Below are 144,179 nucleotides of genomic sequence, written 5' to 3' on the forward strand. Positions count from 1 at the left end.
CAACATTTAATTGTATTTATTTTTTTATCTATCCCTTGAATTAAACAGGTAAATGCACATGCTTACACAATGAAAAGCTCATTCATATTCAGAAAATACACAATAAATACAATATCAATTTTAAAAGGATGCCACCTCCCTTCTCGGCCTTGCTGTTTCTCCAGTGTTAAGGTCAAATTCAATAAATCAGTTTTTCTATTAAACATATCACATAAAAAAAAATGTAAAACACAAAAATTACCTAAGCAGTAGTACATAACCATTTCCTATCTGTCACCATCTCTATTTGAAAATAAAAATGCACGTTACTTGCAGAGGTTTTTTTTTTTTTCGTTGGTTGTGCTTCAGCACTGATCATGTGTGTTTGATGAAACTGTGATCAACAGATCAACGCATCTGTCCTTGTACATTCACATACAGTGGAGATCAAAATTAGAGAACAATTTATAACATTTGATTGTTTCAGCAATAAAGTCATCTTTTATCATTCAAAATTTGAAGGAATTTTAGTTGTGGCTATACCATGCTATTAGAACAGTGTTTTACAAAATAAGCAAGGCACTTTGACAAAAACCCTTTATTGTGTGAAAAACACTGATGAAAATTAGAGAACAGCAATGATTGTAGCATGAAGAAATAATATAACTAAAATTTCTGAAAGCTACAGCAGTAAAAAATTTGCAGGAAGTGAAGAGGCCCTTGCTTTCCACATCTGCAGTTATAGGGCATCACTATGGTGTGATCTTGGTCCCTTCTTCTTCCATTTTTTTCACCAGTTTGGTGACTGTAATGGGCTTTTTAGCCATAACTTTGTTACCAAGGATTTTCCAAAGATTTTCAGTTGGGCTTAGATCAGGAATGACTGTTTCATTATTCCAATGTTTTCATCCTCAAGGAACTGCTTTACCCGTTTTGTTGTGTGAATAGCAACTTGCATCAAAATGGCTGGCTGATGGGTCAATGAATGCAGGGTATGAACCACATGTTGCCACAGGATGTTCCAATAAACATTTGCATTAACCTTGCCATGTATCTGTATAGGAGGCCCAACACCTGCAGCAGAAAACATCCCCCAAACAATGACACTTCCTCTTTCAACTTTCACTGACTTCTTTACACATTTTGGGTTCAGTCTTTCCCCAGTTTGATGACAAACATAATGTTTCTCATCAGACCCAAATAAATTAAACTTGTTTTAATCTCTTATGAGAACTTTGGACCAGTTCTCCTCTGTCCACACAACATGCTCCTCGGTAAAGGTTAGTCCAGCCTTTTGATTCTTTCTACTGATGACAGGTTTGGTCACTGCAGAGTGTGATTCAGTCCAAATTCTCTTAAACGTTGAGCCACTGTACTGTATGTCAAGACAGATTCATTCCCTGTTCAGCGCTGAACTGGCAAGCAATTCCAGCTATAGTGTTGAACCGATTCCCCATTGAGATCTTGGCATTATTGTTACGATCGGAACCCAGGGAAACACAGGAGACAAGAGATCCAAACGCAGTGTGGTTTATTTAATGGGTAATCCAAATAAGAATCCAACAAGCAAGGGTCAAAACCATAAATCCATCCAACAACAAACAAACAGGGAAGGAACAGGAACGGGAATACGAACTGGAACAGGAAACTCGGAAGACGAGGAAACTTTGTGACAGAAAGAATGGACTCCATGAAGACAAACAGAAAAAGACCGGTTAATATAGGCAGGGTAATGACTATCAAGTGAAGGCACCTTGTGCAATTAGCAGGAGTGCAATTACTGTGATGAAGGGACAAGGCAAGTGGGAATTGTAGTGCCTACGGTGAAGTGCCTAAGGGAAATGAGCCCACTAGTGGACACCCAGGGAAACAGAGACTAGACAGCGTGTCAAGTATGACATTCAGGTATTTTATACATCACTGCTCAGCACACATCCTTGACTGGCCCCAGTATTCAGTGTGATGGTGCTGGATTTGTTGCTGCCTAGATGTCTAGATGTGTGAGTGCCAAGTGGAGGACAGTGGTGATGCCACCATCGGTCGAGCTGTTGGACAGATATGCAAACTTGAAGGGGCAAGGTAGAAGGGGAGGTCAGACTTGATATGGTGCATGACTAGCCGTTCAAAGCACTTAATGAGAATAGGAGTAAGTGCAACTGGACAGTAGTCATTGAAGCAGGATGAAGACAGCCTCTTCGGGACTGGAATGATGGTGGTAGCTTTAAATCATGTGGGGACGACAGCCTGACTTAGTGAGATGTTGAAAACGTCTGTGAAGTAGGGGTTGAATGACTACTGATTTTTTAAAGTTGACTTTTATGTGATGAAAGTCGAGTTGAAGAAGTCAGCTAGTCGCTGATGACATTGCTAATGAACAAATAAGTCTGGAGCTGTTAAAAACACCTTGTGCACAGCTATGGCATATGAAACAGCGCTGTGTACATGGCCACTGCTCCTATAACAGCTCATTTATCAGTTATTTTGTCTTTGGGTCGTTTTATTTCTCACAGATTTTTGCTCATTCTAAATCAGATACAGATAAAGTAGCACAGTAAAGATTACATCTATATGAATTCATTAGTGAGAGCGATTGTGTGTGTGAATTATTTCTACATGGCAGCGTCTCTCTAGTAGTAGTGATGCTGTGGGGGATGTGTTAGGGATGTTTCCCACACACTTCGCTGCAGCATAGACCAAAGTGATGAACCAGGTAATGCCAGCACAGACAGAGCGATGGTGCTTGTCTTTGAGTTTGGTGAAGGTGATGGGATGGAGGACAGCCATATATCTGTCCAGACAGATGCAGGACAGGAAGAGCGGTGACGAGTCTTTGATGCCGTAGAAGAAACGCAGGACGTACCAGGTACTGCTGCTGGTGGTAAGATAGAAAATGTTGGCCAGCTCCAGTGGAGGAACGAGGCAGAAGAACGTGTCAAGCATGGCCAGGTGGCTGATGAAGATGTCTGAGGTAGATGAGTTACCCTTATTCTTACGAATGAGCCACAAAACCATGATGTTGGTTGGAATGCCCAGGAACATGTTGATGAACTGCATCACCAAGTAAAAGATGAGGACAGCCGGTATGTCTGCGCAGCTGCTGTACAAGGTCTTCTCGCCCGAAGAGATGTTCAAAGGCTGCTGAGAGGAATTGAAGAATCTGCAGAGCTCTACGATTGCCATCATCCTCTTCTTGTGCTGACAGCAACAGCTGAAACACACAAAAAGAGATCAAATGCAAGTCTTCTCTGATCCTCACTAACATGTGCTTCATCCAAAATGAACCAGCTTTTACTTTTGTCATGATAATAACTTTCATGGGGGGATTTCACTGTTGCTCTTGCTGCCTTTCACAAGCATTTAATAATTGAAGGTCAAATACATGTTGAAGTAAATCACGTATCTGCATCAACAGTTATATCCTCAGTCAAATATTTTTTTTAAAGTTTTTGCCATCTACAGCAGGGCATGTTATCAGAAATTTACTAATATATACTATTTATACTCAGTATACATACTATAAATATATGAGTTTGTGGTATAAACTAGTGAGATTTGTTACATTTATAACACTTTATATGTTACAGATTGTCTCAAAGCAGATTCATTTATTCGGTCAGTAAATCTGAATGCAGAGAAACTTTTCAGCAATTTATAAACGGCATCTCTTACCTTTCATGAGTTACTAGGTCTCGGAGATGCTCTTCAGCCGCAAGAGCTTGTAGGAAGACTGATGTGGGAATGACATCTAATTTTAAACTGAAAACAAAGACTACACATTCACTCCCACGATTCAAAACCACAGAGTTTTAGGAGCCAATCAGAGCCAAGCGGAGACTAAAGGCCACTGTGGAAATGTCTGATCTGCATGATTCTCTTACAGAAGAAACATTTGCATATTATTGATTTTATAAAAAAGATAACATGTTAACCAGGGTGGTTTCTAGAAAATTCGATGCCCAAAAAAAAAAAAAAACTATTGCTCATTGTTACGATGACAACCAATTTGAATGTGACAAGAAACAGTGTCTGAAAAGAATATACAGGTCCTTCTAAAAAAAATTGCATATTGTGATAACAGTTCATTATTTTCCATAATGTAATGATAAAAATTAAACTTTCATATATTTTAGATTGATTGCACACCAACTGAAATATTTCAGGTATTTTATTGTTTTAATACTGATGATTTTGGCATACAGCTCATGAAAACCCAAAATTCCTATCTCAAAAAATTTGCGTATCATGAAAAGGTTCTCTAAACGAGCTATTAACCTAATCATCTGAATCAACTAATTAACTCTAAACACCTGCAAAAGATTCCTGGGGCTTTTAAAAACTCCCAGCATGGTTCATTACTCAAAACCGCAATCATGGGTAAGACTGCCGACCTGACTGCTGTCCAGAAGGCCATCATTGACACCCTCAAGCGAGAGGACACAGAAAGAAATTTCTGATCGAATAGGCTGTTCCCAGAGTTCTGTATCAAGGCACCTCAGTGGGAAGTCTGTGGGAAGGAAAAAGTGTGGCAAAAAACGCTGCAAAACGAGAAGAGGTGACCGCACCCTGAGGAAGATTGTGGAGAAGGACCGATTCCAGACCATGGGGGACCTGCGGAAGCAGTGGACTGAGTCTGGAGTAGAAACATCCAGACACCGAGCACAGGCGTGTGCAGGAAATGGGCTACAGAGAAGCAGCACTGGACTGTTGCTCAGTGGTCCAAAGTACTTTTTTAGGATGAAAACAAATTTTGCATGTCATTCGGAAATCAAGGTGCCAGAGTCTGGAGGAAGACTGGGGAGAAGGAAATGCTAAAATGCCTGAAGTCCAGTGTCAAGTACCCACAGTCAGTGATGGTCTGGGGTGCCATGTCAGCTGCTGGTGTTGGTCCACCGTGTTTTATCAAGGGAAGGGTCAATGCAGCTAGCTATCAGGAGATTTTGGAGCACTTCATGCTTTCATCTGCTGAAAAGCTTTATGGAGATAAAGATTTCGTTTTTTAGCACGACCTGGCACCTTCTCACAGTGCCAAAACCACTGGTAAATGGTTTACTGACCATGGTATTACTGTGCTCAATTGGCCTGCCAACTCTCCTGACCTGAACCCCATAGAGAATCTGTGGGATATTGTGAAGAGAAAGTTGAGAGACGCAAGACCCAACACTATGGATGAGCTTAAGGTCGCTATCGAAGCATCCTGGGCCTCCATAACACCTCAGCAGTGCCACAGGCTGATTGCCTCCATGCCACGCTGCATTGAAGCAGTCATTTCTGCAAAAGGATTCCCGACCAAGTATTGAGTGCATAACTGAACATAATTATTTGAAGGTTGACTTTTTTGTATTAAAAACACTTTTCTTTTATTGGTCGGATGAAATATGCAAATTTTTTGAGAATTTTGGGTTTTCATGAGCTGTATGCCAAAATCATCAGTATTAAAACAATAAAAGTCCTGAAATATTTCAGTTGGTGTGCAATGAATCTAAAATATATGAAAGTTTAATTTTTATCATTACATTATGGAAAATAATGAACTGTTATCACAATATGCTAATTGTTTTAGAAGGACCTGTACATTCCACAAATCTGAATACATTATTTGTAAATTGACTGTTAATATTTACATTTTGCACGATTGGATGCCTCTACAATCCTATATAACAATCCCTCCCTAGTAGCTAAGATATTGCACATAATTTACACAAATCACACATAAATTATTTTTTATTACATTTGGATATGTTTAGATATTATCAATTGCTACTTTTTTGTCTTTATCTGTTTTTTGTTTTGCTGTTGTTTCTTGAAACATTAATTTGAAGTGTCAGTTATTGCATTATTATTTCAGTCAAACATAGATTCAAGATTTTTATTTGTCAAATACACGATTATATAGAGAATATATAGCCAACAGTGAGATTCAAGTCCGCTCCATGGACAGTGCAATTATTAAAGAACACAGAGGAAAATATGAGTCTAAAACATTAAATAAAATGTATACTGTGTAATTAAATGTAGAATAGAAAATAAAATGTGTATGAAAGTATACTGTAGTATTAAATATTAAGATACACAGGAATGCACAAGAGGCGAAAGTGCAAATAGGTTGTGACAATGGCCCTAGCCAGGCTTTGAAAATTTGTGAAGTCCTGGGGGTTTCTATAATAACCCCCTTATTATAGAATTGTGCTATAATAACCCCCTTGTTACAAACACGCCAGGTTCCACCTCCACTCAGTAACAATGCACGCCCTCACCTGAATACTGAGCACATCCACCTGATCATCCTGCTATCATGGATCCATTCATCACTCAACCCAACACTACCTGCTCCTCTGCTTGTGTCTATTAATAAACCCATCTGTCTGTTACTCCTCTGCCTACCGAGTGATCTGTAACAGAAGACCGGACCAATACCGCTAGGCACAAGCATGAGCCTCATGGACCCCTTTCAAGATCTGGTTGATGCACTCCGAAGAACACTCACGTCTCCACCTGCATCCCCAACACTAGCGAGCACTTCCGTCAACGATGCCAGCACTTCCTCACCTTCCGTTCACGCCAGTCCCATGGCCCGGCCGGCGCCCTACTCTGGTTTGGCGGAGGAGTGCAGTTGTTTCCTCCTACAATGCTCACTGGTCCTGGAGATGCATTCGCACTTGTACCCCACTGAGAGATCCAAGGTAGCCTTTGTAATTTCTCAACTGCAAGGCAAAGCACTACTGTGGGCAGATTCAATATGGACTCAAAATAACCCAGTTATCTAGTCTTATTCCAGCTTCATCTACCATTTCCGTGAAGTTTTTGGCAGACCAGCTTGGGACTCTTCCATTGGTGAGAAGCTGTATAATCTCAAACAGGGAAAAATGTCTGTCAATGAATATGCCCTTCAGTTTAGGACTCTAGCGGCCTCCAGTGGATGGAACGAAAAGGCTTTACTGACTACCTACCATCAGGGATTGGAACCACGAGTGCGGTTGCATCTCACTGCATACGAGGACATCAGGCTTGAACGATTCATCCAGCTGTCCATCCGCTTCGCCACCCGTATGCAGTACTGCTTAGAAGAGCACCAGGGCCAGGCGTATTCCACTACGCCACTCTGCTGACCAGAGGCCGTCAGCTCCACAGAACCTGCCAGCGAACCCATGCTAATAGACTCCTATCGTCTTTCTATGGCTGAACGACAAAGATAGCTGGCCCAGAATCTGTGCCTCTACTGTGCAGCCCCGGGGCATGCCATCGCTGTATGCCCCATCCGTCCTCCTCGTCCGTCCGGCCATTCTCCCTTCAAGATACCAAATGAAACCACTCACCACTGTTGTGACACTTACTGCCGCTGACATCCGATTTCCGCCCTCCTTGATTCTGAGTCAGCCGGCAACTTCATCTCCGACCCCCTCTGCCGTCAGCTCAAGCTCGCTACCACGGCAACGGCGTCAGCCTACCAAGTCCACACTATCACCGGCAAGCCGTTAAGCAGGAGATGCATGCGTCATAGTGTGAGTCCCATTTCCCTCCAAACCGGACTACTCCATCATGAGGAAATCCATCTGCTGGTTCTGGAGGAATTCACAGCTGACGTAATTCTAGGACACCCGTGGTTAGAACAGCATAACCCTGTAATCTCCTGGAAGATGGGCAAAGTCCTGTTTCAAGAGCTACATCTCAGGTTGTGCAGTTCCAGCCACATCTTCCCCTGAGCCTCTTCCAGTCTGTTCCACTTCAATAGAGAGCCCAGTGGAAAACCAATCCATCGCCATCCCTACCTGCTATGCCCCCTTCATTGACGACTTCTGCCCCAAACGGGCCTCCAAGCTGCCTCCACACCGGCCATGGGACTGTACCATCGATCTGCTGCCGGGTGAACCAGTGCCTAAAGGAAGGATATACCCCCTATCCATTCCAGAGGAGAAGGCCATGGAGGAATACATCAAGGAGGCGCTGGCCCAGAGTTATATTCATCCATCTAGATCCCCTGCTGCTTTGAGTTTCTTCTTTGTGGAGAAAAAGGTTTAAGATCATGCATTGATTATCAGGCTCTCAACAATATAACAGTGAAGTTCAGGTACCCACTTCCCCTCGTCCTAGATGCTTTGGAACATCTCTGTGGTGCCACTGTGTTCACCAAGTTGTACCTCTGCAGCGCCTATAACCTCACCCGGATACGAGAGGGGGACAAGTGGAAGACTGCCTTCATAACCCCTACTGGCCACTATGAATACTGCGTGATGCCGTATGGACTTGTTAACGCCCCGTCAGTCTTACAGCATTTCTTCCACGAGGTGCTCCGGGAGTTCCTCCACAAGTTTGTCCTGGTTTACATAGATGATATCTTCATATACTCCCGGAGCCTGGCAGTAACACCAACGCCACGTTGCGGAGGTCCTGCAATGCCTGAGGGCCTTCCAACTTTATCTCAAGGCCGAAAAGTGCTCTTTCCATCAGCCCTCAGTGCAGTTCCTTGGATACAACATCAGCAGCAGTGGCATCCGAATGGACAAAGGGAAGGTGAATGCCGTCAGAGATACTTGGAGTATCTTTGAGTGGCCAAAAGATTAAATCCGAGACATGCCTACTGGGCGTTATTCTTCACCCGCTTCCACTTCACCATCTCATACCGCCCAGGGGTGAAAAACGTAAAGGCTGACGCCCTGTCCAGGTGTCACGCCCCGAATAGAATCCCGAAAAGATCCAGAAACCATTCTTCCAGAAAGAGTCATCATCTCTCCTATTACCTGGTCCGCTGAGACCCTTCCTCCTACAGATCCTACTACCAAAACCCCGCTGGGTTGCCCACCGGGACGGGACATCAGTATATCCCCAGGACACGGCGCACTCCACTCATTCACTGCGCTCACACATCTCTTGGCACTGGTCACCTGGGGGTCAATGAAACCCTCTCATTGCTGAAGGAACGCTTCTGGTGGCACAACATGGCCTCGGATGTCAGGAGGTACGTGAATGAATGCACAAGCTGCGCCATATCCAAAAGCCCTCGCCATCTTCCATCAGGCAAGCTCTATCCTCTGCCCATTCCCAATCGCCCGTGGTCACACCTAGGCATGGATTTCATAACAGATCTTCCTCCTTCAGATAACAACACCTGCATTCTTGTCATAGTGGATAGATTTTCTAAATCCTGTCGTCTTCTTCCTCTGAAGGGTCTACACATTGCCATGGAAACGGCGAAACAGTTATTTAATCATGTCTTCAGGTACTTCAGCATCCCAGAGGATATTGTCTTGGACCGAGGCCCCCAGTTCATCTCCTGGGTATGGAAGGCTACCACCAGACTCACTCCATTCCAGTGTGTACTCGGCTACCAACCTCCTCTATTCCCCTGGTCAGGTGAACCCTCGGATGTTCCCGCCATCGACTACTGGTTCCGGGAGAGCGAGAGGGTCTGGGATGCAGCACACCACCAACTCCAGCATGCCTTACACAGACTCAGAACGACAGCTGACCTTCGCCGATCTGAGGCCCCAACGTACCAACCCGGTCAGGAGGTCTGGCTGTCCAGCTGGGACATCTGCCTGCGCCTGCCCTGCCGCAAACTAAGTCCCAGATTCATTGGCCCATTCACCATCCTCCAGCAGATCAATCCAGTCACTTACAAACTACAGTTAACCCCTGATTACTGGATTCACTCCACTTTCCACGTGTCTCTCACCATGTGTCTCTCACTCTCAACCTCACCATCCTTTACTTCTCTCCCTCCACAGAACCTGGCGAAACCGAAGCCCCCCCCCCTCCACTCCTCCTAGACGACGGCGCGGCCTATGCAGTTAGTGGACTCCCGGCGGCGTGGTGGACAACTGGAATATCTAGTGGACTGGGAAGGATACGGTCCAGAGGAACGTTCCTGGGTCCCATGCAACGATATCCTGGATTCTTACTTACTCGACACCTTCCACTCCCAGGGGAAGAGGACGTCCACATTCCATCTCCACTGAATCACAACGCACGCCCTCACCTGAATACTGAGCACATCCACCTGATCCTCATCATTATCCAATCACCTTGGCACCATAAATACCACACACACGAACTCAATCAATGTCCGGTCTCGTTCGCGACAAGGTCTTACCTGTATGCTAACTCTAAGGACTAACTCTCCCTCTAGTTACCTCTCTCCAGTGATTCTCCGAAGATCCAGATCCCCAGTGTGCGTGTGTGTGGTTCACTTCCCTCCTCTGACGTCTTCACCCTGCTATCACGGGTCCATTCATCACTCAACCCAACACAACCTGCTCCTCTGTTTGTGTCTATTAATAAACCCACCTGTCTGTTACTCCTCAGCCTCCCGAGTGATCTGTAACACCCCTATAAATACAACTAATTATATACTCCAACAGAAATGTAGATGTTTTTGGAGGGATGATGTTCATTTAATCATACCATATTTATTAACACGTGGAGAAGAACAGAAACACATTAACTGGAAAATAATTAAGAATTAAAGTGAAGAATCAGCTGTGGAACTATCAGGCAGCATTTAGTGTTCAGAACCACCATTTTTCTGAGCTGCAACTTTCCTGGAGTCTCCAGAATTACAAGGTGTCAGGTTCTGAGAGACTTAAAAGATCCCAAAAAAAACTATTTAATTAGAATACCATGAAGTATTGTGAAATACTATATATTAAGACTTTATATATAGGCTTTATGAACAGATGGGTTCTGAGTAGGGATGGGTATCGTTAAGGTTTTAACGGTATTACTACTCTTGCCAATATTGCTTAACGGTCCGGTACTTTAACAGTATTCTTATCGGTACTTTGTGTTGTGTTAGGCAGTCGAAAACTTTGCATTTCTCTGTCTGCACATAATGCACTTTTGAAAGATGCTTTGACAGATTGCTTGTGTTTCCACCCTTACATGCAAAATTCATACTGTTATGTCTGTGCTTGTGCCGCGCTTGTTGTGGTGTGTGTGTGTGACTGACAGACAGCCTCCGCAGCGCGCATGAGCAATCTCGCAGATCTCACAGACAAATGTCTTAATATGATTGCACATTAGAAATGTTTGGTGAGATAAATTGTGCACGATAACATTATTTAGGAAAAATACATAGTACATTACGTTTTTCCCCTCCAGTACATTTACATTTACATTTACAGTTAATCATTTAGCAGACGCTTTTATCCAAAGCGACTTACAAATGAGAACAATAGAAGCAGTCAGGTCAACAAGAGAACAACAACAGAATACAAGTGCCATGACAAGTCTCAGTCTAGTATAGAATGCATAGCCAGGTGTATAATTTTTTTTTTTTTTTTTTTTTTTATTAAATGAAAAAGACAAGAAAAGGAAAAGTACTGGTGTTAGTAGGTTAAGTGCAGGCGAAAAAGATGAGTCTTTAGATGTTTCTTGAAAATGAGTAAAGACTCAGCTGTACGAATTGAGATTGGGAGGTCATTCCACCAGCTGGGCACAGTCCAGGAAAAGGTCCGTGAGAGTGATTTTGAATTTCTTCTAATTGATGATCCATCACAACTCCTAGGTTTCTGGCTGTCCTCGAAGGAGTTATGGTTGACGAGCCCAGCTGTATAGAGAAGTTGTGATTAATCAATGGGTTAGCTGGAATCACCAGTAGTTCAGTCTTTGTAAGGTTAAGCTGAAGGTGATGGTCATTCATCCAGCTAGAAATGTCACTCAGACAGGCTGAAATGCGAGCAGCTACCGTCGGGTCATCAGGCTGGAATGAGAAGTAGAGTTGGGTGTCATCAGCATAGCAGTGATAAGAAAAGCCATGCTTCTGAATGACAGATCCTAAAGATGTCATGTAGATGGAGAAGAGAAGTGGTCCAAGTACTGAGCCTTGAGGAACCCCAGTAGCAAGGTGGTGTGACTTAGAAACATCACCCCTCCAAGACACACTGAAGGATCTGTCAGAGAGGTAGGACTTAACCCACAGGAGAGCAGTTCCAGAGATTCCCATCTTTCTGAGGGTGGACAGGAGAATCTGGTGATTAACAGTGTCAAAAGCAGCAGACAGGTCCAGTAAGATGAGTACCGAGGATTTTGAAGCTGCTCTTGCTAGTCGCAGGGCTTCAGTAACCGAGAGCAGAGCAGTCTCAGTTGAGTGGCCACTTTTGAAGCCAGATTGGTTGCTGTCCAGGAGGTTGTTCTGTCCAAGGAACATAGAAAGCTGGTTGAACACAGCCCGCTCAAGTGTCTTTGCAATGAATGGAAGAAGGGATACCGGTCTGTAGTTTTCAAGAAGCGCTGGATTTAGAGATGGTTTCTTGAGCAGTGGGCTTACCCGAGCCTGCTTGAATGCTAAGGGAAATGTTCCAGATTGAAGAGAGGAGTTGATAATGTGAGTAAGTGAAGGTATGACTGAAGAAGAGATCGCTTGAAGGAGGTGAGTGGGGATAGGATCAAGTGGACAAGTAGTAGGATGATTGGACAGGAGAATTTTGGAGACGTCCATCTCTGAGAGTGGGGAGAAGGAGGATAAAGAGTGTGCATCAACATTATTTAGGAAAAATACATAGTACATTACGTTTTTCCCCTCCAGTACCGATGGCAGAACCGGTACCGTCAGATCTTACTGATACTACGGTCTTTCATAATTTAGCCCCGGGGCCAGTTTAATACCGGGTTTCGGTACCCATCCCTAGTTCTGAGTGACTCTTGAAGCACCAGCACCACCTCCTCTTACGTACGACGCTTTGAGGAATATATCTTCCAGAATCTGACATTAGATTTAGGAGCTTATTTTTATTCCATCTCCTATCCTGAAAAGTCTGTCTAGCAGAATTGACAAAAAATTTATCTTCACATTAATTCTTATTTCTTTTGCAATTCTTTTTGTCATTTCTTCCCCCGTGACCCAGTCACCATTTTTTGTCCAATGGTCAAGTCTTAACCTAATTATTGTTAATTATCTTAAAATAATTATTGTTCATGTTAAAATAGTTAATGTTTATGAATGAAATCTTATTGTAAAGTGTTATTAAAGTTATATATATATATATATATGGTTCTGTGAGTGTGATTTCAAAGTCTAGATCAGCGCTTCTCAAAGTCCGGACTCCGGTCCGGATCCGGACCTGGAGAGAATTCAATCCGGACCCGCCTCCATTTCATATTTCGACAGCAAGTAATTGTGTGTAAGGGATTAAAAGTCTGGATTTCCTACTTTAGTAAACGCATGTCAAAATCATTTGTTTAGTGTTTAATGTCTTTTTGGAGATGTTCCGCAATTAAAGCGAAGGCGATATACTGAAAGTTTTCCTCCGTGATTCAGTTGCCATGACATCCAGTGAGTGTACGTAATACGTACGGAACGTTTGACGTAATTGGGCGCGAGTCGCGCGACGCGACACTTCACCTCAGTAATATAAGCGTTTGAATGTTCGTGGAGGATGTCATTGTCCAGGAAAAGAAAAGTTGACCAAGAAAATAGAGTTTTCAAAGATGATTGGACAGAGAGGTATGCGTTCATTTTGCCCCAATCCAGCACGAAGCCATTCTGTTTGATTTGTAACGAGACAGTTGGAGTTGTGAGTGGAAACGTCAAACGGCATTATGAAACAAAACAGAGCTGTGACACAGCAAGACAGAGCTATTTGGACTAAAATGGTCACGGCTGAAAATTTCCCCAATCTACAGAAAGTAGCCATCTGTGCTCTAACCATGTTTGGGTCAACCTATTGGTGTGAGTCTGCATTCTCAGCAATGAATGCTGTAAAGAACTCACACCGCAGCAGCTTGACTAATGAACATTTAGGCCAGTGTCTCCAGTCTAGAAACCACACCTTTTGTGCCACGGCAGCTGATGGGAGACCGACAGTGCCATTTCTCACATTAAACTGCTCTGTATTTTGCACCATGTTAGTCTTGTGGTGTTTTTTTAAGAAAAATCTAGACCCTTAAATTAATTGTTTTGCCACGTTTGCACGTTATTCATGTATTTTGAATGCAGCCACCTTATTTTTTCATAAAACAAATGTTAATTTGTAATACATGTTGATTAAAAACAAGTTTTATAATGACCATATAGTTCCGGACCTTTCTCATTGTTGAAAATTCAGATTTGGACCTTTGAATGTAGACTTTGAGAACCCCTGGTCTAGATGATTCAGATTAACCCTTTAACTGCCGTATCCCTTAAAACCTGACTGCCAGAGGGCTATTGTGAATGCATGTGCCTGCTTGGCACAGTTTACCTGATGCCACAGGGGTGGTGTTGCACTGATGGCTTGAGCCCGCCATCATTTGCTTTTAAAACCAGAAAAAAGGGAAATATTTTTTTTTATTCTTTATCTTTATTTGTATTTTTATTTTAAAGGGTGTAAAGAATTAATTCTAAAGTGCCTAATAACTAATAATGTTGTGGACTTCAATACATTAATAAAAAATATTGGCTAAATAATTGATCATTCATCCACCTCAGAAATAATGACATAGACTACTGCACTCCCCTATAAAAAAGTTTTATTTATTTTTTAAGTAAAAAGTATCGTATTGGTATCGATATCGGCGATACTGACCCTATATGTATTTGGTATCGGATTGATACCAAATTTTGCAGTATCGCCCACCACTATTATTGGAAGAATGGCTTCTACGCTAATATTTGTCTGTTTCTCTCTTATTCCGAGGTCACCGTAGCCAAAAGATCCAGTCTGTATCCAGATCAGAGGGTCACTGCAGTCACCCGGATCCAGTACGTATCCAGACCAGATGGTGGATCAGCACCTAGAAAGGACCTCTACTGCCCTGAAAGACAGCGGAGACCAGGACAACTAGAGTCCCACATATCCCCTGTAAAGACCTTGTCTCAGAGGACCACCAGGACAAGACCACAGGAAACAGATGATTCTTCTGCACAATCTGACTTTGCTGCAGCCTGGAATTGAACTACTGGTTTCGTCTGGTCAGAGGAGAACTGGCCCCCAGGTTTTTTTCTCCATTCTGTCACCGATAGAGTTTCGGTTCCTTGCCGCTGTCACCTCTGGCTTGTTTAGTTGGGGTCACTTCATCTACAGCGATATCGTTGACTTGAATGCAAATAAATGCACAGACACTATTTAACTGAACAGAGATGACATCACTGAATTCAATGATGAACTGCCTTTAACTATCCTTTTGCATTATTGACCCACTGTTTTCCTAATGAATGTTGTTCAGTTGCTTTGACGCAATGTATTTTGTTTAAAGCGCTATATAAATAAAGGTGACTTGACTTGACTTAATCAACGCAGCTACTTAAAGGTACAGGTTATAGGACCTGCCACTAGAGGGCACACCACCAAAACAATAACAATTGTGTGGTTTGATGACGCTAAGAAGGAGCGTGGAATGATGGGATTTGTTGTCTTTTAACCAACCGCTGACAGCGATCAATCAGACGGAAAGATAAATCATGAATTTAACGGAGTAGATTACATACAAGGTCAATGCAAAGACGCGATCAGACTATGGATCAAACACATCTTTGCGCGGGTCTAGAGATGTAATGCCCTGTGTTTGGCGTGTATGCCCCATAATACTAATGTTGTTGATCGTTATAATATAATGTTTTTTGTAAGGATACAAATCAAAACAACTCATCTGTCGCGTAAAACACGCGAGATTGGCATCTCTTTCTAGTTGAAGTTTGTCACAAAGCTCTCTCCATCTAGAAAATGCAACACCGATATTAATACTCGTTCTCCTCTTGTCCCAAACTCTTCTTGGGTCGTTTGGTTGGCCCGTACGTGTACGTTTACGTTTACGTTTACGGGAGCTGTTCTTGTTGACAGAACCAGCGGCAGACAGTAAACTGTAATTATTGTTACTGTTGTCATATGGTTTCTACATTAGTAAAGGCGGTAACAAGGGTAACTAATGTCATTGACAGGCGACTGCACTGCCCTGTGTAACTGTTTAGAATGGGAATTTTCTCATGATTTATAAGTAGTTACAAGAAGATATTGTTAGTAATTAGCTGGACAGAATATATGACACTAGCCTAGTGGTTTTTGGATATTTTACTGCAATTATCTTACAAATTGTACCTTTAATCCTTTGCTACTAATTAAAGTGTGAACTTTCCCTTTAAATAATGTGACGCTCTGCTCTCTATGTGTATGACGCTGCTCCCTTTAAGTACTGTTAGAAGTGAATTAATTGATTCAGCATTTCGACACCTTCATAAGTATTCATTAAATTCGACAAAGCGGTTTCATAAAGGATGTATTGATCTCGTGAATTAGCTTATTTTATTATAGAAATATGTTTTTAATTGGCTATTAAATATTATATGTAAATATTACATAACATGCTGATCTATGCATTGCTGCAAAAAAGCACACCTTTTCGACAAATCTCACAACATGATTTATCAACTGCCACAAATACTGCATAAACAAAATACTGATTTTGTGCACTTAATTTACTGTACCAATATTTTAAATGGGCCTTAAACTTAGCTCTATTGCATGGCAAAAAAAATAAAATAAAGCGTTACTTTGCCAAAGCACTGACAGAGCCCAATGATCTACTTGCGTTGTTGAGTGCTCCAAATGCAAACTTTGCATGACTGAGGATAAAACACTCACTGTTAGGGGTAGCGCATTACAAGTAACGCGTGTTACGTAATCAGATTACTTTTTTCAAATTAGTAAAGTAATGCATTACTTTTTAATTTACAACAAAATATCTGAGTTACTTTTTTTTTTTTTTTTTTAAAGCAAAGCCTATTTACTTTGTTTCCCATTTATTGACTAACATGTCTCCTGTCCACATATTGGGAGAAATTGGAATAGAGATGTTGTGGTAATGTGCATTAATTTATCCCAGTCACAAAACATTCAGTATTCATCAAAATAAATTAAAACAGTGAAATGCAAACTCAGAATATGACACAAATATGCAATAATTAAATATGTTAAATAACACAAATGGCATGTGATTAGAGGAGGAAGAGGTAAAAGAGCATTCATGCAATCAGATTAGTGGACCAGTTTAAGTGACAATGGCTAGATTAGTGTTAGTTAAAATGATAGTTCAACCCAAAAAGAAAATTTGCTGTTAATTTACTCAGCCTCAGGTCATCCAAGGTGTGGGTGACTTTTTGCTAAAACTTTATAATAACATTCAGTTGTAAGTCATTTTTAAGTGATTAATGATGAACTAATAATCTACAAAACATTCATACGCGATTAATAAGTGATATGCTAATAATATGTGTATGTTTTGTCAATTCATGTACAAGTAATTTACAAGTAATTAAATGATGATGAACTAATCAATTTCAAAATATGAATATACATTCTCAAATGATTAAAATGCTAACGATTTACAAGTCTATGATGTTATCTTTTAAAAATAGCATCATGAAATAATCAAACAGATCCTAAATGGTTAATAGTTGTTAGTTAATATATTATAAATCACGTATAAATCATTGAAATGTCAACTTTGTACTATTATCTTGTTTGCACTTTATATTAGGGGATGCAGAAAGCTTTGTAAATGATTTATAATGTTTATTGAGATAATAGTACGATGTTGACATTTCAATTAAAATATTGACTTTCCACATATTTAAATCATTAGACATTGTAATGTGTACTTTGTGAACTTTAAACTTTAGCTTTGTTGTTCAAGCTCTCCTCAGCGTTCTCTCACTCTTACCGTAAACAAACAGCATCATCAGCTCCAGTATCGCGCCCGTGCATCCGTTGTCATGTGACAGAGAGGTCGCATTCTATAGACAGTATGACACGTGCTGACAGTGAGCCGGTTGCCCATGGTACGGATTAAAGGTAATACAGTTGTAAGAAGTGTTAATTTTCTTGTACAGACCAATCGTTTTTCTACATTAGATCTCAATGTATCATCAGGAAACACAGGTATTGATTTGGTCTTTTTTTGCTTTAGGTTTTTTTTTTATCTCAAAACCGCATTTTATGAATCACCAAGGACAACGGTTTGACCTAAGAATCTTCTTTACTGTTCTACTGGAGAAAAAAGTCACCCACACCTTGGATGATCTGAAGGTGAGTAAATTAACAGCAAATTTAAATTTGGGGGTGAACTATCCCTTTAAATGCAGAGTAAATTTCCCTATATGGTCAGTAAAAGTAATCAGCCAATACACGGGTCACTGTGCACATTCATGTCACTCTAAAATTACGACACGCCCAAATGAGCAGAACTGTACAAATGCTCGATATCCACACACCGCACCACAGTATTATCAACTAGATGTTGACCGATAGTGTCAGCTAGGGCAGCTATGGCCTAATGGTTAGAGAGCTGGACAAGTTACCAGAAGGTCGCCGGTTTGAATCTCGGTGCTGGGAGGAGTTGTTGGAGGGAGTGACTGAACACTGCTCTCTTCCACCCTCAATACCCATGGCTGAAGTGCCCTTGAGCAAGGTACTGAACCCCCATTTGCTGGATATATAGCTGCCCACTGCTCCGGGTGTGTGTTCACTTCTCACTGCTGTGTGTGTGCACTTTGGATGGGTTGAATGCAGAGCACCAATTCTGAGTATGAGCTACTATATTTGGCAAATGTCACAACAACGGTTTTAGTGGATTTTACCGATACCCATAGGCGTTGGAAAAGGGGGGTGCTGCAGCTCCCCGTTTTTTTTTTTTTGGGCAACAGTTTACCTGTTTGGAATAAAAAAAAAAATTACTAAAAAGTATTTATATTGGAATATTTGGGATTTGACAATGAAAAGAAATTGGGGTCTGTTTGAGTTAGTCTGTTTAAGTTATTTAAATCAAGATGTGTATTATTAACCAATTAGATTTGGAGTTGCCGATTATAATGCATAACTAAGGTTACCTCGAGGGACAGTTAGACACCCAAAGCACTGTGCAAATTTGAGCATGTCACAAAAGAGAATTTCTTAGATTTTCAAAAACCCTAAAAATATTAAGGTTTAAAAGTTTAAAAGTTTCAAGGACGAGTGTGGAGGATGATTTAGCTACTACCAAATCCATGTCCAGCTTCACTACTGGCAACCCTTTCAACGTTGGTCCTGCAGTCCAGACTGCTAATGTCAAACCCGTCTCCGCAGTTACAGTGCAAGCAGATGGAGCTGCCAAAACCACTGTGAGCCTAGGCCTATTTGTGGACCATTTTCAGCCAAATTATTTTAACTTTCCATCCAGACGTTTTGGGACTGAAGCTTCACAAGATCATTCAACTCAGGTTTGTTTCAGCGGTGGAAATGGCAAAAGTAGCTGGGATTCCCAAGCAAGCTAAGAAGGAGAGAACTGTTTTTGAGCTTCGCTGTCTGAAAACTTGGCTCTATAACTCTGTCACTCAGAAGAGACTGACTCATATGGCATTACTACATTTCCACAGGGACATTTTGGATCGCATTAATGTTCAGGACCTCATGAGAGTGTTTATCAGCGTCACTCCAGAGCGCTAATCCACGTTTGGAGTGCCAAAATTCTCATAAGGTTAGATGCAGTTTTTTTTGCCTGTATGACACTGTGCTTGTTGTTAACTACTGTCTCTGCCATGCAGAATATTTATATAATATTTATAGACTTTATGGTTGTTATTTGTGACATAATCTTAAAAACAGGAGAGGGGTTAGCAGAATGTGGCCCTATCTTTTAAGTCTGCTTTAGTGGTTTGCCTGGTTGAGCCTGTCAGCCGTTGCTGTATCTGTCACTTGCATTGAACCAGTTGTAGAGTAAAACTTTAGTGTTCTTGCATTGCACGCATTCTTTCATGCCAAATCATGCATGCAGCACTGTGCTTGCTTTTATGTTTGTGAATGTTATGTTTGTGTTGTGGGATCAGTTGTGGCTAGGTGATACGTCTTAAAAGTGGAACATGGAAATCTCATGGATGTACTGAAAAAAAAGTTCCCGTGTGCAGTCTAATATCCTGGTGTATGGGCTATGCAGTGTTCTCAGCGATTATTTTTTTAATTTGTTTTTGCACAGCACCCCCAACCTAAAACATCTTCCCACGCCCCTGATGAAACCAACATTTTTGGGCAAGGCATTTAGAAACAAAGCGTCCCGATTTAAAAAATAAACCACAAGAGTTTTTCGGAAGACAGTTAAAACAACTCAGAAGTAGTAAGGCCCTTTTAACAGTCTCAGGTGACCTTAACAGGAAGGGTATGGTAGCATCTTACATTGTGAGTTACAGAGTTGCTATTATGTGCAATCCCCATACTATTGTGGAGAAATTAATTCTTCCTGCTGCTGCTGATATAGTTGGTGTAATGCTCAGGGAAAATGCCAAAAAACAATAAAGATAATGCCATCATCAGACAGCTTTGTTTCATGTTGCAATGCTGAAATGGCAGAAGCTGTTTTAAAACAACTATTGCTTCGCATAAAAGCCAGCGAATTCAAAGCTTTACAAATTGATGAATCAACAGATGTAGCTGGTTTAGCTCAACTGCTGTTTTATGTGCGTTACATTTATGAAGGTACAATTATGGAAGATGTACTTTTTTGCAAACCATTGGATTGCAGGACAACTGGGGAGGAAATTTTCAAAGTCTTAGACAGCTTTGTAACATCACAGGGCCTTCTGTGGACAAAGTGTTAACACATTGTAACAGTGGCGCACCCTAGTGATCATTTGGAAACAGTATCTATTTTATAGTTCGGGCACCAGACAGGATTTTGGCCTCCCACCAAATAAATTTCAAAATACCGTGATAGCTCAGGGAGATTTTGAAACCACAGTTACAAAAAAACCTAAATGGATTGCTTGCACGCTAGATGATAGAAGACAAAGAGCTTGCATTTTGAAAGAAATCATTCTTTCTTTTCACTTTATACACAATTCTGGAAACAAATCAAAGCCCCATATAAACACGAAAAAAAAAAAAAAAAAAAAAAAAAATTGCAAACAACAAGGTTTTCATACAAGCATAACTAAATGAACGGAGTAGAAATTAAAGTAAACAAGATCAGCAGATCCTAGGCATTGTCTTCTAAATAAAACACTCATCAGCGGTCCAAAATAAATAAATTAAAAATCAGGATTAGTTATTTCTATACTTTTGACCAACCAAAGTCATATTTACACTGAAATAAAAAATAAGAATACAATAAAATGCTTATAAAATAAAATAAAATGTGCAGGGCAGTATACTGAAAACTTAATAAATATTAAGATGAGCAGAAATGTACAAGAAAAGAATATGCAAACAAGTTGTACAGGGATTTACATAGCAGCAATAGAGGTAAAAAAGTAAATAAATTTAATTAAAAATGACAGAAATTGCTGTGTGCAAGTGACAGTGCCATTATATTAAGTATTTTACTGATAAGTAAGTGAAGTCATGTAGATGTTAACAGTCTGGGTTTGAGTTTAGGAGGCTGGGTTTGAATTTAGGAGCCTGATGGCCTGGGGGAAGAAACTCCTCTTAAGTCTCTCAGTTTTTGACATCAGGCTACGGAAGCGCTTACCAGATGGCAGCAAAATGAAAGGACAGTTACCAGGGTCGTTAGAGTCCTTAATGATTTTAACAACTCTGCTTTTAATCTTCCTGATGTATCCGAATTCCTTAGCATATCCAAAACCTCAGAACAACTTGATGATGTAACATAAAGTATGGACTCTCTCTTTTCTAGTATTTTAAATACAGTTGCTCCTTTAGGCTTAAGGAAGGTTAAGAAAAACAGTCTGACACCATGGTATAATGAGCAGACTTGCACCATAAAGAGAGCAGCCTGGAAAATGGAGCAAAGCTGGAGAAAAAAACAAAACTAGTGATATTTTGTATTACTTGGCTGCGGGTGTCGCTGTTGGACAGTGTTCTCTCTAATTCCTGTTGGGCTGCTGGCCTTGCTGTAGCAAATCGTAGCTCCGTGTAGCCGTTTTTTTTTTCTTCTCTAGAATCTTTACCTTACTATCACTCTCTGTTTTTTAAAGTGATAAAATATAACTTAATTCACACCATATTTCTGATATTATCGATCAATCTTATCAGATTTATTTTGATCGTTCACTTTTATTTTATACCCGTGAGTACAGTACACCTGCATTGTGTTAGCACTCGTTAGCTTGTCATTAGCATTTTCATTCAAACCTATTACTGTTTTCTTTTCTCCTCTCCTCTCTCTCGCTCCAGTTTTTCAAAATTTCATCAAACAACCGTGGTAAGAATATTTCATCAAGCACGGTGAGTAATGGCTTCTCCTGCTATCGTTATTTGCACCTCTTGTCACATGTACAGTTTATCTCTCTGTCGCAGATTAGGGATTCACATGTGATAAATGCAGGGAAATAGTTAGGCTGACAGAGAAGATTTCAGAATTAGAGACATGCATCCAAACTTTAATTGAGGACAGTAAGAATGTTAGGGCTCTAGATATGGCCTTGGATGCGTCTAGCTCAGGGATTCCTGTACATTGTTCGGTTCCAGCAACAGAGCCCCTGCAGCAGGGCAACTGGGTGACAGTGAGGCAGCGTAGTCATCGGTCAAAACACCGCTCCTCTGTTCCGATCAAAATATTAAACAGGTTCTCCCCACTCAGTGATACACCCACTGAGAAACCTGATGAAAGTGCTCTAGTTATTGGTGATTCTATTGTACGGAACTTGAATATAAAGACACCAGCCACCATAGTCAAATGGTTACCGGGGGCCAGAGCGCCTGACATCTTGGCAAATTTAAAAGTGCTGGCTAATCCTAAACGTAAATACAGTAAGATTGTTATTCATGCCTGCGCTAATGATGTTCGACTTCGCCAGTCGGAGATCACTAAAAATAACATTAAAGAGGTGTGTGAACTTGCAAGCACGATGTCAGACACTGTAATATGCTCTGGTCCCCTCCCTGCTTACTGTGGTGATGAGATACATAGCAGATTGTCATCACTCAGTGGCTGGATGTCTAAGTGGTGCCCACAGAATAACATAGGTTTCATAGACAATTGGACGAGCTTTTGGGGCAGACCTGACCTGTTGAAAAGAGAAGGTCTTCATCCCTCCTGGGGTGGCGTCACTCTTCTCTCTAGAAATATGGCAAATAGTCTTAGTGCTTATACTTGACTAACTGGGGACCAGGTCAGGAAGCAGATAGACTGGTTAAACCGACTGTCTGCTAGCTGCCTCCCGTCACAGAGGTCAGTTAATTCTCAGCACATAGAGACTCTTTCACCTAGACATCACACTATAGAGACTGTGTCTGTTCCCCGAACTTGTTATAAACATGAGCCGCGTCTAAAAGGCAAAGGGAGAGGTGTTGCTTCAATTTATAACAACGTTTTCAGGATTTCTCAGAGGACAGGCTTCAAGTATAACTCGTTTGAAGTAATGGTGCTTCATATAACATTATCCAGAGAAACAAATGTTAATGATAAATCTCCTGTTATATTTGTACTGGCTACTGTATACAGGCCACCAGGGCACCATACAGACTTTATTAAAGAGTTTGGTGATTTTACATCCAAGTTAGTTCTGGCTGCAGATAAAGTTTTAATAGTTGGTGATTTTAATATCCATGTTGATAATGAAAAAGATGCATTGGGATCAACATTTATAGACATTATAGACTGAACTCTATTGGGGTTAGACAGCACGTTTCAGGACCTATTCATTGTCGAAATCATACTCTAGATTTAACATGGAATTGATGTTGATAGTGTTGAAATTACGCAGCCAAGTGATGATATCTCTGATCATTATTTCGTTTTGTGCTGCAAACTTCATATGGCAAAATTGTAATTTCTACTTCTTGTTACAAGTATGGAAGAACCATCACTTCTACCACAAAAGACTGCTTTTTAAGTTATCTTCCTGATGTATCCAAATTCCTTAGCATATCCAAAACCTCAGAACAACTTAATGATGTAACAGAAACTATGGACTCTCTCTTTTCTAGCACTTTAAATACAGTTGCTCCTTTACGCTTAAGGAAGGTTAAGGAAACCAGTATGACACCATGGTATAATGAGCATACTCGCACCCTAAAGAGAGCAGCCCAAAAAATGGAGTGCAGCTGGAGGAAAACAAAACTAGAGGTATTTCGGATTTGCTTGGCGTGAAAGTAACCTATCCTACAGAAAAGCATTAAAAACTGCTAGATCTGATTACTTTTCTTCTCTTTTAGAAGAAAACAAACATAACCCCAGGTATTTATTCAATACAGTGGCTAAATTAGTGTTGACATTTCCCAACATCACAGCAATAATGACTTTATGAACTACTTTACTTCTAAAATCAACACTATTAGAGATAAAATTGCAACCATTCAGCCGTCAGCTACAGTATCGCATCAGACAGTGCACTATAGACCCCCTGAGGAACAGTTCCACTCATTCTCTACTATAGGAGAGGAACAATTGTTTAAACTTGTTAAATCATCTAAACCAACAACATTTATGTTAGACCCTATACCAGGGGTATTGAATTAAAATTCTAAGAGGTCCAGTTAGAAAAAAAAATCAGCAACGGTCCGCAAGTGCAAATGTCCGCAAGATCACAATGACTAACTTGTGATATCATTCAGTGCCACAGCCTAGTAGTTGTATGAAAATATGTAAGTAGCCTAGTCAAGAGACGACGATGTAAAATGAAAGTACAAATTGAATAATATTTCAACAATATTTATTGTCAGTTTATATATTGAGCTGTAGGGAAATAATAAGTACTCTAGTAATAAATGATCAATTTAAATAAAATAAAGGCTGCATTTAAAAATAAATTATAAATAAATAAAATACAACAGAGAGCTTTTGAAAAATGTACATCTCAAAATAAAGTGCTTAATTTTAGAAAAATGTAATAAAAAGTATAGCTTGAGTTTCCCTTTTACTTTTTAGTTAACTTCCTTCACATCTTAAGTTTAAACACATTTTAAAATAAACAATCTCAACACGTTAACAATTGAACAGCTTTAACACCTCCATTTCTCTTTCTTTTCCTTTTATATCCCACTTCCACACTTTCTCTTGCTTAGTGAGAAAAGTGAGCCCTTGGTTGTCCTGCCAGGATTTTAAATCTGGGCTGGAATGACGTCAGGGCCATTCTCAAACACATGTGCAGGTGCTCATTGGTGAGCCTGGATCGACATTTGCTTTTAATAATGTTCATTGTGGAGAAAGCTGCCTCACAGTTGTATGTGGAGCCAAACATGGTTAAGATGTACAAGGCTACTTTCCTCAGACCTGGGAAAGGGGTCTCTGGGACCATTTGAATCCTAAAAGTGGTAGGATCAGTTTTTCCAAAATGCTCTTTCAAGGCCACATCTGCTTGGAGATCGATCAGTTGCATCTGGAGAGGCCCAGCATTTTCCCACTTGAAGAGCAGTGTGACTACCTTTGAGAACTCCCTGACATCTGTGATGAGGAAAGGGTTCTGAATGAAGAGGGTGAGCTGCTGTCCAAGGCTGAAGCTGTCAAAGAGCATGCTGAAGTTTACAATCAGCTTGTCAACAAAGTCAACAAAAGAAGACACATCTCTCTTACCCTGAACCTGTTTCTTCACAGTTGGAAAGTGTGCACAGTCTGCCAGCAGGTCTTCCCTAAACAACACAAGTGTCCTCTGAAAGGAGCGGACAGCTGTCTTCAGATCACAAACTGAATTGTCCTTGCCCTGTAGATTAAAATTCAGTTCATTCAGGTGTGAAGTGATATCAACCAAAAAAGCCACAATATCCATCTTCTTGTCATCCTCCAAAAAGAGAGAAAATGTTGTTGCCTTCTGGTTCTTCAGCTGTGCCAAGAAAGCTGCGATTTCCCCTCGGATGGACCAAAAGCGCTCCAACACCTTACCTTTGCTGAGCCATTTTACATTGTTGTGTAGCAGAAGGTCATCAGCATTTGCATCAACTTCTCTGAGAAATTCCCTGAGCATGCGATGCTGATGGGAAGAGGAAGCTCTGAGAAAGTTTATCATTCTCATCATTGTGTTCATCACCTCAGCATACTAGTCTGACAGGGTGGAGCACAAGACTGACTGGTGAATTATGCAGTGGTAAGAGATGAGTTGAGGATTGTCATCTTTCATTCTTGCCACAGCTCCTCTTTCTCTCCCTACCATGGCAGGGGCTCCATCTGTGGTTATTGAAACCACTTGCTTCAGCTCTATTGCCCTCTTCTTTAACATCTCCTTTACGGCCAGGTAGATGTCCTCTCCTCTCGTACTGGTCTGAAGGGGTGTGACACCTAACAGGTCTTCACAGAACTCTTCCTTGTACTTGTTGAAGAACCTCACAAAAACTAACAGCTGAGCATTGTCAGACACATCAGTGGACTCATCTACAGCTAAGCCTATGCATGGTGCCTTGTGAATTGCTTCATCCAGCTAAGCTAGCACGTCATGGGTTAATATTTCTGTTTTCTTTGTGGCTGATGATGCTGACATAGGTATTTGCTTGATTTTTACACACGTCGTCTTTTTGTTTTCCCTCAAATAAGGTTTCAGCTACCGCACTCATGCACTCCTTGACAACCCCTCCATCAGTAAATGGTTTTTTATGTTTGCCCAAAATCCAAGCAACTTTAAGGGAACATTCGCACGTTGTTGGGCAGTGAATGAATGTGTTAGGATTCTGCTGGATCGATCATATTGGGCTTTTAGATCGTTTATTTTCTGTGCCCTCAGTGCGGATTTAAGTGGGTATGTTTGGTCAAAAGATTTTTGCTTTGTCTCATAGTAGCGCTTCACATTGCCGCTTTTAATAATCCCGACAGTCTCTGAACATATGAGACATACCGGTTTTGAACTGCCCGTGGGAAGAATGAACATGTAAGAATCCGTCCATTCTTGATTAAAAGCTCTGTTTTCTCTTTCCACTTTTCTTTTTTTAGAGCACGCCATGTGAAACGTTGTTTCTCATTCGTCTAGTCTCGTCTCGTCTCGTCTCTCCCGGTGTGTGTGTGTGTCTCTCGCTGTCTGACTCGAGTAGTATCACATGACATGATTAACAACGCATGCTATTGGTCTGTGAGTTTCCTGGGCCGCGCTAAATTAGTACCATAGATATTAGAAAAGCTGCGTGGGTTAAAATAGAAACGCTCCGACAAAAGTCAATAATTCTAAATAATTTATGGGTTATTGGTCTGGGTCCGGATAGAACGGCGGCTGGGTCTGGATCCGGACCGCGGTCCGCCTATTAGTGACCTCTTTCCTATACCATCTAAGCTCCTAAAAGAGGTGCTTCCAGAAGTCATAGATCCTCTTCTGACTATTATTAATTCCTCATTGTCATTAGGATATGTCCCCAAAACCTTCGAACTGGCTGTTATTAAGCCTCTCGTCAAAAAAACACAACTTGACTCCAAAGAACTAGTTAATTATAGACCAATCTTGAATCTTCCTTTTCTGTCCAAGATACTAGAAAAGGCGGTATCCTCACAGTTATATTCCTTCTTAGAGAAAAATGGTATATGTGAGGATTTCCAGTCAGGATTTAGACTGTATCATAGTACTTAGACTTCTCTCCTTAGAGTTACAAATGACCTACTACTTATCATCTGATCATGGTTGTATCTCTCTATTAGTTTTATTGGATCTTAATGCTGCGTTTGACACAATTGACCACAACATTCTTTTGCATAGACTTGAACACTTTGTTGGCATCAATGGAAGTGCATTAGCATGGTTTTAAATCGTACTTATATGACCGCCATCAGTTCGTAGCAGTGAATTAAGATATCATATCGATCACAAGTGCAGTATGGAGTAACTCAAGGCTCAATACTAGGGCCGGTACTCTTCACGCTTTATATGTTACCCTTGGGAGATATCATCAGGAAACATGGTGTTAGCTTTCACTGTTATGCTGATGATACTCAGCTCTATATTCCTTCGCAGCCCGGTGAAACAAACCAATTTGAAAAACTAATGGAATGGATAGTCGATATAAAAAACTGGATGACAAGTAATTTCTTACTGCTAAATTCTGAAAAAAAAACAGAGGTGTTAATTAAAGGACCTAAAAACTCTGCATGTAATAACCTAAAACTCTCTCTAAGACTTGACGGCTTTTCTGTCAATTCTTCGTCATCAGTTAGGAACCTAGGTGTGCTATTTGATTGCAATCTTTCCTTAGAAAGCCACGTTCCTAGCATTTGTAAAACTGCATTTATTCATCTAAAAAAATATATATGGTAACACTTTAGAATAAGGTTCCATTAGTTAATGTTAGTTAACTACTTTCGTTAACATGAACTAAACAAGAACAATCCTTCTACAGCATTTATAAGTCTTAGTTCATGTTAATTTCAACATTTACTAATGCATTATTTAAATCAAAAGTTGTGCTTGTTAACATTAGTTAATGCACTGTGAATAACCATGAACTAACAATGAATAACTGTATTTTCATTAACTAACATTAACGAAGATGAATAAATACAGTAATAAATGTATTATTCATTGTTTGTTCATGTTAATTAATACATTAACTAACATTAACTAATGGAACCTTATTCTAAAGTGTTACCATATATATATATATCTAAATTACGGCCTATGCTCTCAATGTCAAATGCAGGAATGTTAATCCATGCATTTATGACCTCAAGGTTAGATTATTGCAATGCTTTATTGGGTGATCTGCACGCTTAGTAATCAAACTACAGCTAGTCCAAAATGCAGCAGCAAGAGTTCTTACTAGAACCAGGAAGTATGACCATATTAACCCGGTCCTGTCAACACTGCACTGGCTCCCTATCAAACATCGTATATATTTTAAAATATTGCTTATTACTTTTAAAGCCCTGAATGGTTTAACACCTCAGTATTTGAATGAGCTCCTTTTACATTATACTCCTCTACGTCCCTTACGTTCTCAAAACTCAGGCAATTTGATAATACCTAGAATATCAAAATCAACTGCAGGTGGCAGATCCTTTTCCTATGTGGCGCCTAAACTCTGGAATAACCTACCTAAAATTGTTCGGGAGGCAGACACACTCTTGCAGTTTAAATCTAGATTAAAGACCCATCTCTTTAACCTGGTTTACACATAACATACTAATATGATTTTAATATCCAAATCCGTCAAAGGATTTTTTAGGCTGCATTAATTAGGTAAACCGGAACAGGGAACACTTCCCTTAACACCCAATGTACTTGCTACATCATTAGAAGAATGGCATCTACGCTAATATTAGTCTGTTTCTCTCTTATCCCGAGGTCACCGTAGCCACCAGACCCAGTCTGTATCCAGATCACTGGGTCACAGCAGTCACCCGGATCCAGTACATATCCAGACCAGATGGTGGAGTAGCACATAGAAAGGACCTCTACAGCCCCAAAAGACAGCGGAGACCATGACAACTAGAGTCAGAGATACAGATCTCCTGTAAAGACATTGTCTCAGAGGACCACCGGGGCAAGACCACAGGAAACAGTTGATTCTTCTGCACAATCTGACCTTGCTGCAGCCTGGAATTGCATAGTTGAGAACACTTAATTTATAATAATATCATTGACTTCATTACAAGTGATAGCACAGATACTATTTACAATACTGAATTAATGATGAACTGCCTTTAACTGTCAATTTGCATTTTTATTGACACACTGTTTTCCTAATTAATATTGTTCAGTTGCTTTGACACAGTCTTTTTTGTTTAAAGCATTATATAAATAAAGGTGACTTGACTTAACTTTTGCAGCGTTTGAGGTAGATGTACTGCAGAGAAGGGCGAGCAGACCCTGAGATGCACTCAGCTAAGCACACAACTCTCTGCAGGGCTTTGCAGTCTTGATTGGAGCTGTTCCCATATCACACTGATATACACTTTCTATGTCCCATGAATAGAAAGTTTTTAGGATTGCTGGCGAAACCCTCAATTTTCTCAGCTGTCGCAATTGGTACAGTCTTTGCTTAGCTTTATTAGTCCGTTCCTCTAAAATGTTTACACCAAGATACTTGAAGCTGCTCAACCTCTCCACAGGGGTCCCACTGATCATAAGAGGAGTATAGGGCTGCTGCTGTCTCTTTCTGAAGTCAACAATCAGCTCTTTAGTTTTACTCACATTCATAGTGAGAAAATTGTCCTGGCACCATGATTTGAGTTTCTCTACCAAGTATGGGGCTTCATTATTGTTGGAAATGAGGCCCAGAACTACATTATCATCAGCAAATTTGATAATAGAGGTGGGGCTATGGGAAGACACGCAGTCAAAGTATAGCAGAGGACTCAGAACACAGCCCAAGGGAGCTCCCATGTTCAGGGTAATGGAGTGATGGACGGGAGAGTTGGCATCTTCAGTAGATCTGTTGGGGAGATGAAGAGGGTCCAAAGTATCAGGGATGGAGGACCAAATGTTGTTCTTCTCAAAGACCTTCATGACTGTTGACTTAAGGGCAACTGGACGATAGTCATTCAGGCAAAAGGGCTTATTGTTCTTAGGCACAGGGATAAGAACAATCCCTTTATTTTAAAGGAGGTGGGAACCACCGATGTAGCAAGGGACTAAATACATGTAAACAAACCAGTGAGCTGATCAGCATAAGACCTCAGAACATGGCAAGAAATCCCATCAGGACCTGCTGCTTTCCTGACTTTAACTCACTTTAGGGCCCTCCGAACCTCATCCTCCGACAATGTGATTACATGATTATTGCTGTTCTGACTGCTGCTTCCTGACGCACTGATCGGCAGAGTTGCGCTGCCTTGGTTGTATTCAAAGCAGCTGTAGAAACTCGTCAGTCAGCAACAGATCTGGTCTCAGAGCTGCAGAGGATTTGTTTCCAAAGGCACAGATGGTTCTTAGTTCTTGCCACATGCGTCGGGAGTCATTTAGCTGGAAATGGGACTCTATTCGTTCCCTGTATCTGTGTCTGGCTTACCATCTGGCTTACCATCCGTCGGAGATCATAGCACAATGTTTTGTACTCGTTTATGTTCCCCGACGAGCGTTGTATGCGGCAGTGCGTTTGTTTACTGGAGCATGGATTGTTCTGTCCACCCACGGTTTCTGATTCGAGATGGTCCTTATAGTTATTGCATTGTATACATATATCAATGGAAAGCTTATTTATTCAGCTTTCAGATGATGTATAAATACCAATATCGAGAAATTTACACCTAAGACTGTTTTGTGGTCCAATGTCACATATGTACTATTTCCTGAATATTATTTAATTTGAGATGGCCGCTCACTGATGATGTCATAATATGCTAAATAGATTAGTACATTTACACCCCACATAAACTTTCAGTCATGCCCAAATGTTTTTTTAACTTACAGTAGATCTCTATATTTAAGCCCTTTTAAGCCACAAGCTTTTGAAATCTTGAGGTCAAAATCCATTTTTTATTTATTTTTTTCAAAAATAAACCGGTGCCAAATGGGTTAAGTTTGTTCTTTGATAATTTCTGTTTTCTCCTGTGTTTAATTAGAGAGGGAATAAGGAAAGAGTTTGTCTTTGGTTTCTTTGTCTTTGGTTCCTTGTCATCTAGGTTAGGTCATCTATTCTTTGTTATTATTTTGGCTATTTCCCCTCCTAACCTATTTCCATACAGGTTAATCTCAATAAATTAGAGTGTTGTGGAAAGGTTCATTTATTTCAGTAATTCAACTCAAATTGTGAAACTCATTAAACTCATTAAATAAATCCAGTGCACACAGATTTAAGTAGTTTAAGTCTTTGGTCCTTTTAATTGAGATGATTTTGGCTCACATTGAACAAATATCCACTAAATTAGAATATGGTGACACGCCAATCAGCTAATCAACTCAAAACACCTGCAAAGGTTTCCCAAGACTTCAAAATGTTCTCTCCGTTTGGTTCACTAGGCTACACAATCATGGGGAAGCCTGCTGATCTGACAGTTGTCCAGAAGACAATCATTGACACACTTCACAAGGAGGGTATGCGACAAACATTCATTGACAAAGAAGCTGGCTGTTCACAGAGTGCTGTATCCACTCATGTTAACAGAAAGTTGAGTGGAAGGAAAAAGTGTAAAAAAAGTGGAAGTTGAGTGTTTTCATGGAGTCCGTTCTTTCTGTCACCCTGTTTCCTTGCCTTCCAAGTGTCCTTGTGTTCCGAGTTACCTGTTCAAGTTCCTGTTCCTATCCCTGTTGTTTGTTTTGGATTGATTTCTGGTTTTGACCCCTGCTTGTTGGATTCTGATTTGGATTACCCATTAAACCACACTGCGTTTTGATCTCTTGTCTCTTGTGTTTCTCTGGGTTCCCGAACATAACAATATTTAGATCGGGTCTATAAGTTTGTGGATCTGCTTGGTCCTTTTCCAGAATTTCTCCATTTACACTCAAAATGACAAGTATTCTTTAAAAGCATACATTTTCCTCACATGTTCACATTCACACCTCTTCCTTGTTTTCCTTTTTCCATATGTTTAATTATTTTATCCACTCTGAAGTCTTAAGTTTGTATCCCACTGATTACTTAAAATAAAGACTGTTATATCTTTTTACTTTTAAACTGGTGTTGTAGTAATTTGTGCTTGTTCTGGGACCTGAGGAAGTTCTCTCACTTTCTTCCTTAAACATCTGTTACCCTCCTTTCCTCCACCTACACTAAATGTTTTTTTTCACTTTTTGTGGGGGGAGGAAGGAATGGAGAAATGGAGATTGATTTGGTTGCATTTACCATTTTTCCCACCACAGAGGTTTTCCACAAGTGTATGAAAAATTATCTGTTTTTGATAGCAGATTTCTTTAATTTAGAGATACCAAGAAAGGCAACCAAATGGATAATCAAATAATCTCTTTTCAGTTTTTGTTGTTGTGGAGGTGGAAGCAGACCATGACATTAAACTGCACCATCTAGATTTGCAAGCTGACAAGATGAGCAGGGAACCTGTTCTTGTCTCATACTCCTTCTGTTATCACTGCCACTCCTGTGTGTTTTCATTTATTTATTTATTTATTTTTATTTTAAGCTTTTAACATTTTAGAGAACGAATCCCCCAACCCCATGCCAGCAAATCAAAGGAGAGATCAAGAATAAAAATCAAAGGATAAACATACATTGTTCATACTTTTGTATCTATACAAAAGCACACGCAGCCATCTCTACATATACACATACAGAGTCATAAAAAAAACCTCCTTTACCAATAAATATCCAATAATGGAAATATATAATTGTTACACACTGCTATTTTATAAAATTAACCACCCACTTAAAGAAAAAGGTTAAATTCAGTTATTATTGTTCATCTTCCAAATATTCCAAGAAGGGCTTCCCAATCTGTACGAATCTATTTGGTTTACCCGCAATCTCCGGTCTATTTTTTCCCATATGTAACACATTACTGAGCTCTGTAAGCCTAGTTTCAAATTTAGGTGCAAACTATTTGTTCCACAACAAAATTGTCTTTTGTTTGGATCTGACTGAAACTATACTTCTCTTAGAAGGGGCACCGCCTAATATTGCAATAAGATGGTCATGAGGAAAATCAATACCTTTGAGTAGAAAGAAAAAATCATCAGTCCAATATTTACACATTTTGGGGCAGAACGCCCAACCCCTCCCCCCCAATGTACCCTCACTGGAATTGCATTTAAGACACAAAGGTGACAATTTGGTAAGAGTAGTGTAATCTATGAACAACTTTATGCTGAATCATCTGAAAATTAAGAGTTGTTGGAACAAGACCTAATACCTTGTAGGGCCTTAGTCTAATTATCTTCTGGAATATCTTTCCCCAAGTCCTTTTCCCAAAACATCTTTAAGTATTATGTAGAAGGAGTTCTAGAAACATTAAAATATTCAACATCTTCACAAAAAAGACCCTTCAAGTTGAGTTCAGAGGTCATGAATAAATAAAGATAAACAGGGAACTTGTAAACGTCAAAATTAGAGATATTACTTTGAACATAATTTCATGCTTCTAAATAACTGAAAAAGTGAGTGGAAGGTAACCCAGTTTTTGTCTAAGATATGGAAAAAAATCAGATATATTGTCTATATATAAATCTCTTACAGACAGAAATCCTTTTTCTTTCAATGATAAAAATAAATACACAAAATAAAAAAGTTCTGTCCGACTGTGAGGGAGGGAATGCATGATTGCAAGCTATAGGGGTAAGTGAGCCGGTCTGAGGGAGTTTAAAGATTTTTTTGAACAGATACCAAATCGTAAGAGAATTTACAACAATAGGGTTACATTTCTTCATTTGTTCTGAAAGGTTTGTTTTCTGCAAAGAGTAAAGCAGCGAGGGAGGATTCATGCATATCCCGCTCAATAGCCAACCAAACAGGAATGGTAGCATTCAATTTCCCAGGGCATGCAATCCAACAATACATTAATGTTCTAGTTTGGCTGCTCAGTAGTAATGTTGAAAACAGGAAAGACCTTGGTCTCCTAGCTCTTTTGTTTTGCTTTAGATATACGATGAGCTCTATATTCCCTGAAAAATGATTACAGTATGATTCCCTGATTACAGTATCAAGTGTTTTAAAGAATGACTGGGTTAAAAAGATGGGAACGTTTTGAAACAAATAAAGAAATCTAGGTAAAGTAACCATTTTGATTGCGAAGGGAGTACTCACCAAGTCTCTATATTTTTCTTCAGTTTATCTATAATGACTTTGTAGTTTGTTTCATACAAGCTTTTATAATGTCTAGGGTCAGTGAAACCAAGATATTTTAATTTGCTTATCATTTTAAAATGGAGATTATTAATAAAATCTGAACATATCATATAATTGCATAAATTGAATAAAATATTGAATAAAAAAAAGAAGAACATCGTCCGCATATATAGAGATCTGATATTCTACATCTCCCATAATAACAGGAGATATATGTGTGTGATTTATTATACTTATTGCTAAAGGTTCCATAGTGATAGCAAAAAGTAAAAGACTCAGTGGACAGCCCTGGCGGGTACCACAGTGAAGAAGAATAGGAGGGGTTTTATTATTGTTTATGAGAACTGAGGCAGGGGGGCAAAGGCTTCTTTGAAAGGAGTACGATTCCTGATAGAATTCCTGAAATACATTGTTTATTACTACTGGTTTAATGGTCAAGACACCGGATTTTGACTTGATCCTAAAATCTACTGATATAGAGACTGGGGAGTGATCAGATAAAAAAAAGAAAGAAAAAAAAAAGAGTAATCTTTGTCAGCAGGATGCTTAGATCTCCAAATATCAAGTATGTTCAATGAGTAAATTAGATTATTAAGAACAGTAGTCAAATTAGAAAGTTTGGGAGGGCTAGGTGAGTGCCTGTCTACAAAAGGTCCAAAATACAATTATAGAACCCTCCGATAATAAGATGAGTAGAGTCTATATTTGGTATGAGATTAAAAACAGTGAAAAAAATTGGGCACATTCCAGCTCAAGATATTCAAATGTTTCTCGGGGGGGGGGGGGGGGGGGGGGGGGTTATCAAAGTGCAGTGAAAGATAAATCATAGTGTAAACTTATGCGACTAGTTATGTACAAACATACAGGTTAATCTCAATAAATTAGATTGTTGTGGAAAGGTTCATTTATTTCAGTAATTCAACTCAAATTGTGAAACTCATTAAACTCATTAAATAAATCCAGTGCACACAGATTTAAGTAGTTTAAGTCTTTGGTCCTTTTAATTGAGATGATTTTGGCTCACATTGAACAAATATCCACTAAATTAGAATATGGTGACACGCCAATCAGCTAATCAACTCAAAACACCTGCAAAGGTTTCCCAAGACTTCAAAATGTTCTCTCCGTTTGGTTCACTAGGCTACACAATCAAGGGGAAGCCTGCTGATCTGACAGTTGTCCAGAAGACAATCATTGACACACTTCACAAGGACGGTATGCGACAAACATTCATTGACAAAGAAGCTGGCTGTTCACAGAGTGCTGTATCCACGCATGTTAACAGAAAGTTGAGTGGAAGGAAAAAGTGTAAAAAAAGTGGAAGTTGAGTGTTTTCATGGAGTCCTTTCTTTCCGTCACCCTGTTTCCTTGCCTTCCAAGTTTCCTCGTGTTCCGACCTGTTCCAGTTCCTGTTCCTATCCCTGTTGTTTGTTTTGGATTGATTTCTGGTTTTGACCCCTGCTTGTTGGATTCTGATTTGGATTACCCATTAAACCACACTGCGTTTTGATCTCTTGTCTCTTGTGTTTCTCTGGGTTCCCGAACGTAACAATATTTAGATCGGGTCTATGAGTTTGTGGATCTGCTTGGTCCTTTTCCAGAATTTCTCCATTTACACTCAAAATGACAAGTATTCTTTAAAAGCATACAGTTTCCTCACATGTTCACATTGACACCTCTTCCTTGTTTTCCTTTTTCCATATGTTTAATTATTTTATCCACTCTTTAGGTGTTGTCTTTTTAATTACGTCAATTTTACAGTGGCTATAGAAAATAATCACCCCCCCCCCCCACACCTTTTAAAAAAAAAAAATTGCAGCCTAAAATGAGATGGCTGGGAGATTACATTGTGGGTTTACTTGGTTTTGTCATATCCACAGTATAATAAATTGTGGGAACGTGATAATATGTTGTGGCCATGAGATATTAATTCATGGGAACGCCATATTATGTCATGCACATGAGATAATTTTGTCGAGGTATCAATATCCTTATGTTGTGGCCTTATGTTAAGGGAACAACATATTTTTCTAGTGGCCACAAGTTTAATGTATAAACAAACCATGACCAAAGTGACCCAGGATTATCAAAAATAGATAAAATATTTTTATTAACATTAAATATTTAATTTAATATTTGTATATTATTATGATTATTATTATTACATTAACTTATTATATTTTTTGTTATATGTGATTATTTTCCCTTACAATTTATCTATCGATTTACCTAGTTAACATCTTGTATAATTATGCTAGCATTTGCTAGCCTACCATATATTTTACACATAAATGCCTGAAAATTAAATTTTTTATATTATGATTGTATTTATGCCCATGTGTGATGATAAATGAGTGTGTTGTGTTCTCATTTACAAATGAAAATACATGAATGATTCATTCCTCAATAAAACATTACAGCATTTATATCCAATAACCAAAAGCAAAGCTTTACTGGCATGTTGAGCATTTACAGTAAAGGTTACAGTTAATGGACTTATAATGGATTTATAAGACTGTAGGATGGATTTTTTTTTTAAATTATGCATTATAAACTACATTTGAATGCTGACTATTGTACATAATACAGTCCGGTAGCCAAGGCCTATGGTTAATATAATAATTGATTAATGTAATAATTTCTATATTAAATAATATAACATTTTCTTAATTTAAAATAAAATATTAATGATTCCATCTCTGATAATGGCGAGTTGCTAAAATCACACAAGTTTGTTTACGCATTAAACTCGTAGCAACGAGAAAAATATGTTGTTCCCTCAATATAAGAAATCAAGGCTACAACATAATATGATGTTCCCATGAATTAATACCTTGTGGGCACTACATATTATCATGTTCCCATGAATTATTTCATGGCCACAACAAAACTAAGTAAAATAACAATGTCATCTCCTGGACACCGTACTAAAATGAAGATTTACTAATTTTTTTGTTTTATCCAGTTTGAAAAAGATCACCAGTATTTTGTTGAAACACATTTTGCTTTAATTACAAATTACAGATTTCAATTTCAGTGCCCTCGTGTCAACAAGCTTGCCCCAGCTGGTGTTTTGATCAGTGTTAGCACTCTCTGACTGTATTCTGCTCTCTGTCGAATTTTCTCATCAAAAACAACAAAGTGCAGATGTGCGTACTAATGTAAGTAAGATATTCCTTTCACAGTGTAAACAGCTTCAGTGATTTTAATGGAAGTTTTTGAGAGTGCTTGATCTCTGACTAGACTGAAGTCACTTAGTGTGTTCTTTGGTAGTGTAGATTTTCTTTGCTCTCTTTCTGTAATATGAAAGTGTTATAATAAGTAACTTACAATGTTTTTATTAAATTCACATTAAATAAAGTCAGTCGCATTTTTTTTTTTACTACTATTCTACTTTGCCCTTCGCCCATTATAAATCAACATGATCTATGTATAAATGTAATCTATTTATCAACATAATCTATAATATAACTTTGATGCCAAACCATGTGTGCACCAGATGAAATTATATTATGCAGTGCCTGAAAATATTCCCCAGCTAGTATGTGTAGTTGCAGATTTGGAAAGGATTATTTTCAGGTGCTGCTTAATATTACTGCGCCTGCTTTATTCATTGTACGGCAGCAAAGTTCCTTAATTATTATGCCGAAATGCGATTATAGTTCCTAGCCAAATCAGCCTAGAAAATCTCAACTTTTCATTTTCTGTTAGTCTTAGTACACAATGTAACTACAGAAGTCAAGCTTTAAATAGAAAAAATACAAAATAGAAATTATTTGGTCATTTTTGAGCAAGATGCTTACGTTCTAATCAGATTCAATGATATATGCTAAGCTAAGCTAAAAGTGACCTGGAGACTGGTTGAACGGATTCAAAAACGGTAAAACTCAACTCTAGTGGAGTTGGAAAATTTGCCTATTTTCAAAAAGGTAGAGTGTTGCTTTAACCAATGCAGTTTGAGCTGGAAAGAGAATTGATTAGTTCATCTCTCGAGTCTTTGATTTTTTCGAGCTGTTCGTTCATCAACGTTCATCCATAAGCTTTAACCTATGCAGTCTAAGCCTGGAAGAGACTTAAAGGGTTAGTTCATCCAAAAATGATGTTCCAAACATGTAAGACCTCCTTTTATCGTCGGAACACAGTTTAAGATATTTTAGATTTAGTCCGAAAGCTCTCAGTCCCTCCATTGAAACTGTGTGTACGGTCTACTGTCCATGTCCAGAAAGGTAAGAAAACCATGATCATATTAGTCCATGTGACTCAGAGGGTCCGTTGGAATTTTTTGAAGCATCGAAAATACATTTTGGTCCAAAAATGGCAAAAACGACGACTTTATTCAGCATTGTCTTCTCTTCTGTGTCTGTTGTGACAGAGAGTTCAAATCAAAGCAGCCTGGATATCTGGTTCGCGAACGAATCATTCAGTTCACCAAATCGAACTGAATCGTTTTAAACGATTCGCTTCTCTAATATGCATTAATCCACAAATGACTTAAGCTGTTAACTTGTTTAATGTGGCTGACACTTCCTCTGAGTTCAAACAAACCAATATCCCGGAGTAATGCATGCACTCAAACAGTACACTCACTGAACTGCTGTGAAGAGAGAACTGAAGATGAAAACCGAGCCGAGCCAGATAACGAACAATAGACTGACTCGTTCACGAGTGAAGAGCCGTTTCTGTCCGATTCGTCCGAGGAGCTGATGATGCTGCGCATGTGTGATTCAGCATGAAGCAGACCGACACACAGGGCGTCTGAACTGAACTGATTATTTTGGTGATTGATTCTGTGCTAGTGTTATGAGCCCAGGTAAACCGAAGGTTTGAATCAAGGGCAATCATCGCAAATGACGCCATTAAGTCGAGCGCAAAAGAACCGGTGAACCTTTTTCTTCAACCGGTTTATTGAATCGAACTGTCCGAAAGAACTACTGTTGACTGCTCATGAACGAGTCAGTCTATTGTTCGTTATCTGGCTCGGCTCTGTGTTCATCTTCACAGCAGTTCAGTCAGTGTACTGTTTGAGTGCATGTATTACTCCGGGATATTGGTTTGTTTGAACGCAGAAGGAGTGTCAGCCACATTAAAAAAGTGAACAGCTTAAGTCATTTGTGGATTAATGCGTATTAGAGATGCGAATCGCTTAAAATGAATCAGTTCGATTTGGTGAACTGAATGATTCGTTCGCAAACCGGATATCCATGTATTTTCGATGCTTCAAAAAATTCCAACGGACCCTCTGATGTCACATGGACTACTTTGATGATGGTTTTCTTACCTTTCTGGACATGGACAGTATACTGTACACACAGTTTCAATGGAGGGACTGAGAGCTCTCGGACTAAATCTAAAATATCTTAAACTGTTTTCTGAAGATAAAAGGAGGTCTTACATGTTTGGAACAGCATAAGGGTGAGTTATTAATGACATAATTTTCATTTTTGGATGAACTAACCCTTTAATAATAATAACCAACTTTATTACCTTTGTTACCACATAGTCACATGTTGGCTTCAGTTTAGTTCCTGTCTGTCAACCAATTTGGTTAATTTCATGTTCTCATCAGTTAATCTTCATTCATTAGTTTCCACCTGTGTTGTATTAATTATCCTGTTTGCTTCCCAGTTGCTTGCCCTTTATAAGCCTTCTTTTGTTTATGTTCATTAAAGGACTCCTTTTTCCACCCTACTCCTTCTTTGTTTGTATTTCTAAAACCATGTACTGCCTGACAGAATTCAAGACCTAAATAAAGAAGACTGTGATGGCTGGGAATGAGGTGTGTTGAAGAAGGCGGCTGGTACTGTTCCGTAGAGCTCTTATCAGCCATCGGCAATGGACGATGGCATCATCTATCGGCTCAACCTTTACCTACACCACTCACTTTGTGCAGCACTGGTCTGAACACTACCTCATTAAGCATTGAACTGTCAAGTCTGGTCAATTGTTACACATGTACAGCTCATACATGCAGAGAATTTAAATTGTGTTATTCTCAGACCCTAGGTGCATACAGAAAACATTATCAGTAGAGCATAAATGTATAGATAGAGACAGACAACTACCTCTTCAGTCAATTTAAATAAAGATCTGCTCTCTGAGCTTTTGGTCACTTTTATTAGACTGAATAAGTTTGTTTGCACTAAAATCATTTTATCTGCACTGTTTGTTATCTTCACTAGTTTGCAATCTATCTGCCATGTGCCTTGTGCTGCTTTAACTTTTTTTTTTTTTACATGTCCTTATTTGTGTATTTGTATAGTTGTATTTTATATTTACTCTATCTATCTGTATTTTTATGCTCAACTGTTAGTGTTATCTGTATGCACCAAGGTGTAACGATCGATCACAGGAAAAGAGAGATCCAGAAGCAGTATGTTTAATGGGTAATCCAAAAATCAGTATCCAAACAGGCAAGATGTCATAACCATAAAAACCAGTCCAGAAACAAAACAAACAAGAAACTAGGAACAAGAAAACACAAGGGAACGTGAAAAAAAACAGGTGACGGAAAACAAGGACTCCATGACACAGACAGAAAACAGGCCAGTATATGTAGACAGGATAACGAAGGAAGTGGAGACAGCTGAGTGCAATAACAGGTGTGCAATTAACCATGATGAAGGGACAAAGCTATGTGGGAAATGAAGTGCCTGCGGTGGGGTGACTATGGGGAAGTGAGACCACTAGTGGACACCCAGGGAAACACAGACCAGACACCGTGACACAAGGGTCTGAGAGTAACGCAATTTCAATTAACTGTATGTATGTGCTGTACATGTTGAAGAATTGACAATAAAACTGACTTTGACTTTTTACTTTTTGACTTTAAAAGTCAGAGTTGGTAAAATGATCCGAACCTCCCATCACTAGCATAAAGCATAACTCTGCTTTGTTTACAATGGTAACCAAGGAAATTTTATATAGTGGCTGGTTCATAAGTGCCACCTGCTGTCGGAGAGTGAATTTGCACCTTATTCAGACCTGCTGTTTTTCTTTCATGCAGATGTATTTTATTTCATACAGTCTATGGTTTTATGTAACGAAAATAAATAAATAAATAAATAAAAACTTTTCGTTTTAAATCCTGAAATTAGACAATCTACTTTAGAGGTGAGATATCATGAAAATCTGACTTTTCCCGGTTTTTAAGTAGTATAATCCGGTCCCTATTGCATCTACTAACCAAGGAAACATTAAAAAGTTTAACCCAGTTACTTTGTTTTGGTGAGTCTTTTTCTGCAAGCGTCTGAGAAAAAGAGCACATCTGATCTCTCTGGTGACTTGACAAAGGGATGTCATTATAATATTACCACCCCTTCATCTGTAAGTTTCCAACCATGGCACCGTCATTTTGATTTTGCAACAACGGTGCACCAGTTCTAATGCCACGGTGAAAGTCTGAGCAAAACATACTAACTGTTCTGCCTTTTGAGTACACAGACAAACACATAACAATATTTAGTGTCCCAGCCTCAGAGGAGACAACAGAGCAGTGGATTTATTGATTTATTTACTGCAATGTTTCCCATTCATTAACTAGACTGCTGTGGCCCACCACTGCTCGATGCGAAGAGTAAAATGATATGTGCTTTCACGTTAGAGTCGCCAGGAGTTGCTTTTTTGAAAAATGTGTCGCTGGAAGGGTCTGAAAACTCATTAAAAATAGTTGCTATGTTGGCAACAATGGGCGCAGCTCTATTCTGGAAAAGGGGATGGGAGCAGCAGCTCATTTGCATTTAAAGAGACAGGCTCGAAAAACAGTGTGTTTCTGCTTCCACTCAAAATAGGCATTTTCAAAATGTTATAATAAATGATCTGTTTAGCATTTTGAGATGGAAATTCACAGACACATTCTGGAGGCACCAAAGACTTACACTGAACAAAATTATAAACACAACACTTTTGTTTTTGCCCCCATTTTTCTTGAGCTGAACTCAAAAAACTAAGACTTCTTGTATGTACACAAAAGGTGTCACGGAGTCACCAGTAACACCTGCCACACCATCAGAGTCCAATCACCCGACTCCACCCATCCGCTCATTATCACCAGATTACTGAAGTCACCACACCTGCACCCGCTCATCACTGCCACTTCTTAAGCCCCCACTTCCATTCACTCTATGTCTGGTCTCATCAGAGAATCACAGACTCTACTCTCTGTGCTACTCTTGGAATCATCTGAATACCTGAACGTCTGATCATCCTGCTTACCTTCCATCTGTCATCCGTGTCCTGTCAGTTCCTACCTGTGTCCACCCTTCGTCTGTACAGCAAGTATCCTCCAGTCAACCTCTTAACATCCCACTCAGCTCAACTATTACTCTGCAAGATTGTGTGATACCGTCTCCATAATTCCAATAAACATCTACTTACCTGCATATCCTGTTATATCTCTCTTCTGTACGTGACAAAAGACCAGACCGACTGTATGCAAAGAGCCGTTGGATTGGAAGAGGACCCTTCACGGGTCTCTCTTTCCGAGCAAGCACAAGCTGGCGATCCACCACTTCCACCTCATCTTCACTCCCCTTCAATGCCTGCCTCTCACAGTCCCATGGCCCGACCTGCAACGTACACCGGTGAGGCGGAGGGTTGCAGCGGGTTTCTACTACAATGTTCACTCTACTTTGAGATGCAAGTACATGCCTTCCCTACTGATCGTACTAAGATCGCCTATTTGATCTCCCTCCTCTCTGGTCCCGCCCTCCAATGGGCTCAGTCAATCTGGGAAGCGAATGGCCCCCTCACTTGCTCATGGGAGGCTTTCGCCACCCACTTCAAAGAAGTTTTTGGCCTCAACACCTCTGCTCTCTCCATCCATGATCAGTTGTACCGCCTTCGTCAAGGAAAGTTTACCGTGAGTGAATATGCTTTACGTTTCCGCACTCTAGCTGCCAACTGTGGATGGAATGAAACTGCGCTTATCACCTGCTTTCGTCAAGGATTGAATCCTACCATCCGCCATCAAGTGGCAGTTTATGATGATGTAATCGGCTTAGAGAACTTCATTCAGCGTACCATTCGCATCTCTCAACGTCTCACCGCCTGTGCTCTGGACCAACCCGCTGCGCACCCTCTGCCTCCCACACCATCTATAAACCTTCCAGCACCTGAGCCTATGCAAATCGACTCATACCATCTCACTGCAGTAGAACGTCAACGACGCATTCACAATGGCCTCTGCCTCTACTGCGGTTCCGAAGGATATCTCATTTTGCAGTGCCAAGTGCAACCACCACGCCCAGCGGTAAGTACAATCCAGTCTCCTCCTATGATATCACCATTATCACGTACTCCAGTCATGATAGTGACCCGTTCCCACTCTGTTTTAGCGTATGCCCTCATTGACACCGGCTCCTCAGGGAACTTCATCTGGTCAAGTCTGTCATCAATCCCCCATAGTCTCACTACGCATTGGATGTCTTCATAAGGAGGAGATTTCATTTCTGGTGCTGGAAGGGTCCACCGCGGATATCATCCTGGGACGCCCGTGGATGTCAGAACACTCCCCCAAGTCAACTGGACCACTGGGGAAATTACGCAATGGGGTGAATCCTGCTCTTTATCTTGTCTACTACCTGTCATCAAGATCTGTCGTCAGAAACCCTCTCCTGATGATTCCCTCTCTTCCTCTCATCTTCACCTCAACTCAACGTCGATCGAAAGTCCAGAATCCAGCCATCCAACAGAGATTCCCCTTGAGTACCGGGCATTCCAGGAAGTGTTCAGCAAACAACAAGCGACACAGTTACCACCTCATGGGCCATGGGACTGCGCCATTGACCTGCTGCCTGGAGCCACACCACCCAAGGGCCGGATCTATCCATTGTCCATCCCGGAGCAGAAGGCCATGGATGAGTATATCAAGGAAGCCTTACAACAGCGGTTCATTCGACCTTCCACTTCCCCTGCTGCATCCAGCTTCTTTTTCGTGGGAAAAAAGGATGGAGGCTTGAGGTCATGCATTGACTACCGTGCACTCAACGAACAAACGGTCAAATTCCGCTATCCCCTTCCTCTGGTCCCCACTGCTCTGGAACAACTACGTGGAGCTAAAATCTTCACCAAACTGGATCTCAGAAGTGCATACAATCTCATACGCATCCGAAGAGGCGACGAGTGGAAAACTGCTTTCATTACTCCATCAGGGCACTATGAATATCTTGTTATGCCCTATGTGCTCTCCAACTCTCCATCTGTATTTCAAGCCTTCATGAACGAAGTGTTCCATGAGTATCTGCATCAATTTGTGATCGTTTATATTGATGACATCTTAATCTTCTCCAAGAGCTTAACTGAACACCATCACCACGTCTGTCAAGTCCTGCAAAGACTCAGAGATCATCAGTTGTTCCTGAAGTTGGAAAAGTGTGAGTTCCACCATACCACTGTTCACTTCCTCGGCTATGTCATCAGCCCACAAGGGATCCAAATGGACCAGAGGAAGGTGGACACCATCATGAACTGGTCACAACCCACCACCGTCAAAGACCTCCAGAGATTCTTAGGATTTGCAAACTTCTACCGTCATTTTATTCATCAATACAGTATCATCAGTTCACCACTCACCTCTCTCCTCAAGGATCGGCCCAAGTCTCTGTCCTGGAACCCAGCTGCCACCCAAGCCTTCCAACAACTGAAGAACGCCTTATTTTCGGCTCCCATCCTGGTCCATCCCAATCCGGACCTCCCCTTCGTGGTAAAAGTGGACGCCTCATCGACCGGGGTGGGAGCTATTCTATCACTGCAGAGGGGAAGCCTCCAGTACTCCATCCATGTGCCTTCTATTCCAAGAAACTGTCCCCGGCGGAGCGGAGCCATCTTGATAGCCAGAAGTTCTCGAGGTAATCGGGAACTTCTGGCTATCAAGATGGCTTTCGAAGAATGGAGACACTGGCTGGAGGGAGCACAACATCAAGTCAAAGTAATTACGGACCACCGTAACCTCAAATATCTTCAAGAAGCCAAACGTCTAAATCCTCGCCCGATGGGCCCTCTTCTTCACTCGTTTCAACTTCCGAGTTACATATTGACCAGGAGGCAAGAACCTTAAAGCAGAAACCCTCTCCCGTCTTCATGCGCCTGAGCCCGAAGTATCACCTCCAGAAGCTATACTCCCTCCAGCCATTATCGTTAGTCCCATCGAATGGTCAATGGAGGATCGTATCCGGGAAGCCACCCATTCCGAGCCAGCTCCGCCGGGAGGTCCAGAGGGAAGGATATATGTTCCATCATCACTATGCCTGTCCCTTATAGACTCAGTTCACACGTCTCAGGGCCGGCGAACTCTCTCGCTCCATCGTAACCGGTTCTGGTGGCCCACCATCGCGCAGGATGTCTCCCAGTACGTTCGTGGATGCTCAGTCTGTGCCATCTCCAATACTCCACGATGACTCCCTGAATTGAAGCTGAAGCCACTGCCCATACCACGTCGTCCATGGTCCCATCTGGGCATCAACTTTATGACCGATCTCCCACCGCTTCGACCGTCGAACCTACTGCCACCAGAACCAAGGCAGCTGGAACCGCTTCCTCCCATGGGCCGAGTATGCACACCGTTTCAGTGCATACTCGGGTACCAGCCTCCTCTCTTCCCCTGTTCAGGAGAGCCGTCAGAAGTCCCAGCGGTCAACACCTGGTTCGAAGCGAGTGAGAGGGTATGGGACTCAGCACACATCCATCTCCAGCGAGCAGTGCGAAGACACCAGAGCCAGGCTGACACCAAGAGAGGAGATACACCCCTGTACCAACCAGGTCAAAAGGTCTGGCTCTCCACCAGAGACATCCGTCTTCCCCTGCCGAAAGCTGAGTCCCTGCTATATAGGTCCCTTCACCATCGAGAGGCAGGTCAACGAGGTCACCTACCGTCTTCAACTTCCCTCACACTAACGGATCGCACTATCATTTCATGTCTCACTGTTAAAGCCCTTCACTGACCCTCTTGTTTCTCCTTCCCCAGGACCTGATGGTGTTGACGTACCTCCTCCTCCCGAAGTCGCAGAGGAAGAGTCAATTCACCGTGTGCAGGACATCCTGGATTCCCGTCGGCGGGGCCGTCTCCTGGAGTATCTGGTAGACTGGGAGGGATATGGCCCCGAAGAACGCTCTTGGGTCCCTAGGGACGACATCCTGGACCCATCCCTCCTCACCCAGTTCCACAACTCCCATCCCAACCGCCCTGTGCCGAGAGGTCAAGGCCGACCCCGTCGACGGGTAACGCGTGCGTCAGTAGCCGCCCGTAGAGGGGGGGGGTACTGTCACGGAGTCACCAGTAACACCTGGCACACCATCAGAGTCCAAACTGAAGTCACCACACCTGCACCCGCTCATCACTGCCACTTCTCAAGCCCACACTTCCATTCACTCTCTGTCTGGTCTCGTCAGAGAATCACAGACTCTACTCTCTGTGCTACTCTTGGAATCATCTGAATACCTGAACGTCTGATCATCCTGCTTACCTTCCATCTGTCATCCGTGTCCTGTCAGTTACTATCTGTGTCCACCCTTCGTCTGTACAGCAAGTATCCTCCAGTCAACCTCTTAACATCCCACTCAGCTCAACTATTACTCTGCAAGATTGTGTGATACCATCTTCTGTCTCCATAATTCCTATAAACATCTACTTACCTGCATACCCTGTTATCTCTCGCTTCTGTCTGTGACAAAAGGCCTATTTCTCTCAAATATTGTTTACAAATCTGTCTAAATTTGTGTTAGTGAGCACGTCTTCTTTGCCGAGATAATCCATCTACCTCACGGGTGTGGCATATCAAGATCCTGATTAGACAGCATGATTATTGCACAGGTGTGCCTTAGGCTGACCAAAATAAAAGGCCATTATAAAATGTGCAGTTTTTCTGACAGCGCAATGCCCCAGATGACACAAGTTTTCAGGGACCATGCAATTGGCATTCTAACTGCAGGAATGTCCACCAGAGCTGTTGCCCATGAATTAAATGTTAATTTCTCTACCATAAGCTATCTCCAAAGGTGTTTCAGAGAATTCGGCAGAACATCCAACCGGCCTCAAAAACTGCAGATCACGTGTAACCACACCCGTCTAGGACCTCCACATCCAGCATATTCACCTCCAAGATCGTCTGACACCAGCCACCCGGACCGCTGCTGCAACAATCAGTTTGGATAAGAAGAGAATTTCTGCACAAACTGTCAGAAACCATCTCAAGTAATGCTCGTCGTCCTCATCTGGGTCTCGACGTGAGTGCAGTTCGTCATAGTAACCGACTTGAGTGGGCAAATGCTCAAATTTGATGGTATTTGGCACTTTGGAGAGGTGTTCTATTCAAAGATGAATCCTGGTTTTCACTGTCAGATGGCAGACAGCAAGTATGGTGTCATGTGGGTGAGCGGTTTGCTGATGTAAACATTGTGGATTAAGTGGCCCATGGTGGTGGTGGGGTTATGGTATGGGCAGGCATATGTTATGGACAACGAACACAGGTGGCATTTTACTGATAACATTTTGAATGCACAGAGATACCATGACAAGATCCTAAGGCCCATTGTTGTGCCATTTATCCATGACCATCACGATAATGCACAGCCCCATATTGCAAGGATCTGTACACAATTCCTACAAGTTGAAAACATCCCAGTTCTTGCATGACCAGCATACTCACCAGACATGCCACGCATTGAGCATGTATGGGACGGTCTGGATTGGCGTATACGACAGCACAGCCATTGAAGAGGAGTGGACCAACATTCCACAGGCCACAATCAACAACATGATCCACTCTATGCGAAGGAGATGTTTTGCACTGCTTCAGGCAAATGGTGGTCACACCAGATACTAACTGGTTTTCGGACCCCCCCCCCCCCCCAGACCCCCTAGTACAGTTAAACTGCACATTTTAGAGTGGCCTTTTATTGTGGCCAGCCTAAGGCACACCCATGCAATAATCATGCTGTCTTATCAGTATCTTGATATGCCACACCCGTGTGGTGGATGGATTATCTCTGCAAAAAAAGAGGTGCTCACTAACACAGATTTAGACAGATTTGAGAACAATATTTGGGAGAAATAGGCCTTTTGTGTAGATAGATAAAGTCTTAGATCTTCAAGTTCAGCTCATGAAAATGGGGGCAAAAACAAAAGTGTTGCATTTATAATTTTGTTCATTGTATATTTCATATTGCAAAAAATAGCATAATATATATGCTTTATATAAAAAACTGCTTGTTCAACATGTGTAGCATCTTTGTTTGGATTGAGATTAAAATGCCGTGGTTGCCTCTAGTTTCAAATTGTCACAGATATTTTCAAAATTTCCAATGGCAATACAAAAAAAGAAATGATTAGGAGACCAGAGTTTGTTTATTTTTTTCTTCCGAAGGATGGAGCAAATGGAGATTTAAAAAAAAATCACTTATGCATATACAGTACAAATGGTCACTGTAAAAATGTAAGAGCATAATTTGAAAGCAGGGGTGTGCACACCCGTTTTAAAGCAATTTGGAGGACAATCTCTCTCTCTCTCTCTCTCTCTCTCTCTCTCTCTCTCTCTCTCTCTCTCTCTCTCTCTCTCTCGCTCTCTCTCTCCCTTTTTCAGGTATCCAACAAGTGAACCATACAACAAGGTGTATTCATCCTTTGTTACGAATTACCAGTTAATGGACTGTATAGGATATGTGAAAACATGACTAAGAGGTTTTCCATTTCAAAAATGCTCAGTGCAAAAATTACTTTCTTGATATTGTTAACTTGATGGTGATGCATCTTTTGGCATTAATTAATATTGTTATTTTTCCATTTAAGGAGTCATGGCATAAGATGCATAAAAACTAATTCAAGAAAGATCACTCTTGCTTGATATTCACTGATAAAATAGATAACATTAGAAATACAATAGCGAATGTAGATTCTACAGCGTCTAACACTTCAGTTTCATCCATTGCACCCAAAGATAAACTGCAGTGCTTCACAACTATAGGACAGGAAGAGCTAAAAAAACGTATCACTGTATCTAAACCAACAACATGTTTATTAGATCCTGTACCCACTAAATTACTGAAAGAGCTGTTAGCTGTAGCCGAAGAACCGCTTCTCAATATCATTAACTCGTCACTATCTTTACGTCACGTCCCAAAACCATTCAAGCTGGCGGTTATCAAGCCTCTTATTAAGAAACCAAAACTAGATCCTAGTGTACTGGCAAATTATAGGCCTATTTCAAATCTTCCATTTATGTCTAAAATTTTAGAAAAAGCTGTGTCTGCTCAATTGAGCACCTTCCTGCATAATCCTGATCTGTATGAAGAATTTCAGTCAGGTTTTAGGCCCCACCATAGAACAGAAACTGCACTTGTTAAAATTACAAATGACCTGCTTCTTGCATCAGATCTAGGCTGCATCTCATTGCTAGTCTTACTTGATCTTAGTGCTGCGTTCGACACCATAGATCATGACATACTCATAGATCGATTACAAAACTATACAGGTATTCAAGGGCAGGCTCTAAGATGGTTTAGATCCTACCTGTCCGATCGCTACCATTTTGTTTATTTATATGGGGAGTCATCTCATTTATCATCAGTAAAATATGGAGTGCCACAAGGATCCGTCCTAGGTCCTATTTTCAATATACATGTTGCTCCTTGGTAATATTATTAGGAAATACGGAATTAGCTTCCACTGTTATGCGGATGATACTCAGCTATATATTTCAATGAGACCAGATGAAACTTCCCAATTATCTAAGCTAACAGAGTGTGTTAAAAATGTCAAAGATTGGGTCACAAATAATTTTGTCTACAAATTCGGATAAGACAGAGATACTAATTATTGGACCAAAAAACACTACACAGAATCTTGTAGATTACAATCTGCAACTAGACGGATGCACTGTTGCTTCCTCTACAGTCAGAAATCTGGGTGTTATATTAGACAGCAATTTGTCTTTTGAAAATCATATTTCCAATGTTACAAAAACTGCATTCTTCCATCTTAGAAACATTGCCAAGCTACGAAACATGTTATCTGTTTCTGATGCAGAAAAGCTAGTTCATGCATTTATGACCTCTAGACTGGACTATTGTAATGCACTTCTAGGTGGTTGTCCTGCTTCGTCAATAAACAAGCTACAGGTAGTCCAAAATGCAGCAGCTAGAGTCCTTACGAGGTCAAGAAAATATGATCATATTACCCCAATTTTACAGTCTCTGCACTGGCTACCTATTAAGTTCAGTATCAGTTACAAATTATCATTACTTACCTATAAGGCCCTAAATGGTTTAGCTCCTGCATACCCAACTAGCCTTCTACCACGCTACAACCCATCACGCACCCTAAGGTCACAAAACGCTGGACTTTTGGTAGTTCCTAGGATAGCAAAGTCCACTAAAGGAGGTAGAGCTTTCTCACATTTGGCTCCCAAACTCTGGAATAGCCTTCCTGATAATGTTCAGGGTTCAGACACACTCTCTCTGTTTAAATCTAGATTAAAAACACATCTCTTTCGCCAAGCATTCGAATAATGTATCTTTTAAATTATGAGTGTAGTTGCATCTGATCAAAGGTGCATTTTTATTCATTAGCTTGGGTTAAACTAATTTTACTTTGTTGGATCAGCAGCTATGCTAATGATGTCTCTATTTTGTTTCTATGTTCCGTGGTAACTAGGATTTACACAAGCTCCAGTCTGGATCCAGAACACCTGAGAAGAGATGATGCTGACCCTCAGAGGACCTCATATGATGCTAACCCTGAATCAACAAACAGAACTAACAATTATTGCTAAATGTGTGACTGCATCATATAATAACTTAATTAATAATATTGATAGTTCATCGTCTAGCTGACTACGTCTTGTATTATTATTATTATTTTTATTTTTTCTAAAATCCTGTCAAATGTGCACAAACTACTAGCTACTACTAAATATTGTAGAAACATAATTTTCTGTAAAGTTGCTTAGTAACGATTTGTTTTGTAAAAAGCACTATACAAATAAACTTGAATTGAACTGAATTAAATTGAATTAATTCTGTCAAACTTGCTGGATACCTTCAAGGAAGACAAAATGCCTTAATGTAGATGTAAAGAGACCTGAATTTGTTTCAGTCCTTGTTTTATGCTGTATATACTAATTTGGAGTGGACGTCACAGTTATGTCACTTGCAGCTGCGCGTGCATAGTGGTGGCAGAAAAACACTGGGAACAAGTGGAGGGAAAAGGGTAAAATCCATGGAATAAGAGAAAAATTATATTGTTGTGGTTTTGGATGTCAGAATCGAAATGGAAATAACTTTTTATGTAATACTGTTGTCAAAGACGCCATTTGGAGCTAAACTCAAAAGTTTAAACGGACAGACTATGGATGAAACCTGCTGTGATTACCTTACAGGTGCATCTCAAAAACTTGAATATAATGGAAGTTTTTACTAATTTTTTTATTTAAAAAAATTATTTATTTATTTATTCAAAAAGCAAAGTTTTTTATATTCTAGATTCATTGCACAAAAACTTAAATATTTCAAGAGTTTTGTTTTAATTCTGATGGTTATGACTTACAGCTTAGGAAAATTAAAAATTCAGTACCTCAAAATTTTTTAATATTTTCTCAAAGATCAATCAAAAAAATATTTACCAAACAGAAATGTTCAAGATCTCTAAAGCAGGTTTAAGTATGCACTCAATACTTGGTTGGGGCTCCTTTTGCACAAATTACTGCTTTAATGCAGCGTGGCGATCAGCCTGTGGTACTGCTGAGGTGTTAAAATGAGACAAGTAACAGTTTGAACATGATACAACACAATGGACCAACACCGGCAGACATCACGGCACCCCAAATCTTCAGTGACCTTAGAAAATTCACACTAGACTTTGGATTCTGTGACTCTCCAGTCTTCCACCAGACTCATGATCTTGACTTCCAAATGAAATGCTAAATTTACTTTCATCTGAAAAGAGAACTTTGGACAACTGAGCAACAGTCCAGTTCTTTTTCTCCTTACCCCAGATTAAATTTTTCTGACGTTTTCTTCTGGTTCAGGAGTAGCTTGGTTCTAGGAATGTGACAGTTGTAGCCCTTTTACTGAAGACGTATAAGCGTGGTGACTCTTGATGCACTGACTCCGGCTTCAGTCCACTCCTTGTGAAGCTCTTCCAAGTTCTTGAATCGGCTTTTCCTGACAATCTTCCCAAGGCTGTGGTCATCCCTGTTGTCTGTACACCTTTTCCTACCACACTCTTTCCTTCCAATCAACTTTCTATGAATATATTTTGATACAGCACTCCATGAACAGCCAGCCCTTTCAGCAATGACCTTCTGTGGCTTACTCTCCTTGTGGAAGGTGTTGATGATTATCTTCTGGAGAACTGTCAAGTCAGTATTCTTTCCCATAATTGTGGTCACATGTTCTAAACTAGCCCAAGAGGTACCCAGTATTTATACTGAAAATTAATCAAAATAATCAAGCTCAAAATGGAATATTCACATTTCTATGAGAAACTGAATTTTGTATTTTCCTAAGATGTAAGTCGTTAACCATCATAATTATTCATTGTGTGCAATGAATCTATAATATAAGGAAGTTTGCTTTTTAAAATTAAATTACAAAAAAATAAAGACCTTTTCCATGATATTCTAACTTTATGAGATGCACCTGTACTTTTAAAGCATTAATTAGATTTAAATAATAGGTCTATATAATATTCACACAAGGAACATATTATTAGCCTTACAGTTTAATCATGGAATATTTTTTAAACCTATAAAAACAAATATTTTAAATGTTTAATTTTATATCACAATTCTGACCTTTTTCTTGCAAATGCAATTTTATATCTCCTCATCAATTGCGAGTTTGTCAGAAGGAAAAAAGCCAGAAGTGTGGGATTATAAACTCATGATTCTAAGCAGAGGGGAAAAGAGAGAATGAGTTTATATATATATATATATATATATATATATATATATATATATATATATATATATATATATATATATATATATTTTTTTTTTTTTTTTTTTTTTTTTTTTGAATGAGATATAGTCTCGGAATTGCAAGACAAAAGTAAGACATTTTTAAATATAAACTCAAAATTACCTTTATTGTTATTATTATTTTGTTCCATGGCTTGCACAGACTGCTATGTTAAAACATACAGTAATTTATGCCATCAGATTGACTCCGCCCACAAAAAAACGTAATCACTGTTTGCAAACACTGAAATTGGTCTATACTGTATGAGCGTGTTATGTAAATGTGTCACCTCTGTGACGATTCGTCATCTGTGAACTTTTCTGACCTAACGTGAATTTCAGGAGTATTAAAACGCGCATTATACTCCTCCCACAGCAATGATGTAGTACGACTCAAACCGGCAAGAAGCTACGAAGCCAGAACAGGTTTTTCTCCATGTCCTACTTAGCGAGGCGGTGTTCCTGATAACCCACCAGAAGATAAACCTCACAGCCACACTGGATTGTCAAACGACGGACACTTGAAGCGTAACTATTTGTTAACCATAAAAACCGAGATCTTATAAAGGATGAATTCAATAAGACATGTGCCTTCGCGGGTTAAAAGCAAAAGGACGGAAACGATTTTAGGAGCCGAGAGGGAGCATTTCGAAAAACAGCAGGTATGGTAACCTGAATAGTTGATCTGTTATGTTGCGATGCTAATGGTTAGCGGAGTATCAATGATACTCTGCTAGCATTGACTACATTTGACGAGATAATATGTTGTACACTCGCAGAATACATCATTTTGGATGCAATATTATTAACACAGCTTGCGTAGGCATTAAGCATTGCAGTAATAACGTCTTTCCAGGAATGTCGGTCTTTAAAACGTACAGGCAATGACGTAAGACATAATTCATTAGTAGTTAACGTTAATAATTCATGTAAGTAGTAACGTTAAACTTATTACTGAAACGAAACATTTGGTTTCAAACAACTGGCAAGACCAGTTTACGTTTGACATAACGTCATCCGGGAACTCGCCGAACCTGTCCATACAGCTACGTTACCTACAAGGTGATAAGAACGCCAACGTTCAACGTGTGATATTAACATATGTTTTCGGTTTGCAATAATTATTGTTAATTTTAGACTGCTTCAAGCAGTACATGACATGCACATAGTTGTGATGCCCGTATGCCGTTGTAAAAGTTAAAATAAAATGGTGTGATGTAAACTATAGATCAAAGTAAAACGCAACGGGCTTTTGTTTGTCGTGAATATTTGATTTATGAAATGGATTGTTCTTTGCAGTGAATTTAGAGATATTGGGTTTCAAAACATCACCCCCTAAGTAAATCACAATAAAATATTTGTCTATCCTTTGCCAAATTAAATCAACCAATCCCAACTTTGCAATGAAGAGAGGAAACAAATATGAAATTATTTAATGTTATCGATAATCGTAGTACAACTTGAGTATAACGGTAATGGCATGCATACATTTTTAATCTTGTTTTAAAAAGGCAAAATGCTCAGACTTCGGCCTATCTATCTATCTATAAAGCCATAGAAATGTAATGATGAATTATATTCAGAGTTTCGAGTCAGTGAAGAGAAATCAGGAATCCCAATAATCAAATAAGACCCAACTGAATAAAAAAAAAAAAAAAAATAGGGTTCATGTTTTATTTATTTATTTTTATTGCATATTCAGATCAGACCCTTCAGGCATTCAGGCTTTGATATCAAACTTTTTTGGTCATTAATGTCAGTAACTATGTCTGGTCTGTATCACTCATGTGGCAACCTTGCTTGTCAAAGGTGTTTTTTTTGAGGTCTTTTGTTTGTGGCATGACAGGTTCTTCCTGTTCCATTGTCTTTTTATTTATTTGTTATTTTTTATCTTCATTAGGTTCAATGTGTATGTATCTATTTACTAAATAGTCAAATACTAGTCTATAGTAAGTAACAGCAGGTCAAAAGCATTTTGAACAGTTAATTTTAGAACCAAAGAAAAAAAAAAAAAAGGTAATGTTGGAAGGCTACAATTTTTCTTTAAGTTATGCAGACCCAAGAATCTTGTTTGGCAGGTTCTTCTTCCCTTTTATTGTAATTTGTACTCCACACTTAGTGTTGTCTCTGGTTGAAAATGGTGAGGAAAATGGTCAGTACTAAATTACTTGATATATGCATGCAGACAAATATAACTTAAGAGCTGATAGTTAGATGGAAGTTTTGTGATGTATATTTTACCGAAAAAATTTAAATTAAATATTAAACCATTGCATTTATTTTTTTTATGTGATTCCAGTAAGATATGTACGGGATAGAGGGACTAAAATTAAATTCCAGTCTTTATTTAATCACCTTTCCAACATGTATAACTTCCCTTCTTCTATGAAATAGATGTTAGGTAGAATTTAAAAGACTGACAGCCTCAGTTACCATCCACTTTCACTTTTGTTAGTACAATGAGAGTGAATGGTGACAAAGGCTGTCTAGTGTGTTCAGTAAATAAAAGAAAGTCATACAGGTTTTGAACAATATGAGTGTGAGAGTGTTAACAGACATTTTTTAAAATAGAAAAAGCTATTCATTTAAATATAAATATTGCAGTATTCATTAAATTACTTATATATATGTATACAAAAAACAAAATTAATTTTCTTTTCTCACTAACGAGTCAAATATGCCACATAGCTCTGTCTGTTTACATCACCGCTTTGTGTGTTTTGTGTCAGCTCTCACGTGAGTTGAGCCACCCTGCATTGAAAAATGTTTCTAGGCAACAGTGCCTTTGTGTTACCTTTGTTAAGCAGCTATCTAGAGGTTGTGAATATATGTAGGCCTATCGTAGGGGTGTCCTTGTACGAATTACACTGAGAGTGTGGGCTGCATTAGAAGGGGCGTCAGGCATAAAACATGGCAAATTAAATCTGCAGATAATCTGCTGTGATGTCGTCTAATGGGAGCATCTGAAAGTGAGCGAGAGACTGTGGGATGTTCTTTCCTAAGGTGGAATAGATGCTACACAAGTAACCTAGACAGAACAGAATGTATTGTACACTGCTGAGCTAATGCTTAACACAAGGCCTGAATTTCAGGTTTGAAACTTGCTAGCAACCTGCTCAAACATTTTAGCAACATGCTTAATCATGCTAGCAGCTTGTTAAATCAGCCTGTCAACAATTTGAATCATGCTTTCAGCATGCTAAAAATGCTAGTGACATGTTACATCATGCTAGAACTAGGGATGCATGATCATGATTTTTCATGGCTGATTCCGATACTGATTTTTTTTTTACGAGCAAACTTGCAGATTCCGATACACAATATTTTTTTTTAATCTTTAAGCAACAAACAAGAAAGAAGGAAAGTATACATAAACAAGATGTTTATTTGGTATTTAATAGGCCAAAAACAATAACCATAACCATCTGAAATTAACGGCAGTATCTGCACAGTAAGTTGACTACATTCAGCACATAGATGGTACAGACATCAGCACCATGTGAAATTAAAGACAATAACTGCATAGTTCTACAGTCCAAACAACACAATCAACACACATTCAATAAGAGGTTTCTTAATCAGCATTCAGTATTTTAGTTTAAAATTTGGTTTTAAATTAAAAAAGGTCTTTACCAGTGAGACTAAATAAAAGTATGCTATGTAAATACATTAATCCAAAATTTTAAAATGAAATAATGTTGGTGCGAATAAAACAAAGATGGAAGATCTAATTCATCCAATAAAAAAAAAATATATATATTTTTTTTTTTACTTGAGCCAATGAAAAATAAATAACTATTGTCTCAAATAATAATGATAATAATAAAAAAATATATATATATATAGATGTGAAGCATTTACCCTAAGTTTTTTTTCCTAAGGTAAAATAAAAATAATCATCCTATACAGAACTGACGTTTACTTTTGTCTTTTCAAACATGTATGCAAGTTCTACTTTAAAAAAAAAACATCCTGAACATCCTTCACAGGTCATGGACAGGTACAGTACGCTCGTGCAGCTTCAGTGAGTTTATTTACTTTGTTTAACTTTTATCTTGCAAAAATTTGAATTGATTTTACACACACACACACACACACACACACATGTTTTTCGGACTATAAGTCGCACCTGAGTATAAGTCGCATCAGTCCAAAAATACGTCATGATGAGGAAAAAAAACATATATAAGTCGCACTGGACTATAAGTCGCATTTATTTAGAACCAAGAGAAAACATTACTGTCTGCAGCCGCGAGAGGGCGCTCTATGTTCTCAGTGTAGATAGACTACAGCAGCACTGAGCAGCATAGAGCGTCCTCTCACGGCTGTAGACGGTAATGTTTTCTCTTGGTTCATTTCTCTCGATTCATGTCAAATTAATTTTGATAAATAAGTCACACCTAAGTCCAAATAAGTCGCAGGACCAGTCAAACTATGAAAAAAAGTGTGACTTACAGTCCGGAAAATACGGTATGTTGTCTAGCAGAGACACCCCATTGTTTGGTACTGCTGAAACCTTAGCTGAGTTCGCTATTTCAAATAAATTATCTGCCCGCCATCCACCGCACCTATATTTGATCATCACATTATTATGATTCTAAATCTTAATTTGGTTGATTTTTAATGGCAGATTCGGTGACATTAGAGCTGATCTCTGCATCACTGCACACTTCTGTGGCTTATATGGCTTCATGGCCAACTGAGCTGATTGCGGTTACTCAGTCAATGCTTGTGTTTATACATGCTTATCACATCATAGGGCTCGACATTAAGCTTTGACGTGAGCTTGTCCTTCGGACAAGTAAATCATTCATTTGTCAGAGTAAAAAAGTTACTTGTCTGGAGGGAAATTTATTTTATTTTTTGCCACAAATGTAATTTATTCTGAAGCAGTCTCATCAGTGCTCTATAAGGTATTACTTTAATCAGCATATTTTTTATATTTGCCTTTAATTGCTTGCTGTTACACTTTTTAACTTTATGAAGGACAATATTTCCTAAACTGATTAAATGTTTAGAATAATAAGACACTATATGGTTGTTACTATTCAAATGAAATTAGTATCCACAAACTCCATCTGTCCAAATGCATGAATAATGTTATTAGATTAATGTTTTACTTTTTTGACATACAAATATGAAATGTTGGAAAAATTCAATGATACTTTTAAATATATTAAACCACCAGTAGGTGGTGGCAAGCCTTAATGAGTGAATCATTGATTCAACTGATTCGTTCAAACTGCTGATTCATTCAATAAATAAAGCAAGTAACCATTTTTATAAATGACTCACTGAATCATTGATTTGTTAAAAAATGAATCATTAAGTAACGAAAGACTGTTGTGTGTTGCTCGGAGATCCGCGACTGTTTTGCTGTGGCTTTGCTTAGAAATGTAGCAAAAACTAACCATTATGTCTAAAATGCAAGTTGGTTAATATAACTTATTTAACTTAAGTTGTATAAAATCAATATCACATTCATTCTCGCCAAAGTTTCAGTCCTGCCCTAGTTATTGTTTACAAATATTTTGATCAGGTTGGTTTTACGGTCGGCCAAGTAAAATTCTCTTTAACTTTCCCCTTCACAAAATCCACTTGTCCTGGACAAGCGTTAATGTCGAGCCCTGCATCGGTCACATCACATTTCTTAACTGGGTGTCTACACCGGACGCGAGCTGTGCGGCGGGACCTAATACAATAGAACCCATTATAACCCGTGATGCTGTCTACACTGGATTTGGCATGATGCGGCAGTAAACGAATGCTTCGTTCTATTTATGACTTCCTGACAAAAAGTACAAATTATTTTCAGTGGTCGCTTTGTCGTGTCCAATGTAGACAGCATAGTTTGTCAGTACAGTTAGTAAAGTAGGCAGATTTAAAAGTTAGTATCTTTCTGCAGTCCATTAGACGGCAGTGCAGTGGTGGCTTGAGTCTGTTGAATGGTGATTTAATGCTACATTGTCACTCTCACAATGAGCTTTTCATACTCGTTTGCTACATTAGTAGGGCTCTGTGATTTCCGCGATGTGGAAAACGCAGACAGAATCTCAGAATCCATTCATAAATGGAATTTACTGTATAACGCGGAATTTCATGAAATTTGTATGTTTTTGATGAATAATTAAAAATCATGTCAGTACACTTAAAACAAATAGCTATGTAGACTAGTGTCTGTGAATATTAAACTGCTAAAAAATATTTTAAAAACGAATCCTCATGTTCTGCATGTTCATTTCATTATCAGAAAATACACAACAGAATTGGTGAAAAAAATATTATTAATTATTATTTATTCATATTTAGATGATTACGTTTGGAAAAGCTGTGCTTCCTGCATAAATCTGCAGGTCACTGTGATTTTGCCAAGTAAGACATGTTCCAACATCTTTGGTGATACTGGATCAACATAATGTCCAAACATATAGAATTAACCTAATTCCTACCCCTAAACCTAACCCTACCAATAATTTGTTCCTGAAATCAGTGGGAAATGATAGCTGATAAACGATAGTGTAGAAGCACCTAACCCTGATTGTAAGTTTAAAACAAATATTTTCTGAAAATGTGTATCTCTATTCTAATAGGTTGATTAGAATGTTGTTCCAGGATCAACAAGGATGTTGATACAGGAACATGTTGTAATTATCTGCACCTGTTGGTTTGGCTGTGTAGCTTGCTTGCCCTACACAGCTACCTTGTTTATGTTCTTAATTCAAGTCATATACAGTACTGTTTGCTGTAGTATGTCAGTAGGAACTATCAGTTTACATTTCCAAACATTATTTTTGCTATTAATTATAATAATCCGGTGAGATTTTTGTTTGCACAAGGAGTCTGACAGCAGCCTTTGCTCAACACAAAGATCTGATCTCATCATCATCCAGTCTGTCTGGAATACCGTAAAGAAACAGAACAAATTGAGACAGACTTAATCCAGAAGAACTGTGTCAAGTCTCCAGAATGCTTCAGGAAACCTGCAAAGCCACAGTACTGTGCAAGGTTTTAGGCACTTGTGGAAAAATGTGAGGATTCTGTCAAAAATAATGCCATACATTTTATTAATTAACTTCTATTAAATTAACTAAATTAAATCAACATTTGGTGTGACCACACTATGCGTTTAAAAATGCTTTTTGCACATTGTTTTTCAGGTAGCTTTGCAGGTAGGTTTCTTGAAGTGTCTTTGAGACCTTGCCACAATTCTTCTGGATTTAGTCTGTCTCAGTTTGTTCTGTTTCTTCTTGTTATTCCAGACAGACTGGATGATGATGAGATCAGATCTCTGTGTGGAGGACTGGCTTGTGTCAGACTCCTGTGCAAATAAAAATCTCACTGGTTTATTACAAGTAATGCCAAAAATAATGTTTGGAAATGTTGGTATTACTGATAAAACTGATATTTACTACTGACACACTACAGCAAAAGATAGAAATAACTGACTTAAAACCATTTTTTTGTTGGTGAAAATACTAGTGGCCTAAGACTTTTGTGCAGTACTGTATATATTTTGTGCTATTTGTGTTTTAAGTTATTTATAATAAGTGAAGTTTACTGTTAAGTGCACTGATGTCAGACTAATTTTGAATAATGACGTTTATAGTTAAAGGTACAGGTTGTAGGACCTGCCACTAGAGGGAGCACTACTAAAACAATAATAATCGCATGGTTTGATGACGCTAAGGAGCCTGGAATGATGGGATTTGTTGTCTTCTACCCAACCGCTGACGCCATCAATCAGATGGAAAGATAAATCATGGATTTAATTAATTACTGTTTAGTCAGATGATATGAAAATTATTACCACTTGTTCAACAAATATATACACTCATGTACATTCACACACAATAATTGGGCATACATAGCAAACGCGAGTTCAACGATTTGCGCGAGTAGATTACATACAAAGTCAATGCAAAGATGCGATCAGACTATGCATCAGACGAATCCTAGCATGGATCTAGAGACGTAATGCCCTGCATTTGGCATGTATGCCCCATAATACTAATCTTGTTGATCGTTATAATTGCATACATTTTCTGTAAAGATGTGAGTCAAAACAACTCACCTGTCGAGTAAAACACAAACGAGATCGGCATCTCTTTCTAGTTGAAGTTTGTTGCGAAGTTCTTAGGGCTGGGATAAATGATTATTTTTTAAACGATTAATCAAGCGATTTTTTTTTTTCGATACATTGATTAATCTAACGATTAATGTTTTCAGACCGATTCGATTTAGATTATCTCCCCATTAATTGACTACTAACAATTTATACATGTTGATTTACATATCTGAATGAAAAAAACATGAATTCCTTAACATTGCAATATGTTTATTGCTCTTAAAATTACAAAATAAAAGACTGACTAAGAATGCATCACTTTGCACTTGTATAGAGATAGCATTCAATAAAACCTTGAAGCCTTGAAAACACATAGCTTACTGAAACAAGCTTACTGAACACAGGGCCTAGTTTACTGAAAAAAAAAGTTCTTCTTTCAGATGAAAATAACAACAACTTGATGTCTAGCATTCAATAAAAAAGGTCACCCAAAATGCTTGTTTAGAGCAATTGAAAGAATACAGTAGCCAATGTAAACTGGAGGGCTTTAAGCTAATACAGAGAGTGCTTTTCCAAAAAATAAATAAATAAAAATTAACAGTGGGAGCCAGCAGCCTGTCATGGAGAAAAAAAAATCTCTGAATGTTCCGCGTGAAACTTTGGCGTTCCGCCCTTTTTCTATCATGTCTAATGACTTTGGTTAACATGTACGAGGGAGGGAGGGAGAGAGAGAGCAAAACAGCACTCGTGTAGTTTGAAGACTGTGAGTGTGCGAGCGCGCGTGAAACTTTGGTGTATCGCCCTTTTCCTATCGTGTTTAATGATTTTGACTAATATGCACAAGGGAGAGAGAGAGAGCAAGTGTTGTTTGAAGACTGTGAGTGCGCGCGTAGCCGGGGCTCTCTCGTACACGCCCTGTCAGGTGCAGCAGTCATTCTATTATACATCACTCACCGATCAAATAAGGCTTTGACAGCCGCCAAAAAAAAAGAAAAACCCCTGGATTGGTTGTATAACGTTGGACATAATGTTGATCCGGCCATCGCGTATATTCAGCGCACATAAGGTAAAAATTTGCAAAAGTTTTTTAGAGAAATAAAAACAGGTTGACGAATCGATGTGCATATTTCGCGTCGCGGTATTTTTTCCGTCGACATCATCGATGACCTCGACGCCTTGTCCCAGCCCTACAAGTTCTCTCCATCTAGATATTGATCCTCACTCTTTCTCTCGTCTTGTCCCAAACTCTTCTTGGGTCGTTTGGTTGGCCCGTACGCTTATGTTTACGGGAGCTGGCCTTGTCGACAGAACCAGCGGCAGACGGTAAACAGTAATTATGTTCCATAAATAACACAATCCACCATAAAACGTGCTAGAAGACGTAAATAAGGAACTGCTTGAAGTAAGCTAGTGGTTTGCAGGACACTAGAAACTACTTCCGCATTTGTCCACGACACTGTTGTCATGTGGTTTCTACACCAGTAAAGGCGGTAACACAGGGTAACTAACCTAACCTAACTAACCTAGTGTCACTGTTTAGAATGGGAATTTTCTGGTGATGATTTACAAGTAGTTGAAAACATTAGAGATATTGTTAGTAATCAGCTGGACAAAATATATAACACTAGCCTTGTGTTTTTTTTTTTTTATATTTTACTGCAAATATCTTATAAATTGTACCTTTAAATTAAATACCTTGCTTCCATTACATAGTGACACACAAGTGTTTGATCATCACATTTGAGTTGTCATTGAAAAAAAAATGTTTTTGTATATATATATATTCTGTTTATGTATATTCTATATACATTACCAGTCAAAGGTTAGGACACACGAATGGGAAGTGTGTTCAAACTTTTGACTATAGTGTACTGTTATATAGCCTACACATTAAAAACATCGGCTGATATATTGATATCAGTCTTTTTTTTACTCTACTTTTTCACGTAGTATTGGTATCGGCAGAGTGAGCCTATGGAAGCACCAATAATCAAAAAAATATACTTTCAAACATACCGATAAACTAACATGTTAATTATAAAAATACTGTATTTAAAACAGCTAGTTCATATATATAATAATAATAATAATAATAATTTATTAGTTGGACACAACTGTCATACTGCATTTCCTTTAACAAGTTTGCTGCATCGCTGCATGGAAGTTATCAGTCTAAAAGGTCTGCAAATTTAAATGTAATAGGCCGCCTAATCATAATAATAATAATAATAATCATTATTATTATTATTATAATTTAATATATTAATAGGAGAATGAGACTAATATCGTCTTGACTATCAACAAAGACATCTGCCATCGTCCATCTCTGACTATCATCAATACAAATGTGATACTATTGTCTATTGGCACAACCCTAATACAGAGGCAAGATGAAAAGAAAATACCATCTAAACATTTCTGAAGGCAGTCAGTTGTAGGAAAAGAAATGTAGGAAAATAATTGATAAAAACGTATTAACTAACTAGTGTCTTCTGTCAGTATGTTGTGTTCTTGGCAGTTTCACATAGTTGTCCCCCACCCCCCAATAAAGTAGGTTATAGTATACCATTCCTTTTACTGAGAACAGTACTGAGACAAACCCAGTACTGGTTCAGGTTTCCTTCAGTGTTGGGTGACTGATGCCTGTTGTTACTATCTGTTAAGTGACCTAAAAAGACAGTAGACAAAAAGAGAAGCATGTGTAACATTTTAGTTGTATTTGTGAAACACATCATACCTATTATTCTCACATTTTATTATCTCACAATCTTTTGGAAAATAGTCTTTAAATACCACTCTATAAACTGATTTTTAAATGTATATATATTAATACAAATAATAGTGTTACACCTGACTAAGGTGCAACATAAAAGTGACACAAAACAGGTGAACTAAAGCCAATTATTGGGTCACAAAAGCTACAATAACAAAATCTTGTTGTCAGTAATCCGAAATGTATCTGTCAATGTGAAGGGGTTGTACCAGCAAGTTCAAATAAACCAAAACTGAAGCAGGGAGATGGAAAACTGCTTTGTAAGTAGTAAAAACAAAGTGGTTAAATATGCCACCGCAGCAAGGCCCAGGTGCACATAAACCACACCCACTCACTCACACACACACACACACACACACAAACACACAGACATATCAGTGGATTTATTTGGATCTGTTATAGTGCACACAATTTAGCTGTTCATAATGCAGATCATGCATCGGTACTCTACTATACAATTTTTTGCTGAATTTGAACCACTGGATTAGTATACTAAAAATGATACTAAAAATGTCTAAAATGGACTGAAAATTGCCTGTCGAATATTATACATCATATTTTTAAATGGATTGGATATTTTGGAAGTGAGCTTTGGAAGGTGGTTATGAATTATTACATTTTTAATTATAAAAATGTGTGATTAAATGAATAACTAAGTTAAATTTCAGCCCCTAAAATGCAAGCCCTGAAAATACAAAGCATAAAAATGCAAGCACTGTTAATGCAATGCATTATATTTTCAGTTAGACACTTTCCCATTCATGTGTCCAAACTTTTGATTGGTACTTTATATAGAATGCAGTATATCAGGGCCAGATTGGGACTCCTTTTCAGCTCTGGAGTTTCATGCCTTAGACCGACCCACTTGGTTATTTTTTTGTTTTTGTTGTTGTACTGGCCTTTTCAGTGCCGCCTTTGCAATTTCTGTTATACATAGGGTGGCCATACAACCCTCTACGCTCACCTTGGCAATATAATCGCCATTGGCTAGTACATCTTTTAGTTAACTCACCAGAATGATATATTATTTCAATCACACACACACACACACACACACACACACACACACACACACACACACACACACACACACATTACAGTCAGCTTATCTTTGTAAAATGGCACAGCTTCTTAAATCTTGGCTTCTTAATCAATCCAGCATTATATAATGGTATTATGATAATTAAGCAAAATGTAATGATATAACTTTAATGATTAGCGCTAAAACTTGGTAACCATGTATGAATGCATATTTGCCATTTTAACTGATGGTGATTCTTAAGATATTGTTAGTCCTTCAGGGTTACTGTAAAAAAAAAATTGTAATAGATAATATTAATTATTATTATTAAATGCTACTACCATACTAACAATATACAATGCACTACTGATTGATAGAGCTGCTGGGTTCATGAATATTATTCACATTATCTGTGTTCGGTCAAACTGATTTGCTGAAATCAAAACAATATATATATATATATATTAGTGCTGTCAAAATTAGCGCGTTAACGCATTCGATTAATTTGAAATATTTAACGCGTTAAAAAAAAAATAACGCAATTAACGCGGTTGCAGTTTTTTTTATTTCCAGTTGTGGCCTATGTGTGTTCAACGTGCAAAGAAATATGGATAAGACCAAGGAAGGACTTTTAGATGGAAAGTTTCAGTATAAAACTCTGACGGATTACTCTTCAGTCTGCCACAAGAAACATTACTCTTCATTTAGTCTGCCACAAGAAACAGCAACATTAAAATCATGAACTCAAATGTCATTGTTTAAAAAAAAAAAAAAAAACAATGACTGTAACAGTGCGTAAATCAGACCTTTCTGTAACGCTAACGTTAATAAGCTTAAACGAAAATAACGAAATAATTGTGTAGCGGAGTATTTTTTGTACACAGTGCCGCGAACTGTCAATCACTCCTGTACGCGTGCATCACTGTCCTCCTCGCAGCTGCAGCAACTTGCGCTCTCTCTCTTCATCAGGCTTTAAAACAAAAAGGGGACAAAAAGATCATATTGTCTTTGTGCATAGGCTATAGATTAATTAGATAAATTAATAACTAAATTTGTGCCTTGCCGTCTACGGTATTTGTTTAGAACTTAGAAAAAAGATGCTGCAGCCAATGAACAGCCAGCGGGGGCTGCAGGACGACTCAACCTCCGCAGACAGTTTTTAATGTTTATCAGACAATAAATACTCAAGATTTTGCTTTAGTATAACTCACAACGAGTTTCACACACCTTCTCCGGCCACGTTGAGTTGTTGACACTTAACAGTGGGAAAAGCGACACATGCGCTATTCACTTGTATAACTTATGGGTAATGTAGTTTCTGCTCTGGGTGGGATGAATTAGGAAGCTTGCATTGTGAAGGGCGCTCTGAAAATCGGCAGTGCAGGTAAAAGATTAAAACCTCTATCAAAACATATGTCCAAGTGAGCGTACCGGTACGCTACAAGCACGTTCTGGGCGCACGGAGAGGTGGCGGTACGCTCAAGAGCTATATTTGGAAGTGGCGGTACTGAGTACTGGTGTGTACCAGCCCACTTAAAGCACTGGCAATGACTATACTTAGGAATTTTTTTGCAGTCCACTTAGAATTCAACATGGAAATCATTTTTGTTTTTTATTGGAATTGATTGTTTTGAAATTCAAATGGTACTTACATGCCTGTGTTTTTATTTCTGTAATAAATATGGCTTTCAAGCCAACAGTTAATTTTGGAGGATATTGATGGTTTATTGCAGGTATGTTGTTTACATGAGAAAATCTGTGTTACAAGTTAAACAAAAATTCCAATAAACAATCATATTTTGAATTTAAATAGTTTCTTTGTCTTGAGTTTACATTAATTATTTACATTTTACATTTACATATCCAAAAAGTTCCAGTCTTTTAATTGCGATTAATCGCGATTAATCGCGATTAATTTTAAAAAATTGTGCGATTAATTAGTTTTTTTTTAATCGATTGACAGCACTAATATATATATATATATATATATATATATATATATATATATATATATATATATATATATATATGTGTATGTGTGTGTGTGTATATGTATTACTAAAAATTAATGCATAGTAAATTTTTTTCTGTTTCTCTTTTCCTCTCCTCTTTAGCTAAGCAGTATCAGTAAGGCCATCAATTCAACAGAGACGCCGCTGAAGGAGAAACATGCACGCAGTATCCTTAATTCAGATTTACATTTATTATTGCTTATTCAACTGAACGGGTAGGTCAAGTGAACCCTTCACAAGAGGATAAGGAGAAGTACTGCAGGATCTGTTTTTGTTAATATGGTTTAAAAATGTTGAAAGGCCATATTTTCAAACATTGCTGTCTGATAATAAAACTGTTAATGCTTGTTATAACATGGTCAGAATTTTGGCCAGATATCTTGCCACATCCCGTGTACAGGTACTTTTCTTACAAGTGCAAATAGTTGCTGTAATTACAAACAATGATACCTGCTTGTGATGACCAGTGTAAATATCCTGCATCTGAAACATTAAATCAGTATATTAATAATAAAATGAAGAAAATAAGAAAAATTGCACATTTAACTTTTGTAGAAGACACATACCCGGTCCCTTAATTTTAACTAATTTTACTCAAGTATAGGTTTCTCTGCAGAACAAAATAGGTATTCTCCAAGCAGTGAACCATGGGTGTTTTTCAATTTCCTGATTTAAGTTGAGTTTTCAGTTCCCAAACATAAAGACAGCTGATTATATGAGATCACTAGGAGCTTAATGTGCAAGAATATGACTTATGGTTTATGAGTGTTTGCATGAAAGGAAGCTTAAAGGATACGTTTGATTGATTTATTTATTTTTTAATATACATTTTTGTCCTTATAGCAAATGTCACTTGAGATAACTCTGTGTATATGAATCAGTACACATGACATGAAACAAATGCACATTGTGATTTTATTTCTCATATACTACGGTATGTGCTGCCACATGGAGTTATTTCAAAGAATGATATATTTGTCCCATACTATATAGAATCTGATGTCACACTAGCTTTGTGTGTCTGTGGCCTGTGTCATGTACACGCTTATTTTTATTTTTTTAGTTGTTGAAAAATGCCCATCCTGGTTTGAAAACACTTATTCTGGTTCTGCAAAGGCTATTACCCTTTACTCTGAGATCTTGCCATATTAAAGAGATTCCAACATCCTTGACTCAACCATTAGAGTATGCATTACAGTCAGCTTGGATTGCCTCATGAACAAGTCACATTATAGCTTTGACATCTTTTAATCTCATTCTCGTATTTATGGCCACCAGGCACTAACAATTGGTTAGAACGTGGATACGATACTGGTGTTAAAATGATTATGTAATGGTAAATTAGATCACAGTATATCAGATATCATATAGTCTACTCTAGAAACAATAGTGCTTCCCACTGGTTTGAAATATACTGGCGATGGTAGCCAGGTGTAAAATCCTACTGTTCCCTACTGCACAAAAATGTCCACTACTGGTGACCAGTAAAAAATAATGTGTGATTTTTAACAATATTGTTATTTATTGAAATTCATTTTAAGTACATACTAATATTATGCATAATTATGCATTGTAAATTATGCAAAATTACAGTTGTGGTAGAATTTTCACTCACCAGCGAATTTGGCTAAAAAATTAAGGTTTCCGGCCATTCATAACTTCTAATAGCCAAAAAACAACACAAAACACAGAAGTAAACCAGATGAACTACTTCAAAAAAAAAGAGGGCATCAGAATTCGCTCCCTTTGTGACGTGGCAAAGGGATCTCATTACAATATCATTGCCCCTTTCAGAATCGAAATATATATATATATATATATATATATATATATATATATATATATATAATTATAATTTTTTTTTAGGAGCTCCAAGCAGGGCTTGAAAACGAAAAATAAATTCAATCGGTTCTCTCTGAGCAGAATCGATATTTTATCGTTTCTGTTCCTGCGTTCCTCTGATCGGGTGGAAAAAATACCGGTTAATAACGTTATTCTTTAAAAACAATATTATGTGTCTATAATTTGCCTAATCATGTAACATGCATCGTTTCTATATGCAGGCTTTACAGTTCTTACTGTGCGCTAGCTCGTTGGCTTTGTAGGAAGGAGGACACCGAAAGGGAGCTCGGCAGATCATAACACTTGATTTATTAAACATGAAGAGGTGAACATTAGGAATTAGCCACATCTGATTACACAGTCTGCTTCATCCCTCTCTCTCTCTCTCTCTCTCTCTCTCTCTCTCTAACTTACCTCTCATAACTGCGCGCAGACTATTCTCTCCCGCGATTCTAATCGCGGGTCTCTGTTCTCTCGATATTACCTTCATATCCTATTTAAAGTTATAGAACATAAATTTAAACCTTAAATTTCACTCCCTAAATAAAACTAATGTCATAATAATAAAGTACAGCGTTTTATTTAATCAAAAAAAAAAAGAAAATCGAGATCTAACGCTAGTCAATAACCCGCTGTGGTTCGTCATCTTTTCTAGATTTTGGCCGAATGTAGGCTACAAAAAAAAGACATCAATGTTTTTTTACGATATTTAAACATATTTGCTGCATTGTATATATGTGTGTGTGTGTATATATGTGTGTATATATATATATATATATATATATAGATATATATATATATATATATATATAGATATATATATATATATATATATAGATAGATAGATAGATAGATATCTATATATATATATATATATAGATATAGATATAGATGAAAGATTGTGTTTTGAAAGTGGAAAAAAAAAACTAAAGTTGCGGAATTGCATTTTATTAGCCCTATGTATGAAATGAAGGCTAAAATGCCTGTAGTCTAAAGCAAAATGTTTACAAACATTATAAAAACCGCTATTTGTTTTCTCTCGAAAACAAAACAAGTTTAGGCTATAAAAACGTCAATCCAAAAACAAATTAATTTAAGCTGAAGCTGATGCCTGCATCTCTCATCCTGCACGAATCCAAATGTTTCCATGTTCCAGACGTATCTGGATGCTAAAATGTTATTTATTATATAGTGTTTGTACTTTTGTCTACATAAAACATCATCCTTCAAATCGGCTTTATCAGCACAGTGAGTCGCGGTCACTCTGAACGCAACTTGTTGTACAACGGCAGTCTAACTTTTTATTTGTTTCTTTAACTCTATTTTATTTTGTTAATGTACAGGCTTTAATGAGCAAAATTGTTGTTTCAGCGCGATGGTCATACCAAAGCTGATTGGTTATATTTCTAAAAAAATATTAAAACAAGACATATTATTCAAAGCTGTCAGATTTTGCTAAATAATTAAAACTGTAAAGCTTTCACAAAATAAAGAAAACTTTTCTCTGCAGTTTCATTTTCCTTTCCGAAAACTTTGAAAAAATGTCACAATGAACCGTTATTTAGCACACTTTTTCTTTCGTTTTGTTAATCTTTCAATATGATTTAAGTGAAATATATTTAGTGAATATGCATATTCCTTATTATGTAAAACCTATAGGGGTTAGTTTTTCAGTTTTCTCCATTCACAGAAGCCCTGCAGGTGCGTGTGATCTGTTGAATTCATCTCACATATCCTCAGATAAACTCTAAGGGTGGTGCATTGAGGCTTGCCTATGATGAGTTCATACCATATATACACAGTTCAGTTACAGGTTTTTACACAAGCAAAATGTTTTCAGCACGCATTTCAGCCTTTAAATCATTTTTAAGAAAAGGGATGAGTCAAAAGAATCAGTTATTACATTTAAGCAATTATTACCTATCAATTATTATATTCATTTGATAACATTTAAATATATCTTTAATATATATATGTAATATATTTGGATTTTTAAAATGCATTCGCTTCTTGTCGATCCACCAGTTCACATTTTTGAGTGTTTGCTGCATATAAATATGGGTCGATTTTTGCAATGGTCTGCACAAAAACCACAGAAGGGCTTATTGAAACCGCAGATTCATTCTTTGCCAGCAGGTGAAGCTTTTGGAGCAGCAAAATATAGCAGTTTCCATGGTAATGGCTGTACAGCAAAGCAAGTAATTTTGAAAAGTGCAGTGCTCATATTTATTCAATAAAATCAGCCTTTGGAAGTTTAATCTCACATTAAGCTATATCGCAATTATTGTCTTTCTGTACCCAAATTTAAGACTTTTTGAAATCATAAGACTTTAACTATTTAAAACTTTTATGGCCTTAAATTTGATCCCAACAACTAAAATTAAGACGTTGGTGGGATCAAAATGAATAAAATCAGGAGAGTTCAGCTGGAAGCAGAATGTGTGAGTCTGTGTTTTTCTATATATATATATATATATATATATATATATATATATATATATATATATATATATATATATATATATGAGTATTCGCTATTGCTTTTCAAAGGAAACCAGCATGCCATTCATTATTTGTTGCGTAGTGAAGGGTATGCTCTAGGTAGGTAGCCTATGTGCAGATGCTACGCAATTAGGATTGTTATCATGATGACTTACAAGTTCAGTATTCTTTAAATCACGAGTTCAGTAAATCTGCACAGATTAGGCTTACATTAACTACCTCAATAATTTAATGAGTGAAGAAAAGTAACCAGCCAAATTGGCTAATGATTTGACGTTACCTGTCACAGATGATTTTTACCCGCATTTGGCAGGTTGTGGGTTAATTTCAAACCCTGCTTGCAACTGTCTAAAACGTTATATAAAGGTCATGAAGTAGACATTGTAATAATTCATCAACAAATCATAAGCAATCGCTTGGCATAAAAGTGCGCTATTCATTGATTGAGAATAACTTTGAAGCAGTCTGAAGCACCGCACCTGTTTTTTTTTTATTTTTTTTTTATTTTTTTTATGAAATTATAACATTTTGAAGTTTAAAAATCAATAGGCTGTATCGTGATTTATGTTTTTCCATCACAAAGTATAAGACATCTTAAAATGTCATAAAGACATTTGTTTTACCATTTCATGTCTTTTTATGCCATTAAATTTATCTCACCTGGAGGGTTTTCGCTTTATTCGCACACATGCTCCTAAATACATTTTAGTTTGCACACATCTATTTTAGTCGCAAAAGGGACTGAAGTGCCTGCACTGTCGAGCCCTGTCTTTTTCTGTGAAATATCCACTTCGTCTCTGCAGCGCACATGAGAATGTCCGCAGGAGGAAACTGTTTTCACGCACAAAGATACGATGCTTTAATTTTAGAGCGGATAAAAAAGTACAAGAAGATAAAAATAATAAAAGCAAAAATGTTTGTCTTGTGTGGGAAACACTGCTGTTAGTAGCCATAAATTACAAAAATTATACATCTTAGCAGACTTACCCCAGTTTGATGAATTGTGATATTAACAAAAATTTTGTATGATGCTATTATACATTGTGCTTAAGATCTTTTCCTTAAAGGCATGAACAGGAATTATTTTGGGAACCCACAGAGAGAAGGGGGCCTATACCTTCTGGTCATATGCCGTTGGTCTGCCCTTGCCAAGCAGCGCCATCATTAGCTGGAAGTTCTGCCATGTATTACACAAAATCATGCGTGATGGTCACCGAAATGTAAGTATGCTTCCATTTTAATTTAATAATTATCTGCTTTAAATACATTTTTTTTTGCCTGTTTTCCAATGACTTCCCTACCTCTATAACAGTGGTTTTATTAGCTTGTTTCAGAGGCCTAATACAAAACACACTTGAACAATTTTTATTATTATTATTATTTATTTATTTATTTATTTTATTTATTTTTTATGACCATCAAATATAATCTACAGTGGCATGCGAAAGATTGGGAACCCCTTGCAGAAGCTTTGTAAATGTGAATAATTTTAACAAAATGAGAGATCATGCAAATTTCTTTTATTTAGTATTGTCCTGAGTAAGATATTTTAAATAAAATGTTTACATTTTAGTTCAAAAGAAAAAAAAATAGCAAATTTTATTTTTTACAATTTGTTTTTAATAACCCCATACAAAAGTTTGATAACCCTTTTTTTGTGACGTTTGTTCAGAAGTCACTTTGTTTGTTCTGAACAGTTAAACCGAGCACTTTTCTTCAGAAAAATCCTCCAGGTCTTGCAGATTCTTCAGTTTTCCAGCTTCTTTTGCATATTTGAACCCTTTAAAGCAGTGACTGTATGATTTTGAGATCCATCATTTCATATTGAGTAACTCAAACACAACTATTAAAAAAGGTTTAACATTCACAATGCTCCAGAGGGAAACACAATATGAGACTAAATGTAAACATATTTTATGTAAAATATATTACTCAGGACAGAACTAAATAAAAAAATAACATGCATTTTGTATGATCTTTCTTATTTTATTACAATTATTCACATTTTCACAGATTCTTCAAGGGGGTTCCCAAACTTTTGCATGCCACTAAATATACAGTTTTCTCCAATGATATCTCATTTACTAAGTTTTTGGCATCTAAAACTAGCCTAATGTCATTCTCTATTCTCATAGAAGATTGTATTGTTAATTGTCTTGATAATTTTTTACCAGACTTTACAAGACTGCATGAGACACTACAGCAGCATTGCTGAGACAGGGTTATTATGGGTAAGTCAAAGTGCATGCACAAATTTCAGCATTCAGAACAAAAGGAAGTTGTTATGGAACTCTTTTTGACTGGTTTGGCAAATTATAATGATTTGTTGTCATTATTTTCCATTGTCAGACTAATACACGGGACAGACATGGATATGGACAGCTGGTTTCTCTATATTCCAAACTCCTCTGCACCAAGATGGAGTTTCACACTAAGGTAGATTTCAAAATATTCTTGTGCCTGTAATGTATTTACCCAGCCATTAGCCATAACCTTTGTTGACTTGAAGCCCCACTTTTGTTTGAGACAATTTTCCAATGCCCTCCAACCCAATCTTATGAGAAAATGCCAGTATTGCATGACGTGGCAATTTATGGAAAGGTAACTATTTACAAGGTGGTAATTTTGTATGAATATGTACAATTTGATTTATATTAAAAAAATTTTTTAAAGGAATGAATGAAGGTCCACCCTTAAGAAGATCATAGAAAAAAACATATGCATGAGATATTTCAAATTCATACAAATTAGCCACTAATTCACCAAAATGTAAGACCGTTATGAATAGCCATGAGTGTGTTGGGCTAGGGCTGGGCGATATATCTAACGATATGATCATGCACATCTAGTCAGAAAATCTGGTTCCATGATTAACGTTAAACTGCCATCACCTGCTTTTAAATGGAGCAGCATTTAGTAGACAGAGCTGTAGATCGCTGACAATGTACGCAATATCTTGTTCATTATCGAAGGCGATTCATCTGGGATAATTAACGCGATATTGCGTAGCTTGTCAGCGATCTACGGCTCAGTCTATTAAATGCCACTCCAATTATAAGCAGGTGATGGTGATTTAGCGGTAATCACGGAAGCAGCTTTACTGATTAGATGCACATGATCATATCGTTAGATATATCGCCCAGCCCTATGTTGGGCTATAAGCTGATGTGTACCTTACAGTGTTTCCCACAGCCTTACACTCTATTTGGACGGCACTCCCCCGTCCCCATACAGGTATATAAATATGCAAATTATTTTTCTGCCAGCAGGAGGCGCAATTAGAAACCGAGAGATAGAGGTTTCTCCGGTAACAACTGTATATGAAGCAGCGTTGAGCTCGCAAAAACTGATTTATCGGGCATTACATGCAAGGTGGAATGAAAATGACATCTAAAATTTAGAATACAGTGATAGAAAAACGCCCGTGGCAGTTTATGATTTTGAAACTTGCAGTGCTCGTGTTTATTCAACATAGTCAATGCCTTTTGGAAAATCTGTTTGTGGCAGTCAGTTTTGATATTGTGGCGGCCCGCCACAAATAAATCAATATATGGGAAACCCTGCCTTAGGTACTTTTGTTGCAATAAAACAAATAAACTAAAAAATATGAGTTTCTTTTTTATTTATTTATATACTTATTTTTTATTACTTAAAAGCCCAGACAGACTGTGCAGCATCAACCATCTTTCATGTAATACTGTAAGGTATACATGTACACTGTAGCTAAGACCTAAATGACAGTTTGTGACTTGGGTCAGACAGTGACTTAAGCTGAAAGGGAATTAATCATTTATATTTGAATTTGCAAAGAATTTTGACTGAATCGCTGTTATGAATGACTGACTGATTAACTGAATCCTCTTTTGATCAATAGACCTTTTTAATGTGTCTGAATGCATCTTCTGCACACTAAGGGTGCATTTATTTGATCAAAAATGCTGCAAAAATTGTGAAATGTGTTAACAATTTAAAATAATTGTTTTCTATATAAATAAATTATATGAGTTGTTCTCTTTTGTACATTCTATTCATCAAAAATCCCCCAAAAATTAAAGGGGTCCTATTATGCTCTTTTAGAATGTCTTGGATTTGTTTTGGGGTGCAATAAAACATGGTCTCATGCTTGGTATTTAAAAATAATTGCATTTACTATGTACAAATAAGTGCGTGAAAATGTATTATTTTTATTGTTATTTAATTATAACATTTATCACATGAATTTCAGTGAAACTGAGTTGATTTCCTTTATACCATATTTAGTGTTGTCACGGTAACAAAATTTCAGTATTCTGCACTGATACCAATGAAAATCCACGGTTTTCGGTACCAATTTCGGTACCAAAGAAAAACACACAAATATGCTAATTAAAAATAAATAAAACTTTTTAGCACTAACAATAAAACCAATGCCATTCTTTATACTTATTTACAATTGTGTTTAAAGTTTTTCTACAAGTTATATAATTATGAAAAACTGTAAACAAGTTTCACCCAAATTTAATTTGTCTTTTAATTTATGAAATTTAAACACATTTTATTTTTGGTAAATAAAGGGGATTTGCTATTAAAATTAAAACATGGATGGTTTTATAATTTTTTTCGACAGTAGTAGCAGTATCACATGCATTTTACTAAATAATAGTAATATTTCTAGCACAATGCCTTTATGTAAAAATTAACTTTTAGGCTTAATGAATGCATATTTGTCAATTTAACTGAACTTAAGACTGGTGGTGATGCTTAAGATATTTTTGGTCATTGAGGGTTTCTGTAAAAAAAAAAAAAGTAATAGATCATATTAATTATTATTAAAAGATAATACTAATACTAATTCTACTATCATACTAATGTATATACAATGCACTATGAATTGATGAGCTGCTGGGTTCATGAATATTAATCACATTGTCTGTGTTCGGTCAAACTGATTTGCTGAAATCAATACGGGGACGGTACTAGATCAGCGCCAGCCAATGAAATTGCCATTTGCACATTAGCTCCGGCCACTACCGGAGAAACCGGTATGTCTTCTGCTTGTCCGAAAATGAATATGAATAATTCTAAATTAACTCGATTATTTTGACAGGAGAAGACAACAAAGAATAGTTTACATATAGCGTGTTGATTCAGCGTGGTAAGACTCTCGCTCTCTCTCTCTTTGCATGTGTGAGAAACAGCGCTATCAGTAAAGCAACGGTGAGTCGTGCGCCTTCACAAAAAGTTTACAGAGCATCAAATACAGGTTCGCTGTGCGTCCATTGAGATGAACTGAAAAGTTCAGATCGCTTGATGGACTGAGAACTCTGAAGCTCAGATGCTCAAAATAATGCAAGCGTCATGCGCTTCAGTCTATGTAGTAAACAAACCCGCACATCTCTGCCATTCATTAATTCACACAGAGACACGCAGAACACAGATTCATTCACAACTTTTGCGGCTTAACATTTACAGATACTGGTCCATATGGAGATTTGATTTGATTAATTTATGCTAACTTTGACAAATTCCATGACTGTCCATATTAAAATGTACGTTTCATTTTCATGACTGGATTTTGAGATTCCGTCCTCGTTTTCTTCTTCGAGGAAATCATAGTGCTGAACCAGGTTTGAACGGGACCTCGGTACTACCGGTATCGACGAAGTACTGGGTCTTTTGATAACACTAACCATAGTCCAGTGTTTCCCAGATGGCAAACGTGTGCAAATTCATTCTCTGCCAGCAGGAGGCGCTGTGTGAGTGGTAGAGATCAAGGTTTCCCCGGTAATGGCTGGAGACATGGCATTCAATTTTCTGACGACAGTCGCTTTCCTCCATAAATACATAGCTATAAAAACACCCGCATTTAATGTATGGGAAACACTGTAGTCTCATAATTGAAATAAATGCAGCAAATTACATCATTTTCCAGTATTGTACTGTCAGCAATTTATTATAAAAATGTTTTCATAATACTAACATGCATATTTACATTCATAATTATTCAGGTGCATGTGTAATAACTTGAGGCTAACTAACTAACTATAACTACAGCAGCACTTCGTTGTAGTCTTTCTGATACATTCAACCAAGCATCGTAACAAAGACCCGGCCCGGATTTATTTGAATGATATTCTAATGGGCTGCTTTGTGATATCACAAAACTCTGAAAACAAGCACTGTCGTCTAAACAAGCCGTTCGTTGTAGCTCTTGAAAAGGGACTTTTTTTTAAAACAAAATATTTCTCTTTGGAGTGGATTTTGAGATTTGTTAAGTTAGAAGATCATTTGCATGCCCAAATCATTTGTATTCCTTTAATAGGAAATAAATGTGAATCAGTTTCCAGCAAAATATGAAGCCGTGCAAGGTTTTTTTTTTTTTTTTTTTTACATTTGATGATAATCCACCTGGATGAGAGCTAAGCAACAAGCATATTGCCATTGTTACCTAGATACGTGTTTCAGCTGATTAAGCATGCTGAATCGGCATCAGAGGTTTCTTTGAGAGAGAGATCACTCTGATTGACTGTTCAGCTTAGCAAACCAGAAAGAAAACTAGGAAGCAAGCAATCCATAAACCATTATACATGGCCTACCTTAGCTGAAGTGTTGATCCTTTTAGAATGCACATCCTTGGTGTTTTGAATAAGTGAAAAATTAAGAGTATTAGGCACTGGTGCCTCCAAGTTAACTGTCATGCAGTGAGCACGCTACTATTCAGCTTCCACACTACACAAAATCACAATAGCGCACATTTTTCTAGGTTAATGTTAGAGTGTAATGTGTAATGTAATGTTGCTACTACCTGCGTGTTTCAGATGATAAGCCACATTTGAGATCGATGAACAAAACAAACTTTTGGATGTCCGATGTACTGTAATTACCACATAAACCAGCTGTTGTTTGGATTTTTTTGTATCATGTTAACAAACTGCTTTTAACAATCACTGTTTGGACTTCATGTCCAACTCAAAATCTATGATCAAATATTGATAAATAAATTAAATGCTAAGGGGTCACCTGTAGCCACATATAAAGCTCATGTAAATAACAAAAATTGAAAGTTGTGCATAAAATTTAAATTTGGCACTTTTGTTTGTAAATACAGGGTCAGTTTCATTTATTTGAACTAAAATATTTCTCTGCGTTCTCTTTGCAGCATTCTGAAATCCCAGCCAGTCTAGAAGTCACAGATGAAGTCCTAGAGCGAACAGCGGGAACAGACATCAATAATGTGTATGTAAAATTCCATTTACTCTGTATTTATTTCTACTGTATTTTATCTCAGCAGAAATACATTTTTGGACTTTGCACTAAAGGACCCCTGCATTAGGTTTTCAGCTGTTAGAAAATTATTCAATTGTATGTATTTAAGTAATTTTCAATTAAATGTATATTTTTCTTGAAGTTCCGCCCTCTTCTTAAAAGGGAGGCAGGACCACTGGCTCATTTCCATTAAAAAAAGGGAGAAACACAAAAACAGTGTGTTTTGGCTCATACCCTAAAAATGGCAATTTCAACAAGCTATAAAAAAATTATCTGTGGTGTATTTTGAGCTTAAACTTCACAAACACTGGGGACATCAGAGATGTACGTTACATTTTTAAAAAAGGGGTATAAGGGGTCACCTTTAAGTCATCAGTTTTAGGACTCTTGGTTTGATGTTCATTTTAGGATCTCACCATTATCCAAAATTATATAATTCCTTTAGAATTTTTTTTATTTATTTTTATATTTATATATAGTAATAATAATTGTAAATTACCAAGTATATTTAGGTAGCTCAGTTACACAACTGTTGGCACTGTATGTTCTACATATAGACTGTATAAAAACATGGACGTAGTGTTCGTAACGTCACCCGTAGATTTCTGAAGAGTGTTTTTGATGCTTAGAGTGGGCGGAGCGGGCCTTCGCCATCTTGGCAGCACATCACCACGTGTCACTACTGGATAATCCAAAATGGGCAAAGAGGCAGGAGCTGGTTGCTGAAACTATGCCCACCCTAGCTCAACAGCGGTGACAGCAGTGGCAATGCACCGGTCACTCAAGTTGCCACACCCTTAATTATGCAGAACTTTATTTGTGAAATTGTGAAAAATTCACCCTCCCTTACAGTTGTCATGAAGGGCAAAATTAGCTATATAGACCAAAACCACTTTTTGTACCAGGGTGTAATCTCATTTAGTTATTTTTTCTGCTTTAAAATTGAGCATTTTAACATGGGGAGTCTATGGGACTGATTCCCTTTTGGAGCCAGCCTCTAGCAGCCAGTTGATAAATTGTAGTTTTAGTCACTTCCCTGTTGGTTTCGCAAGAGATACCGGAAGGTTGCTGCTTGGTTCTACACAGCTACCTAACATTGGGACATACACTAAAAGGGTTTCTCTGCTTTCTGCTCCAGGTTCCAGCTCACAGTAGAAGTGTTTGATTACATGGATGCAGAGCTTCGATTAGCAGAAGCTGGTGAGTGTTCCGCTTTTTTTTATTTATATTTAATATGTCTACAAACCCTTTCAATGCAGTAACTAAATATTGTAATAGTCAGTAGTGGAATACACAATAGAAGGACACAACTGAGAACTGTCGCCTGATGTACAAATGTTGCATAGGCACAAAAGTTTTTAAAGGGGTCATATGATGCGATTTCAGTTTTTCCTTTCTCTTTGGAGTGCTACAAGCTCTTGGTGCATAAAGCTGGTCTGTAAAGTTGCAAAGACTAAAGTCTCAAATCCAAAGAGATATTCTTTATAAAAGTTAAGAGTCAACCACTCCCCACTAAAACGTCTCATTCTAACACAACCCCACATCTCTACATCACTATGTGGGAAGATTTGCATAACGCCACCCAGATGTTCACACAAAGAAAGAAGGCCTAACTTTTATTCTCTCTGTTGCCATCTCTGCCATGTCATGGAGTCGCTGTGTTTAGTTGTGAAAGTGAAACTACTTGTTTGGCCTTCCTAAAGAGGACACGACTAGAAATTTTTATGTTTAGGGTTTTATGTTTACGCAGCACGATACGCAACACGTAAAAAGACAGTATAATTCATTATATTCAATAATCCAACTGGATGCAACCAATGCCTCGTTTGTAATGGGTTTTATTGGTTTTGTCTTGTCTAGTGATGTCTGGATCGCGAACGAATCTTTCTGTTTAACCAGATCTTCTTAGCTGGTCAAGCTAGTTCACCAAATCAAACTGAATCGTTTGAAATGGTTTGCGTCTCCAGTACGCACTAATCCACAAATTACTTAAGTTATTCGGTTTATAAACGTGCCTAACACTCACTTTGATGTGAAATAAACCAATATCCCGAGTTATTTAGTTATTCCTAACACTACATTGATCAAACTGCTAAAAGAGAACTGATGATGGGATGTGCACGAGCAGAACAGCTGGACAGAGTATAATGTTGCTGGCCTGGGAGATGGCATATACCTGGCCAATAAGAGCACATCTCATTTTTTCAGAACGAAAAAATTGTTGCGTTTCAGAAGGCGGGGCATAGAGGAGAAACAATAATGTGCATTAAATGGAAAATAATGTTTTTTGAACCTTAAACCGCATGAAAACATTGCATTACACTAAATACACAAACTAATGTTCTTTATAGCAGCATCATACGATTCCTTTAAAATCAAGAACAAAAGTTGTATCCGTTAATATGAACCAACATAAACTTATAATGAACAGTTGAATTTGTGTTAACTAATATTAATTTAACAACATTTAATATATACTATATCACATGTATTATGTGTTTGGGATGACATAAGGAAAAGTAATAGTAACACTTTACAATAATGTCCCATTAGTCATTGTTAGTTAATACATTACCCTTATTGTAAAGTATAACTATTACTTTCCCTTATGTAATCCCAAACCCATAAACTTTTGTTTATCTTTTGAAACAATAATTAAGATGTTTTTAATAATGAATTAATAAGATGGGCTAATGAAGCAGAGCAGGATTTACACGTCTGCTTCAAGTCCACTGATTGGAGTGTTTTTGAAGCTGCTGCCATCAATCTCGATGAGCTCACAGAGATTGTAACCTCATACATCAGTCTCTGTGAATATAATGTCTATTCCTATTCCTTACTTAACATACAACATTACAGAGCTGTTGCCCTGTAGTTATGTGGAACAGATGATTTGTGGTGATGCAGTCAAAATGGGACTCAATTGTATCCTACAACATCTAGACAAACCAGGGACTTATGTGAGGATCCTGTTTGTGGACTTCAGTTCAGCTTTCAATGCAATCATCCCAGCACTCGTCTGTACCAAACTAGCCCAGCTCTTTGTTCCTAGTTCTATCTGTAAATGGATTACCAGCTTTCTGATAGATGGGAAACATCTAGGGAGACTAGGGCTGCGGGATTAATCGAATGTGATTGTCATGTGCATTTTGTTAGTAAAGCCGGTTCAGTAATCAGCAGGAAATCATCATCACGTGCTTACAGATGGAGCAGCATTTACAGAGCTGAGTTCACTGACAAGTTACACAAAGAAATCACAGATGATATTGTTGTGTGATTATGAAATAATTTGCGATAAGACAGCTGTTTGTATAATTTGTCAGTGAACTACAGCCCTGTGTACTAAATGCTGATCCACCTGAAAGCATCTGAAAGCAATTTTTATCAGGGAACCTCCTCAAAACGTGATTGGGATAGATTTGAGAGGCACTTCAGAAAGGTTCAGACTGCAGAAAGGATTATTGGTTCTCCCCTGCCCACCCTTCGAGAACTGTATATATCCAGAGTGAGGAAAAGGGCACAGAAAATGACTCTGGATCCCTCACATCCAAGCCATTTTCTTTTTGAACTTTTAACATCTTGCCAGTGCTACAGATACGCAAAACTACATACGCAGAACCAGTTATTCTGAGCACTCATGCTTAGTTTGATTTAATTTTTAAAAAAATTAAGTGTCCCACTTCTCTTGTTGCCCCCTAGAGCATGCTTCCTTGCCAGAACCAAGTTAAATGTAAGCCAATATCAGCTAATAAGGCCTGCGTAGCAAAGAGGTTGTAGGATGCTATTTGTGGCCTGCTCTCTCATTCAGATAGTAGCTAGACAAGAAAACATCAGCTCACTTCCATAAGGGATCTGCTTCAACTGGAGATCAGCAATAAAATATTTCAGTTCCTTGTGTTAATGTGACACCTGTATAAGGGCAGTGGACAAAAAATAAAGTGACTTTGATTGCCATTAGTGTCCTGCATTCTCTGTTGCCCCACTTCAGCTTCTTTAGCTCTGAGGTGATGGTGTACATGAGGTACGTTGGCACGCTTCCCTGGTGCTTTGACATACTTTGCAGGGCATGAGAGTTTGAATTATCACAGGTGCTCCACTGTCTTCTTTGCTGCTGTACTTTTGCTATTCTGCTTTAAGGAGGATTAAAGGTCCCATGTCCCATAAATATATATAACTAATATTATTTTTTGATTATATAATTATTTTTTCGATCTATTCCCATCACATGAAAGACTGCAGTGAGTAGACAGAGTCTGTTTATCGCGTGAATGCAGTGATCTTGTCAATATAGCAAAACATGTTTTTTCCTCACAAAATGCTTTCACCACAACTAATAGCAAACACATGAATACAGTAAGAGCTTTGTTGTGCAGCATAACAGCGTCATTCATTGTAACAGCAGTTTAGGCAAGTGTGCAGATATACTCGCGATGTGTGACAGCTCCGAAAAAATAAAGGGAGCGTTCTTTGATCTGTAGTTAAATCACAATTTAAATAACAGATTTGTTTCATGCTACTGAGAGAAACAATGTGAAGTTGATCGTTTAGTCACTGGCTTGATTCACTGATGCATTAACAGTATTAAAAGATTTAGAAAGAAAGTCTGTGTGAACTTTAATGATTAGCTACACATCAGAAATCACTGATCACAGATCAGGCATTAATGAACACTGTTACTCACTGTTTGTTGGAGGTTCTGTCGAATCCATATCATAAAAGTCTGTTTGTAACGCCTGTGCTGACATTACGACTGAATTATATGTAAATATTTGGGCGGGAAAAGCAGAGAAAGGGGAGGTAACATTTCTCCTAATAACATCACAAGGAGGAAATTAAAGAGGAGATTTTTCTCAAAGGCAGAGAAATATAGCAAAATCTAGATTTACACCGATTAAAATTTCTAGAAACTTGGGGACCATATATACAGGCTAGGAGAACTCATATTAATGTTAAAAAACCTCAGAAAGTGAAAATTTCATGTCATGGGACCTTTAACCCTTTAATGCGTATGATCACACTGGTGTGATTAGAACTTTCAGTGCATCACGTCATCAAGTGCTGAATTTAAATCTTCAATTTTGGTCTCTTGGTTTACATCAGTATAGCAACCCCTTCTTAGGAGACTGTGCTACATTTACATGTCTTGTTATTTTAACAAAATGCAGTGATTAGGAAAAAGAAACTACCCGATAGTATCCATTCTAATCTCATCCTGGTACCAAATTAAATTGTTCTGTATTCTTTTTATTTCTAGTGCTCCGCCAGCTCAATATGTCTATTGCTATCTCCACACTGACGTCAGGCCAGTGTAAACTAGCTCCACTCATCCAGGTCATCCAGGACAGCAGTCAGCTCTACCACTACACCGTCAAACTGCTCTTCAAACTGCACGCCTGTAAGAGTTCTAGCTACATTAATTAAAGTCATAATATTAAAAACTGATTGATGTTGAAGTTGTTAATGCCTTAATAATAAAGTTGTGTAGACACTTTCTGAATCTAGTTGTTGATACTTGGGGAAAAAAAAACAAATATATATATATTTTTTTAGGTTTACCTGCAGACACACTTCAGGGACACCGTGAACGCTTTCATGAGCAGTTTCAAAGGTAAATTCAAGCTTTTCAAACTTCAACAGGATGCAACCAAAGTGACATAAAGTCTCAAAAAATGGTCCCTATAAAATGTTATATTCCAAGGACGAAATGGAATTTTTTTTAAATTATTATTGACAGAATATTATGACTTCTGTCTTTGCTCTCTTTTTAATGCTCTTAAGAAAGTATCAATGTCTGATTTTTAACAAATCATTCTGGCTGGTCTTTTTGAACAGAAGATTATCAGTGAATAACAATTTAATTTTCTTTAATACAAAGACTGGTCCCTAGAATATTACCATAGTACCCTGAGCATCCCGAAGAAGCACAAAATCACTTTTACAGACTTTTAAATTAAATGTTCCCTCCTGGTGGAATGACCAGCCCAACTCAATCCGAGCAGCTGATCTCTTCCATCTTTATTTAACCTCTTTAACACTCACTATTCTAATTAAATAATTAAATTTAAAAAAATACAAATCTAATTACCTTTCTAATCTTTTTGTATTCTATCCATTTTCTTTTCATTTATTATACAATTATAAAAAAAATACCTCTAACACTAGCTTGTTCTATTGTTTTTTTATTCTTTCTGTTTTCTTTTTATTTATTCTATTTTTTAAAAGCCCTTGCTATGTGTTCTGTGTTTGAGCTAACTGAGGCTTGTTATAGCACTTATAAATCATGGCTGTTTTGTTGTTTATGATTGCTTCCATTGTCCTCATTTGTAAGTCGCTTTGGATAAAAGCGTCTGCTAAATGACTAAATCTAAATCTATATTTCAGCCTCAAAACATTCCTCAATAAAGCTCGAGACATGCTATACTTCAAGAGGCTGATCCAGATACCTAGACTACCTGACGTAAGGAAATATTTGATTTATATCTTAATAACAGATACTGTATATTGATTACACTTCATATCCATACATCCAAGCATTTTTTCTTCTTCTTAAGTCTCCACCCAACTTCCTTCGGGCCTCTGCGCTAGCGGAGCATGTTAAACCCATGGTTGTCATCCCAGATGAAGAAGAGCTTGAGGAGCAGGAAGAGGATGAACCTGAGTCTCTGATAGATGTTAGTGAGGTGCAGCCTATCATGGCCTCTCAGCCACAGGTACTTGCAAGTGGTGACCAATAAGTGTAATGATATAGATTTTGTGAAAAAAACAGTTAAAAGAGCTCTAATGCGTCTTTATTGTGTTAGCATGTAGTATTGCTGCACGATATTGGGAAAAAATTACATTGCGATATTTTATTTTTCTGCAATATATATTGCGATGATTTAAACATCAGAGTATTATTTAAATTGGAGTAAATTATTTGTTTGTAACTTTAGGATATGGTTTGAATTGTTAACATATGAACTAACATTAACTTTCCACGAGCAATACTTTTTTTTTACTATATTTATTAATCTTGGTTTATCTTAGTTTATAAAATCACAGCTGTTCATTGTTTGGTAATGTTACTTCACAGTGCATTAACTATGTTAACAAATACTGTACAAGTTTTGATATCAACAATGAAGGCTTTAGCCTAAATGTTGAAATTAACAATGTTGTAGAAGTACAGTTTAGTAATAGTAAATGTTAAATAATGAAGTTAAATAGTTTAATAAATAGAACATTATTGTAAAGTGTTACAGGTTTTTTTATATATACACCAATTCAGACGTCTCGTGAGTTCAGTGTTGGACAGGTCAGTTGTTTAAACCATTCATTAAATTGAATCGGTTCAAATGAATCAGTAGTTCGCAAATCGGACAAGTTGTGTAATTATTTCTGCAATTTAGGATATCACACAAGATTTGACAACACAGAAAACATTTCATCACTGGATATGTTTTTTTTTTCTTTTTTTGTTGACATCGTGTCAATTGATTTTGATTAATATGCGCGATGGAGAACGAGCAAGACAGCGCTCGTGTTGTTTGAAGACGGTGAAAGTGAGCATGCACATCCTGCGATGTGACTATCGTGGATTTGTACATCGCGATATTGATGCTAAAACGACACATCGTGCAGCCCTAGCACATAGACATTTTGAAGAGTTGGCACTTTATATAATATTTAACCTGAACCTTTCTTGAATTTCTTGGCTCCTATTTATGCAACTTCTTAAATATGTCCTGTTTTCTTTTTTTTTTAAGAGTGACATATTTGATCAAGCATTTGGACCACCCAGTGATGGATTTGATGATAGGTAGGTCATACTTGATTATCGTACCATACTTCATTTGTTTAATTTGTTTAATTATGAAGAGGTGACATTTTGTGATATGTATGGAAGGTTTATACTTTGAAGACATTCAAAGTATGTATGTACCTGAAAGTATGTACCCGAAATCTACTCTGTACTTCCTCTGTAACACAGAGACCTTCAAATCGAACATCTGAAACGAGAAATTGAACTTCTGAAAGCTGAGCTTGAAAAGATAAAAGGAGAGGTGAGACATTTTATTTAAATATTGGATTTAACAATATTTAAATCTTGGAATGCAGTCTTTAAGATGAAACCGAAATCCAGACTATATCATTAGCACCTAAACTTGCCATAATATCATGAATTTCCTACCCCTGTGTCTAAGTTCAAACTGGAAATACCACTATTAGTGCTAGTTGGATGATGAGTATTGTTGTGGGGTAAGTTTCATTTGTTACATGATAACGCAAAGCAGTTTGACTACAAACTTTTTATTTTTCTTAATTACAATTATAATTACAACTTTATAATTATAACCAGCAAACTTTTTATCTTTTAACTTTTTAGTTTTTTTATGGCACAATGTTTTTGTTTTTTTTTTAATCACAGAGACATTTTTGGTTTGAGACAGAAAGTTCTGCACAAAATTCACGAAATTCAAATGAGTAGTGCTGTTTAGTTCTGCTTTTGGATTTTTTGCCATTTGATATTTCTCATTCGCAACAGAAATAGCAGAAAGCGAGCCACCATCTACTGCCATTTTACTGGAAAATCAACCAGAAAATTTCTTGAATGCACTTGACTCCGTACTATGATCTCACCATTGTGGTTTCACCATGTGTTGCTGTGTTCAGGCTCAACGCTATATCACACAGCTCAGGTCTCAGATCAACAGTCTTGAGACAGAACTGGAGGAGCAGCGTGCGCAGAAGCAGCGCACCCTGGTGGAGAATGAGCAACTACGCATGGAGTTAGAGGCCCTCCGTCGCCGCAACACTGAACATGAGAGCATCCAGACCAACTTTGTTGAGGCAGAAAGTAAGTCTTTGCATGCATCCACGCATACATTTTAATAAAAAATGTGGCAACCGATTCTAATGACATTCTCATCTGTAGAAAGATCCCAAGCAACAGAGTTGCGTTATAATAAACTGAAGGAAAAGCATGCTGAACTAGTTGCCAACCATGCTGAACTCCTCCGAAAGGTATGACAAAGAATGCATTGTACTAATGTATGTGTGATCAAAAATGTATTACCTTTGTTTCAAATAAACAGTATGCTTCGATTTATATATATATATATATAAATAAATTATATATAGTTGTGACTGTGTCCTTAATCTTTTGTAGAGTGCAGACACAGTAAAGATGCTATCAGTCACACAACAGACTCAAGAGGAAATTGAACGAACTAAGCAACAGTTAGCCTTTGAGGTAGAAAGAGTCAGACAAGAGTCAGACATGAAGGTAAGTGTGCACACGTGTCTACCTTCAGTTGAGCTGAAACTCCAAAGACTGATTGTAACATGTCATCTTGTTGCTTTAGTTTGAAGAGCAGAGGTTTGATATGGATAAACTGAGGAGGGAGCTTGAAGAGAAAAATGCAGAAATCCAGAAAGTCAAGAGTTTATTACAGACCTCTGAGAAGGTATAGTATCTCTTCTAGGGCTGCACGATAATGACAAAAGTCATAATTGTCGATAATTCCCTTGAATTATAATCTTATTTATTAAGATTATCATTAATTACACTGAATGATGTTGTAATCATTTTATAATATTTTTTAAAGGAACTGCATGCCATATTTTTTTTTATTAGAAAATAAATAAGCTGAACTCTTCTTGAACAACTTTTATTACTTTTCTATAGCATTAAGCCTCAAATGCCAACTATATTTTTGTGTGGTTTCTTCTTTAAATTTTAATACAAAAATAAAATAATGCATGGTATTATAATGTTAAACTAAAATATGTTATAATATATAACTATAATAATGGAGAAAAACTCTTAAGATACCCTGTAGAAAGAAGAAAATGGCACACATCTTAAGAATACGGAGTAATGTAAATGGACTTCTGTAATTGTTATCATCATTAGAAATTGTATTAATTGTGGAGCCCTAATCTCTTCCATGTTTTTCTTACCTTTCAAGATGCATTAGCTCGGTTCTTAAACCTACTGAACTGCCAACATAAACGGCATTTTAAAAAGGGTCCTATTATGCTCCTTTACAAAGACTTTATTTTGCTTTGGAGTTGTACTAGAACATGCTCTTATGCTTGGTGGTACGAAAAGCATAATTTACATTTATTAAAATACCTTTCTTCACAACCTGGCACAAATGGCTCGATTAGTTCCGAGTTTGATAAAAGCCCACTTTTTGAAAAAAAAAAAAAAATTGTGATTGGTTAGCTGTCTCAATATGATATTGCCTTATCAGTTTGATCCGAATTTAGTTGCCGAGAATATTGAACAAGAGGATCACACAGAACCTTTGCACGCCTGGATATTGCAAGACATATTAGTTGGTAACGGTAATGGTGTTTTTTGGATCACAAAACCAGTCTTAGGTGTGAGTTATTCGAAACTGAGATTTATACATCATCTGAAAGCTGAATAAATAAGCTTTTCATTGATGTATGATTTATTAAGATCAGACATTTTTGGCTGAGATGCAACTATTTGAAAATCTGAAAACTGAGGGTTCAAAATCATCTAAATACTGCGAAACATTAAGAATTAAGATTTGATATATTTACAGTAGGAAGTTTACTAAATATCTTCATGGAACATGATCTTTACTTAATATCTTAATGATTTTTGGCATATAAGAAAAATCGGTAATTTTGACCCATACAATGTTTTTTCGGCTATTGCTAAAAACAATAGCGACTTAAGACTGATTCTGTGGTCCAAAGTCACATTTTAGATACAGTGTCAACAACCGCTTAAATATAATTTACTCTGTACAGATAAGTGCAACGGTATTATGTTTATTGTTCTTTAATTCTAAAATTATCACACTTGCAGTGAAGCTTATACAACTGAATTAATTTTTCAGAATGTCTCATAATTGAAGTGTAAATTATGCAGATTGCATCATTGTCCAGTATTGTACTTTCAGCAATTTATAAAAAAATATATATATTCTTCGTCATCTTGTCTGACTATGACCTCGTCCCTCATCAGTCATTTGTTGTAGCTCTTAAAAAGGGATTTTTTTTTCAACAAAATATCTCCCTTTGGAGTGGACTTTGTAACTTTGAAGATCTTTTTTATGCCCAAACATACACACTACACACTGACTAAAATTCAAAAAGTGAAAAAGCATAATAGGACTCCTTTAAAACAACACAATATTTTATCCAGTGCCAAATAGTATCACTAAAAGGGTTTAGTCCAAAGTAAAATTGTGACTAGTGGGGCGGGGCCAAGAGCCGTGCAAATGGAGCGAAGCTGGTGATGCAAGTGGTGATGATCATCACCTGCAATTTTTTCATATTCTGAACCATCCAGAAAGACAGGAAATTTCTCAAGTCTGTAAGTCCAGCTTTTGTGTCTCATGGCAGTGGCTTTACCTGTGGTATCATTAGGCCTGCTTCATATGAGAATGATCTAGAGGTGGATCAACAGCTGAAGATTTTGACAGATGCCTCATCAGTAGATTGAGATGCAGTTTACGAAGGTTGTTCATTCTACAAAGTCTGAAAGGGCAATCATTTCACATGACACACACATTTCCTGGAGACGATGTCTGCCTCTCTAGCCGTTTCTTTCCAGATGTTTGAGATAGTCTCTTACATTAGCTGCAAGAGTGGTAAGCATTTGTAACCCATGTGTAAGTTAGCACAGTGTATTCTTCTTTAGGCTCAGAACAAGCATCTGTCTCTGAGCGACAGAACCAGATTAGTTGAATCTTGGAGAAAATCTTCTCTCGAGGTACAGGTTGAGGGTGGAAGATACAGGCTACTTCCTCAGACTAGTGATCCAATGTGGTAATGTTGCTGTGCATGAGGCAACTAACAGCTATACCACGTGTTGGTGCATTTGTTTGTTTTTTGTTTAAATGTGGTTTTTCAGTGAGTTTGTGGTGCAGATATGCTTTGTGATAATAGAGAGAAGACAATAGAGGACAAATTGATATTTTTAGTTTGTGCTTACATGAATCACCTCAGGAACACTTGGCAAGGATTAAATATCCCCTATAGTTTATTCTGCAGTAGTTAAAAAGGGAAAGTGTGTTCTGATGAGGCCACACGAATGTCTCCAGTAAGTTTGGAAAGCACCGACTGGACTTTTTATGGACTCCGTTGGTTCCGTGTCATTGATTGATAAGAGAAATTAAAGTGCTTCTATATGCCATGTCAAATACTGCCTTTCATGCAGTGTGTAATGTAGCTGGATGTGAATGTAAATGATCAGCAAAGTTGTAAAGCCTAAAGTGCACTTTAAGGCCTCGTTTACAGTTAATGTGACCCAATTCAGATTTTTTTGCTCATATGTGACAAAGATCAGATCTGTTCTATGACAGTGTAAACAGGAAAGCAGCGCATGCATTCAGATAATTTGAGATCGGTTTCAGGACTCATTCATATATGGAAATAAATCTGATCTAATTAGATATGTGCCAATGCAACTGCCATGTAAACAGGGAGATCAGATTTTCTGAGGCACTGCGTTCTGTACGTTATTAAAACTGTGACAATTTGGTAATTCTCCGAGGTTTAATGAAGTCATATGTGACCCGTGCTGGCAAAATGACTAAATTCGAACAGGCTATTTTGACCTACAGGGAAAAAAAAAGTATTTATACTTTTTCTCCACTCACTTCTCTCACTGACTGTCATCCGAAGTGCGTGCACATAACAGCGCTTATGACGGCATGCGATCCCAATAAATACACCAGAATTACAGTATTTCTGAATTCACGCAAACATAATCTGCTCTGTCTTAAGTGAACGCTTGGGGAACTGTTGGGGGAAAACATCTGATGTGTAACATTATATTAGATCCATGCATTACAATATAGGACATCTGTATCATTATCATAATGCTAATCTACCAAAAGAAAAGACTGCATCACTCGCTGCACTTCACTGAATGGCTTTTGTAGTTTTAATTTATTTATTTGTAATGAACACACAAGTTATTTTTACATTAGTTTTTTTTTGTACATGAATACATTAGTTTAGATATAAAATAATAAAGGTAATGCATTTTTTGTTTCTTTCTAGGCTACTTGTACTGTTTTTTTTGTGCATCTGTTCTTATTTATAATAGCAAAAATAAAAAAATAGCTGTATTGTGATTATTAATATAGTAATTAATAATAAGAAAATACGGAGGGCTTCACTATCGAATTCAAATGGGTGACTCATTTTTTGTCAGATTCCAACAAATAATAAATCATATTTAAGGTTTTTTAATGGAGAATTTCATTTTCCCCAAAAAAATTTTCTTAATTGCTCATTTTGACTTTTGTCAGCACAAGTCATATTATTCTCACGAGGAAGCACATGTGGAGGCAGTTAATGACAGTAACGCATGCACGATGTATGGCGGTATGGCAAGTGTAAACCCATGAATCGGATATGGGTCACAATTGAAAGAACTTGTAAACGGACATCCAAAAACATCTGATATAGGCAACAAATTAGAATTTGGCATCAAGACCTGCAGTGTAAACGAAGCCTGCATATAAGTTATTGTCTCACAAAATAAAGAATTGACTCTCTACTACAGCCCAAAGCCATTTGTTTTAAGAATAATGGCTGGCTGATGAAGTTATTGGCTGGCTAGCCGGCTCAGCCAAAACCTAAATGGCTGCTCTAGCCGCCAAACTTTTCATAGCTGCAAATGGCTGAAGCTGCCACTTCATGTCTAAAGATGTCTATGTTATACTGATTAACTAGATCTCGATCTTTCCAAGCAATGCATGACTTACACTATATTTCTACAAAATGCAATACAATGTAATAAAGAAAACACCAGATTTTACTTTCACAACGTATGCACATATTTATTTTGTAGTCTGTATGCTACTAAACATTTTCAAATAGCCTGCAATGCATTTCACAATGAAAAAAAGGCAATATCTAATTAAATATCTGCTAATCTGCATATATTTTAAAAAAACGAAATCTTGAGTATTGGATAAAGCCAGGTTAAAAAAAAAAAATCATTGTGTTCACATATTAGATGGGGAAAAAATTACAGAGGGATTTATGGATATCTACTTTTGTTATCCTGTAAATCAGAATATACGGTCAATAGCCTTAAAAAATTATTTTCGCCATGTTTTTTGGAATACAATGTTATATATCAGGCTAGGAATAATATATTTACAAATCCCTCTGTTAATGTCTTCATAATATAACTAGGTACAACTGAAGTGGAGATTTCGGACTTGGAGTATGAGAGAAAGGTCATTTTGAGAAAATGGGCTTTAAAGATTTATCATCAGCCAATTAGCCTTTCGCCGAGCCCTGCCCCCCTTAGTTACTGTTGCTACCTCTGACAAACAAATGGTCAAGCACGACCAGCGCGACATACTGCCATGTTGGGAAGAGGTATACCAGTGCGGGTCAGTGACCTTTTTGGAGCAATACCTCCGCGATATCATCCAGATCGAGGCAAAAGGGGTTACAGTATGCAGTGGAGGGATACATTCAAAATATTAAAATACGCAATGAAGGAGACACGACTACTATTGAGGCTAATGCTTACCGGTCTTAAGCGAAATCTGAGAAACCCCATGACCTGTACCTCAAATGCAACTAGCACTGCCTTGTGGACCAGTCATGCCGGTCATACCCTTTCATATGTTATGGTCTATTATTGTATATTGCGAGTAGCGATTTTGTTCAAATACAAGGGGTATTTTAGCTAGCTAAACCTACATGTGTGTCAAAGCCATTCAAAGCTAACTAACATTTCTCTGTTGTTTTGAGAATCAGGATCAGAATGTTTTATTTCCATTGTTAATGAACAGAATTCACAAATAGAAAATTGCTTTGGCTTAAAAGGTGCATAGCAGATAAAATAATAAAATGAAATACATAAAATAAAATATAAGGCATTCAGATATCCATTTTATTTTATAATCTGTAATGTTCGACGTATTTAACTGGGAGTGGGGCCGTCCACACTGTTTTATCCATTGTAGCCACCGCTCACGTTGTGTTTTCGGCTTTGGGAATGGAAAGAACACAACTCCTCCAGACAATCTCTCGGGGTATCTAGTGTCCGATTTACAAATGCCATGGGCGCACTGCTTCACCATCTTGCCTGGAGTCGATGTTTGTCGGAGCTGTGATGTGTGATTGGACAATGGCAGTTCTGGGGGAGGGGCAGGCGAAAGGAGATCGCGCATTGTCTTTTTACTTTCACGATTGTTTGCTGATAAAAAGGAAATGAGCATATTTGGTTCCAACAGGATTGTACAGAAGAGAGAGAGCTTCCTAACGGTGCATGTAATGAGAGGGTGACGGCAGAGATCGCGAAGTATATTGATTAAGAAAGCAAACTTTTGTTGAATTTATGAGAAATCTACAGATGCAAACAGACGAAGTGTAGTACAATAAAGACCTAAATGTGTATTTTGGACTTTTTTCACCAAAAGTCTGAAAGAAGACATGTTATTGAAGACAAATATCCAAAAATCTCAAAATTGACCGAAAAAAAAAACGATGTTTTTGCCTGCCGTGTCTCGCCTTAATATAAACACACACTGTTATCAGTATTATTTTGAACAAAGTTTTGCACATTTCACTTCAATGTACACTGAAGCATGCGCCGTGAATTAGCAATGTGGAAACGGTGGTTTGTTGCTGCAGTAATATCACGTTCAGTGCTATAAATCTCTCCGTTCCAGAATATTTGGTTCATAACATCAATCTTTGATTCAGGTGTTTGTGCAACCGTGCCCTGAAGATTTAACAAAAGTCTGAGTAGGACTAAGTTAAAAAAAAAAGTAGGAATTAGGAAAGTATGTGAGAAGTGAGATCAAAATTACCTTGCTTGCTTCTTTCCGCCATTTCACCTCAGTGCGAGAAAAAATTCATGGCTTCTTCTGTACGGAAAACGAGCAATTTTAATTGGTCTTCGATTCACTGTGAGTCTGTGTATCGTAGCAACGAGCACAAGACTGTGCTGTTATGAAACCAGTGGGGAAAATAGATCTTGTGTATTGTTTATATATTTCGTGTGTGTATATCTCTACGTGATAGAATTATTATTTGATGCAAATAATTCTAGCCGGCTCAGCCAAACTTTATCAGATGGCGGCTCAATTTGCCTTAGGAAATTATTGGCTGGCGGCAGCTGAAATTCTAAATGGCGCAAATCGCGGCGCCTGGCGGCGGCTTCGGGGTCTACTCTCTACAGCCTAAATGAGTCATTAGTAATTCGAATCCCACTTCTCTTACGGTGTTTGCATATTTCCCATGTTCGACGGCAGCGAACAACATGACCCCGCCCACAAACACATAATTTTACTGACTGCTTGGTGGGGGGGTTAAAAAAAAAAATCTCGGAGGTCTATGTGGGATTCACTATAAAATTTGTTTTTAAACATTGTAAAAGTAGTAGGACCTCAGTGGCTGATAACAGACAGTGACAACAAAGAGTGCCTGGATCCAGAGTGATTTTCACTGCTGCCAAAAATATCTCTTATCCAAGCTTGGCACCGCTTGTGGCATCCCCAGCTGGAAGTGTGAAAGCTTTGGGTCTTGCCTTTTGAATATAGAGATCCTTGATTGATTCTTGTCTTTCATTTCAAATAACTGAGATAAAGCCCTCTCTCATTGAAGGCTCTATGATTTTAAAGTGGTGGGTATTTACATCATGACGTAGAGAAATGACTATGTTGGTTCAGTGCTGGCATTCGTCAAGAGTTCAAGGTGTATGTGGGATCTTATGTTGGCCTTTTAAAAGCATTGGGAATTTATAGGCCTCAGTGGTGGACCGTAACAAACTTTTTTTTTTTTACTTTGATACTGTGCTTAAGTACATTTTTCAAGTATCTGTACTTGGAATTTAATTAATTTATTTATTTGTAGGAGAAACGTATACTTCAGTACATTCTAAAGCAAAATAGCATACTTATTACACTTATTTCATAAAAAAAACAAAAAAAAAAAACCTTGTAAGTCCAACATATGAAATTCCACATTCGTGTATGACTGTCTCAACAGGTTAGATCTCAGGTAAAAATGAAACATCAAAAAAGAAAAAAGGAAACGAATGCCTGTTTATCTTCCTTCCTTAAGCAGTTTCAAATGAGTTTCAAACTAGTATGTTTGCATAGTGTTCTTCTTAAAGTTCTATCAATTTTGCCTGCAGATGCCGCAGTTGTATGTATTTTTTCTAAAAATGCAATATTTATGCAGGTGTGTGTGTGTGTATATGTATATGTATGTGTATATCCATGCTGTAAAAATATTTCTAAAATTTATATATTTTTTATTTGGTTTATTTCCTTTAGGCAGGAGAGCAGCTGAACAGCTCTGTGGCTGCACTTAAGGCAGAAAAGGATAAGCTAACACAGTTTATAAGTAAGAAAGATGTCGATCTCTCCTCCCTGATGAAGGAAGCTCAGCTGAAAGAGTATTCTTTACAGCAGGAACGTGACCGAACCATCAAGGAGCTGGGAGAATTACAAGGCAAACTCAGAGAGAAGGTATGGACGGATCAAATTTTTTGTCTTTTGTATTATACTAATGAAGCCGTAGATTGATTGTAATGTTACAAATTTACTTGTTTGTAACTTTGTTTTTAAAATAAATCAATTATCCAAGTCATTATATTTTATAGAGCTGAACACTGACCAGTGACTGCCAACTCAAAACATCCTAGCATTGCACATCCTCATAGCAACCACCTATAATACTATGGCAACCACATCTATTTATCTACTTGTCGAATAGTGATGAAAAAAAATGTCCCAATGTTGATTCTTTATTTAACAATTCTTAATTGACAAATCAAACAACAGCAGTTTATTCTGCCCATGCTTTTTTGACCATATGGTGGCTGTCCTGAAACTTAGAGTTCCTCATTGAATATGCCAAAGCATTTCAGACATACAATTTCAGAATGGCGGCCATGTTTCTAAAGGTACACAACTCTCATCATGGACTATTATAGCAAATCAGACAAAAACACTGCATGAGTCAGTCAATCGGACCAGTGGTTCTTTAGTTTCAGAGCCAATTTCATGTTTTGTTGTATTCTATTGTCACTGAGTGGCAATGTAAGTTTCATTTACGAACATCAGTGCATTCATAGATAATATTTTTCTGCAAAATTCAAAATAGTGACACCAAAAACGAGCGATATGGGAAAACTGCATATCGATCAACTTGGCATGCCACACTGAATCTGTCAAGTCTGTCTGTCAAATTTTTAGTAATTAATTTTAGTTTAGATACAATTATGGTTGTAGCCTTTGCTAAAGGATGTGATATATTGCAGTATTATTGTGACATCCCTATTTTGGGACCACTGTAGCTTTATACCCATATACCAGCACTGTGATCAAGTAGCTTTGTTCACGATGTGTTTGTAGTTAACTCACGAAGAGCAGCTGCAGCAGAAGTTGCTGGATGAGCAGTTTGCACTGCTGCAGGCAACAGTCACTGAGGCTGAGAACATCATTCAGGATGCTGTTGCTACACTAGATGACCCCCTGCACATCAGCTCCTCCAGCTCCCCAGGTAGTGCCCCCCATCAAAATAAAACTTCAACAATTATTGACTTTGTGGATGATCTGCATGATTTTAGTTAAATATTCTCAACTTGACTGTCTCTAGATTACCTTATTAGCCGAGCAGAGGCTACGCTCAACTCCATTGATAAGCTGCAAGTGGGCCACTCTGAGTATGTGAAGAAAATGAGGGGTATGTTGTCTCTTTCTCCATCTCTCCTTCAGCATTTTGTTTGTGTGCATGTTCTTTTTATGCTTGTATGTGATTTCTTGTTTCCTTTGTTTTTGGTTCAGATGCTGGGAGTCTCGTTAGGGCTCTTACTAAGTTTTCACATCTTACTGCTGACACAATAATCAGTGGAAGTGCGACGGCACACATGGCTCATACTGACGACGCTGACCGTAAGAGCACACACTTACATCTGCACAAACCCACAGCTCTGTTGCCATAGATTGTGGATAGTGTTTTGTTATATGCAGATTATATTCAGGATGAATCTCACAAAAAACATTAACATATTCAGGTGACATTTCACTCCAAAATCTAAATAATTATTTTAACATTTTATTTTATAAATAAATATAATTCATATTAATTAAAATATTGTTTAAAATGATATATTGTTTATAATGATAAGAGGAACTAATGTTCCTCTTAATGGTAAAATTATCTACTATAAAATGTATTAATTAATATTCATCAGGAAATGAGGGTAACCATACCTAACCAAGTATTACATTGATATTTCTGGTCTTTGTATCAATATTATAATTCATTTACATGCTTATTCATATAATGTACTGCACAATATGGATTTAATTATGTTTCTGTAAGGCACTGAGATGTACTGAATCATGTTGGATGTATCCTGTTGTATTTTGCCACAGGTCTGACGAGCTTTATTTTCTTTATGATGAGTGTTGGTGGTTATTTTTTTTTCAGGGTGAAATGTGAACCTGAACATATTTTCATGAAATTCCCTCTTATAGAACTACCTAAGGAGTATATTTTTGTATTTGTATCAGCATGTTTATATGCATTTCTTTCTCAATAGGTTTGACGGAGCACTGTAAAACTTGTGCCACCCAGAGCCTGCAGTATCTTAGGAATCTTAAATCAAAAGCATCTCTAAAGGGGGCTGATCCTACCTCGATTCAAGCAGCAGTGCAGAAGATTCTTAGAATAGGACAGGTAGGTGCAAGGAGATGCACAAGCTCAATTCCAAAACTTGCGGTCTACTATGTAGGTTGCTGTTTTGCTTTTTTTTTTTTTTTTACTTTTTTTTTTTTGCTTTTAGCCATAACAACCAACCCAATATCCAGGACTTTATATACATACTGTATTAATACTTTATACATAGATACATACTTTATATACCGTATTTTTTGGACTATAAGTCGCATCTGAGTATAAGTAGCATCAGTCCAAAAATACGTCATGACGAGGAAAAAAAAACATATATAAGTCGCACTGGACTGTAAGTCGCATTTATTTAGAACCAAGGAACAAGAGAAAACATTACCGTCCACAGCCGTGGTTCATTTCTCTCGGTTCATCTCAAATTAATTTTGATAAATAAATTGCAGGACCAGCCAAACTATAAAAAAAAGTGCGACTTATAGTCCAGAAAATAGGTACATATACATATTTGATTATTCATAACATTTACATATTATTTTACTCCAATTATTCTGGGTTTCTCTCTCTCTCTCTCTCTCTCTCTCTCTTTCTCTTTCTCTCTCACTCTCTTCTCCCCCTCTCTGTCTGGGATTATTTATTTATTTTGTTTTCTTGTGCAGGATCTGAGGCCAAAAGGGTTAGATGTTGGTAAGGATGAGCTGGGTGACGTGGTGGATAAAGAAATGGCTGCTACCTCTGCTGCTATTGAGGAGGCTGTCAGGAGAATTGATGTGAGTATAAAGGGTACAAAGTGCTTTATTAGACACAGAAAAGCAGCTGGTAAAACCTTCCTGTATTATGACAACTTTTTATTGAAGCATATTGTGCAGCTTTTATATTAAATTGAAACTTCAAAGCATAGACATATTCTCAAATCACTGCCGTACAGTCTCAGTGAAGTTTCAAGTATTTTGTCACTGATTAAATTTGTCAAGTCTCTTAAGGCCAAGCTTAAGTTCAATTAAGTCTTATATTCCATTATTTTCTTCTAAGTTCATGTTAAGAATGAAATCGCTTTTGGTAATAGTTATCAATTTACTGCTGTAAAACTAAATTAAAAAAAAAATTAATTTAAAATTTACTTGTTCATTAAATCATAAAATTATATATTAGTCCGGAGGGATGCCAGATTGGAAATAGGTCGGGAGCTTTTTAAATGACCCAAGTCTAAGTTTCGATTCTTAATTACAGGGGTAACAGCAGTCATTTTTACTGCAGCTGGAACAACACCATTACCTATTATTTTAGCAACTGCTGGATACAGATGCTCAAAACAATTCTGTATGTAGGGGGGGACGCATGAAAGTAATAGTTTTTATTCCTCAAACCACTGTAACAATTAAAGTAAGGTCAAGTTGCACAAAATTTGCAACTGCAGTACCAAAAAATTTGGATATACTGGAATAAGAGGTAGTAGGAGAAGACGGCAACGTTTAGACATTAGCAATTTTTGTAGGCTGTAAACGTACTACCATTTATTAGCTTTGAGCCATGCAACAGTGTTCTATAGCCGCTGCCACTCTGCGAGGTGATCTGTGTCTCCCCTCATGGGCCTGTATTATTCAGGCTTAACCCTCTGAGGTCTAGGGGTATTTTTGGGGCCTGGAGAAGTTTTGTCATACCCTGACATTTGTGATTTTTTTTTCAGTTGCTTTTAAACATCTAAATGGCTAAAGTCTAATCTCACTGTAATCAGCACAAACTGGGCTATAATAATATGTGAGCAGCATGTATGTTCAAGATTGTGTTTTTTGAGAAAAACATGTTTTATGCGTGGTTAGTGAAAAACTAAAAATGTTAAGAAGATTGCTTCCCGGGACTTTTGAGAACTGGAGCTTGTAGCCTAGAATCTTTCTTTCTAAATTGTGAAAATCATCTTGCTGACTCTTTCTAATTTTCTAAGACACTTTTTGTTGGTAAAAGTCATATGTGAGTAGGCGTCAACAATCATGAATATCATTGTGATTTACACCTGAGAAAACAAAGGCCCACATAATGAGCTGTATAATGAGGCATTCAGTCAGGTTTGTGACTGAGAAGGAAGAGTTACATTAAAAATAGAATGATAGGACAAAATAAATGTATATATTTTATGTTTGTAGTTTATTTGGAATATATTTAATTATCTCACAACATAATTTAGTATTCAATTCTATTCAAGTTTATTTGTATAGCGCTTTTTACAAAACAAATCGTTACAATGCAACTTTACAGAAAATTATGTTTCTACAATATTTAGTAGTAGCTAGTAGTTTGTGCACATTTGACAGGATTTTAGAAAAAATAAAAATAATAATAATACAAGACGTAGTCAGCTAGACGATGAACTATCAATATTATTAAGTTATTATATGGTTCAGTCACACATTTAGCAATAATTGTCAGTTCTGTTTGTTGATTCAGGGTTAGCATCATCTGAGGTCCTCTGAGGGTCAGCATCATCTCTTCTCAGGTGTTCTGGATCCAGACTGGAGCTTGTGTAAATCCTAGTTACCACCGGATGTAAATCCCGTGGCGAAACATAGAAACAAAATAGAGACATCATTAGCATAGCTGCTGATCCAACAAAGTAAAATTAGTTTAACCCAAGCTAATGAATAAAAATGCACCTTTGATCAGATGCAACTACACTCACAATTTAAGATACATTATTCGAATGCTTGGCGAAAGAGATGTGTTTTTAATCTAGATTTAAACAGAGAGAGTGTGTCTGAACCCCGAACATTATCAGGAAGGCTATTCCAGAGTTTGGGAGCCAAATGTGAGAAAGCTCTACCTCCTTTAGTGGACTTTGCTATCCTAGGAACGACCAAAAGTCCAGCGTTTTGTGACCTTAGGGTGCGTGATGGGTTGTAACGTGGTAGAAGGCTAGTTAGGTACGCTGGAGCTAAACCATTTAGGGCCTTATAGGTAAGTAATGATAACTTGTAACTGATACGGAACTTAATAGGTAGCCAGTGCAGAGACCGTAAAATTGGGGTAATATGATCATATTTTCTTGACCTCGTAAGGACTCTAGCTGCTGCATTTTGGACCACCTGTAGCTTGTTTATTGACGAAGCAGGACAACCACCTAGAAGTGCATTACAATAGTCCAGTCTAGAGGTCATGAATGCATGAACTAGCTTTTCTGCATCAGAAACAGATAACATGTTTCGTAGCTTGGCAATGTTTCTAAGATGGAAGAATGCAGTTTTTGTAACATTGGAAATATGATTTTCCAAAGACAAATTGCTGTCTAATATAACACCCAGATTTCTGACTGTAGAGGAAGTAACAGTACATCCGTCTAGTTGCAGATTGTAATCTACAAGATTCTGTGTAGTGTTTTTTGGTCCAATAATTAGTATCTCTGTCTTATCCAAATTTAATTGGAGAAAATTATTTGTCATCCAATCTTTTACATTTTTAACACACTCTGTTAGCTTAGATAATTGGGAAGTTTCATCTGGTCTCGTTGAGATATATAGCTGAGTATCATCAGCATAACAGTGGAAGCTAATTCTGTATTTTCTAATAATATTACCAAGGGGCAACATGTATATTGAAAATAGAAGGGGACCTAGGACGGATCCTTGTGGCACTCCATATTTTACTGATGATAAATGAGATGACTCCCCATTTAAGTAAACAAAATGGTAGCGATCAGACAGGTAGGATCTAAACCATCTTAGAGCCTGCCCTTGAATACCTGTATAGTTTTGTAATCGATCTATGAGTATGTCATGATCTATGTTGTCGAACGCAGCACTAAGATCAAGTAAGACTAGAAATGAGATGCAGCCTTGGTCTGACGCAAGGAGCAGGTCATTTGTAATTTTAACAAGTGCAGTTTCTGTGCTATGGTGGGGCCTAAAACCTGACTGAAATTCTTCATACAGATCATTTTTATTCAGGAAGGTGCTCAATTGAGCAGACACAACTTTTTCTAAAATTTTAGACATAAATGGAAGATTTGAAATAAGCCTATAATTTGCCAGTACACTAGGATCTAGTTTTGGTTTCTTAATAAGAGGCTTGATAACCGCCAGCTTGAATGGTTTTGGGACGTGTCCTAAAGATAACGACGAGTTTATGATATTGATAAGCGGTTCTTCGGCTACAGGTAACAGCTCTTTCAGTAATTTAGTGGGTACAGGATCTAATAAACATGTTGTTGGTTTAGATACAGTGATAAGTTTATTTAGCTCTTCCTGTCCTATGGTTGTAAAGCACTGCAGTTTATCTATCCACTTGCGAGTGCAGTTAAACAGTTTATTAGGAACAATCAAAGCTGACTTTCAAAGCTGTGTTGAAGCTGTTGAAAAGAGCTGAGAATATTTTTTTCAGGTTTTTTTTGGGATAAATTGAAAGAACCCCATTGTTTATTACATTTGTTACAGTTACATCTATTTGTTACATTTATATTATTTAAATCAAGCTTTTGATTGGTATAGCATCAGAATCAGAACGAGCTTTATTGCCAGGTATGTTTATACATACAAGGAATTGGTTTTCGTGACAGGAGCTCCGCAGTGCAACAGAATGACAGCGACAGAACAATAAACACAATAAAAGAATAAGAAATACAAATAAGTAGGTAAGGAATGACAATATACAGTACATTCCTTACCTACAGTAGTGGTGTATATTGTTATTGAAACTTCATAATGTTTCAGTTGATTGTACAAGAATTAGTCAGGAATTATAGTTTAACTAAAACAAAAGTCTAACTAGTAACGTTTACACGTTATGTGAAAACTAGTACAAGTAAATAGATAAATAAAAGACTTACTCATGTTTATGATCTCTGCTGAATAAAGCACTTCATTCTTTTTTTCTGAGGAAATCCAAATCTAAAATCCTGAGGTAATCTACATCACATCTTTTTGGGGTGATTTATGTCTTATTCCTCTCATCGCGAAGCAAAGAGTAAAAGAAAAAAAACTTGAACAGTCTCACTGCGTTGTTGTATGGGCGTATTCAAGCCGCACGCTTCAGTGAAACATAATCTGAATAGCTCGTTCATCTATAATATAATTAGATATAATGAATGGAGACATGGAAAACGGACATCGCGTTGTTTTCATATGGATTACTTTATCACAGAATGTTTGTTTTCGGCAGCACTTGCTTAGTTAAAAAGAACCGTATTTTCTGGACTATACGTTTTTCATAGTTTGGCTGGTCCTGCGACTTATAGTCAGGTGCGACTTATTTATCTAAATTAATTTGACATGAACCGAGAGAAATGAACCAAGAGAAAACATTACCTGTAACCTACACTGAAAACATGGAGCGCCCTCTTGCGGCTGTAGACGCTAATGTTTTCTCTCGGTTCTTGGTTCTAAATAAATGTGACTTATAGTCCAGTGCGACTTATATAGGTTTTTTTTTCCTCATGACGTTTTTTTTTTTTTTTTTGACTGATGTGACTTATACTTAAGTGCGATTTATAGTCATAAAATATGGTAGACATGTCAAGCTTTCTATAGATATATACCTCATGTCTCTTAGTTGAGTATTCACTGAGTTACAGTTCATTTTAATGACGCGTTTGTAAATGATCGCAGACAAAGGCTCCAGAAAACACACCTTGTTTGTTATCTTTATTTTATAAATGTACAAAGTTTTGTTATTATGTCTGTATACAAAAAAGTAGACCCTTTACAAATTCGATGGATGTATTGCTCTTATCTGTACGATCAAAACTGAAAGTGCAATTCAAGTTCTTTTCGGAGTTATCAGGAGAAGATGCCTCATTACGCGTATATACCAAAGGGTTAACTGGCAGTGTTTACAGAGCTTGTGGACGATGGTTGTCATGACCTGCCAGTTCTACATGAAACTGCGTGCTGTGACAGACCTCACATTTCGAGCTACTACGGTGACCACACAGTCCCTTGGTCGTGTGATGTCCACTTTAGTGGTCCAGTTGCGCCATATCTGGCTGTGTCTGGCCGACATAAAGGAGCATGATGAGGTTCAGTGCCTGAATGCTCCGGTGTCTCAGACCACTCAGACTCAGACACTGTTGAGAATTTTGCCCAGCAGTTCTCAGCGGCACAGAAGCAGACAGAAGCGATTAAACACATCCTGCACCGGAGGAAACCTGCTGCTTCCATCTCAGCTGCAGCCCCTCAGCCTGCTCTTCGCTGTGGGTGCACCCATGCGGCTGACCCTTTCCCATGCAGCAGCAGCCTTCCACCATGCAGCGTCGTGGAGCCGGTCATAGGCAGGTCCGCCAGCCCAGCCAGGCCCCCGCCAAACCTGGCGGTAAGTGCAAGTGCAAGAGGCCCTTAGACGGGCTGCACCACCCCCAGAGGAAGTCCGGGGGTGGAGAATCCTTTGAGAATCCTCTGGCACTGTCTCTCAGAACCTGGTTAGCGCTCCTTAGTATGTCTCGGTGGCTACTGCGGACTATCAGACTCTGCTACACGATTAAGTTTGCTTCAGCATTCCCCAAGTTCAGAGGCATCTGGTTCACTTCAGGCAAGGCAGTCTTGGGTGCAGAAATCGCATTCCTACTGGCAAAGGACACGAAAGAGCCACTTCCTTCAGCAGATATGTAATCCCTTCTCCCTGAAAGAGGGAATGGACACATCATGTCCCGTCACCACAATTGCTGTACCACCACTGAGCTGCCGTGCAAGCTGCCATGCAATAATGTGGATTGGTCTCTCTAGTGATATCCCAATTTGTCATCACTGATGGGAAGTCTCTGTTCCCTCCTTCAGTGAACGAGAGTTACATACGTAACCAAGACGTTTTTTGTGACTTTAGTGTGCCTTGAATTGAACTTGGACTTAAAATTCCCTCTATGATGGACCGGACCTAATTAATCCTACAAGATACCTTCCCAAACTGTTATGATTAAACAATGTTTAACAATTGTCCACTAGCACTGTGAGTTTTAAACTATCTGGATTTGCAAAACAAGGTTAAATTAGACTTTATTACAAAACTATATTATACTCCGTTATCATTATTTTGACAAACATTACAATTGGTTTTGGACTGATAAACGATTTACATTCTTATTTAGCACACGCTTGAACTTGAACGCTTAAAAAAAAATTAAATGTCATGAAACACTCAGTAGAAAGAAAGAAAGAAAAAAAGATTTTCAGGACTTGGAAATATCATAGAAAATGCTAGAATCATTAAAGTCCAGTAAAAATCATGGAATTATTTTTTTCCTTCATAATAAATATCTTTGCTTTTGCTATTGTTTTGATCTTGGTTTTAATTGTTTGACTCTACAGGAAATGATGAATCAGACCAGGAAGGACACAACAGGAGTGAAACTGGAGGTCAATGAGAGGTCAGTGTTTTTGTAGGCCAGTAACCAGTTGATTTAAAAAAACAAAAACAAAACAATTGTTAATTTTAAATTGTCACTCATTTAATATTCAGAATACATTCCTGCTTTCATTCATATGCATTTTGTCTTCTAATATCTTTTCTTCAAGAATCCTAAATAGCTGCACTGACCTTATGAAGGTAAGATTAAAACTTCAGAGGCAATTAATGTAATTATAGATGACTGAATTTAACATTTGGTACTCTGTTTACTTCATTGGTATGTTTATTTAGTGAATATATATTTAAAAAATACTTTATCTGTGTTAGGCTATATTTTATTTTAAACCTTTGCAGCTTTATTTGTCTTTGTTACATTGCAATTACCTTGAGTACTGCGTAATATATGAAATATATATAAATGATTGTTAATATCCTGCAGGCCATTCGTCTTTTGGTGTTGGCATCCACAGACCTGCAGAAGGAGATTGTGGAGAGTGGAAGGGTAAATTGTTAAAATTACTATTATTATCCTTGTTTTATCTTTGTTATCCTTAGTAACCTTAATTTGTACTTTTAAAGTCAGTTTGAATGTGTATTAGTCTGTTTCTAATATGCATTTTTCTAAATTTCTAAATACAAATCTACATAGTTTTATTTGAATTGAGTAACGTTAACTAAGTGATACCTTAACATGCTTTGCTTGTGTTTATCTTTCAAGGGTGCAGCTTCAGTGAGAGAGTTTTATGCTCGTAACTCTCGCTGGACAGAGGGTCTTATTTCTGCATCCAAAGCTGTAGGATGGGGTGCGACACAGATGGTGTATGTATCTTTGCTACTGTTTACCAGTGTCTTTCTGCCTTGAGTGGTGTAAAATTTGTTAAGTGGAACTTTCCATGATTTTGAACTTCTAAAAAAAAGTTAAAAATATAATAAAAATGTTCAAGAATGTTATTTGTAATCTGCTTTAGAAATACTTTTTTTTGTTTCAAAGAGCCAAGACCATCTTGAACTAAAGTTTTAATAAACAACCGTTTATTTGTTGTATGCTGTGACCCATAGACGGCCACTGTGCTAAAACCAAATAAAATAAAATAAAAAGTGTTTTTGCAAGTTTTGTAGTTATCACAATTAACAGTTGCAAAGTGCTACTATAGCAGGAACACTACCAATTTTATTTCTTGCTAACCAGCAACCATTCTCTATTGGGCAGATGTTTCAGCCACCAGAGTAGAAACATCCTTTCAGGGACGCATCATTCCAGTTGTGTGTTGTGACAAATGTTTTAATTTTCGTATGTTTTAAGTTTTGCCAATTTAAACATTTCAAGCAATTTTTCAACAATTCAAGTAAAGAAAATGTGAACAAAAAAAATGTTATTGCTTTTAATTTATTTACTTTTTAGTTAGTCTAGTAGTTTGTGCTGTGGCATCAAATTTTTTATGGTATAACTGTGAAATAATCATAAACTTCAATTAGAATGGTCTTATCTGGGTCAAAAACAACAACAAAAAAGATTTCAAAAACATTTATTTGTATTTTCAAACCCTATTTCAAATACATTTGTGATTGAGTGCAAAATTTGCATATCAACTTGAGGGAGTGCATTGTAGTTTTTGTTGTTATTAATGAATTTATGCTTTCCCTTTGTAACAGTGATTCTGCTGATAAAGTGGTGTTGCACACTGGGAAGTATGAGGAGTTGATCGTCTGCTCTCACGAGATTGCTGCTAGCACTGCACAGCTTGTTGCAGCCTCTAAGGTTTTACTTCTATATCAAAATACAGATACCTGACTGCACTAGACTGCATTCATTTATTCTGCATGACCATATTCTATAACCTTAATCCTAACCAATACCTAAACTTAGCAACTACCCCTTACAAAGCAGTGTTTAGGAGTGAGGCAAAATTAATCGTTAATAGTTAATTAATAGCAAGAATTTGATCCTAAAACAAAGTGTGATCTTTGTTTCATATTTTAAATTGTTCAAAGTAGCAACATTTAGCTTTGATGACAGCTTTGCACATTCATGGCATTCTCTTCGGATTCACAAGGTAGTCATCTGGAATGGTCTTCAGTTCACATGTGTGGCTTGTCAAGAGTGAATTTGTGAAAACTTTTGCCTTCTTAATGTGCTTTAGACCATCAGTTCTCTAGTGCCGAAAATAGAGTGGGTACAGAGTCAACAGCCCTATTAGTGCTCTTACAACTACTGTAATATGGCAAGAAACACTCAGTTGTGTAGAGAGTAAAGATAATCAAAAACATAAAACATATTCTGGGTTGTTTAACAAATTTTTGTTGACTACATAATTCCATATTTGTTCTGTCGTACTTTCAATGTCATAATTTTTATAATTGTAGACAGAGTGAGTGAGTGAGTTTTGTTTGTTTGTTTGTTTTACTGTTACATTCCTAGTATAGGGTCAGGTAAAATATTTGTGTATATATATATATATATATATATATATATATATTTATTTATTTATTTATATATATATTTATAGATTATAAAGAAAAGTGTTTTAGTCTGTACTTTATCCTAAAATAATAATAATATTATAAATAACAACAGAGGGTCTTGAAAACATGCACACATACAAAATGAATCTCTCGACAATTTTTTCTTCTTGTGCATAGTTCTATTAATGAAATAGTTATTTTCCCCCCAAATTGGAACACATTCCAAATGTTCATTTATAAACATATATAAACATATATAGGTTATAAATGTTCGCATTTCACATCAGGATATGTACAAATGGTCCATAATGATCTATACTGCATTGTCCTAACCATTAAATGCATCACAAAATGTGACAATTGTGTTGCAGTCTGGAGCCCTGCAATCTGTTTCATGTAATCTTTTGTAATATTTGCTTTGTTTTATCTCTGTACTGTGTTTTAATTTATTTACTTTAATCAAACTTTATTATTATTTAAATGTTATAAAGCACTGCCTTACATCTTCCCCTTTCCAATTACAGGTGAAAGCTGACCGTGGCAGTAAGAAGCTTGGCGTTCTTCAGCATGCCTCGCGCCATGTTAATGAGATGGCTGCTAACGTGGTGGCTTCCACCAAGACCGGGCAGGGCCAGATCGAGGATAAGGGTCAGTGTGATGAGACGGGGGCTTTCGGGTCATGCTTCCTCGTGTTTATCTTCAATAAGAAATTTATATTGATGCTATTTATTCAGAAGATAACCTTTTTTTTATTATTATTTTTTTGCTATCAAGGCACCATGGACTTCTCTGGCATGTCTCTAATTAAGCTCCGAAAAGAAGAAATGGAGTCACAGGTTTGTTTATTTGTTTTTCTTTTTTTTTTCTTTTTTGTCACATGCATAATGAAATAGATAATTTTAAGTGTATGCACAAATAACTTGACACTTTTTTGGGGGGGATTTGGGGAACTAATCAACTGAGTCATGTGTATGCTTGATATAAAAGATGGGCCTTTAGTCTAGATTTAAACTGACAGAGCGTTTGCTCTAAGACGATATTGCTAAAAAAAAAAATTATTACTTATTTAATGTTTCATATAATTAGGTATCAATATTGAAAACATTTTATAACCTTAAACAGATTAGTAGAAAAAAGGTTTCAATTAAACCACTGTATTTTTAATTTACCTAGTTTATAAAAAAAAAAAATCTTTGGACTGGATCTGGTGGCCACAGTGACCTCGGAACAAGAGAGAAACAGACACATATTAGCATATGTGCCATTCTTCTAATGATGTAGCAAGTACATAGGGTGTTATGTGAAGTGTTTCCGGTTCCAGTTTACCTAACGGATTCGGATATTAAAAGCATATTAGTATGTTATGTGTATGCCAGGTTAAAGAGATGGGTCTTTAATCTAGATTTAAACTGCAAGAGTGTGTCTGCCTTCCAAACAATGTTAAGTTATTCCAGAGTTTTGGCGCTAAATAGGAAAAGGATCTGCCGCCCGCCGTTGATTTAAAATTTCTAAGTATTATCAAATTAACAGAGTTTTGAGGACGCAGAGGACATCGAGGACTGTAATGCAAGAAGAGCTTATTAAAATACTGAGGTGCTAAACCACTCAAGATTTTAAAATCTTATATGATGTTTAATAGGGAACCAATGACAATGTTGATAGAACCGGGCTAATGTCATCATACTTATTGATTCTTGTAAGAATTCTAATTGCTGCATTTTGGTATAGCTGGAGTTTGTTTATTAAGTGTGGAGAACAACCACCCAGTAAAGCATTACAACAATCTAAAGTTGACGTCATGAACACATGAATTAACATTTCTACATTTGACATTGAGAGCATAGGTTGTAATTTAGACAGATTTTTGAGATGGAAAAATGCAATTTTACAAATGTTAGAAATGTGTCTTTCAAAGGAAATATTTCTATCAAGTAGCACACCTAGGTGCCTATATGATGACGTAGAATTGACAAAGCAGCCATCAAGTCTTAGATAGTATTCTAAGTTAATACATGCAGAGTTTTTAGGTCCTATACTTAACACCTCTTTTTTTTTACTCAGAATTTAGCAGTAAGAAATTACTCCATCTAGGTTTTTATATCAACTATGCATTATGTTAATTTTTCAAATTAGTATGTTTCTCCGGGCTGTGAAGAAATGTAGAGCTGAGTATTATCATAATAACAGTGAAAGCTAACACTGTGCTTCCTGATGATATCTCCCAATGGTAACATGTAAAGTGTGAAAAGTAACGGCCCTAGTAATGAGCCTTGAGGTTCTCCATACTGCACTTGTGATCGATATGATGCCTCTTAATTTACTGCAATGAATTGATGGCAGTCAGATAAATATGATTTGAACCACGGTAATGCACTTCCATTAAAGCCAGAAAGTTTTCTAGTCTATTAAAGAGAATGTTGTGGTCCGTAGTATCAAACGGAGCACTCCGATCCAATAGCACTAATAGAGAGATACAACCATAATCAGATGATAAGAGCAGGTCATTTTTAACTCTAAGGAGAGCAGTCTCAGTACTATGATATGGTCTAAATCCTGACTGGATATCCTCACAGATACCATTTTTCTCTAAGAAGGAATATAATTGTGAGGATACTATCTTTTTTAGTATCTTAGACAGAAAAGGAAGATTTAAAATCGGTCTGTAATTAACTAGTTTTTCGGGGTCTAGTTGTGTTTTTTGATGAGAGGCTTAATAACAGCCAGTTTACAGGAAAGTGTATTGTCACACACCTAGTGTCTACGAGCATGATGGCTCATTGTTTTCCATGTGTATGATGAAGCTTTTACTCTTCAGGTCAATCATATATTAATTTTTAAAAAAAATCACTTTGAATAAAGAAAGCGGTAACTTTGCCATTAGTTTATTTTCAAGTTGCATTCTTTGTATGTGCTGCACTTTATTTGTACCATTTAGATTTATTAGATTAGATTCAACTTCATTTCATTAGCTCTGTACTTGTACTCAGCTTAATGACAATGCAGTTAGCATCTAACCGGAAGTGCAAGAAAATATTGTTTTGTATACATAAAAGTGCAAAGTAAGTGAATCTATGATATAAAGAATGTACAGTGGAGTTGCTATATACAGTACTGAGCAGATTATATACAGAATATAAATAGGAATGCAATGTAGGGATTATATGTACATTATGAACAACAGAAACGTGAGAACAGTGGTAATACAGTTCGATGAATGTGCAAAAGTATTGTTAAACAATGTATTCTATGCAAAATAACAGTAGTGCAATATTTCTATATAAAGTTTACTGTGCTTTGTACAGTAACAATTTTAGACAGTTTACAGTAATAGCTAGAACAGTGTACAGTCTGTGCAAAATATGAGTAGTGCAAATACATAGTACTGTGACCAGTGCAGTAAAAGAGCAGGTGCAGGTTAGATTGGTGGTGTTTTTATTAGTTTATTTATTAGAATTTGAAATATAAATAACAACAATATTGTGATCTCCGATTTTAGTCCTTGAAAATGAAAAAATGAGTGCTTAAAGAAATTTCATTTAGCAGTTCCTTTACAAACCCCAAACAATGTACAGGACTCCCTGAATTAGTCGCATCCAAAGCCTTATCTACAGCCCTCACACTCTTACTGTCATCAATTACAGTTTTGATGTGCATCTCTACTTCTGAAACGTTCTCTGTCAGCCTAACTATTTCCCTGCATTTATCACAGAAAGAGCTAAACTATACATGTAGCAAGGTGTGCAAACAGCAATAGCTGGAGAAGAAGCCATTTATTGATTCTGACTTACTGCTAATGTTTGATGAAAAACAGTACGGTAACTGTTAGAGTACTGTAGATGAAATATACAATTTATTTTGTTGTTTGATTAACATTAGTGGCATTCAGCAGCACATTTTATAGGCTGTTGTCCCTTTAAGACCCAGACTTTAAGACACAGATCCAGCATAATGATACACATCCGATTACTTTCAACGGTTTACATTCATTTAAAACATAACATATCGTCCAGCCTTTAGTTTAGCATTAGAAAATGTCTAGTCATCTGGCTTTTGATAATTTGTTGTAATGATTAGCTTAAAGGGAAAGATGTATAGTTAATCTTTATTACTAATTACACATTTGTATTGGTAAAGTGCCATGTGAGATTGGTCTAATTTATATCTTAAAAAGACTAGGTTTGATTTACCCCTTGAATAACAACTAGTTGAGCTCCTCTACAATTCTTAAGATAACATCTTAACATAGTGACTGTGTTTATGTAGCTGGACCAAATTTGGATTTCGGTAACACTTTATTTCACAGTGTCCTTGTTAAACATACTTACTACTGTAATAACAGTTTTTATACAAAATGCATGATTATAAGCAACTAACCCAAACCTTTTACTACCTAAATGTATATTTACACTGTATCAAGGACGCCTTAAAATAAAGTGTAACCTCAATTTTCATTAGATCTGAATTACCGGCTCTCAGGGAAGAGATTATTATCTCAGGGAAGATCTATGTTATGAAAAGGGTAGTGAGCTTAAACTGCCCATCCTACACTTGGCCACTTTGATTTTGCCAATTAAGACCATTATTTTGTTCCTGGATCAATGTCTTTTGTTGATCCTAGATCGACATTGCTTTAAAAAAAAATATATAGACCTAAGCCAATCCCTACCCCTTAACCTAACTCTACCCATAATTTATTCATAAAATCAGGGAGAAAAAATAGGTGAATAACAAGTGTATAAGCATCTAACTCATGATTGTTGGCCTATAAAGCTGACATTTCTTGAAATTGTATCCCTAAATTTTGATTGGTTTATTGGAAAGAAAGGCTGTTGATCTATGAACATGTTGTACTTGGTGAAACCATGTTCGCTTCCTATACTTGTGACTTGGTCACCAAGCAGCAAAAAGATGCTGTGTGCCACAGCACAAAGAATAATGTTAACACTGGCAAAGAGAAGGGATGTAGGCCAAAAAACAAACCTCCAGAAATTCCGCCCTTGATATATCGTACTCTGTGGAAGTGCTCGGACAATGCACATTTCCCCGGGCCTTCGCTGTTAAGCTGCACTATTTTCATAACTGGGTAGGACAACCTGCAAGGTGCCCCAGCTCAAGATTATTATTCATATCAAGGAGACGCTTCTGCTATTTCCCAATCTCCAGCCCCCACAATACTGAAACAACATGCTCACTTTATTAGAGCCAAAGAACTATTTGAGATCACCCAGGGAAGCTACAGGTTACGCACAATGGAGAAACTTTTCTTTTGTACCCTATTCTTGCTATTGTTGAATTGCTTTTACTTTCCTTAATGATGTGATTTTCACTCTATGTAATACTAGTTTGCTCCATAATTTGAGTTGTGTAAAAGATGAAGCAGCCTGTTTATTCCATAAATAAATTCTCTGAGTGCTTTAGAATTTCACTCTGTTTTCAATTGATCTGAATTGGCTGCGCAGCGCATCTGTATTTGACATAACATAAACTCTAATGTGAAAGGCGCATGACTCGCCGTCACTTTCTCTCACACACACACAGCGAGAGACAGAGAAGGAATGTCAGTCTGACCAATGGCGATTCAATTGCCAAGGTGTCTGGAAAGGGTTGATATGGGTTACTTTTACATTCTCTTTTTGTACTTTTTAATGTGTGAAAGTTTTGATTGCATAAATAAAGAATATGAGAGAATTAAAAAGAAAATCTCACCATTTGTGTTCTGAAGATAAATTTATATGGATTATGGGCAAGTAATTAATAACTATTTGTAGACTGAACAACTACTTTGTTTTTAGTCATTCTTATGCACAAGTTTAAACAATAATATTAAAAGACCTAACTTGTCTGGTTATGTGTCCGGTAGTAATTTACCAGGAAGAGAAGTTGCCAGTAAATTAACTTTTGGATGTTATTTGTGAATAAAGCATAAAATTAACAAGGGGACGCTGATATAAGAAGTCTGTTTTGGTCCAGACATCAAAGTTCTGATGAAGATGCTCTAGATAGTATAATTTTTGTCTTTTAATCGTTTTTTAAACCTATGTAAACATGCTAGATATGCGTCTTTACATAAATAATTTTGAACAAACGTCTTTTTTAAAAGCAAAAAAGAATAATGTGTGATCAACCCCTTGGTCCTTTCACTCAGGAAAAAAAAGAAAGAAAGAGGAAAAAAATTCCAAGGTCATGGTTTTGATTCCCCTTCTTTTTTTGGGGCGGGGGGGTTGGCAGTGATGGTGGAAAAGAGGTTTATGTTTTTCATTAAATAACACATTATAATAATAAAAAAAAAAATTCTGCTTTTGAGAATCACTAGCTGACGTTGCTTGAACGTTCTGGACAAGTGCTTGAATTTAACTTAAAAATCACTATGAAACTTTATGCAGTAGTTTGGCACATTTATGAATACTAGAAACCAAGTAGTACTGTGGGTAAACTTGATATGATGCGTATAATTTAACCTTGGATTTTATTTCCTCTCCCAGGTGAAGGTTCTAGAGCTTGAATCCATGTTGGAAAATGAACGTTTGCATTTGGGTGAACTCCGGAAGAAACACTATGATATAGCAGGTGTCCCTCTAGAGGAGATGGACAATGGCATGGGAGCCTCTTCACTTGTGACTGCTGCGCCGCCCTCTCCTAAACCCTCTAAGCCCACTCTAATGAAGAAACCAGCTCTTGCACAAAAACCCAACATCCCACCCAAAAGCACGGTAACATTTTTTTTTTTTCTTCGCACTTTTCCGTCTCTTATCATCTGTTTAAGTTTACATATCGAGGTGTTTTCATATGTTGCATGGAGATGTCACTAATGGCATGGTTTGACTTTTATAGCTATAGGTGAAATAAAAATAAATAAATAAATAAAACATTATTTTTAGTAGTCATTTTGCAGTAAAGCAAAGCTATTTGTAAAATCATTAAAGGCATTCTAATTTTCTGTATATTTGTTCATCAATGAAGGAGTTGATTTGCTTTACACTTCCAATCACAGCCAAATTATTTCAGTAAATTCAAAGAGCCACACAGCCCACCCTGGCAAAAGAGCCCCAAAAATCCAAAAAGATAAAGCTTATTTTTTATTCTGAAATTTCAAAAGTGTAATATCTCTGGAAAGCGTGCTCTTTTTTTGTCACACTCTCATTAATACACACAGAGACATTTGAACATGTTGACAACCTTGTTGTAAACAGTACCCTGCTGGTATTCTTATTTGATATCACTAAATAGTTTTACCATTTAAAAGCTTTATTGCTTCTTTTCTATATGTACCAACTAATGGTTTCTGTAGAGATGATACTGCCCAACACTTATAGCCAGGGCAGACACAGGTAATAACACATGCAACACACAGTCACATTTGTTATTCCAACAATATTAGAAACAGCCCAGTGTTGTGTGTAGATTTGTAAGGGTTCAAAGTTGTCAGAAAAGTTTTCTGATACCCAAAACCTTATAATTAGTTAACAAAAGTGTATTAACTACATTACATAGAGGTAGCTGTGAAATAGTGTGAAGCAAGAGTGCTAACAAAAATGTGATTCATTTTTTTTTATAATATATCATCTACTAAAGCTGTCCTTTTCTTACAGTTGAGGTGAGCCCATCTGGATGAAGATTTATGAAGACTTGTTGAATCTCAAAACATCATTAACCCTTGTTAATATATATTTTTTTTGTTATCTTTTTTTTTTTCCACTTTCTGTGTCTGGTCACTCAAATGTTTTTCCTTATCTTCTATGTAAGACCTTTGCCTTTTTTCTATTTGAGAGTGCCTTAGAGGCTACAAAATTTTAAAATTGTATCTTAGATGTAGAGCTATAGTACTGGGTGTCCATAATTTAAGTACAATTTCAAATAATTTCATTTTTAAATTACAGATATTTTGCTTTAATTACATTACACATAGTACGTTATACGGCATAAAATAAATAACGTTAGGCTTAAGGAACACCTACATTTTTGCAAAACTCCAAAAACGTACTGTATCTACAGAAAAGTAAAACCAGTTTTATTTATTTTTACACAAATTATGATTACGGGGCAGATCATTGATCAGTAAAATCTAATTTGTGCGGTTCCTTGCACAATACTGTTATTACCTAAAAATAAAAAAAAATTAAATTAATTAAAATAGTACCATAGTTAATAATTATGAACCTTGGTGAACATTATTGTAATGGATTTTTCCTGTTCATTCACAAACATTATTTTGTGTGTGATTCTTAGAAAATGTAATTAAAATATATTAAAAAGGTACTCCGTTTTATGATAAACAAAAGGGTATTACCATGGTGGAAAATATTTGCAATGTTGTGCATATCTATCAAGTACTGTATAAGCAGAATCTGTTTAATTGGGATTTTTTTTTTCTTCTTTAAATTAGGATCTTACAAAAATGTATTTTGCTTTTTTAGTCTCTCTGTCTTAAAACGTGTCAGTGTCTTTATGCAACAACTATATATTAATAATAACATATTTTAGTCATGTTTGACTCTCCCTTGTGATCAATATTAAAACAATCAATAAATATTTGAAAAGAAATTTTTTTGAAATGGATGTAGTTAAATTAAAAAATGTTTTATAATTTATGTACTATAATTTATATTTTATGATTCATCAGTAATGTTTTGTCTGAAGAGGCAGGGGAAGCGGTGCCAGGGCTGGAACTAGCTTGCTTTGTGCAGTAAAAATATTTGAAAATGTCCCCACAATGACCTGAAATCAGCTACTGTACCATACTGTAAATCAGCCAGTGGTCTCCATAATAATTTAAAACTTTACACATACTAAATAATTTCTAAACAAGAAACATGTACAAATACAGAAAGGTTTTTGTCAAGGGTATGTAATTGAAAATGTGTAATGGGTCTAGGAGATGGAAAAATGTATTTGCCCTGCTATGAAAGCATCGAAGATCTGTGTACATAGCCAATCAAAATCTTAAATAATGATAGGGGAATATTTGAAATATTAGTGAAATTTTAGAATTCCCCATACTGTAAAGTTATCATGGAATTATTGAAGACAAGTGAACAGTCTGTAAATAAAATAAGAAAAGTGTGTGCAGCCAGACTGAAGGGAGAATGAGCTGAATAAATAAACCTGCTGCCTGCCCTGCTATCTGCTACCAGTTAAATAAAAGATAAAAGTAATGAAATTGCATTCGGAGATAGCAATATATCTTATCTTTATGTTCTAGCTCTCCATGTTTGCCCTTTAAGAATAGTTTTTCTGGTTCGAACAAGAAGGGGGTGTGCATAAAATTCCATAACATATTCTTTCACATCAAAATCATCAGCCATTGTTACTTTTAAGCTGTGATTTTTGGACGCTAGTCCTTCTGATGAAGATCTGTGCACAAGTCTTCACTCTCCATTTGTAAAGAAACTGTTAGCTTATGCTGGCCAGTGTTGCCAGATTGGATGGACAATTTCCAGCCCAAAAGCTCAACAGAGCCTGCCCACTGAAAAAAATAAAAATAAATAAATATATATATATATAATGTGAAATAATATTATTGCCATGCCATTCAAAGTTGATAAGGATAATTTTTACGTTAAATTAAAACACAGTGATACTAGGAAAATGGTTCATATCAGGGCAAATATATGAAAGAGAATTACCAAATATGACTGAAATATGCAGGCACATACTGTCAAAACTTGCACATATTGGCAAGTTGGATGTAAGTGGTCAAAAAAAGGAACGCAATTGGCAGGTTTTTCACACTTGTTTGTGTATGATATCCAACAATTAAACATTAACAACAATAAAGCATTTACCTTCATGTCACACTTTAACTTAAGACAGATATAGAGGAATCCTTTGAAGTACATATTGTTTAACATGGTACAAAAGTACATACCGTTTTAATTTTGCAGTCAAAACAGCTTTCAAGCATATACCAGTCTGGACAGTTGAAAATCTTATCGTGCCATATTCAGTTTCATTTTTAAATTAATCACTTTTTCTGTTATATTAATGGCCTTTTTATGACTTTAATGGGAGAGGACAGTGGAGAGATGACAAGAAAGCATTGGGTGTTGGATCCAAAAAGGACCTTGACCACAAGGCTATTGGTTTAAATTTTGATTAGTTTATTAAACTGGGCTCTGATTTTGGAATTGCAGTGATATTAGAGCTTTTATATAATTCACTTTATGAAGGTCAAGTCACTCTTCCACTCTTTACCATGTAACTTATATTTAGGCCACTCTGTCTGCGGATCCCTAGTGATTGGCTAAAGAGTGCGGCTGGTGACTTTTCAGTGGGCATGTGTGTTTAGTAATGTCATAATGACCGATTGGATGCAGTATATGCACACTTTTATTTGTTAACCAATTGCCCAGACTGGATTAAAGGTAATAATGTTGTAAAAACGTAATAATGTTGTTTAGCTTCATTGTTATAGCTCAGTGCATCGTCAAGAGCCAGGGGTATTGCCATCTTTCCAAGTGAAATCCTTCCTAGATATTCTATGGTCAACTAGTATTATTGGAAAGTTGAAGAGTGTAGGAATCGGGGCATGTGAATGCCAACAGCTTTTTAGGACAGCGTTTGCATTGGGAAGCAGCCAAACAGTCCCATGACATTTTTTGGGGGGATGTAAATATGTATGAATTCATATAATCTGCAAAGCCATCACCTATGGTTAGGTTTAGGGGTGGACCTTCCTGGTCATGTTTTACTTACACATTTTTATAGGAGTCAGATCAAACAAATATATACAAAACTGATAACATTACTTATGAATTCAAATGACATTGGGTTGACGATCTGTGTACTGTACGTGTTGTGAATGTGGAGAATGTGTGAGTCTGTGAAATGTGAGTAGGCTGTGTGGGTATGCTGTTCTTGATGTAAAATGTTGCTTGCTTTGACAGATGTAGTTTTTGAGTCTACTGAGTGAGCATGATCATGTATTGAGGCCAAGTACATGGCATCTTCATACATGTCTGTTCTAAGGCATAACAAGATTCCTCCACCCAGCATGAAGACGTTGGCACCCCAGCCCAACCCGTAGCCCCAGTGGAATTCATGATGTTTGCAAGACTTTGCCATCGATGAATGTGATTGGGTAAAGAACCAGAGCAGATACCTGGAGGACCACTACAAGAGAAAAAGACAATGCATTCGAAAACATGAATAACTGGTATAAATAATGTGTGTGTGTATACAGGTTTGGTTGAGTAAATTAATTGTCTTTTTTTTTTACATTTTTAAACCCTTTTAACCATAAAATTACTCTAAAACTCTCTTTTGCAGCTTTTATAAAATAACAACAACCGTAACATTACAATAATACACCAAATTAAAATTAATATTTTAACTCATTAATGATATAAAACAAACTAGTCTTTTGCCAAAAGCATGGTGTCATTGGATGCACTGAGTAATCTAGAAAGATTAAATTTATATGCAATAACAGGATTTTAAAAACAATTCTGTAAAATGCACAAGTGAAGTAATATATGTGCCAGAATGATTCCTCATTATAGCATGTGTCAGCATATTGTAGCTGTATTCAGAATTCTTTTTCTTTTTGATTATAACTGCTTTTTGGTAAGCCAACCAAAGTTTCAGTAGTCAAGTTTCAATGTAACAAATTCAAGTATGAAGTGCTAATCGATTTGTGGGAATGTGGTGCAAGTGAGAGAGTTGTCTGTCATCTGAATGCACTTTTAACTGTGTGGTCCACTGTATCAAATGCCTTAGAGAGTTCAATATAATGGGCTGCACAATGCTTCATACCTATAGATACAATAAAGTCATTTAAAGCCATAAGAGCTGGCGATGTTGTATGTCTTTTTCTAAAAACAGACTGGAAGTCCGATAAAACTTTTTGTTTTGTTTTTTTTTTTTTGTTAAAAAAATGATTACATTTATCACTAACAAGGGATTCTAAAACCTATACCAGAACAGACAATTTAGATATCGGTCTGTAGTTAAGATAGAAGGGTCACCACCTTTTAACAGGGGAACCACAAAGGCTGATTTCCAGATGGAAGGAATGACATTTGTGTTTAAGCTCAGATTAAAAATATTAGTTAAAGGCACGGCAATGCAATTTGCTGCTAGCTTTAAAAAGTAGGGATCCAGTTAACAGGGACTGCAGATTTTGTCATGTCCAAATTCTTGAGGGCTTTATTTACAGCTTAAACTATAATATGATTAAAATTAAAGACTAACAAGAAGGATTACGGATTATGAAGATTTTTTTTTTTTTTAAAGATATAATTATTGTCCCTGATTTTATCTCATCAAATTATATTAATCCTTTGTTGAAGAAGGAAATTGATGAGAAAATTGATTTATTTGCAGCGATTGGAAAAGTATTGTACGGAAGTATCTGGAAAGTGCTGTTAAATGGTTAAAAAATACAAGTAATATAGTATGGAAAGATACTTTGGAGATTACAGAGACAACAAAACCAGCATGGAGGGTTCTTTATAAACCTCCCTTACCTAAAAGAGTTGGTGATCTTCAATGGTGTATTCTCCATGCGCTGTAGCAATAAAGTATTTTGTGGCAATGTTGAACCCAAATGTATGTAAGAATTGTCCTTTTTGTATTGAAAATTTTTATGTTTTATGTTTTGTAACAGACTTTCTTTTTTGTCTAGTCTTTTAGAGTTTCTTTTTGACTCTTTTGGGGTATGTTTTACAAAACATGATTTTATTCATGGTTGTATGTATACTATGAAGAATAAATTCAAATTTCAGTTGCTTAATTTTATTGTTGGCATTGCAAAATTTGCTATTTATGTAACTAGGAGATATAAAATCGAACAAAAAGGAGATCAAGAGATGATTAGAGATTAAAAAAAGTGAAATCAAAACTTTTGAGTGGAATTCTTTTAATTAATTGAATATATATATATATATATATATATATATATATATATATATATATATATTTTTTTTTTTTTTTTTTTTTTTTTTTTTTTTATTGAATGGTGTTGTGATGATGTGCTGTGCTCATTACCTAATGATAAACTTTTTTTTTTTTTTCAGAAGTATAGTTGTTATTCATTTATTTATCCCCCTCATCCCCATTATATTGTATTGAAAAGTATTGTGATTTTGATGTATTTTATGTTTATGACTGCGGAATGAGGTTTGAAAAAAAAGTAATAAAAGGATTGTCAAAATTCAAACTCTCTCTCTCTCTCTCTCTCTCTCTCTCTCTCACTCACTCATAAATACATACCATAACGATAATCACCGCAATCATTTATAGACTGTTATCTTTTACCTATAGGTTAAAGAAAAGGTTAATAATTGAACATTTTTTACAGTGGGTGAAGCGTATAGAAAGCGATTTATAAAACGATTAGCTGGAAACCAACGACCACATTCTTCGATTCATATATTTCTTATATAGCCTAAACCTAGGGTCAAGGAAATTTATAGCGGTGTCTGATTCAGTCCATTGGAGGCTTTGACAGATGAGAGACATTAGTGTTTAATGAAGATGCACAGCCTATAAAAAGCATGCGGTGTGCTATCACAAACATGCGCAAGGTCATCACTGACATTTACATCAAACGGTGTCGCCTCTTCCGTTCATGTTAACCGTTTGTGAGACAGAGAAAGGAGCGGTTTAAAAAAAAAGAAAAAAAAGAAAATTCACTTAATTATCATGGCTAGTGAAGCAAACTGAAATTGCGTGTAAGCAATAACGTTGCTGCTTATATAGATCGAGTCTGCTGAGAAGGTTCACTGCCACTTTCGCGCGACACTCACGACGTGACATTTGTATTTTCTTCCTGGATACTCCAAGATGATGGAATACACATCTGCAACTTAAGCTGATTTCGTGCAGAACTGCATTTGTTGTAGGCTATAGCACCACGGGAAGACAATAAAAAGGAATAGTTCCGGTTTGATTTCAGTAGGCTATTTTATTATCCTAAACGGAATATCCTTCTTTCAACATGATAGATGAGCGAATCATTTGGAGGAACTTTTTCACGCCTACACCTGACGATCTGCCTGGACTTTTGCAAAATGGGTCAACCGAGGAACCGATTTGGACCACCACCGTGGCGCATATAGGAAGTTCGGACTCCAGGCTGCCCAGTTTATCCACATATCTTGGACTTTTTGTGTGTTTGCTGCTTTTTCTTTTGGCCCTAATGATTGTGATGCTTTACCGGATGAAACACACTATCGCCCCGTTACCGTCAGACGTGGAGAGCGCGGGGCAAACCGAGATGTTTCCTGAGGTAGAGTTAAGCACTGTCTGATGATGTGGGTCCAGACACATCGCTAGCGTTGTTCATAATAATCGATCATTTAACTGTTGACAGCCGGAGTTCCGACAAATAGCCTATGCTTCCTTTCAGATTATGCTACCAAAAATGTATATCGTAAGGGTAGGTTTAGGGTTGGGGTAGGTGTACATGCTAATAAAGCCTCACAACCAATATCATGCTGGACGCAAAATCTGATAGGTAACGTTAGCAATTTTCGCTATCGACTGTTTAAATGGGAGGTAGCAAAATGTGTCAGTGTAGCACAAATCGTCAGAACACCGGAACTGGTTACAGAGATTTTTACATTTTATAGGCATAGCCTACATAACATGGGGCTAACATGCTGTGAAATTGTTTTGATCGCTGCATATATATTACATTTTCTGTAGGAAGAATTTATATTGAATTAGTGAGAACCAACCAAGAGCTAATGAGATGGCTCTGACGTACACATGGTGAGTGTTTGTTGGTAAATGTATATTATTATTATTATTATTATTATTATTATTATTATTATTGTTATTATTTTTATTTTATATTTTACTTGCATGCCTTTACCAAAAAAAACAAAAACAAAAAACATTTTACTATCCCTTGAAGTCACAGGAAAGGATTTGTGAGTTACAGTGAAGCACGCCCTTATGAAAGTTAACCATGGTTTTACTACAAATCCCCCCCACCCCCCCAAAAAAACACAAAAACAAAAAACAAAACATGGTTACTATAGTTAAATAACCACAAATTAACCATGGTTTTGCTTTATTAACCATAGTTTAACCATGGTATTTGTAAGTCTGTGGTTATACAAATGGTAGTAAACACGCCAAAAAACCATGGGTTACTACAGTTTTACTATAATAAAACCATGGTTATTTTTCATAAGGGCGTCACATCATGGCAATGACAACATGGCGAATGTAGTATGCCTAGACTACGTCTTAAATTCATACTACACACAGTCATACTATACAAAACATTCTTTTTTAATAGTCACAATGAAATTTAGGATACAGCTTTAATTTGAATGTACAAAATGCAATCCAGGGGACAGTTGTTATTTGCCAATTGTTACATATTCAATTCCTCCAATAAGAAACAAAGCTAGATTGATGACACTTAATCTGCACACGCTCAGGAGGATTTTCTCTGTGGAAAAGAAGCAAGATCATTTCACCTCAGCAGAAGTTTTCAACAAAATACTGGTTTTATAGGTATAAAAGTTCCTTTTTTGAATGCACAGTATTTTTCTTCTGCTGTTTAAACATTAGATGACTGAATTTAAACATATACATATGTTGTATCTCTAGGTTAATTATTTAAAAAAATGGTGATATAGGTGTGTCTGCCTAGCAGATTTTTCCATACTGCAACATCAGGGGCTGAGATATTAAAAAAATAAAACAATAAAAATATTTAAATGTAAAACTACGTAAAACAAATTATTACTGTTACACATTAAATAATGTTTTAAATCTTAAAAAAAAAAAATACAATGAATATTATCTCCATGTGATATTATTCTGTTAATATGTCTATCTTGTAACATTTCATTAAAGTTTGGTTAAAGACTGTTCTTGACTCAGCTGGTTAATTTATATATAAGGCTTTAATATGAGATACGGTGGGTTAATACGAGTTATTTTTCAGTGTTAAAATTGCCCTCAAACACTGTTACAGTCGTCCCCTCCAAGGGGGCAATTATAACACTCTGATTTATTGCATTTAACTTAATATTATAGTCTTGTCCTTATATGTGAAAATATATAATTTGTATTATTAATTAGTGCATCTATTTTTGTTTCTTGTATCAATTAAAAAGATGATTAGTGTATTTTAAGTAATCTTTGAGTTGTGAAGGAAAATGTAAAAATGTTACAATTGCCCCCGGTCTCCCCTACTAAATGTTTTTCTTTTTCATGTCATCTATGGCATCAGTGGCAACTCTTACCTGCCATTCACAACTCCTCTACTGTTGCCTCATGAAGTGTCCATTAAATGCATCTTCATGAATCTGGCCGAAAGTATTTGGTCATCTGGTTACTTTTAGCCTACTGTTTTTGAATACTGTCTAATTAGAAATATTACTCTCTTGGCATACCTTTTCGAATACTATATAGGGAAGAGGCATATTTGAGTGCAGCAGGTGACTTTATTTTTTTTCCTCCTGAACCACTTAAGCACAAACCTCACCCTTTAGACAATTTTATTGGTTCAGTCAAAAATAAATAAATAAAATTAATTAATTACATAAAATCACTGCTGCATCTGATTGCTACAAACTGTAACGCTATCTATCAGGATGTGCTATCAATGCTAAACTAAGCTTGCGCTTAAACTCTTTGAAGAAAAAATATTGTTTAGACAATATGGCCTGCTGGACAGACTACAGGAATATAAAAATGCTGAAATAGAAAGTTTTATTTACAAAATGTAAAAAAGCAAAAAGTGCATTATAATTAAAGTGTTAATTTGAGACCTGACACTCAGAATTACAAAAAAAAGGGTTGGTTAATAAGACCTACAGTATGGTTACTAGATATGCTCCATAAGAGGGAAAAGTTAAAACAAATCTAGACTGTCAAACCAGTTCCTATCGAAACACATATGCTGACTGGCAAGACAGGTGAGGTAAAAAAGCACAAATGTCCTCTGGTAACAAATGAAATAATGCTCATTACTGGCTAATCTCCTGGAGCAGTTTTGGTCCAAAATCAAGTCAGTACTTTATTAGTTGATTTTATGCTGATCTGAGATGACTGTTGCAGCTTCTCTGTTTAATTTAACGATACAATGTGGAAGGAAACTAGTTCAAAGTAATTATGAGAATATGACAAGGAAGCACTCATTGTGTGTTTTGAACACAAGGGGGTCATTCAGACAATATTTACAGCACATTTACAATTTTGTTCTTTTTTCAGTTATTTATATTACAATAACTGCAACAGAATAGTTATTTCTGTCTTTTCTACAGTACTTTCAGTCATTATATTATTGATGAAACTGGTTTTAAGTACAATTATATTTATCATTATGAATCAAGTTAACTTAGCAACAATGGGCTATATCAGTGGAAATGATTTTAAGGGTCAGATGAACAAAACAGTTCTTTAGGTGTACATTTTCATTTTTTACGTACATTGTGACATTATATGAATATTAAGCATTAAATCAATCACTGATGTGAAAGGTTTGAAGCAAACAGTGCAGAACATGATAGTTTATTATCCTACACAAGCATACAAAATCTGACAGCCATTAGGGACACAGGTGTACTTCTGTGTCATATTTGAATCACCCTGTGCCTTACGTGCTAATGAAATGCTTAATTAAGGTGCACCTGTGTGAAATTAATATTCAAACAACAGTATTGTTATAGAAGAGTGGGTGGCTCATGTTTGTAGGGGTATAAGTGCCTCTGAGCTAATGGAACTGCCCTTTGTGCTGTCTAGAGCATGAAAGCTAATTGACTGAGAGTGTGTGTGGTTTAGCATCCCTCTTTCTTTCTCTTTCTCAGGATGGGAGCGGAGTATCCATCTATTCTGCTGACTGATCTCATCCAACCTTCATTTGCCACTAACGTGTGAAAGGCCTGTATTTTGTGTGTTTGACAAAATATTTTATTGCAAAACAAATGTAAAGCTACTGGAGTATATACATTTATACCAAATACAACACTGTCATTCTGTTTGTCCAGACAGAACTATGCTGACACAAGTATTTTTAGTAAAATGGGCATAGTTTAAATTCAATACAAGCAAACACTGCCACTACCAAGATGTATAATTGCTATGTACTTTACAAATGTACTTCATTCTTATCATGACACAATATAATGCACTTCTTTTCCTGACCTACTGAAAGTGGTGGGTGTGGATATTTAATTGTAATGAAAATAATTTCACAAAGACTATGTAATTATATAAATAATATGTCAACTACAACAGTATATCAGAGACAAGTCTAAAAGACACTTGTTGTTAATGTTTAAGTTGGCATTTATTTAATGTTTTAGCCCTGATTTTCATTCATTTCCCGTTCGTGTATATATCGTTATTGTTATAGTCATGGTATGGACTCTGCTATTCTCTTAAATTTAAAATGATTTTAGTTAGTTAGTTAGTTAAAGTTATCATTACCATTCTTGTTGTGAACGATGCCTTAAATTTAGAAAAACGCTTTTTTTATTTTTTATGGATTATATGGTTCTAATATGGTTCTAAATAGAACTATTACTATGTAAAACATTAAGGCACATCTTTAGAGAGTACAAGCAGGATCGTTGTCTTATTAAAAATATTTATTTTCATTTCATTCATTATTTAATTTAATATCGTATTTTATTTTGGGGTGAATTATGAACCAGCCATTTAAAATTAAATTAAATTGTAAAACATATTTATTTTATTTCATTCATTATTTAATTTAATATCATATTTTATTTTGGGTTAATGAACCAGACATTTGTTTGTTTTTATTTTAATAGCATAATATTACAATGAAATACAAAATACACTGTAGTTTTCTGGTGAAATATATGATAAATATTTTTGACAAAGTAATATTCCCCATGTATACATTTACTATGCCTCGGACATTTTGCTTTGTAAAATAAAGTTTAAAAATGACTTTAAATTTGTGTGGGTGTTGAATATACTGTATAAGAGACAGAATCAAATAAGGATAAGAGAACTCTTTAGCTCTCTAAGGTTCAGTAGCTTCAGTTTTAAGGATGGTTGTGGGGGAAGTTTTAAAGTTTAAATTATAATCATAGTGCTTTAAGCCACAAGGGCACAAAGAAAAAGAGACACAGAAAGGGAGAGAAGGATTCGAATATCCTTCAATGTTGTTTTATTTTTTATTCAGAGATGTGTACAGGTTTTACTTTTTTTTATTAATTTGAAAATGAATTTCTCTCAATCTGTAATATGTTTGAAATCTAAAACAAATGTTGCTGTCTGATTTATGTTTTATAAAAAGGTACCATGGAGAAATGTATCCAGTGTTATTGCTATGAAAGAGCCTTTAGAGAATTAGAGGTGAAACATACTTCATGCATGTAAACACTGCATGATTTTGAAACAATATTCAAGAAGAACAGTTCTTTAATCAATGTTGTACCCTCTGCCACAGTGTTGATGTGTGAATTATTATTTACAGTGATTTTTTTGTATTTCAGGTCAGGTACTGTCATGGCAAAACAACTGTTCTGTGAAACGTGTGGAATCAGCAGACACACTGCTTGATTCCTTTTGTTGATGTAAATACAGTAGTACACACTTGTCAGTTAACTCTACCTCTGCCCTTTTAGTGGGGTTTGTTACCACCACAGTAAAGAAAAATAGATGTTAAGCATGTACAACAAAAACTTCAAGCATTCAATTTGTGTACTTGTGTAGTGTATTTCCACGTTTATTTATTTATTAAGTATTAATTTAACCATCTAATTATCTTGTAATTTTGTCCTTTCCTTTCTTTTTTTCATGGTATATAAATATTGTGAATCAGTTTTTGTTTTTCATTTTTCTTTTTCTTTTTCTTTTGAATTTAGATTTTGATGGATTTGTTACCTTTGTTTTTGTTTTTCTAACTGCCTGTGGTTGGTATTGGTTCAAGTAATGTACTGTGTTTTATAAGTTATATGCTGACATTGACATGTTTTCACAACTTAGAAATTCTTTCCGGGTCTTACAATTACCACAGTACTAAAACTGATTGTATGGACGACATGCTGTGTCACTATCATTTACCTCTTAAACATGTTAAAATTTTCAAAATTTGCTGCACATGAAATTACAAACATTTGTACAGCAAAAAATGTATTTGGTTTGCGTTTGTTGTACTGTGCACCTTGTTTTAAATTTCAAGCTTCCTATCATTCTTTGTTGTTTAAATTGCTAAATATAACTTCATCATCACATATGTGATATATGACTTAATATTGCCTATCACAGAAATCTGACAAAGCTAGTTTTTTTTTTTTTTTTTGTCTTTTTGTCTAAGGGTGCACCTCATTCAGCTTCATAAGTCCAGTGGTCAGGGCTCTGATCAGGGAGTCAGCCATTTTAAGGGCGGTCTCAATCGCAAAATCCAAAAACTAGGGAGCATCGATGATCACTATGTTCCATGACAGTAAATGACATCACATTTCTGAAGCACGAAAAATAAACCACACAAGCCAACTCCAAAATAATGCCTTTTTAGTATATTTTAGTTATACGTAGTCATGTCACCAGAAATTGAGTAATCACTATCCCAATATGTAGTGAGCCAGGGTATTTACCAGTGACTGGGTTTGTGTACACTATATACTGATTCACAAGCTGCAACCTGAATTGTTAAAATGCTTAATAGTCTTAGTCACATTTGAGTCATATGAGCCTTATATAGTTATAGCTGTTTTATAGCTGTTGAAAAGGCATTGCATTTTTGTCTACTTTTAGTAATTACTTTTAGTCAAGCTGCAGTTACCAACATTTACTGTATTTTTGTAGTTATTTTCTATGTACACACTTTCAAAAATAAAGGTGCTTTAAAAGATTCTTTAAACAATATTATAGAATAACTATTTTTGGTTCCACAAAATAAATAAAAATAAAAATAAATAAATAAATATATAAAACATTCAGTCAAAGGTTTTTTAAAGACCTATCTCTTTCTTACCCTTTTATAATCTGAAGAATCTTATTTCGCCACAAAGAACCTTTAGACAAAAAGGTTGTATGGCATCATGAAGCATCTTTATTTTTAAGAGTGTATAGTCTTCAAAGAAAATTAGTAATTCATTCTCCTCTCTTTAGATCAAATCAAGTAAGCTTATAATAAATTTGAATCAAGGATTGTATTTGGAAAAACTTGAGTAAATGATGACAATTTTCATTTTTGGGTGAACTATCCCTTTAATAGTAGTGAAAATGGATCAACTTAATACAATTATAGTTGTTAATATATATATATATATATATATATATATATATATATATATATATATATATATATATATATATATATATATATATATATATATACATTTAATAGCTCTATATATAATTTGTAATATTTGAAAAAGAAGCATAATATGACACTGAGACAAATATTTAATATATTTTATGCATTTAGAAGACACTTTTATCCAAAGCATCTTACAGTGCATTCAGGCTAAAAAATTTTACCTAACGTGTTCCCTGGGTATCGAACCCACAACATTGCACTGCATACTCAATGCTACCACTTGAACCTGAACACTAACAATTTGATAAATACCAAAGAGATTCAAATTAACAGATTAATTGATACGTTTTTCAGATACAGTAGGTTTACTTAAAATATTTATTAAACATCCGTTGTTGGTTAACCTAATAATGAGACGGATTGGTAAGAATGCTGTCCCTTTAAGAAGGAAGGCATTCATGTAGGCTACTGACACACGTTCAGTTTTCACCCACCTATTCACATTCAGTTAATCCATAAATGTATTTACATGAGATATTCTACACAAAAGACGTTTGGACTGCTGGGTGTGTATTTGAGAGCTACGAACTGATTGCCTATTGAGAATGAGAAGTTGTCGTCATGGCACAAAGCCCCTCCCTCGATATCACGGTCTCCGTCATGTTGGCAGGATACCGGCGGCGAAACAGGATTGTTTACATCTGTTGTTAACTCTGTAGTAGAGGGGGTTCTCGCAATTCTGCACTGTTTTACCATGTCTGGAGGTTACTGCTGCGTTAAAAACTGCTCCAGTACCTCTCACGATACATGGAGAACATAGAAACAATGGTATACAGTTTTTTTTTAGGTTACACCAAGCGCAAAACAGCGGTATTTCGGAGAAGCGCTCAAGCATCCAAAATATCGACCCATACAAGCTCCCTGCAGCAGCACACACACACAGCACTTTACATACACGCACACATATGGACATTGGGAATTATATTGTTTTTGGTTTAAGCTACTACACAATGCAGGAGTTTAAAAGCCACACGTCTTTGGAAAGTTACTAGGCTTTCTGCTGTGGCTGGGTCCATCTACAGCAGGTGATGAAAACAGTGTTGTACTGGCCAAAGTAAGTATATTCACATGCGTTTTAGTGTATAGGGCTTGGGCGCCGAGTTGCATTCTGGGACGTGGCGGCCATGTTGCCAGCTTCGCGAATGTAAACATACAGCGAGTTGAACGAGAAGAGCAGAGTTGGGAGAAAGAAAAAAAGATGTCAAAATCGCGAAAAGGTTGTGGGATTTATAGGGATACGCTAAATAGGGATGCCAGGGACCGGTATGTGGACAAAATCGGCACTATTAACGGTTTGGATCCACATGAAATTCCCAACAAATAGTGGAGTACCGACGGAGACTTGTTGCCGCAAATATCTTCGGCTACCTTGTTTGTTTTGTGAGCGCCTACACTTCAGAATAGTTCCGAAGCTACAAGTCATTGAAGTCTCATGTACAGTTCACAAATGGATGGGTTCAGGAGCTGCAAATCATAGAACCGGAACAGTGGCAAACAGTATACAGTAATCCGGTAAGCTGCGCTCTAACGTTACCTAGCTGCTAGTTTAGTAACCGTTAGTGCTAACAACCATTCACACATGTACTTTTAACAATGTGTTTCAAAAGTGTAGTTAGTAACTGTCAACCCTCCCGTTTTTTCCGGGGTTCTCACGTATTTGAGCTCTTTCCCCGCTGTCTTCCTTTTTTAGTATTTTCCTGTAAAATATCCCGTTAGCCCCTCCATCAGACCTCTCAAGTCTCTGTGCTGTTGTCCTGTTGCTACTCCTTGTCCTTCCAGCGAAACAGATGTTTTCAAAGCATCGTTTTGCTTACTTGAAAGCAACCTTAGCGTGATGTTGGGCTTTTTAAGATAGCGTTGTTGTTGTGAGAGCACGATTTCACACCAATCTGTAACTAAAGTCACGTTAGACCTAGCTTCACAAATCGCTTAACGTTAGTTAATGCAGCAGTTTTATAGTACGAATTTTTGCTGTCAGCAGAGGGATAGCAACAAAAAGATGAATGTTGAAATTTCCCGTATTTTGGATGAATAACTCGAGAAATTTCCCTTATTTTCAACGTTGACTTAAGCTATATAAATTAATATTCAGATGTTATGGTCTCCGTAGTCGCACCTCCAAGCAAGAAAGCGGTGTAAAGTTAATCCATTCTCATTTTATTTTCCCCATGGCTATTATGTGTTGCGCTATTACACCCCACAACACAGCAACGGTTGAAAATGGTTAAAATAGATATTTAAATTATCAAATTAAGACACACGGATGAGAGGGAGTATGTCTAAACACTGCGCAATAGTCCGAGTGGCAGTAAAGGAGGCATTCAACGTGGCGGCCACACCACGTAATGACGTCACGACGCCAAAGCCCTAAAGTAATTACATTGCATTTAGAATGCACTTCTTGACCAAAATGACAAAGTAATTAACTGCGACGGTTTTTGTTGTTGAGAGCGCGAAGGCTACACATATGCATCTTTTCCTGTGTATGGGATATTTTTCGAATGAAGGACTCAGTCCTTGGTTGAAATTCTGAGGATCCTCAACATTGGAACAGTCCTTCGATGGATGTCAATGACAATAGCATCCTCGAAATTCTGGCTTCCGAGTATCCTTCCTTGACATTGAGAAACGCCTAAAGTCTATGATGCTTTCCAGACCCGTTAAAACATTAATCATTTAACGGCTCTGTCCCTTTCATGCTCTGCACTTTCTTTTCTCTGGAGGTATCGACAACACAGCTGACACAGGTAAATACACGTGCTAGAAGAGTTTTTGTTTTGTTGTTTTGAAAGACAAAAATACACACACAATGGTCGTTGCATGTTTTGCCCACTATTCGAACAATTTATCATTGCACACCTGCGAGGCATTTTTTTTCCTTTTTCAATTTTTATTGATATTTAGCACTGAGCGTGACATTTGTTTGAGTTTTATTAAGGTGGCAATACTATACCATATGTATCCGGTATTTCTTAACACAAGAATAACACAGCAAGTACTCAAAATTAAATTTATTTTCTCTGTAAATTTCACAGTACATACATAACAATAAGCAGATAAAAGTGCCAGCAAAAAAAGTTGCTGCGTTGAAAAGAAAAAAAGTTGGGCGAAAAAGTCTGCCTTAACATTCTGATCCCGCTGATTCTGATTCGGATACCATCAAGTGGTATCGCTGGTTAATCAGTCCTTCACTGACCAATCAGCGTTCATTAGCAGAATGCTAGTGTGTTATGGGCAAACAACTCAACCTGTAAGAAATCAAAACGACATAAGTACTTGTTCATTCAACTTTCGAACTATAACCCATGTTGAACTTGCAAAACCTACAATCAGATCTGAGATTTCTCAACGGCAATCAGGTGAAAGGGACAAATTTAGCCGTCTAGCCCCATAGACTCCCATTCATTTTGCACTCATGGCGATCGCCCCCAGTGGAACTCTGGTGGAACTGCAGCCAAAATTCTGTACAATAGGACTTAAAGGGATAGATAGTTCACCCAAAAATGAAAATTATGTCATTAATAACTCACCCTCATGTCGTTCCAAACCCATAAGACCTCCATTTATCTTCGGAACACAGTTTAAGATATTTTAGATTTAGTCCGAGAGCTCTCAGTCCCTCCATTGAAACTGTGTATACAGTATATTGTCCATGCCCAGAAAGGTATGAAAAACATCATCAAAGTAGTCCATGTGACATCAGAGGGTCAGTTAGAATTTTTTGAAGCATCGAAAATACATTTTGGTCCAAAAATTGCACTTTATTCAGCATTGTCTTCTCTTCTGTGTCTGTTGTAAGACAGTTCAAAACAAAGCAGTTTGTCATATCCGGTTTGCGAACGAATCATTCGAAGTAACCGGATCTTTTTGAACCAGTTCACCAAATCGAACTGAATCATTTTAAATGGTTTGCGTCTCCAATACACATTAATCCACAAATGACTTAAGCTGTTAACTTAAGTCTCCCTCTGAGTCCAAACAAACCAATATCCCGGAGTAATTCATGTACTCAAACAGTACACTGACTGAACTGCTGTGAAGAGAGAGATGAACACAGAGCCGAGCCAGATAATGATGTGTCCGATTCGATTTGGTGAACTGTTTCAAAAAGATCAGTTTACATCTAAGGATTCGTTCATCTTATAACAGACAAGGAAGAGAAGAGAATGCTGAATAAAGCCTTATGTCATTAAATTGATAAAACAATTAATTTGCAATTGTTTAAATTAATATAAAATCTAATACTTTTGACTTTTGACATTTTCTTAAAAATGGTTAAAGGCTGAAATGTAAAGTTCATCATTTTATAAAAATTATTGTGTTTATGGAACCTTATCTGAACTGTAAATTATGCTTTTTACAGTCATGTTACAGTTTAATATGATACTACAGACATTGCCCTTCCCTGAGTGCTCATATGGTATTAATTTTATTTGTGCAGGTCTTAAAAAGGTACTGAAAAGGTCTGCAGAAACCATGTTTAATAAGGCCAGTCAGAATAATTAAAATTACAATATATATAAATTGTTTCAGTTTATTTTTATAATGAACATAAATGTACATCTGAGGAAGGTGAGAATAGACTTGAAGATAATGTTCAAAATGAGGCAGAGCAGCAAGCCAGTGAGCAGGGAGAGGCTTCAGAATATCTTGCAGAGCAGTGCGAGGAACAGGCAGATGGTTCCTGGGCCAGCAGGTGAAGTTAAATAGACAAGACTGTTTAAATTACTCTTGATAATTAAATGGATACTTCTATAATAGCAGGTCTATACCATGAACATTGAAGTTTATAGTAAAGTCAAGTGGCGGGATAAAAAAAATAATAAAAAAATATATATATATATATATATATATATATATATATATATATATATATATATATATATATATATATATATATATATGACAAGCTCTCGTCAGCGTCACCCTGGAAACAGAGCAGTCACACCTGCACCTACTCGTCATGGGCTGAGCGGCCACACCTGCGCCCCATCAAGCTCTGGCTTCATAAGCCCCGGAGACAAACACAGAAGTGAGAGATGTCTCCAAAGACTCTGCTAACCACAACCTCTGTTATTTCCCCACAGACAGCAGTGTGTGACAACAATCCCTCCACATTCAGTATCATCCCACTTGGATTAGTACAGACACTTTTTTTTGTTTGGGCTCACATTCACTCTCTGTTCCCCCAGGTGGCGCTCCTCCCCCAAAGATGGAAGACCTGGTGATGCGCCTCAACGAAGTGAGCATCTGCCAGCAGCAGATCATGGAGCACATGGCCTCCTGTCAGGGGGAAACTGAATGCGAGCTCGCCGCCCTCTGCAATGCCGCTACCGAGTGAACTCCGCTACCTGACCCCCGTGCCCAAGCTGCACAGCTAATCCCTATAATGACTGCGCATGATGATGTCGAAACATTCCTCCAAATATTTGAGAAGATTGCTGCCTGGGAGGTGTGGCCCAGGGACGAGTGGGCGTGGATTGTGGCACCGCTGTTGACGGGAGAGGTGCAACAGGCATACTTTACACTTATCCCCTAGCGGAGAGTTTCATATGAGGAGCTAAAAAAGGAGATCCTAGGACGGGTTGGATTAGCACCGATTAGCGCCGCCCAACTCTTCCACGAATGACCCTACAATCGGCAGCGGGCAACCCATGCTCAAGCCACCGACCTCTCTCCCCTTGCCCAACACTGGCTACTGGCTGGGGGTCCCACCGCACACCAGATAGTGGAGCGCTTAGTAGTCGACCGCCTCCTTTGGACCCTCCCCCGCTCTCTTCAGACCCTTCCTGGCCCGCAAGACGATCCCATGCCCATCGAAGCACCCCACTCCCCTTGACCGGCTTGGCGAAGCAAAAAAGCCCTATTGGCGCCCCGTGCTGCTGGCCTCGGACAGCCCCAGGGATGGTGAGTCACGCCATCAATACCCTAATCTTTACTTTTACCTCTTCCAGCAGGTGACTGGGACTTGGGCTGGGGCCTTCGCCAGAGAGCAGCATGAGGATGACTGCCTGAAACACTGCTGGGCCCAAGTGAGGATCGCAGACGGGAAGGAGCTCCAGCTGTCCCAGTCCATCTCTGGAAGGATTGGCCGGGATTTGACCGCCTACTCGCCACCACCAGCCAGCCTGTCAGCTTTGCCGGGAACTGCCAAAAGCGGAAGCTGGGCACAAGTGGGGATTGCCGACGGGAAGGAGCTCCAGCCGGCACCCCATCCAACATTGTGAAAAACGACCTGCTTTACTGTGTCATGCAGCGAAGGGGGAGGAAAAAACCCTGCTGGTAGTCCCTCGGTCCAAGCCAGAAGCAGTGATGGAGCTGGCACATGTACATCCCATGGCAGGCCACCTGGGGGCCCAGAACACAGTCCAACGCATACGGGACCATTTCCACTGGCCGGGCCTGGAGGCTGAAGTCAAGCGCTTCTGTCAAGCCTGTCCCACCTCCCAATGGATGTCTCCATGCACCCCTCCCCCCAGCCCGCGGATACTGCTGCCCATTATCGAGGTGCCCTCCGAGCGACTCGGGATGGACCTGGTGGGGCCGCTGCCGAAATTCGCCCGGGGACATTAACACATCCTGGTCATCCTGGATTATGCCACCCACTACCCTGAGGCCACCCCCCTCCGTAAGGCCACCACAAAAGCCATCGCCCAGGAGCTGTTCCTCCTGTGTAGTCGGGTCGGTTCGAGCTCCTCTTTGGCTGACAGCCCCGCGAGGGGCCTGGGAACAACAGCCAGTCGTCCACCGAACCATGGTGGAATGCATACGGGAGATGCGGGAAAGGATCGACAGGGTCATACCCATCGTCCGAAAACACCTCGCCAAGGCCCAACAAGCCCAGCAACGGCACTAGTATTGGGCGACCCAGCCACAGGAGTTCCAGCCAGGAGATCACGTCATGGTCATAGGCCCGATGGCCACCTGCAAATTCCTGGCCAGCTGGCAAAGTCCCTACACCATCACGGAAAGGATTGGCCCCGTCACTTACCGAGTCTGGCAGCCCGTAGAATGAGAGAAAGCTAGCTATATCACGTGAATCTCCTGAAGCGCTGGGTCAGGGTCGGGCCGCAGCTCTCTGCCCTCACTCACTTACCTCCCATGGCTGTTGAAATGGACCCCCACCTCTCAGCCACCCAAAAGTCGGAGCTGCAACACCGGGTCATTCAGTTTACAGATGTGTTCTCTCCCCAGCCTGGGTGGACCCACGTGCTCAAGCACGATTTCCACACAGCACCCAGAGTCATCATCCAACAGCGGCCCTATTATGTCCCGGAGGCTTGGCGTCATGCCATCGAGGAAGAGGTACAATAGATGAGCTGAGGTTAGGGTCATCGAACCATAACACAGCCCATGGTCCAGCCCCATCGTCATGGTTCCAAAGCCCGACGGCACCTTCCGCTTCTGCAATGACTTCCGCCACTTGAATGAAGTCTCCGAGTTCCACAGCTACCCGATGCCGCGGGTTGTCGAGTTGTTAGATCGCCTGGGAAGGGCCCGGTTCATCTCGACCTCACCAAAGGCTACTGCAAGGGCCCCTTAAAAGAGCAGGCCAAACCAAAGATGGCGTTCTCAACCACAAGCGGCCACTGGCAGTACTGGGTCCTTCCCTTCGGTCTGCATGGGGCCCCTGCCATGCTTCCGGCTTTGCTACCGTTCGGAAGTTCTAGCTTACTGCTCTGCACTTTGCTTCTTATTTCTGTACTTTTCTCTGATTTATCTAAGATTTCTACATCAGCAGATCGGCACAGTGCTCAAACAACAGATTTTTGGCACAAAAAGTAAAACTAAAAACTCTTTGGGACTGGAATAATACTACAAAAAGAAAACTTTGCCTCCCACTGCCAGCATCTTACATTCCGGAGACGGGAAAACAACTGCCTACATTCAAACAAAAGAGAGAAAAAATGCCTCCTGTTGGATCTACTTGTTGCATGAACTGCTGCAAACTTCTACAAAGAACTGTGATTCTTGAAACAAAGTTACTTGCTAGACTTCCAAAACAGACGGAAAACTTAAAGGGGGGGTGAAATGCTTGTTTTCCCTCAATATCCTGTTAATCTTGAGTACCTATAGAGTAGTACTGCATCCTTCATAACTCAAAGTCTTTAGTTTTATTATATTCATAAGAGAAAGATAGTCTGTACTGATTTTTCCCGGAAAAACACGACCAGCTGGAGGCGTGACGTGTGGGAGGAGCTAAAGAATCATGAGCGCCAGTAGGCTTTTGCGTTGAGAGCTGTGACATTACCGTGAGGGAAAAACCATCATCCAAAACAAACCATGGCTTACAGTCAGATTCAGCCGTTTATTTATGATCCAGAATCAGATCCCTAGGCTGAAACAGAACGAGAGCAGCAGCAGCAACGACTCGCTCCAAGCGGGGCTCAAACCCGGGTCTCCGGCATGTGAGGGGACGCACTAACAAGGAGGCAGAGATATTTTAAGCAGTTTTACTCACCGCCTGCAGTTCCAATACACGATCGTGACCCTTTTTCGTTGGGATTGCATCATCCTTAAGAAATAAACGATACGCAAATCCGTCGTCAAACTGGGCCTTGTTTGTAAAACAAGCATCTTCGAAATGCAGGGAACAAACAAAAACACTTGCACAACTCCGTTGGTGCTCTGTAAAAATAAACTCCATCCACTGGTCCCTTAATGCTGTTTTTTTTTTTTTGGTAATGTAACGGATATGCAGATCATCGATTCATGGGTTAAATTCAGGCATGCAAATGAAACCTTTTGCACTAAATGCCTGGCCTGGCGCCAGCCTGGCTGGACTTGAATTATTTTACGATACCCATGCGAGCCTCAAAGGAGACCTGAAAACCCCCCCAAATTCCTCAACACTGGAGACAAAGGAAACCTTTCGTAGAAGTTCCTTACTTTCATCATTTTATTAATAATATTTATTTTGAATATGTTTTGTGTGTACCATGGTTAATCCTTGTTATGCGAGGATTATAATTTTTCTAGCGTATAAATTGGAATTGTTTCTCAGAAGAATCATTTTAACTTTCTCAAAGAGAGCCATGTTCTGCAACCCCCACACTCCTTGGCAGCTCGTTAAATTTTACGACCACACAGGACCACAGGACAGGAAATCTAATCCTTACAAAAGAATGGTAAAATGTACTCAAATGTAGTCTTAATGTATATAGTATTGTTTTTGCGGTACATTAGAGGTTTCCCATATAAATTGGGACTATCTGCAGTGTTATCATGTGTTAATCAAATCTTTAAATGTGTGTAATTCTGCATTTGAATGTAACTTCATGTTTTGATCATTTATATATATTATTTTTGTTATCTGTGTAATTGTCATGCTTTGACAGACCCATTTATCTAGAGCAAAGTAATGAAAAATGTATTTAATCTGGAATTACGAACTTGCTAGAATATCCCTGATGAAATCGGACAAGCCCTAAATCATCAAGGGGTTGTCTCCACAGAGACAAAGGAACTTTTCCCTCCGCTTCAGATCGCGGACGTTCATTGGCTGTTCACGCGAAAAGAGGCGTGAACCATCCCAATCCATAAGAACCGACCGAACAAGATCTGCCCTCTCTCGGACACGCTGCTCTTCTGTGCGACCCTCGTCGCCCCCGCAAGTCCGCGCTCACATCGCCTAGTCTCTTCTTACGCTGACTCGCTTCAAACTCACACATGCTGCGACCAACGTCGCTCCCGCGAGGCCTTGGGCCGCGCTCATTTCGCCACCCCCCTCAGCACAGGGACTGAGGAAAGGAAAGCAATTTTCATGGCTCCTTTGGAAGTTTTCGTTTGTGTTGTTTGTTTTCTTTTCTTTACTAAGTTTATTCGACTATTCGCCTCTCCACACAAGGAAGGCGAATTCTGGAACATTGTTTGTTTAACCTTTCAAATACCGCGCGAAGATGAACGAACATCCCTTTGCCACAAAGGACCACGTGACCCCACGCTCACGCCGAGATCCAGAGCAGCTCACCCGCGCATCACACGCGCGTCGCCGGTACCACATTCACCCACTGGGCCATGCAAGTATCGTTCTCTATGGAGATTTAAATGCTGCTTTAAAGTGTTGCTATGATTTGAGTTGTGTTGGCTGCTAAGGTTTACTGACTGTGATTTCCATACCTGAGCTCCTTATGCGATCTCATTCTATTTTCTCTCTCTCTCTCTCTCTCTCTCTCTCTCTCTTTTATTTTGATTCCGTTATGTTGTATGAAGGTTACTGTCTGTATTGTCGTACGTATATTTACTCTGTGTGATTTGTAGTTTGATGTATTACTAGTTGAATTGGTAACACTTTATTTTGATAGTCCACTTTAGACATTCTACTAGCAGTAAGTAACTGTAAGCAACTACATGTCAACTAGCAGTTAGTAGAGTATTAGTAGACTGTATGCTTAATATCTTCTAACACTTTCTTTGTCAACTTATTGTCAACTAATACTAAGCCTAAACCTACCCCTAACACTAACCCTAAACCTACCCTAACAGTCTACTCTGAGAGTTAGTTGACATGTAGTTGCAAATTTCTGAGATTTAGTTGATATGTAGTCGACATGTAGTTACAAAGTTACTTACAGTCAGTAGAATGTCTAAAGTGGACTATCAAAATAAAGTGTAACCGTTGAATTATTAAAAACCCATATATAACATGATTGGCTTGGACTCCACCCCTCTCACATTACGAGTCACTGAGAGGTCTGATCTTTAGCTACAAGCTTTAAATTTAGAAACTAAATTTATCATAAGGATAGGATAATGTTTTCATGGCCAGAGAATATTTTTCCTTGAATTATAAGAAGTGATAACTTTATTGAAAATTGATAGGTCAATCTGGTTTGCTGGACAAACCACTGTTTGATTTGCAGTAATTTACAGTAAGAAATATCACAATAATTGATATGAAGAATGGAATATTGACATATTAATGAGTAAATTACAGTGCCCTGTAATTAGTTATTGGTATAGACAATTGAGCTATTTTTCATAATCAATAAAATGTAATGTAACTGTCATCTGAGATATATATTAATCATATTCCTGATTAATTATTCAAATTCCCTATATATTGTTTGAGTTAATTATTATGTAAAACTCATTGTTGTTACAGCAATCTGTGCAGGGTTGTCTTGCCCTGGCAACTAAAAACACACTTCTTTTGTGACTTTTCGCGACACTCTCGCTCTGATCAGTGAAATGTCTGTGCTCAGCCTCGCTATACGGGAGCACGCGCTCTTCCGGCAGACGTGCCCTAGGACCCATATAAGGAAATTCCGCTCCATCTAACGTCACACAGAGCCATACTCAAAAAAACTTTCCGAAACTTGTGACAAACCGGAAGGAGTATTTTGGGAACAAAAATACTCCATCAAACGTACAACTTAATTTTTGAAACTTTGTCCATGTTTAGCATGGGAATCCAACTCTTTAACAGTGTAAAAAACTCAGTATGCATGAAATAGCATTTCACCCCCCCTTTAACAGACCGTCGTCATGGACCCTCTCAGCATACAGCCGGTGAGTCCCATGAATCTTCTGAATCTCAACAGTTTATACCAAGTGTAGAGGAACAAGCCGAAACTGATCGGCACACTAATTGATGGCACAAACAGGGAGTGAGACCCAAAGGAACACGAGACATCAGATTGTCACGAGTTTCTCGTATTGCTGCCGTAGCTTTCTCTACCCCAGATTCGCCTATGACAAGGCTTGTGAATACTGGCATTCAACCACCCCCTATACATCTTGAGAACAGATTTGAAGCATTAATGAATGTGAGTGAGGAATCTCCAAATGTGATTAAACATCTACTGGATCAGCCAGCAGCTAACACCGCTACAAACAGGCGCTCAGGGTCTAGCAGACAGTGGCATACAGCTCAGAGCGCAGCCGAACCAAGGACTCTGAAAATGGGTGACTCTGTTATCAGAAACATCCATAGCAGGACTACAACAACATGCTGCCTTCCTCAGAATCTCTGAAGTGAACAAGAAACTGCAACATTCTGATGAAGCAAATCGAATCATCATCCATGTGGGGAAGAATGATATTCAGAAAGAGCAGTCAGAACTCCTTAAGAAGGACTTCAGTGAACTCTTTGAAACACTTCGAAGACTCAAAGTTTAGTCGTTCATCAGTGGACCACTCCCAGCAAGGGGAACAAATATGTTTTCACGGTTGCTTGGGCTGAACACATGGCTACAAAGATCTTGTAATATAAAAGGAGTGAATTTCATTGACAACTTCAATCTTTTCTGGGGCCATAGACAATTGTTTAAACCGGATGGCCTCCACCCTAACAAACTTAGTGCTAGAGTGTTTAAGAACAATATCTACTTTTCCCTCTGTCATCCTTCAGCAGAGCGTGACAATCCATTCAGCACACACACACCGGGTCCGAGTCATCATGTGGTTGACATATCCCACAAGGACACTGATAACAACATGCAGCCAAAACAAGCACTGCTGATGGACACTATCCCGGCTGAGACCTGCTCACAGAGCTCCTCACAGACTGACTGTGATGTTACAGCTACAAGATTCAGCACCCAGGGATGACTTTCTGGAAAACAGCAAGGGAAGCCAGGACAACACATCACAGCCACCAGAAACACCAGAGACACACCCCATCTCACCAGACACATTATCACCAGATAGCATCTCCACTTCTGTGCTTCTCACAGAAAATGGAGGAATTGGTGTATGCTGGGACTAAACTTTCTCACTCATTTGCTGCAAGCCCGCAGATATCAACAAAAAAAACGGCGGGCCCCACAACCACCAAAGACTTTGGTCCCTGCTCCTAAGAGAGCTCTTCGACCACTGCCTCAAATCCAGGGCCCAAACCCTCTTTCTGCTGAAGGTGAACCAAAAAAAAAACTGATAGCAGCTCTCAGTGATATGTGTCGGGTCCCCGCTATAATAACAGCAACATTCACAAATGCCTACAGAACAAGTGGGAACCCAATGTGCCTGTAGCTTTCTCTATTTCAGTTTTATCACGTTATAGAAAAGGCCATCTCAATCCGAAGGGCAAACTCATCTAATCTGTGGCCTATTATGCATCAAACTAACATTTATGTAAAGACACAAAGCACAGCCATCAAGTTAGCATCTTTGAACACTCACTCACTATAAAATAAATCATTTCTAATCAATGACTTTATAACCACATTTCTAAACGAAACATGGCTTGAAGACGACTGCAATGCAACAGTCCTTAATGAAGCAGCCCCTCCTAACTTCATTTGCATGAGTGTCTGCAGGACTGTTAGGAGAGTTGGGGGTGTAGCTGCTCTATTTAAAGATGTCTATCAATGCAAGCAAGTCTTCCCCTTGGAATTGTAAGGTTCTTTCTGACATTTTTGTCAAAATTGAGTTATTCAAACATTCTTATTCTGTGACAACTTATTTACATTATGTGATGTTTTTTTTTTTTTTTTTTTTTTTTTTTTTGAAGTTGTGTACCCCTTACGAAAATTAACCATGGTTTTACTACAAATAAAACCAAAAAACCATGGTTACTGTAGTTAAACCATGGTAACCACAAATTAACCATGGTTTTGCTATATTAACCATAGTTTTACCATGGTGTTTGTATTAAATGTGTGGTTTTACAAATGGCAGTCAATACGCCAAAAAAACATGGGTTACTACAGTTTTACTATAATAAAACCATGGTTATTTTTCGTAAGGGACATTTTGGGACTTTTTATTGAAAAAACAAAAAGGTTCTATCTACAAAGACGAACTCTAACTTGGCTCTATAAGGTTCTATCTGCGTGAGACAATCAGCATTTCGAATTCACAGAAGAGGACCAATCAGGATCAACTTTATATGTCGTGTCGCCAGCTTTAGATCGCAGTGTGAGGATTATGGCATGCAACGTAACGTTTTTAAGAAACCTTAAGATCAACAATTTTATTGACGATCTTGTCAAGGACCGCAGCCCGAATTACAGGCAAGTTCACCCTTTATTTTATTTTTTTTTTTAGGTCTTGCTGAGAAGATTGTTTTCATAGTTAGACACCACACTAGCCAGAAGCGCTAGCTTTATAGTTCCTGATATTAAGAGGCAAGCACTAAGATAAAAAAAATGAAGAAAAAACTAACGAACCTATCCTACTCAAAATAGTGCGTTTACAGTAAGTTATGATCGTTATGTGAACATGTGAAAGATCGTTAAAGCAGTTAAGTTACCTCAGTATTAAAATGATTTACGAATGATTGTAGACTGTGTAGCTACTCAATGGTATACCATTCTAAATATATATAATGTATTTGAATATTATGTTTAACCCCTTAACGGTCACTCACATTTTTGAACATTGACTTTGTAGTGCACAATCCAAACTTACATTTGTATAATTCATGAACAAATTTTTTTTGTAACATGATATTGATGTACCATTTTCATGGTAATGCAATATCTGATTTTAAAATGGGTTTTAAAGGATGAATTTTGAGATTTTAAGTTTTCAGTCGATATATAATTTCTGATGATTTCTAAAATGTGATAGAGAAAAAGGCAACAAACAATTCTTTTTTTTAAAACAAAGGTCAAACCTCCAGTTATAATTTAGATTTTTAAGGGTGCACTCTTGTCATACATTAATCGATTACTTTTCCTAC

At 37.5% G+C, this 144,179-nt stretch overlaps 1 protein-coding gene across 1 annotated transcript; it reads left to right on the forward strand.

The window, feature by feature from the left end:
* Positions 1-53,659: 53,659 nt before the first annotated feature.
* On the forward strand, positions 53,660-118,093 carry hip1rb (huntingtin interacting protein 1 related b). The gene is made up of 32 exons (XM_052591710.1): positions 53,660-54,060; positions 67,372-67,435; positions 72,691-72,833; positions 73,788-73,844; positions 73,963-74,049; positions 78,752-78,828; positions 79,997-80,058; positions 84,113-84,253; positions 84,409-84,466; positions 85,240-85,315; positions 85,410-85,568; positions 86,604-86,656; positions 86,828-86,900; positions 87,511-87,694; positions 87,773-87,861; positions 88,007-88,123; positions 88,203-88,304; positions 96,141-96,335; positions 97,224-97,371; positions 97,468-97,554; positions 97,656-97,763; positions 98,417-98,553; positions 99,162-99,272; positions 105,786-105,844; positions 105,993-106,023; positions 106,265-106,327; positions 106,544-106,644; positions 107,479-107,584; positions 108,813-108,936; positions 109,063-109,124; positions 114,771-114,998; positions 115,878-118,093. The coding sequence occupies exons 1-32, from the start codon at positions 53,968-53,970 to the stop codon at positions 115,884-115,886; spliced, it is 3,204 nt and encodes a 1,067-aa protein (XP_052447670.1). The 5' UTR covers positions 53,660-53,967; the 3' UTR covers positions 115,887-118,093.
* Positions 118,094-144,179: the final 26,086 nt, after the last annotated feature.

Source organism: Carassius gibelio, chromosome A5, assembly GCF_023724105.1.
Source record: "Carassius gibelio isolate Cgi1373 ecotype wild population from Czech Republic chromosome A5, carGib1.2-hapl.c, whole genome shotgun sequence".
NCBI lineage: Eukaryota > Metazoa > Chordata > Actinopteri > Cypriniformes > Cyprinidae > Carassius > Carassius gibelio.

What these genes read in the sequence shown, in the direction of transcription:
- hip1rb (XM_052591710.1), top strand. Translation starts at nt 53,968, where the DNA reads ATGAATTCAATAAGACATGTGCCTTCGCGGGTTAAAAGCAAAAGGACG. An exon ending in GTATGTGAAGAAAATGAGGG is followed by an intron (nt 97,555 to 97,655) that starts GTATGTTGTCTC and finishes TTTTTGGTTCAG; the next exon opens with ATGCTGGGAGTCTCGTTAGG. An exon ending in AGGCTGTCAGGAGAATTGAT is followed by an intron (nt 99,273 to 105,785) that starts GTGAGTATAAAG and finishes TTGACTCTACAG; the next exon opens with GAAATGATGAATCAGACCAG.